This window comes from Megalops cyprinoides, chromosome 5 (genome assembly GCF_013368585.1).
Source record: "Megalops cyprinoides isolate fMegCyp1 chromosome 5, fMegCyp1.pri, whole genome shotgun sequence".
Lineage (NCBI taxonomy): Eukaryota > Metazoa > Chordata > Actinopteri > Elopiformes > Megalopidae > Megalops > Megalops cyprinoides.
In genome coordinates, this window is record NC_050587.1 from 11772432 (window position 1) to 11916610 (window position 144179).

General features: G+C 39.1%; 1 protein-coding gene across 1 annotated transcript; it reads right to left on the reverse strand.

Annotated features, from left to right (window-relative positions):
• Positions 1 to 35878: 35878 nt before the first annotated feature.
• Positions 35879 to 118298, reverse strand: LOC118778017 (potassium/sodium hyperpolarization-activated cyclic nucleotide-gated channel 1). The gene is made up of 8 exons (XM_036529322.1): positions 117943 to 118298; positions 108654 to 109077; positions 80736 to 80897; positions 67138 to 67356; positions 56990 to 57136; positions 54074 to 54314; positions 49708 to 49872; positions 35879 to 37024 (listed from the first exon to the last, which is right to left on the reverse strand). Exons 1-8 carry the CDS (start codon positions 118296 to 118298, stop codon positions 35928 to 35930), a joined length of 2811 nt encoding a protein of 936 aa, XP_036385215.1. The 3' UTR covers positions 35879 to 35927.
• Between the last annotated feature and the right edge of the window lie 25881 nt (positions 118299 to 144179).

A 144179-nucleotide genomic window follows, 5' to 3' on the forward strand; every position in this document is an offset into this window, starting at 1 on the left:
AGAGCTCAGCATCACATAATCACAAAATGCTCTAACTTTACATTGCAGCTGTTGGCCAGCCCACTCATGGCAAATTGATCATTTTGTTCAACAAAAGGCCTATCAATTTTGAAAAAATTGGAGGAAAGGCAGCCAGAATCATGCTTTGCACTGTTGTCTGTGAACATGCAAGACACTGCCACACCCCCTCAGCTACACCTTCATGTTGGGAAATATAATTAAATAATATTCACTTACATTTGCTGCTGTGCTTTTTTCAAGTGATCACTGAATAATATGAAATATTATCACAAATTAAGGAAAACACCAGGGGGCTTGGAATCAATGGAGTGTGGTTGTCAAACAGCCATGTTTTTGTCTTTAATGGATTTTTTGGAGGGTTATAAATGGAACACACCACCTACTGCAAGGTTGACTACTTCCAGCATAGACTGAGCTTGCTACAGAATTTGATGCAATGAAAATCCAACTGCTTGGTAGAGTCCTAGCCATTGAAGGCCTCTGACTTTCAGGTTTTTCAGGTTTCACATTAACCTCAATACACTCACACTGAGCAGAAACAGAGGTGTACTGACATACTGTGTACATATATGAAATACCCAAAGATTATGCTCTCTGATGCAGAGGTCAGTGAACATAACATTGCTTTGGAAATTAATTTGACCCATTTGTTTGTATAGTAATTTGACCTAAATCAGGAGATAAGCATACAAAGTCATTCTAATCAAAATCTGAATTGAGTTAAGTTTCATGATTTTTTTGCCAGCATTTAGCTTTTTTCATTTTGGCATTTTTCATCAGGGAAAAAAAACAACTTGTAATTATAATTAACATCCTGACTTTGTATTCTAATCTGATAGAGAATGCTAATCAGTGCACATTACACTATATTGTTTAATGAATTACCAAATAATTCCCCTAATCTTAACTGAGCAACTGCTTGGAGTCTATTAACGGAGCTATCAATTTTGACTTTCACGAGTTTCTTCACGTGCAAGAAAAGAAATGCCTATGTTGATTCCGACTTTTTGTCCAAATAAACCAAATCAAACCATATGAAGGTTGAAAATGTTACATTTAAAGACTGAAAGAGCAAATATTAAGTAGGAATGCTTTTAACTTTGGAGGCATAATGTCTCACCATGGCCAGTAAACAATCGAAGTGCAATCTGTTGAAATGATTGCCCTGTTTTAAATACAGAGACAGGGGTATTGAATTTCTCTGGGATTTGGGTGGTCAACTTTGTTCTTGCTAGCGGGTGTTACTCAGTGCAAGTGACAAGATTACTCTCTGAACAATTAGATTTCCCCCAGGGGAGTAAATAACATCTCAACAAAGGTGACACAAAAACAGACCACAGGCAAGATAAATTGATTACCGCCCTGGCAATTTAATAAGAATAGCCATTCATCTTTCTTAATAATTGACTTTCCTTCCACTGTGTCCCTTTGTCATTTTAATAAAAAAGTATATTACAAAACCATTAAAAGATTCTGTTTTACAGAGTTAATTGCTACCTCATTAATTCTGAAATTAAGTGTTTTGCAAGATATTTAACAGGGCAGGCACATGTTTTAAAGGGCAAATGTTTTCAAAGCATTGCATAATTTATTTGTATTTATTTATTTATTTTGTAAATGAAGAAATTTACTGTGCATAACTCAGAGGTCATAGCAAGGATTCTTTCATTGTGCCTTAGCTGGGATGGATTTATACTTTGGAATATTTTTTAAAGTAATTATTTAGAGAGAAATGGCAAGCACTCCTTTCTTTCAACAAAGTTGACTGTGTTTATTGGCCTTTCGTGGCTCAGAATAAAATATAATAAGCACAGCCAGCACTTAAACATGGATGGAACATGTATGCCCGTAACAGCAGTCCACAACACATTTCAGCTGTCTTCGTGTTGCAGAAAGCGAATTCTTGGCACCACATGTCATTTACTGAGGGCAGCAATCACACGATAACAGAATAAGCAGGTATTACACATAACAAAAACATAACAAAACCAAAAGCAACAAGCAAGAGCACTCCACAGTATGGGAAAAACACTTAGGGAGAAGACATTATGGTAATGTAACATAAAAGATGGTACATGTTGCTCTTCATTTGCACCATTAGGGAAAACAGCATTCAGCAAGTGAATCCTTCTGGCTTCTCTCTGTAACAGCAATTTGTCATAGTTACCCACACCTGTGTTGTGACCAACTTCTTTGATTGCCCAAAATCGTGAGTTATTAACCTACTGATTACACTGTAAAAGGAGTCGCTAATGGGTAGAATGTAACCCCACCTCTCCTAATTGAGCTTTTATGTTCAGTTATTCTTTCAAGCTCAGTGTGGGTGTTTTTGCCAATACAGAGGAGGGAAGATGGACATTCCACTGTGTACAGGACTCCCTAAGAGATGAATTATTTAAGTTTTACTGGCTTGTTTGTGTGGCCATTCCATAAGGCTTTGAGCATCATTGACTGAGGACATCATGTGTAGCATACTGCATAGTTCATACAAATAGTCATCGTTCACCACTGGCCGATTGATTAGGGTTGGTGTGTAGTGTTTTTTTTATTTACCTATTTTGGTATGCATGGTGCTGACCTGAATATTTCTACTATATTTGAATGCAACAAGTGGATGTGGCAATGTTTGTTGAGGTTTCTCTTGATATTTTTAAAATGCATTTTAAACTTATATTTGACCCATAAAGCATGGTGCATAACAAAATATTTGGAGTTATAAGAGAAAGGCCACATCTTATATGCCTGCAAAACCATGCCCTTAACAAAGTCATCAGCCTACAGTAGCATACAGTACATTGGCTTTAGGTTTCAGGTGTATAAATTTCTAGTTGTGTAATTCAAAGAACAGTTGCTGTTCTGTATGGTATTGTATCCATGGCTCCTACAATGAACTTTTTTGCAGAAAACTCACAAGCATGAGAAAGTGAATATACCACGGCCTTCAAATTTGTGTTGTACTATTCAAAGAAAGTGGCCTATCTAAACTGCAAAGAACTTTTAATATATACCATGCAGGTGTCTTTCAGCCAAATACAATGAAGACCATGCTCAGTAACATTTTTGTATTTTGTTGAAAGGGAATGAAAAGGCTATTTAATCACATTGTGTACAGTAGCATAGAACTTGGATTTATTACTTTGGATATTAAAACATGTTCTCCCTGGACAGGGGAAGGGTGTTTACTGTCAAATGCACTGTTATGTACATACTTTTAAACTAGAATTACAACTTTTGATTTTGATGTTTGTCCTAATTCATGTATTCATCAGCTATGATTCTTGCAGTAAGGGCACACTAATAAAAGCAAGAAGATTTGTTCTCTCTTGTGCATTTGACTACTACTGCTTACAAACAATTTTTACAACATTTACAGAAACATTAATATCCACTGCAAGTGTTAAATTAATTAATCATTTGTGTGTGTGTGCATGAGGATGTTTGCAATTCATATGCTGTTTGTATTTGGTTTGTACTTGCATGCTATGGTAACAACACAGTTAGCAACAGTGGTGTGTATACTCTCCAAGCAACGCGTACCTTCACAATCCCATTGCCAACTATTTCGAGAGGGTGTGCCAGAGGAGATACAGATTCACTGAGGCAGCTGCAGAGGGACCGATAGCCCAGCTGAAACCTCAGCTGGGAGGGAGGGGCAAAGGTCGAGAGCGCACTCACATCAAAGTCCACACGGCGAGGGACCCTTTTGGTCTCCGGACCATTCCCATGCAACAGCGGCAGTGACCTCATCACCGCACAGGAGAAGGCCTTGAGCAATGATCACAGCCTCGCTCTGGAAGCCATGCTGGGATGCAGAACTGAGACCAACAGAGGGTACTCTCTTCAACGCTCTGCAGCTACATTACTGTGGTCACTGCAACTGTAGACTGTGCAAACAAACTGTACTTATTTGATTCAAGGTTGCAATCATATTAGGAAGGCAGGTGTGATCTGGATGCTGTGGTGACCTGCTCACAGGTGTTTTAATAAATTTCAAATACTTTTTTAGATATGTTGTATATATATATATATATATATATATATATATATATATATATTTTTTTTTTTTTTTTGATCAGTGTCATCATATGTTACTGAATATGTTTGAATGGAGAAAGACCAGATAAAAATCTCTTATGAAATATGATTCACACCCATATATATTCACTCCCAGCATTCTTTGCATTGCAACTTGAATTCCACATTGTGTTTTTCCCCCTTTGATTGTGTTAGAACAACTTGAAATCAGGAGCAACCTCAAATTGATTAAATCTATTATGGTATACTCCAACAGGAGTGAGTCAACCTATAAATTCCTATATACTGACTTTGTGAATATGTAACACCATGGACCAACACAGTACTGCTTACTCTGGTACTTACAGAGGGAATGATTCATCAGGACACTTTCATCTCTCTGGCAGAGCTTATTAAGAAATTGTCACAAAAATTCTGCTGCCACTCACCCATGTTGAACACCACATATTGAACACAACCACCACAACCATGGTGCTCAATCAGTTGAAAAACCGGAGCAGCAACAACAACTTTCATCCAACTTTTCATCCATCAGTGTAAGTTGAGCAGTTATATATTTTGCTTCATAAAATTAATAGTTCATCTTTTGCTTTACAAAAGAGCTAATACATACTAACCCCAACATCTCTGAGTGCAAGACCTTTATCTGTCAATTTTGCTCACTTTTCCATCTCGATTACACTACTGTACACTGATTATCTCTCTCTCTCTCTCTTTCTCTCCCCCCTCTCTCTTTCTCTCTCCCTCTCTCTCTGTCTCTCTCTCTCTCTCTCTCTCCCCCATGATAAAGCACGCTCCGCTTCTCTGTTCTTGACATTCGGCCTTTCCACATTTTTTCCCCTGTTCATGTCATCACTGTTCCGGGAAAATAGCATTAAATGTCACCTCCAGCTCAGCTTAAGGCAGCGGTCATGTCCTTACAGACATCTGGCACTATTATTTCCCCTGTCTGTCAGAGGCGCTGTAGGAAAAGTATATATATATATATATATATAAAATATTTTATTTATTTATATATTCCCCTGTGTATTGTTTCTCTTCTCGACGGTGATCCTTCCTTAGCCTCATTCCTCTCTTCCAGTTAAATACTTTTACCTTCATCTCCTGTCATCATCCTGTCTCTAGCTATTGCTTCCCCACAGCTCTCAAACATGCTTGTCACTACTCTACTGACAGAGATACACTTAACTATTTATTGGTCCCCAGTCCCCAAGTCCTTTCTTTTCAATACTTTTAAGTTCTTTTCATAAACAGCTGTCATCTGTCCTGTAATTCTCATTACTCTACCAGTGCCCAGCCCCTCCACCCCAACACCTCTCATCTCTCAATGGATGTTATACAGTTATACAGATCACATTCACATACTTTTTCATCTTTCTGATATTCAGATTTCTGCATGCACATAAGCATGATCTTGGCCATATTGCCTGTAACTGATCGGCCTCAAGCTCAATTGGTCATGCTCTCCATGTGAGCCTCCTGAGTCTTCACCAGTCCAAGAACTAACCTGGACAGCCTGTGAAACATCATGATGACCAACAACAACGTAAATGTAGCCAACCACAAAGCAATGATACTACAGTAACAGTGACGAAACCCTCACTATCTAGGTCACACCTGATGATTGTTCCCACCCAACACCTGAAGCACCCGCGTTTCTTTCTCACCACCTCCTCCCCCGATCTGCTGAGTCAGGCCCTGGTACTCTCCTGCTTTGACTTCTGCAATCAGTCTATATTTTCCAGATATGTTGTCATTCTATAGATATTACTGAAATACTGATGATTTAAACTCATTTGTAATATGAAAGTAAATCTTTTCTCAGGTGTAGCCTAAGGTATCCTTGATGGTAAACCATTGTACCATTTCCTATGTTCTCTGGTATAAAGGGAAATGGTATTTAGAGCCATTTTTCAGGTAATGTATAAGGTATTGTGCAGCAAACAGTTAGATTTCTGGTTACTGCTGCATTTTCCATGCCAGAAACAAAATCAATAAGTAGGAAACTATCTGCACGCAATCAGCTGGGAGGCTCTGCAACACCAGCTGCTCTCAGACTTTGATCTGTGCTTTGTGTCACCACAGAAATAAACCAGGAAATGGTGTTATAAAAGAACAGCACCACTGCAAAGCTGTTCCTATCAAGGAACACCTGACTTCTGCTGAAACAGATTATCTCAGAATATACTATAATATCAATAAAGCACACTCACCTGTGTGGTGGATGAGTAATTTCCATCTGTGCCGAAACCTCATGAGAGGTACGTGTGGGGAATTAGGAAAAGAACTAGCTGTGTAGAATATTAGGTCTGGAAAAATAAACTCCTGTAGGCAAGACTAGTGCAGAATACAGCTATTCCTCAAAAATGCACAGGCATCTCAGATCTGTGGTTGTGTCCGTGCTTCAGTGCTAAATGAATGCATTCAGTCAACAATCTGAAGGCATGGTGGTCATGGGAGGATGAGATGGAAAAAATGAAATTCATAATTCAACAGACATACCGAATGCCACTGGGAATACCCTCACATTCACAAAACCCTGCAAGGATACAATTTAATCTAAATCAAAAAATCTCATAAATGAATAAATCAATAGAGTGATGAGGAGTTAGCCATATTTTACAGTTGTATATCCAGCTAACTGAATGCATGAACACTATAGGAGTTCAAGTGTTGCACAAAATAACAACTTATGTTCTGGTATGCAGTATGAATAGAAATTACAGTTGTATGAGGCGGTGTCCTTGGACATCATTCAAATTCATATACACACTCAATCTGCATGCTTTCACGTAGATGTACAAAGTATTCTCATATAAAGTGTGTACACAGTATACTCACACGTGTATGAAACATTTAAGCATATATTAGGGGGGGTAAACCTCTGGTTTTCAACAGTATGATACAATGTTGATTCCTAAACAATAATACACTACTGGAATAAATCTAAAAACTCAGTGCCAGTGTTCAGTAAGAAGTGACACAATTTGATATGATATGATTTGATACAATATGATTCAAAGCAACTTGATGAATTTGAAGCATAAAATAATTTCAAGTTAATTTTAAAGAAAAGTAGAACATCTAAAGCTTTGTTCATTATATGTAGGATTTTCACAAACTCTCTAATTTCATCCAAATTACTGAATTAATATGCACAAGAATAAATTAACATGCAACAATGCAACATTGATACAGCTGTATTGTTGTTTTTGTATCAATCCTATCATTACACTTAAATTACATACATACTTCACTTGCTCACACCTATACACTCTACACTCATACACACAAAACAACTCAGTAACTCTAATCTAATCTAATCTCGGTAATTCTAACTCTGATACTAAATATCAAAAAAGAACACTAATGGAAAAGGACACTAGCCTATTCAAACACCAGTCTGTTTGGACAAATGGTAACAAATAATGGTAACAGGCTTTGGGCTTCGATGAATATTGTTGTCACTCGAGATTGTGATTTCTTTTCTAAATGCAATTGAGCATAGCCAGTTCTGTGGGTATATGAAATTCTGCTCACAATAGATAACTAGTTACCTCAGGTAACAAACCAGCCCTGCAAGTTAGCTAACAAGGTCTTTGCCTGTTCTAAGTAAATTACAATTTGTGCTGACATCCATCATTGGAAATGTACATCGAATTGGGAAGCATCATGAAAGCTGAGCCACAATCCTAGGACAGCTGGCAAAAAAAAAAGATGAAAATAAAAAAAAGACGGAATAGGCTAGGTAAATTATGAGCAAAATTAGTGCATATGTTCCAGGGGCTGATACCCTGACTCAACCTCATTTGACCGATTTGAGCAATCCCTTTTCTGATCCTGCCTACAAGCTTAGATGTACAGTGTGACATTATGCAGTATAAATTCACATAACAAAACTCACAAAATTAAATAAGTAAACAACTAAATAAATGTTTAAATGTCCTTTCCACAAGAGGACTCACCACCAGATCCTTAGCATCTACTAATTATTCATATTTCATTTCACTATAAAATTATTTCAAAATGATAAAATTTAAACAAAATCCTCCTTGTGAGAATTTGCAGCCATTACTAAGTGTAAAGTACTATAGTGCAAAAATCACTACAAGAAAATGTCCCCATCCTGACACTTTTGTGACCTCAAATTGTAATTCCCTTTGTCTTCCCAAATAAACTGTGGCAACAGCTGGGATCTGAGGGTGTGTGGTATTTGAAAATAAAACCTGACGTGTTTTCCCTTTGGACTATAAATGGCCACTGGAAGAGTACACTTTGATCTTTGCTTCCCCCCCTTTCAGTGTGGAGCTCTGTGAAAGCATTGTGCTTTCTGCACAAGCAAGGGATTTAGAAAATGACATATACACAGTGAATAGATAATCTGACCCACTCAGACCCTTTAAGATGACCCTTTTGGATAAAGTTGCCATTTAGAGTAAAAGGTTTCAGTGTGTGCAAATATAGACATTGGCAGTAATACATAAGGGAAAGCCCTTCTTAAAAACAATTTATACACTTTTTCTCCTCTTATGTAGACTACATCCTTTTGGCTCATCTTTGGAATGGATCCTGCCATGCTAAACAATGTCCTAAAATATGTCCTTGTGCTTCTGTAAGTAGACAGGCTTTGATCACTGTATATCCCTGGCTTTGTAAGGAGCCGCTGCTTCTGAAGAAATTCAACAATGGGAAACTGTATTGTGATATTAACAGTGATAGCCAAATCCAGCATACAGTAATACATTATTGAGGAGCTCTGGCCTATACATTCATGAGAGAATTTAGCTGTGGGAATACTAAGATCTGTAGACATGATGACAAAAAGGATATAAAGAATAGCTTCTGGCAGAGTTCTTTACCATAGCAGAACCAGAACCTTGGGTTTTCACTAACATAAGGTACTATCTTTGTGTAATATACTTGACAAGCAGTGGAAATGTTTTTGTGCCGTGATGGTTGACAAGTAGAACAGTGTGATATTAAAAAAAATCTTCCTTTTAAAATGTTTGGAGTAATTTTGAGATAAAGATTTTCATGCTCCATCCTAGACTGAAGAGGACTGTTGCACTGTAGCATGCTAGGCATTTTCCAACAAGTAATGGAGTTCCCCATGGCTCCCAGTATCAGGACGGATAGAATGGCAAAATGTTGTCTTCCTGATTATGCCTTAAAAGGTTGGCTTAATTTCCATGCACTTAAAAGTTTTCGTTCAAAGTTGCATTGGAGACATTGTGAGGTTATTATTGTGAAAGACTGGCGATTATCGTGAGGGAGAGCTTCTCATAACAGTGAAGCAGCAAGGGTAAATGCTTGTGTAATTGCCTGTCCTTCAACGTATGCTACATCATTAGTTCTGTGAATTATAATCAAGTGAAACAGACTGGTAATCAGTTCAAACTCATATTCACAAAATGAAAAATGGTAATGCATAGAGGTCTGGCTCATATATTAGTAAATTGCTTTTACGGCCATGGACCACCATTATTTGTTCAGGAGTCATAAAGTATGTTCAGATCAATTTGTAGTTCATTACAGTACCTTATTGGTCTCCATGTAACATTCTTTGCATATTTTTCACCGAGCGTAAAATAACGCTTCAAAGAAACCATAAAGTAATTTCTCAGACTGACCCCAAATGAACGATTGAATACTTTGAGCTTTGGCAAACTACAATAACTTTGATATCAGATTGCCTTTAGTGTATTGTTTGGCCTAATTGTTTACCTGTTGTATTTGAGAATTTAAAATGTACTATTGTTATTAGGAGAAGGATCAGTAATACTTTGGGGTGAATTTAAAATTTAAAACATTGTATGTTCTAAAATGCTGCTGCTCTCATTTGGGTAGACTTGTTAATTGTACGAAATTAGCTAATACTGTATGTCTAGAATACTGCACATTAAAAGTCACTCCCATACAGTTTTCACAACCCTTTGCAGACAAGCACTGTGATGAGATCAGAGCAGCCAAGACAATTTTTTAAACATTCTTTTTCATCCCTGTTTTATGATGCATCATATTGAATCACTTTGTGGTCCAGGAAGGAAACATATTAACCAAAGCCAAATAGTTACATGCTAAAAAAATAAGAGGAGGTGAACATATTGGAAGAAGTTTGGGAATTTTTAAGACTCTGAAACACTACCCGCTCCTTCATGTTTGTACTGTATTTTATATCAGTATGGCTGCCATGAGCCAATCAAATTGCACGCATGCATACAGAGCCACAAATCCTAGTCTTCTTTGCAGTATTGTAGGGGTGTTGTCGCGGTATGGTTAGTCTATGCATTCAACAAATTTCCCAACGGTATGTCAGTCATCACTCAGAGTATGTATGTGAGTGTACCTCCATGCTTGTGCTTTCAGTATACCAATCAGTTAGTCAGAGCATGCACGAGTATATCTCCCTGATTCTGCTTGAAATATGAAAAAATTCATTACACATTCATACAAGGAGCTAGTAAAGAAGCCAATTCAACTGCCTGTGTGCCCTCTGTATTGTACCCTCAATAAATTATTTTTCTCACGGGAGGCCACTTTGTGCTTGGCTCCCTTGATTGCTGCTTAAAGCTATAATTATAATAATTTTGAATGGTTGCATGTGGATTGTTCAAAGATAATACTCCCATTCAACACAAGTAAAAACAAACTAGATGTTGATGAGTGATTCTTACTAAAAATGTCTGTGAGATAATCACAATCACAAAAATATCACAAAATGTAAAGTTATATAATTTTTTGTTTGTTTTGTATTTTGCAAGGTTGCAGAGTTGTAGAATATATTGTAGAGCAACTTAATTATAAGATACCAGAGACGAATGATTACTCTTCTAGAGTGTGATTTTGTTTTAAGATACTACTGACCATGCCAAGATCCAAGGGACACCAGACCGACAATAATGTAATTAGCATGTTTTTATTTACTTGACAGTTGCACTCTAGCAACAGCACAAGGATTCCCTGTGTAATTATGTAACTGCACTCATCTTCATGCAAGGCCCCATGTCTCAGAACATTTGTATGAATCACGCATACCTCACTTTCTGGTTGCGGTTTACTGAATTATAGTGAGTTACGACACGGTGCCCTGGGGGAGTGAATGTCATCACTGTGCTCACTGACATCTATACCCACAGATTATGTAATGCAAATGAGCACATGTGCACAACAAAGGAACGTCCATCTGTATTTTTTATATAATTCTGTATCTGCTTTTCCATTTATTTTGCAAAAATCGCCACCTGTATGTATTAAACTATGCCAAATTATTTCACTTGATGACTTTAGTTGTACTAGTTCTTTTTAATGGCGGGGAATACAAAAACTGTCTCAGTATGTGGGCTTGGAAAGTTTAGGAATGTATATTTTATAAGAGATCCCTAACGGCTTTTGAAAAGCCGTTGCATGGCTGAGATTTACAGGCACATCTTGTACTGATGACAATGGCTGTGTCCCCCATCACTGTCTCACACTTTCAGTTACTCTCCTTGCCTGTCAGTACAAGAAGGTGAAAAAAGGAGCTTGTTCAGTTTTGTAGTTGAAATTGATTGCTTTGGCTTCCCTTCCTTTTCTTCCATAATAAAAATAGGACAAAGGTGTAATTGATGGCTTAAATCACAAAACAACTACAGGGCTTCACCACTGGTACAAGGAACAAATTAATGTACAAGACACAACGATATTTAAACATAGCAACAACAATGGCAACAAGAAAGGTGACAAATGAAACATTCTCTATGAGTTAAAATAGCAAAAATATTAAAATCTGCCACTACTGCATACATTCCATCAGTGTTTTCTTTATTTTAGTTAATTTCTTTCATATGTATATCTGCGTATTCTTCCATGCTCCAAGCCAGTCTATAATCTATGTTTTATTGAACTTGCGGAAGTGTCATAATGATACTGGTATTGCAATGTATGCTACAATATAAGCTGATTATTGCAGTTATCTCCTTATAGAGAGTACATGACCCTTTGCTGACCCCTTCCTTTTATCTGGAGTGTGGGGTGTATGTCAAAATTCTTGAGGAAAAAAAAATTATATATAAAATTTCACAGTTATCACTAATTGAGGTTTTACAGTGGAGTGTCTGTGCCTTCATATGAGGTCTGTTGCTTTCATGTCAGACTGTTGTAAGCTGAGCTTTGCTGTTGCTGAAGAGCTAGAGCGCCTATTAACGCTTGAGCAGGTTTAGTTTTTTTTTTCTCAGGGGGTCTCCCTGTTTGTGTTTGGCGGTTGTCTATATTTAAATGGTATTTTAAAATATTCCCCGTCCAGCTGACTTCTAAAATGACTCGAGCTATTCAAACACGAAGCAGCCCACGGGAGCAAAGAGTGAAAAATGGCCGACGCAGTAATTGCCTCCGCCGCGTGTCTCCGCTGCGTTTACGGCTCCGCTGTTCCTTTTATCTCTTTTTTTTCTTCCCAGAAGCCCGATGTGATGCCGCGCTCCGGAACATGACGAGAGGGGAGATGCCGACAGGAGTCAAACGGAGGGGAGTGCGCGCCGCTGCGGTGTGTGTGGGCGGGTAATGAGCGGGATCTGACCTTCAGTACTTCCTGTCAGAAGGAGGGCTTCACTCTCCGTGCAGGTTAGCGCTTTTGAAAAGCTGTCTGACCGGAGAAGGAAGAAAGCACCTGGAAGGAAGGTTCAAGAAAAGGCACACCAGACAGTACACACTCGTTCGATCTCATTTTGATCCTACCATTGATCTGAGAGTACTAATTATTACAGTACACCCGGCTAATTTTCCCTCTTCATGATTGTAAGGCTACTGTGTAACACCAGTGATGTGTCTGCTTTGAGCATGCAGGTAGAATCAGCCTCCTCTGACAAAAATTTCTCTTTTCTTTTCCCTATATCTCTAGGGGATCTCACAGCGCTAATCTCGATTGGCTTATCTGCTAAAACAGACTCCATTATCTCCTGCAAATCACCTAGTGAGTCTTCTAAGGAAGCTATTATATCAGATGAGTCAACCACCCTCCTCAATGACTCAAGTCATTCTATGTAAATAACTTTGCGGTTATCAGTCGTACTCTCCCATGTCCTTCCAAGAGGAAAATGCACCCGGACGCATTTCTTAGCAGTATTTATACTCAGCAGAGAAAGCCTCTGTAGCCATGCTCATCAGCTTACGCTGTAATGAACGTAATGTGACGTCATCCCCTGAGGATAGTAAAAGCATTACAGTGTACTGTGCGACCTCAGTCATTTAGCGTAATGGACTTAATACTCTTATAGGACCGCGTGCTGTGTCATTGTGAAGGTCATAAGTGTGCATCTGTGCCAGGCTCGACTCGGCATCCATGTTTTGGGGCAAACCTTACTCAAAACCGTGAGAGCATTTTTCAGTGTGGTTTATGCTTTAAAAGGGCAGCGGACGCCACTGGTCTCTGGAGATAAATTCCTGTCGGTTTGAGGTTTTACCGTTCAACCAGCATGTGAGCGACATCTGCAACAGGGGATTCCAGCTCATCCAATCAATGACTCTTTTTAAGTAATTAAGTACCAGGGCCTCGTGGATCGCAAGTGGATCCCACCGCTTTAGAAGCCACTTCTCAGACCGACAGTCACGTCTGAGGATTTTTGCACATCCACTCAAACAGACCCAGCCCTTCAATCTCCTCAGCAGAGGCCTCAAGCTTGAGCGCGTTCAGCAACCGAAATGTGACACTGCAGCACTACGCTCTCGTCACAGTCACACGCATTGTAGGAACCATCCACCATTTCCCCTGTTTGATGGATTGCTGTATTTCATACACCACCTTTTTATCTGCACGTTCAGCTTTTTTTTTTTTTAGGTTATATAGCCTCAGAGAGAGTACGCGCGTGCAGTTCATATCTTGTGTAGCTTGGGGAGAGAGGCAGTGCGCCTAGCGCCGAAGGACAGAGTGTCACCACCGCTAGCGGAAAGCACACTGACACAGACTGCAGTGGCACACAAGCTCTGCATGCTAATGAGAGGCTCCTGCTCCGGCAGAGGGGAGACCCCTTTTGCCACCTGAAATGAGAAGTCTTGAGTTCCACACTGATTGGGAGTGAAAAAAAAATTAGTCTTAAAAAAAAAAGAGGAAGAGCTGTGAGCCTTGCCCAGCCATTGAACTGAGGGGGGGGGGGGGGGGGGGGGGGGTTAACGCTCTCACTTCAGCGTGGGAAATATAATGGTCATTTTACCCCTCAGGGAAATAACGCTGGGACAATGCTCTAAGCCTCACAACAGTCACAGATGGCTGCGTACAGTAATTGTGGATTGAGCATGATTCAAATGCCGTCTTCAAACACAGAACAGTGTCGTTCTTGCTCTGAGCTTGTGTCAGTCATCCTCAAGTAAGAGAGTTGTCACCTTTTTTCACATAGACAATTTGCAATAAAAGGAACGAACGAACAAAAATTGTGTTTGGTACTGTGGCGTAATATAATTGTAGCAGAGTAACTTCAAGAATGTAATACTTAAAGAGGTCAAGGACACCTAAATATTTAAGTTCTTAGGAGAAAAAATGTGAGCATTTTACTGACATATCCCAGGCATGCCCCATTTAACAATATAATCATTTAACAATGTTAATGAATACACATTCCATAAGGTCACACTATCAGACATGTTGTATATATATAACATCTATGATGATCTAAATAAGATGATATAAATGACATCAAAGTGGATGAAAACTGGGGTAATTAGCAAAATTGTTATGAATAACTATTAAAGAGATAACGACAAATGCAACTTGGTGTACATTAACAGAAACATTGATTGCTGGACTTGTATTAATGCTCACAGTTCACTTGGAGCTACCATTATAATCATCAATGTTTTTGATCATTAAAAAGCTTAATGGTAAAATAGCTTTGATCTAGTTTTGTTTTTGTGACCCTTGCTGTGAAGAGGCTTCATGAACTGATGTATATCTGCAATGCAGGAAAAATTAGAGGAGCCCTGGGCACAAGTTCATTTAGTGCACACAAGATTAATTATTCTGGTTAGATCTGCATTGAGTCAGTGCAGGTAGGCAGGAACATCCCTTCAAGGGTGAAACCTCTGGTATTGCCAGTGAGCAAGCCTGAGGCCTCTGTGGTACTGCAAAAAAAAAAAAAAAAAATCATACCACTTGCTCAACAAGATAAAACCTAAGGGATAACCAGTGGGGGTGTCATTCCTTGTTTGACCAGCAGGGGGTACAGACTCAAGATGCTGACAGTTCTGATGGTGATTGCAGTAGGTCACATTTTCATGAGAATGGCAACAGAAAGAAAATGTTATTGCTGCCTTAGAATCTTGTGTTGATGTTTTGGATTTGACTGAAGAGGAATTACATACTTGCCACACTATGAATTGGCATTAAGAGTTTACATAATATGTCTTGAAACATGAATTTTGCAAAGGTGGCAAAGATGAAATAACAATTTTTGAAACTGTGTAACCATAGCCAAAAGCCAATCATAACCAAATATGTATTTGAGCCTACAAATAGCAATTTTTTACATGTTTTTTTCAAACCTAAAAAAGTAAGCTATGGGCTATGCTTTAGTGCATATTTTGATTTTCGGCTTCATAGAAAAAAATGACATTATCTTAGGCAGGCTGATTCAGCTCTATTAAAAAGCCCAGAGGTGCTCGACAGCTAATTGTGGGTGAGTTAGCGAAAGCATATTCTGTGTGAATTCATTAGCTCATGTGGTAATTCTGTATCATACTGTACATTTCCATGACCGTATGACTTTGGGTTAGACGGTCTTTTTCATCCTTTTCCAGAAGGTTAAAAAAACTGAGAATTGAATGCTCAATGTCTGTCTCAATGAAACCTGCATGTAGTAGGACAGTATACATGCTTTAGATGTGCTTATCGAATGGAAATTTCACTGTCGTCCCTATTGTGCGAATGAGAAGATATTATCTTAAGGACTGCGCTGTTTCTCTGTCTGGCTTTGATCTCAGCTTCATGCTCACGGCTGGTGGAAAGACAGTTTTACTTTGCTCTTTTTGTAGTCCATATTCACCTCACTGCCATTTCCTGAACAACCCTCAAAAGAAGAGCACAAAAGACTGCAGGAACACATGGCGTAACCTTGGTAATGGATGGGTCAGAGAAGGTCAAACATGAGCCTGTAATGCTATTTTCTTCTTATTTCAATGGGGATAATGCCCTTTAATCTACCAGTCATTAGGCATGTACTAGTGCAGACAGGGTAAGTAACTCCATAATGATAGGATTGCGTCGTCGCTGCAGAGGGATGGAGGAGGGGGGAGGGGGTTCTTGTCACTGTCACTCGGGAATGACTAGGAATGACGGTTACGTAACACTGAAATACTGTCACCTGTTGGGTACAGAGGATCACCTTAGTTTCAGCTCAACACTACCGAACTCAGTGTGGCTGAAAGAGAACGAGATTTCCATGGAGGTTTTGTGGTGAGAGTTAGCATGACATGTCAATGGTTTTCTCCTGTTTGTATACTGACAGGAAATAAATTCCAGGACCAAAGTTAGCATCACAAAAATCTAATACATTTAACATTTCACTGTGAGGATATGTTTTTTCTGCCATTTATATAAACCATGCATTCAACCAATGCACATAAAACATTTGACATCATTGAGAAGACTGACAGAAGACTCCTATGATAAAGCCACTACTTACCTAAACCAAATTAGCGTGCCTGCTTATTAAATCAGTTGTGCTTGCTTTAATACAGTGCTGTAGATATAATTCAGTAAACACTGTAAATGTGTTTTCACATGGGCAAACTGTTTACCCTTTCACCATTTGTATGGTTTTAATTGCATGCCTCAATTTTATGCATGACATGTTTACAGTAGTGCAGTCAATAAGGAAATAGGCCTTCAGCTGCATGTCACCACAGTGCAGAATTCAACCTACTGAAGCTAGCTATTGAATTTTGGTAGTTACCTATGTCTGGCTACTATAGATGCACGTAGTATCATCTGTCATTGCATGTGTAAACATTGTATGTTTAATTAATGTATTGGTATATAAATTAATGGAATCAGCAACAACAAAAATACTTATTAATTAGCTTAGATAATTAGCTGATGATACAAAACAACATTAACTGTGCTTTGCTGAAATAATATGGCAAACATCCTACCCTCGCCTTCTCTCTTGATATGAATTCTCTTCTTTCAATTCACAGAAATCAATTCATTTATTTAAATAAAACTAGCACTAGGTAGTTATACAGCTGTACACATTCCCCAGTCTTATATCTGTTATTACATTGAGGTATTGTAGCAAGCAGGGATTTTTAAAAATTGCCACTTCCCACAAAATTGTCATTATCGTGCTTGAGTGAATTGGCCTTACATGCACACAGTTTGTGTGAGATTTTTCCCTATGAAGCTTAAGGTGGAAATGATAGAAAGGTCATAGGTCAGAGCTTCTTTCACAGAGAATTAGGCAGGATTGGCTGGAGTGAACTAAATAAAGAATCCGCATTACTGAACATGCACTGCAGAAATGTTTCTGCTCTCTTGCAACACTTAATCCATTGCCTTGAGCAACTGTAGTTGGTATCTTCCTAGCAAACAAAGTTAACCAGTTTCTTTGAGATCAATGTAATTCTGACCAAATCTCAATCAAAACTAAGCGCAAAAGTGCAATGCTTCTTATTCCACTTACGAATCTGACAAAAAAATGTCAGCATTTTAAGTAGAGTTGGGTCAATGTTTCACAGTCTGTGGCTCTGGGCCAACACAAGCGAACATGATTCGAGAAACACTGATGTGTGAAATCGATGATGACAAGTCTCACTTTTCACGGAATCTGATGTTTAGCAGTGACACTTGCAATAGGATATTTCGGAGTTACTGCGGCAGTTTCAAACAGCATATGTTGTTCCATAGGCAAACCTATTTTTGTTGTGGGAGAAAACAATGTGGATGTGCATGCTTCAAAGGGACAGTTTCTCAAATGCAACACCAAACATAAAATAAAAAGATATATATAAATCACTGAAAAGGCATAGTCTTAAAGCCAGAAATTTCCCCAACCCCTATGCCCGCTTTCCAAAATACCTGATATTTTCATCATTAATTTATTTATAATTGTCAGGCAGCACAGGCTAGGACTCAGTCGCAGACCCAAAAACGCGAGGGTAGGGATAGTAACGCACGGCAGAATCAAAAACCAGTACACAGGCAGGGTCAAAACCAGAGAGGCAGTCCGAGGGCAAATCCAGAAACGGGAAAGTCAGAACGGGCAGGGTCGGAAAACGGGCGGGCACGATCAGGCGAACAAAGCAAAGCGGCAGGCAAAAAACGGAATCAAAAACAGGCAGGTAGAATCTCGAAAAACAGCGAACAATGATAACGCGGGGACAAAACAGGTAGATAACTACTGCTACGAACTAGCAAAGACTGCACAGCAAGCAGGGCATATAAAGGGACAGACCGACGAGGGGATGAGATGCAGGTGCGCAGGTAATCAGGCGGAGACAGGGCGGAGAGAAGGGCAGGGCAGAAACACAAGGGGAAAAAAAAGAAAAAACCAAAAGCGCAGGGCTAGGAGGCGGAAGCACTGACAATAATATTTATAATACTATAAACATTAGTAGTACTACATGGAACCACTATACAATACAATTTTAATGTGGACAATATATTTTGAGTAACTAATTAAGGAAACAATACTGTACATTTTAATTACCTCATTAGTCCAACAAAAAGGATTAAGGTGAATGTGTGACAGTAGGAGAACGCTGTTAACCAGCTGGCAGAATTTGAAGAGACCCCCCCCCCCCAAAAGATCTGTTGATGATATATGGCAGTGATCAAAAAACATGCAAAATGTGGCATGTTGCATGTATATCAACTGGGGATCCTGCAGAACAGGCAGGGGTGGAGCCGATGGCTCATTGCAGAGGGGGCGAGGACCTGTAGTGGGCCCTTATACAGCCTATTTTAGGCTGTATGAAGATGCAAGACAGATCCAAGGGGAAACTTACGGAGACGGAAGGGTGGAACGGAGAGAAATGCAGATAACAATGAGGTGTGCTATTTCAGAACAGAGGGCATAATTTTTCTGTTTGTACACTTACACAAGGATACTGGACAGCGAATAAAGTTTTCTGTAACTCTGTTATGTCTCTGCTCATTCAAAATAAATATCGTGACGAGAAACTTAGCTAGTTGTCGGTCGAAACCATTACGCCCTCAGTCTGACTTTTTATTTTTTGGCCGCAATCAAGACACACAAACAAACTTTATTCAAAATATTCAACTAAACAACAAAAATGCATGTTCAGTCAGGCAGATTGGGCCCAAGGTGGGCCCCTTTGTAACAGGAAGAACCGTGGGCCTGGGGCAGCCGCACCCTCTGCCCCGCCCCAGCTCGCTCCGCTACAGACAACAGGTTAAGGAAAATTACTACAGTCAATAGCTAGTATAACAGTATAATATGCTTCTGTCCAAATACACCATGCTAGGTAATATTGGGCAGCTTAAGGCAAAAGGTATTGTATATGTGGTATTTGTGCTGGCGACACATTAATCACATGAAAAGACAGTTACTTGAGTGGCATTGATAAAGTTCCAGAGAGACATTCAACCCTAACACAGCTAGCTGCACCTAGACAAATCCTTGCTCATGACCCCTGAATTTATGACCTCAGTCAAGATCTGATCACTGGGAAATTAGTCTTGTCGATATTGCCACAATCAAACACTTACAAAGACCAGCTCACCAGGCACAGCTGGACAGCATCCTAAGGCGTGCTGCTTTATTTTAATGGTTGCTTTCCGAACCTGTTATCCATTTTATACTGACGGCGTTTGTTGCCTTAACAGCCTGTGTGAGATAGGGGAGGAGCCGACCTTCAGTGGAGTGTGTGCTTGCGTGCACGTCTTCAGCCAGACCAGCTGATAATTCACTTTGATAAGACCAAGGAGCCGTGCTTCTTTGAACCATCACCTCATGGAATAGAAGCAATCTTGGGGCATCGCTTTGCAGATGGCTCAGGGCACTTAATCATCACATGCCTCACTCACCATTCACAGCTATGCGGGACTGCTCTCAACTGGAAAAACAGCCCCAGAATTTTTTTTCTCACCAATAGAAAGTATACCCTGCACCTGTGTGGCGAAGGTTTCATTATCCAGCAGACCATAGGCTGTTGTTGAGAATATTCAGAGAAGGCCATTAATTCTACTGATGGCAACAGTCCAAACTCAGCCGTGGCTGTGGGGTAGTGTCATCTCTTGCTGAGAGGGGTCAAACCACGTGAACACTAATGTTGTCAGCCACCTCCCCTGCTAGACATGCCTAAAGAGACCATTCAGATAGAGCATCTGCTCAAAAGCATCTCATCAAATCCTGGATGGGAAAGGTGTGTCCTGTCAGATGGAAGAGATGGTCATCACTCTGTAACTGGTGGTGGTACTGTGGTGTGTGTGTGTGTGTGTGTATTAGTATGGCTGCTCATGGTGCATGACTTAAGATCTGCTCACAAACAGGCCAAGGAAAAAAAAAATATAACAACACAACCCCCCCCCCCCCCCAACACACACACACACACACACACATACACATTTATATGACTAAGAGTTCAATGAGTCTACAGCCACCTACACACTGAGCTTCCAATCCAATCACATGGCAGGAAATGTGGTGGATCAACTTATTAACTTATTAGTGCCCTTTCCACCATATAGCACTACAAGTAAGGTGCTGTCTTTAGTGTGAGGGAACCATTCACTCAGACAGCCAGTCAGTCGGTGAGTGGGGGAGGGACACCACCACTTCTAGAGCAGCTTAGACACGACCAAAAACAGGCCTTGCCCACAGAGGGTCAAGGCCGCTGACGGATTGTCAGAAGACAGCAGGATCAAATATGTTCTGGCCGGGATCCATGTCTCTCTGCAACACCCCCGGAAGCGTTGTCATTGGATGACTTCAGCCGGGAGCCTCCATGATGTGACAATGAGGCATTACCCGAGCGGCACCGTGACAATGACGTGCCTTTGTCCGGCTCTGTGGAGACCACAAAGAACATTGGGTCATGTTACCCTGTTGGGAATAGGAAGTAAAGGGATGCCAAAACAGAGGCAGGATAACCCCCACAGATGCCTGGAGCAGGGGAAGCCTGTCCCCCATCTCTTAATGTGGCTTTATCCCTTTAAACCCAAGGTTTTTACGTCCCTCTATCGTTTTTGCATTATTATGGTATGTAATGACAAAATAATTATGTGTCAAAATAGACTAAGGGGTAGGGAGGTTTGGGTGAGGTTGCAATGTTATGCATTTCCATTCTGTATGCAGCCTGAGCATTTTTATATTAATATGGGTCCCTATTATGAGTTGAAGATTTCTGCATGACAATGTGCATTGAATGTGTGATGCACATAAAAGGTGAAAAGCTCCCAGCCAAACCAGATTCTCTCCTTCTTCCATCCATTGTAAAAGGTAAATTATTGCAAGTAGTTTTTTGACAATGAGGCAAAAAAACTACTTGATGATCTCTGCTGCTGTGCCACTGCAGTTACATTTGTAGATTCCAATAAATTGCAGATGGTGCTGTAAATCTATGGATACTAAAATCACCCTACCAACACTGTGGTCTTGGAAAGAAAATTCTCTCTGGCTAATTGGCTGGTCCACAAAAATTCATGCATGATTTGTTTACGGGAAATGACAATGGCTAAACTAATGATGAGATCATCATGGCTAAACTGAGAATGAAAGCAAGCTCCAGATGAAAGAGAATGGCTAATGAGCATTTTGTCCATAATAGATATTTGTTGGTTCAGAGGAAGATACAGTATTTATTTTGGGATTTGGAAGCCTGTCATACTCTCCTGGGACCAGAGTGAGTGTCGTCCGAACAGAAATAGAATTCATTAACCTTTCATTGAGTTGGTAGAACTGCAGCACTGATATTTAATTACATTAATAACACAGTTTAATGTGCTGAATAAGGAGGATGGAAGACAGAAGTTCCAAGGGCAGTCAAAAGAATTAAACAGACATTTTACCTGATAAAACTGAAAGCTGAATAAACAGTACGGTGGTCTAGTTTCCTGTTCGGGATAACCAGGCCGGCATATTTTTAGAATATGCCAACATTTTATAATGAGCACAAGGCATCGGATATTCCTGCCTGATGGTCTTGAAAATCTGCCACACCAAAATACTGATGAATGAGCAACTTCCAAGTAATGAAACACAATTTGCCAGCTTGTAAGTTATTGTCACTTCAGTGCAAAAAGTCTTAAATCTTTAATGAGATGCATATGTGTGTGTATGTGTGTATATTGTTATAAAACAAGAATACTGCAATGAATTCATGGCCATTAGTACAATGTAAATAGTCCAAGAAGGTGATTCCACCTATTAAGTGCTTTAATGTTTCACTTTCATGCCGGTTTGATTCCCGCAGGTACACGATGTTGAGGAGTTATTTGTGGGGTTGTATGGTAATGTAATATTAATTATCATGCATAGTTATTAGTTTAGTAGACTAGATGGATATTGTTTCATGCTAAAACCTGAATGGTGTCAAGATTGGTCCGAAATGGATTAGTGGGTCAGAAAAAAAGTGGCTGTATCAAGATGTTTCCACGGTGTTGAAGATAAAGGAACAGCTCGGTATGGCCACAAATCACAGTGTGTTCCACTCTACAAACTGTGTGCCTTTAATACATTTTTAGAGGATGAAATGTATCCAGTGCATAGGTGACAATATAGCTGAGTTATTGCACATGTCAAAGATGGTTAATGGAAAAATATTACAGGTTTATGTAACTGCTGCCAGATCAATGCATTATATGGTCACTGTCACAGTGCAACTTCCTTAGCTGGGACTTGAAAATGACTTTTATTTATTATATCTTTTCATTCTTTTCATTCTGCTACAGACTGTCACAAAGATTCATACCTGTACACACACAGACACACGTGCGCACACACACACACACAGACACACACACACATACACATATATTACTTCCTCTCTATCACTCAATCAAAGATATATAGTGAAATGATACAAGGAAGAGAATGAGCAATGCTTTTTTCAGAAAACATTCAGTTAGTAAAACAATATGCTTCTTAAACCATATGGAATGTTACTATGTGCACTTTGGTATTACTGAACAAAGTTTCATCTCTTTCAACATCAACTGATTGGATCTAACCTGTTGAAAAATCTTTTTGGCACAATTTTGCACAATTAGCACTGGGAGAATGCTATACATAAAATAACATTTCATGTCACAGGGTTCATTCCACTCTCTGATTAATACACAAAGAGAGAAATAAAAACAATACAAAGACATTTATTTTAAACCTTTGTTTTTGGTTCTGATGTATAACTTAACACAAACAAAAACTGAAGCAATGCATGAAATATGAATGGACAAACAATCCATGTAAATGTTCAAAATGATTTTCAATGGCATTGTATTGCTCTCAAATGAATCTATAATTATGTTGGTTTCTCTAGGTACACTTCACCAGTATCTGCTGGTTCATATAAAATAGAACACACCTACGATGTTTAGAATTATTCGTGATTATGTACATGTACTGGGAGTTCCACAGGGCCGGTTCTTCAGATTACATTAGATAGATTAATATAATGAGAGAGGAGAATGCTTCAGGTGTTAGCTGACACATGGACTAATGGTGTGAATTGTATTCAAGGTCTTCCCAGCTAGCAGTGCTGGATCACTGCTGTATTCTCTCTCCAAATGTGGCCACTTGCACTCTTGTGTCATGTCGCTGTTTGAGAATGAAGCAATTACATGTGGCCTCAGTCGCTCAACAGAAGCATAATAGAAGGAACATATATTGCGCCTGGGCAATGTTCTATGTGCATACATCATTGCTTTCCAATTTTAATGACAGTGAATTCAAAGACATCTCTGCACCAGTTTGTACCACAGAAAAATATAATATCTTACAAAGTTTCTCCTAGGCAAACATAGGGGTCCTAACTCAGTATGGTATGCTGAGATGTAACTGCATTCTTTTGACATAACGGATGAGATTTTCTTGAAAACACAACTGAAATTACATAAATATGCAGAATGTGTGGTGGAGTTATGTAGTAAAACAAATTGTTTCATTTCTGCATTCTAGCTGGTCGAGGAAGCATTATAGTCATGCTAAAAACATGGCTATTTTGATGAAAAAAGTTACATTCTGACCTATACAGATACATTCTGACATATTCTGCCTTGGTTGAAGGCATTGGTAGGTATGCACAAATCAGTGCCCATATCAGACGCATGCCTGGAGGCAAGAGAGATCATGGCCAACATGTCTAAACATGTACAGACACAGGTCTGAAGGCTCCTTACAGAGCTAGCTGCAGTAGCTAGCAGGGAACCCTTGCCACAGAGCATTATATTACAGGTAAGTCATGCTCACAGCAAAACAAAACAGTCTGTGGCCAAAAATGGGGTTTATTCAGTGAATATAGTTTAATGCCAGTTTTTAATATGTCGTTATATCTTCAGACAGCACTGAATCATTTAGCTGTCAGCTTGTTGCTGTTTATTAATGCGATTCAGTTCTTTTTGATAACTTTATTGCTGTACATTCATTTAACATTTTTATTTGTAATTTGCCGTCCCTTGGCAACGTGTACAGCTAGATAATTGTAGTTTACAAACAGCTGTTAGATTCCTAGCAGCTGTTTCTACATCACAGAGGGAGAGTAGAAGGAATCCAAGGGGCAGATTGCAGCAAATCTTGTGAATAACGTGATCAAGACAGTAACTGCACACTCCCTCCCAAAGTGACATTTGTGCATTGAAGCTGCTATCAATACAGTTTTAGCCAGTTCATTGGTCAGTCTTCATAGGTAGGACCTAGATGACAGCACGAAGAACGCTGCTTGCTAGTTGCTTAATTCTTAACAGAATTGAGGTCCAGGAAGAAATTCCTTCAAAAGTTTTTCCAGCTGTTCATAAAGTTAATCCCTGACCTGTGAGTACCCTGGAGATGTAAAGCTAAATTTTACTATGAAAGTCTGAACTCCACCACATGTATGCAAACTGCAAAGTGTTTTGACTACGTACTTTCAGTAATGCAGTCAAACTAGGAATTTCTATATCATTGATAACCCCCCCCCACACACACACCACAGTCTAATTAACCTTGACCATGTGCTTGTTCTGCCCACACTGATATGCAGAGCACACCAAGGGTGCTGGATTGTAGGTGGACACAAGAAGCTTAACCATATTGCATACAGCTCCACATATGCACATAACCTTTCAGTTTAATAATCTTTTTTGCTGGTTTTCTTCATAACCTAATGCATGTCCATTGCACCAGTAGAGTAGCTGCGCGGGTGTGAGAATTTCCTCTCTGGTGGATCCTAACAAGTTTACGGCACTATTTATACAATCACAATCAATTTATTCACCTGTGTTTCGGCTTTTTTGTCTTCCACAGAAATGCATCTATTTAAATGTATTTCAAAATGTCCTGCCTGACTGAAATATCCTTAATGAAAGAAATGTGTGCATTTTTAAAATATGTCCTGATGGAGTACGATATTATAGGTATCTGCGTTTCAAAATACAAAAGGAAAGTTGATCCTGTGAGTCGATTCTCAAGCTTGAATTCCAAAGTTCAGGGCTTCAATAACCATTAAAAATGAGCGTGACATTTCACAGCAGAAAAGACATTCCATGGAATTATTCATGGCAAAATCTCTCTTCGCTTTAATTAAACACCAATTTATCCCTTCGAGGAACCTAATTAAAGCACAAATAAAACAGTTTCATAACCAACATGTGCGTCTCTAATCTGTATGGATTTTATCTTATGGCATTTGGCAAATGCTCAGTCGTTATTACATCAGTCAGATGGCTCTCTCCTTTGGATGAAACAACCAGAAGTCTTCTTCCATAAGCATTTCATTCATTTATGCTCTGGCAGCCTGCAATAAATAAATAAATACAAAAACAGCATTTAATTAATCAATTATTTATTTAAATAAATATATTGTTACAGCAACATAAGTCATAATTTATGTCAGTAACTTAACAGTTGCTTTAGGACTGTCTCATTGCACTGCAAGAACCTTTTTTAGTTGTTTTTATGCATTTATCCATATTTAAGGTTTTCAGATGCACACTCTAAGTATAACTTTTTTGAAACTTACTTTGGAAAACCATAGAATTAGATAAAATATTACTGCACAGGGACTTCTGAAGTTCACATTTAAGTGTTCTAATAAAAGAACAGGACTAGAGTTAGAAAAAAAAGGAGAATGTGAACTTACTGATTCTGATCATCTCACTTTACCTGACAATGAAATAAAATCCAGGCATGTGTGCAGTAAATTGATTTCCTATACAAAGGGATGCATTAAAAAAATTCTGTAAAGAACAGGCCTATATGTCATATGACACATCTGAGGACACTGACTGTGAAACCTTATCTGAAGTGTTACAGTTTTAGTAGGAAGCAGAGAACATTTTTTTCCAAAGGCTGCGCTAACATCAGAAATAAAGGGAAAAAAAAAACTGTCCAACAGCAAACCTGCATGTTCTGGCTTGAATAATGGTCGCTACGGGCAAGGTCAGACCACTTTATATAAAGAGATTGTCCCTTGGCTGATGTTTCAGTGGGATTTGCAAACAGTTCTCCTCTATTGCAAATGAGCAGATTGCCACTGCTGTTCTAGACAGGGGATCATTTTAATACTCTGAAACATAGCCAAAACAAGAACAAGAAATTTCCTCATTATGTTAAACCTCTGGAAAAATACACAAAAAATCCTGTATCTCCACCTGCATATGCAATGTATTTATTTGATCAGCAGTCCTTTCAGTATGACATCTGTGATGTTTTATCGATTCATCCAGGGTTTGAGTCCTGGATGAGTAATGCTTTGCTATTTCATATTATTGAGATCATGTGCTTAGGATATGACCCTGTCCAAGGCGACCTCCACGGCATACCACCCATGTGTAGAGCCCGGTATTTACTAGAGCAGTTCAGACTAACTCAAGGGCACGAGAGCATAAGGCCACCTGGGAATCCAATCTAGAACATTCTGTTTAAAGAATAATTGTAAATCCATGTAGGACCACTGCTGCTGCCACAGCAAGATCAGTGAAGCCTGAATCTGCAGAGCTGTTTAAGCTCCACATAGCTGTATCATGTAACCTTGTTCCTAGCAATGTTGCCCTTCACCAAAGCCCACTTCCATTACTTTAGCATTATAGGTGACACTGTTGAATATGACAGTCTTGATTTAATGCTAGGTATCTGTATCACCCAATACACTGTAGCTTGACTTGTGCATACTCCACAGGGTTTATAAGGAAAGTAGTAATCACTAATGTACTATAGGGAAAATGATTCAGATGTGAACTAACTGTAATGTATCCTTCTCTGTTTGTCCCAGAATGCCTTTGCAGGTCCGCTGATTTTAAATGTGGACGCTGATACCTATATAACATCTAATTCTTTAAACTTGTGATGGCCCATGATTAACAAAATGTTGCTCAAAAATTACTTGTATCCTCTGATTATGACTTGGCTTCCTAGTTCTTCCTAGTCTCTGATTCCCACAGTTTAACATGTCACAGGAAATTATAAGCTTCTGGCAGGGGCAAATTAAGAAATTTTAGTACATTCACAACAGCAGTAGATGCATTATTGTGCTCCACAAACAAAACCTATAGCGCTGATGAGTTCACCAGTTGTATGAAATTTCAACCTTATCATTTTGGTATGGCTCAGATGTGATGTCATGAGAAATCATCATAAACAATGAGGCACGAATGCACTGTTTACTACATTACAATACATTACTACATTTACTACATTGCTGAAGCCACAAGCAACCTAACACAGTGGCATTTTATTAAAGTGCTCTGAAACATTCTGTGCTTTGTGTAAGAATTGTAAGAATTCAAGAAGTAAATAACTTTGCATTTCTAAATTTGCCTCTTTATTCCTAGGCCACTTTGAAGGGAAGCTTATTAAATTGTTGTGTAAAGGTATCTGAAATCCCAAACTCTCCATTCATTCTTTTCTGCCATCCAGCTGACATCTAAACCGAGAGAGTCTTATTACTGGGGATGTTGTTTATTATAAATTTTTAAACTTTGCAGTTTATTGTCTTTTGGATATGCATAGGTGATGCTGTGCCAGGAGAAACATTTACTTAATAACTCAATCTCACCAATACACGATGAAATATTAATCCAGCATGTATACTATTACCACATTTAATGCAATATGAATGTCTAATTGTGAGCAGTGTTCCATTGATAATGAAGTAACAGCGAGTGTTAACAGACCTCACCCTCACATACACCCTTCAAGCCTATCTTTCAATGTGTAAACAGAAAACTGATACAGTAACACATCCTATGGCTTTGGTTGGTATTTCAGCTGGTAAATGGGCTTCATACAAAATGATTTTTGTAATACTGACAGAACAGTCATGACATTACGTCCCTCATCCCTTTTTTTTTGCATCCCTCAGTTTGCAAAACATTTTCCAGGATTAAAAATTGCATATATCAAGAGTTCATGAAAAGACAATGATTTGCCCATTGTTTATAGCTGGAAACAATGGGTATATCAAAAATATATCTTAACGAAATAAAAGATAGATTTCTTGGGCCACATTTTGCCATTTTAATTAATTAAGTACATATAGCTGAAAGTATTCACATTTTTTTGGCTGATGCTGTAGTGAAAAGGTGCTATTTCATCATTTATAATTTGATGAATCTATGCATATTATATTCAAAACATCCTCCCCCTAATAAATGTTTTATTTAGATCATGTTATTATGAATAATTGATGTTTCAGTAGTGTTTTGCTAATAAAGTATCAACACTGGTATTCATTTCAGCCCAGGATGCTGCTTTGGTGCTAGTACTGGGGAAACACAAAGCCTTTTCTCAACAGAGAAGTGAAGACGTAAGAAAAATAGTGGAAATTCATGCAGCTTGACAATGCACCTAAAAATAAATTCCCATAAAGACTTTTGGCTTCCACTATCTTCTTAGATCTTAAGCAGCTGGTGACATACAGTACAGTAGCTGTCTATGGGTTTGCTTCAAGCAGCAGGCAGCCTTCATTGTCATCCAGAGCAGGCAATAATAGTAGCTGTCCAGCCAATGACTGTCTTAGAATTTTAGCAAACTATGGGCACACATCTGGCAAGGTGAATGACACAGCAATGATAAAATATTAAAATATTAAAAGCTGTAATCTACATAAAGGCACTTATTTCTCCAAAATAGCTGTTAACCTGCCAGCAAAATTCAGAAAGGCTATCGGGATATTTAATTTTTATTTTTTTTCTAGAGAAATTTGATACCTCTCAGTCACCATGTTGCCGCAAGCTCTCCATAAACAATGAGTTTTTATGTAGTGATGTGGTGATGTAGTGTGAATCCAGACTAGGTAATGAGTACCGACTGCTTGTGGTGGGGAACCTACCACTTCCAGCTTTCTTAATGCCACTGCCTTGGGCGAATGTTTTGACTCCTCTGAAGTTGCAGGAATTAGAACATTCTCAACCCAATACCTGTATGACAAATTTGTTTTGAATAGGGACTCACAGTTTTATTGAGTTCAAATAGTGGATGGGATAGCTATGGGATGAGTCTTCATTTATGAATAGTTTATGAATGATAACTGGATTTGTAGGGAATGAATAGAAAACCCCTGCACACCAGAGGACAAGTTTTTCATATCTCCTGGAGCTTTTGAGGTTCTCTATTCCCACAGAAATGACTTCATATGCCCCCAAACACCCCCAGCTGATGCAGAACTACATTAGAAAGAAGGCAATGTATACTCTCATGCAGTTTTCACTAGGGGCAGCAAACAAGACATGTGGCTTAGTGCTGATTTGTCTTTTTACTAGATGCTTACTTTTAATAGACTCCTTTTAACTGCAGTCTCTATTAATTCAAATTGCATTTAAATAATGATTCAAATAATAAGTAAGTAAATTGCATTGTTTGAGATTACAATTCTGGTTAAGGTCAATTTAAATAGTTTAGTTTAGAAATAAAAGGGAAGGCCACAGTAAACCACCATATTGAATATAAACATTTACATTTGAAATGTGCAGCATCAGAATAGCCTGGGCCATTGGCTTGTAGTGAGCATTAGCACGTTCCTTCGAGGATGGATTTATTAATTGAGCTTTAATCATACTTCTGGATGGCACAGTGTGATGTGATAGCCAGCTGTTCTTTCCCAAATCAGATGGGCAGACCCTTTACAGATCATCTGCTGGGCTGGCAACCTGCATTTGGGTTTGAATACAAAGGGGGCATCTGAAAAGAATCACTCAAGCAAGAGACGATAGTATGAGGCAACGCTAAAAAACAAAACAAAACAAAAAAATCATCAACTATTCAATAATTATTCAGACATGTTGCAGATAATGTCAAGTGCACGTGACCTTTACACAATTTAGCTAACACTAAAGCCTGCTTATAATTTACTTTATCCATAAAAGATTTTTTTACCATTTGACTTGCCTCTGGGTTCATGTCATTAAATAACATTTGAACCATAATCCAAATAATGTATTAGAACAATTTTTTTCTCCAAAAAAACACTGTTCCTCAAGATATCAGGAAAGTTTATACAATATTGAATGATAAAATCCCCCTGGATTTAAAAGATAGTAACGTAAAAGTAAAAGTAAGTAAGTCCTTGATAAGACAGATTATAAAGAATAAACAGAAACTGTGGATATTGTTGGGCCCAGAGGAGAAGAAAACCAAATCTACGATAGAATGAGGGAGACTTATGTAAAGGAAATCTCCATGGTTTATTTGTGGAATTAAATCAGAGGTGAGCAAGGTTGTGGTGATGGTTGTGTGAAATGAAGGTCACACCTTTGTGTTGAAATAAAGATGCTTTCACAGAAATTGATTGGGGCTTTATGACCACCCTGTACACTTGGACAATATAAAGGATAATCCAAAACAAGTATGAATGTTTAGGCATTGTTAACTATAATGTTGGTCAGTATAACTGACTTACAGCATACATAATTATTAATTATCATTGCACTTTGAGAGCAGATGTATGTTTATTCAATTAGGCAAGTGAAATGTCTACCAAAATATCACAAATACTCATGCAAATTGAAAAGTGCTAGCAGTAGTATGCAGAGCCTTCTTACTGTGAAAGTCATTTAGGTGATACAATGCCCTTTGGTTGCTCCACTTTGCTAACATCTGGTCTACATGACATTATATTCAGCTGGTCACAGAGTTACCCCATGTTAAAGAAAGAAAAAACACACAAATAAAAACATTATATGGCCAAATTATATGTCTGTTGAAACCAATGTAAGGCAAAATGTATGTCACTATGTCTGTGTGTTCATTAATAGAAAAACATTTCCAGTAGTTTTGATATGATGAAACATCATTTGTATACTGTGAACAGATGTCTGCAAAGAAATGACACACCATCTTACAAAAAGATACAAAGGCTTAGCAGTAAATGACAATATTTCTTTTATTTTTTTCTCTATATTTTAAAGATTTATTATTTACAAACAAAATAAAACAAAAAAAAATCAAAAGAACATTTTTTGACAAACACCGTTTGTCTGCATATAGTTTTAAGAAAGAATACATTAATCTTTCCTTAGTCTGTATCAAGTATCCAACTAATTGTTCCTATATACCAAGTCTTGGTTTACAAGAATGAGCACAGCAATAATCATGTCAGCGGGTTTTAAAAGAGTATGTGACTTCAAATGTTCTCTCTCTCTCTCTCTCTCTCTCTCTCGCTCGCTCTCGCGCTCTCTCTCTTTCTCTCTCTTTCTTCAATACACAAATTGGTAAACATAATCAATCAATTTATTTTACCTGCACTGTAGAGGTTGTAAACCAAAGTTTCGGTTTCATTTTTCTGAGCATTGCCATTGTCCTGTATACATTTTTAAATAAATAAAAAAAAACATATAAATATATGTGCTGGTTTATTGAATGTCTTCATTCTATTAAAATGTCTGCGCTTTCCTAGTTGATCATGAATTTTCACATAATGCCCATTACAGAACACTTGTTGTGGTCAAAATAGTGAAAAAAGCACATATCTGGGAAACATTCCCTTCTGAAGGCAAATATCAAAACAGCATATACCAATAGTACTGCTGTCCATCTCAAACGTGTACTATTTCTTATACACTATGGCATAGACTGAATAAGAGCTCTCTGTTGGAATTATCACATTGTTCCCCCTTTCAATCCATAACATTAGTAACATTTGATACTACACAACACATCTAATAGCCTAGCAATCTTAAACTAAATGCAGATGATGGATCTGCTTTGTTGTGAGAAAGTGCAATTTTAAACAAATAAAGTTACTTAGAAGGTTTTGCTTTGGCCAGTTTCATTCCACATATGATAATTTTCAACCAAACGTAACTTGTTAGTTGGAAAGAACTTTAAAAAGGTGCTCCAAATGACTACACTCTCATCAGCATGATGACATCCCGGTTCTGTGGAGATGTCAGGTCATACTCATCCTCAGATTTTCTTCAGCTAAACCGAGAATTACAAAATCCTTGACTGCGATGGTTCCCATAGCACACAAAGATCTGTAATAATATCCAAAGACTAACAATCTGGTACATTTGGCCTTCTTCATTGCTATCATCTCTCAAAAATATTGAAACACTGAACATATGTATGTATATGTGTGCACATGTGCGTGTGTGCATATACTGTAACTCACACTCATAACAAAAAGGATGAAACATGGCTATAGTTTAGGCACAAATACTTAAGAATTTCCTTTGTGAAAATTTGATGCTTCAGATACACACAGGTCACATCTAGGCAGACAATGAACAAAATATAATTCACGATACAATTAACGTCAACATTTTAAACAGTACCTTTTTTAAGTATTTGTGACAATGCATGCTTTGAGGACATACATAGATGGATGTGGCTTTTCAGTATCGAAATGAGTTGTTTGAAGAAACGTTAAAACCGTGTTTCTAAGGGCCTAGAAACACCGAGCTGAGAACGGTCGTAACACAACAGGAGAAAACTTAAGATGCCACTGGGAGTCATGTGAAGTCTTGAACAGAATGTCATGGCACAGCATACATGCTACACGGAACAGACATGCATGTTACACTCAACAGACGACCAAGAACTATCTGAAGGTTTTATACAGTGGTGTCTTTGGAATGGAGGCTGTTTATATCACTGAAACGTTCATCGATTGGAAATATATATGGTGATTATTTTACAAATACATTTTATATGTGTGTTTGCTGCAGAACAAGTTGTCCACCGGGACATTAAATACAACTATATTCAGGTTATTTATATTGATTTGTTAAACTGACTCACAACTGAGTGGTGATGAAGACCATACCATCTACAGTTTTTTATTATGCTCCCTATATGTAAAACGAATGAAGAAAAAAAAAATATTGCAAAAATGTAATGCTTGCTAGAAATTAGATACTTAAGTTTCACAATCAAAAACTATTTGTGGTCTTGAATCCTACTAAGGTTGAGGAAAACAAAAGCAGGTTAATCATAGAGGTCTGGTCACTTCGTACATTGTGGCATTCTCTGAAGTAAACAGGCTAGCTACTGATGACCAATACATTCGATGTGAGTCTTGTGCATGAGCTGAACCCTGGCATTGGATTTAAACGTGACCTGACAAGACGCTTTAAGCCATACATATATCACACTGACCCGGCGACCTTCAGCCAGTTCCAGCATGACCAGGCCGGCTCGGTGTCTTTAGACCCTCATATGGTGGACGCACACATGAGAGACAGAAACCTTAATGCAAACCAGCATCTTTTGTTCCTTTGTTGATTATTATTGCTCTTATTAGCGTATGGCTGAGGCTCTACAGCTATGCTGTATTGATACACCCTGGTCTAGTTCAAAGGACAAATGTCACTGAGAATGAATGTTTTACTACTGAGTCCATTTTTTGTTACAGTGAACTCTGTTATGACTTAGGGGGAGGTGACTCCATTGCATGCCTAAAATAGCTAGAAAAAATGTGATCAAATGCAAATTTTAATCCAGTTTCTAAACCTTTCTCAAAATGACAACGAAAATTAAAAGCAAATTTGCATGTGACTTGCTATGCACACACACACAAAAGTGACACAAACAACCAGAATTTTGCAGTAATTAGTCTGAAAACTGCCCAGTAAGACACTTAGCGGCTTGCGGGCACAAAGTATAGAATAACTCAATCACATGCATGTTTATTTACAGTGTTGAGTTGTGCTGCAGACTGCAGGAATGGCAGTGCATTTCATATGTCCTCTTCATTTTCAAATTAGGATTTCAGCTGTTTATAAAACATAGTTCAAATGGTTATAAAATGGTTATAAAATGCTTGATTCAGCCTTCGACACCTTATCATTTTTGACATAACAGAAGCTTTTTTCTTTTAGATACTAAAACCAAAAAAGTTACTGTTCAGCAATGTTTTTTTTTTTTACACATTTTATACCTTAGCAATATCATAAAGCATTTTTAGCTACATCCAAACAGCTAATTATGAAGGCCCAATTTGTTCATAAGTGTTTTCTGAATAAGGTAAATAGGCAATACGTTAGTTCAGACAGACTTTCAGACATAATTCTCTTTTCCCCAGTGACTGCTGCATGTCTCTATTTGATCAAGCCATCATAACTTCTGTATTGGACTGAATCATCTTGTAGTTTTATGGGCCTTATACTAGTGAGAACATATTATAATTTTGTTGGGTTTATAATGATGCACAATATTTTAATTAAAAATGCTAGCAATTGCATTAAGGTTTGCTTATCTCTAATGAATCTGACTGTTTTTTTGGGTTTCATCCTACAGTTGTAAGTATATTTATATATAGATGATACCATGTTCCTGATAGAAATAAGACATTGCCATGATTGAGAATGCACCACACAGTATCTGTAAATACTAGATCTACAAAACTATTTACAACACACATATAGTTAATTTTTATATCACAGTCTATTGCATAATGGAGATATTTTATAGTTTATAAATATTATAAATGTACACATATTTATTAAGTAACATTACATTAGTGTCCGTACTTTTCCGAAATCAGGAATAGAAAAACAGCATCATCCGTTCTACTCCTAGCGAACGTCATCCTTCTTTAGAATCAAAAAAGCAGCAAATTATTTATTCCCTTTGGACCCATAACACTGCCATGGTCTCAATGAACCATTATTTGAGGACATCCCCTCGATCAGAAGTATTGCAGAAAGTCACTGAGCATCTAGCAATTTTATCTACATTGATTTTTTTTAATAACACAAGGTTCCCAAATTTGCAGAGTATGCTGTTTTGATAGGTGTACTCTTGTATGTGCTTTTTGACAGTTTCCACTTTTTTTATATTATTTGTTTCCACAGTGATGACAAAACTGCTGCTTGGGAGGAGCTGTTTTTTTGTTCTTCTCCTTCTCTTAGATCCACAAAAAAAAAAAAGATACATTTCCAAAAGTCAAGGTTAGGGTTCATGTTGCATTCCAGTAACAAAAACAAAAGACAAACAAACAAACAAACCAAAAAAATATTCTTCATATATTTCAGAGGAAGACTAGTGTTTATACTGTAGCTTTTAAATAGTCAATGCCAAATATTCTAGTTGGATTTACACATATATATTTTTTTAATAATATACATTCTTAAGTTGAAGGGAAATGTGTCTAAAATATAATACAAGGGTAGTCTGTACAGGATATCTATTAGGTAATTTTTTTCCCAAATAAATTGGAGAAAAAATATTCAAGTCTTTTTTTTTAGATTTTACTCCTTTGTTGCGTCGCAATAAAAATGAATTAAAACACAAAATTAAAAAAAAAGTAAAGGAGGATCATAAATTTGACGCGAATCGCATCTTGTCTTGCTCTGTCTCTGTACTGCTTAAGACTGTGGACTCTCTTCTGGAGCCCGTGGAATCCCTGTGTTGGGCAGTGGGGGGCGCCGCGCGGACTGGCGGCAGCGCTCCGGACGACATCTGCCGGAACAGGTTGACCCGCTGCGGGACAGTGGCCCTCATCCCGCCCTGCGCCCCCGTCCCTGGCGCCGCCGCCACCGCAGCCGCCACCGGCGGGGGTATGGAGGCCAGGGACTCGCCGGACGTGGGGTGCGGCCGGGACACCAGCGAGGTCTCATGGGGCAGGGAGGGCTGGGAGGCGGAGAGGTGGCGCACATCTCGGCTCAGGCTGCCCGACTGCAGGGCCTGAGTGCTCTTGTGGACGTCGCTCCTCTGGGGGGAGGCGGCCTGCTGTTGTTGCTGCTGCTGCTGCTGTTGCTGTTGCGACGGCCCCGCCTGCGGCTGTTGCTGCTGTTGCTGTTGCTGCGGCTGCTGCTGCTGCTGCTGGGGTTGTGGTGGCTGCTGGGAAGGAGGCGGGGCCAGCGGCTGCTGGGAAGGAGCCGGGGCCAGCGGCTGCTGGGTGAGGGACAGTTGGGATGCGGTGGGCGAGCCGTACTGGAACGTTCGGCCTGCCAGCGGGGTCTGCACCGGGGGGCTGCACACTGCCGCGGTGAAGGAGCACGGCGACATGATGGCCCCCTGCTGCTGCTGCAGGGGCGTCGGCGGGTTGGGGGACGCGGAATTCAGGTTGCCATGGGAGACGCTGGGGACGGCGTAGGCCTGGGCCTGGGTGGGGAGGACGCGGGAGGCCTGGGCGATGTTGGCCGAGGCGCTGTAGGTCAACGGGGCAGACTGCTGTAGCTGGTTGCCACCGAGGGCGGTGGCGTAGGGTGGCTGGGCTGGTGAGTTAATGATGGAGTTACCGGAGATTGGGGTGGAGTTCACCCCTGTGACCGACTGCTTGCGGTCCACCATCATCACCATCTCCCGGTCCTGGCGGATAATCTGCTTCAATATCTCGTTCTCTTGCGTGTTGAAAACTCCAGCGTTCAGGTCCTTCTGAAACTTCTGCAGAAGAAGGGAGTTCTTCTTCCCTGTTGGATAGATGACGAGAGAGACGGTTGTCAAGCCGAGGGAAACCAGGCAACTCAGCACACCGGACTCCAACAAGAGTGTAGGACATAATTCCTCGTGAAGAGTGAGTCACAGCAAGTATAGATGGAATGTTTAGCAGGAAGAGGGTCAACCCAGACAGACAAAAGCACATAGACAGTCACTAGACACACATGTAAAAACAGTATATAGGTATTAATAGAATGCAATATGCAAAAACATACCTACCATTGAAAGACTCTAGCGAGTTTCATTGTAGATAATGAAATTTAAATGTTTACATAGAACAAATAAATTTCTGTGTCGAAAAATACTGATTTCTACACATCTAAAACAACACAACACTGAACGCTCACTTCACATGCAAAACTATGTTATACCTATTATGTCATACACAGCTAAAAAAAGAATTGGATTCTACTGTTCATCAGAACCACGATATTGACTCTAATAACAACCACTTAATTTCTGACTTCTGACACAACTGTACACTTCCTTACAAAAACTAATCTATCAACAATTTACTACCTTTAATAAAAATTCTGACATTCTACATTCAACTATATACTACATTCTAAGATTCATCACATTTGCCCCATTAAATACTCTAACAATGAAATAATTTTTAAATATGAACTGTTTTTTAGATACTAGGGATTGTGATGTGTTGAGTTTCTCAGTACAGTCACATGGTTGATGGTGATTATTTTGCAATCCATAACCTTTTTAATCAAGGGCTGTATTCAATGTAACTGTGGTGCCTTTTATTTCTTAACTTTGACTAACATCTTCAAGCAAATGTTACACTGTTTACATTACCTGAAAGAAACAAAGACATTGTGCATTAAGATCTAAAATATGAGCACCCTTGCTTGAAGCTAACATACTATGGCTAGGTTGACAAGAACATTTCTGTGAGAGTCAGAAATAGGTTACTGAATTAAAAATATAACCTTTATGATATGACAACATAACACGAAAGGTCCCTTTCTGATTTCTAAGTCTGACATTTTCTGGATATAGTGTGAACAGAACAGCATGATACTACTCCACAAGAAGGTTTGGACAATACAACAATAATCATACTGTTGAGATGATGATTTATACTGGATAATTTATGATGCTCAAAGAAACCGGGGGCAATAATTACAAATGATAATTTCAGATGATGAATGATGGTTGCATCAATCATTAAGCAATCATTACACAAAATTGACTTAATTTTTATGGTCTAATTTATTTTTATTGGTATCGCCAGTTCAAGGCGAGCACCATTTTCTTCCTAAAGTCTTACGGAAGGGTATTACTCTCGCTACACTGAATTTGTTTTTCATAAATTTGGTTGTGCAACGATCCGCCACATTCCTGCCCAGTGAAGCCCCTGATTATAGATGCTGCACGTATTCTTGCTGTGGGACTGTGTTTAGCTTCCAGCCTTAGCTAAGATGGGACTCTCTTTCTACTGCTGTGATAAGCTCCAAGCAATGTCAGGGGAAGCAGTCCCTTGGACTGAATGACCTGTGAGAGAATGGAGGAAAATTGCACCATTCTGCCTGTGTGAATCACTCGTCTGCTAGTGCGTAGGGGCTCTGGGCTTGACACGACAGACATTTCCTGTAGCTCAGCTAAGCTCGCAGAGAAAGCAACATCATTTCAGTGCTACACTTAAAAGACCTATTGTAAAGACTGGGCTGACAGTACAGAAAGCACCGATGACAAATGGGCCCATTTGACAATTACAACGGTACGGGCATTGTGCATCGCAAACAAAAATAGACACAATGCTCAGTCTTCAGGATCTTTGCTGCAGATCAGGCTAATTTTCATTGAGAAATCTGAGGCCAGATTTTGTGGAGCCTTTTATGTTTGGCTGATGCGCAGTCCTTCAAGTTAAGGTCACCGTGCAAATCAATCCTTTGAACATCCTGCCTGTGACGTTGCTATGGCTTCAGAACTACCAGCAGGTGTAAGAGAGGGTAGGAGCAGCCAAGCGGGACCCAGGAACAGTGAATTTAAAACTTCACTCATCACCGTATGATGTCCCTTGAGAAATGTTTCACAGAGAGCTCCAAATACATACGATCATTGTACACAGTTATGTTAAAAATAATGTGAATAATGATTATGATTGACTGATGTTATTATTTTAACTATCACTACATACCACCTTTGTTATCAGCTGCCACCATCAAGATGCATGCTTGCATGTGAAAAGTTTTTTTTTTTTTTTAAGTAGTTTCTGCTGATTAGATTTCATCACTACTAACCTTTTCATCTCTCATCAAGGTCACAATAAACACAGCAAATGACTCTACCACCTCAAACACAGTAGACTCTCAGATCTGCCACAATCAGACACAGGTTAGAAAAATAAATTTATTTTTTTAATGTTTGTGGCTAGCTGTGCAAGACTTATTTCCCTTTACTCTGTGCCTTAATGAAGCATATTCCTAGTGGGAGGACAAATCTAAAAATGAATCAAATTAATTCAGCCATCTAGATAGTGAGCGAGTAACTACGGCTGCACAAGTCACTCATCAAATAGCATGCACCAGCTCTGGGCAGAACAGATGTTTTCCACAGGTCAGCTAACCATGTGGAGGTAGCAATGTCATTTTGGTATGACACTAAAAAGCCCGATTTTAAGGATGGATTGACTGTGTACTGGATTGATTGTTCCACTGATATATATGTACAGGGGGTAGACAAAATAGTTTGTACCCAAATTGCAAGTGCGTCACTCACACAAACAGAAAAATTATTGAAAATCATGAAAAACAAGGAAACACCACATCAGGAAAGAGATCCAGTGGTTACAAGCTGAAGTTCGCCAACAGGCACAGATTGACTCAATACGATAGTTGCTAAAAAAAACACAAAATAATGGCCTCAAAAATTAGTGTGGAGTAGACTTCCACCTCCTTCATCGCTCAAAGAACTAGAGGCTTTCCTTCTTGAAGACATACCACTAAAAAGAGTTAAAAAGTTGTAGAATAACAATCCAAGAAGGTTTGTTCTGAATGCTAAGGCAGCTGAACCCCTTACTAATTTATATGTATATATTCATGTAGTGTTTGATGTTCCCATTACTTTGTCTCCCCTCTGTACACATATTGAGTTTTGTATAATATGAAAGATACAAATATTATCATGGGAGCATACATGTCAAAGAATACATGTACCCCTTTGTTCAGTTTTGACACATCCATTACAAAATTATGCTTAAAAGAACGAGGAAGATTTGGAGTACAGTTACTTCCCACTCCTCCCAAGTCATCTCCATTTGATGGTCTTGTTTTAACGGTGACAGAATAGAAAAAACACCCGAGATATCTTTTAGATACCACTGCCTTTACAGTGAGCTCTGTCACAAGCTACAGATTTAGCTACCTGTACTTATGTCAGCAACTGTATCACTGGATGACTAAATTGACTGTGTGATGCATTGCCAGCATCTATTCCAGGTACTGTTTGAGTGCTGATTCATATTCTTTTGTCTTCTTAACATATTTAAATTGAACGTCCTCTCATTGGTGTTACTATTTTTACTACTCCAGTACTATCTGATTTACAATAATTGGACTGAGAGCTCGTGAGGATAAGTGTGACGTGGATGCATCTGACAGGCCCAGATAGGCCTCTATCAGATAGAAAAGTAGCCTCATCTGAATCACAAGTAAACAATAAACGCAAACCGGATTAGCAAGATGGGAAAAAAAGATGTATTGCTCACTTATGGGAAAGATTGTCCTCATTGTCATGCCATAGAGCAACACTGAAAGAAACAATGCAATCTGTGGGCCGGGCCGTATGGTGATTACACTCCTCTGATTGTGCCTCTCTGACGGGGTTCACGCACTGAAATGTAGCATTGACAGCGTGACAATCATGGATTAAAAAGCAACACCCTCAGCGGTGGAGGCCCGGGACCGGTCTCGTCCAGCCACAGAGCAGATGCCGTGACGTGCATTGATCGTGATACAGTATCTTTGTTTTTTTTTACCCCGCTGTGGATGTGGACAGATGAGGCTGTAATGACAGCTGTCATTTCAAACAATTCCGTTTTACACTGGAAATATTAATGCCTGTATTGATATGACCACGATATCACAAAACTTTGTATCTTCGAGATACTTTGGGCAAGTTCACATTAGGCAGGCAGTTTGGTTGTCCCTGAAGTTGAAGAAAAAATGTTAAAAACAAAAAGCACTTCATTGAATTGCTGAGTTCAACATACAGCTAGTGCATGTAGTCATTAGAGTGAACAGAAGCATATGCCCAATACTATTTCAGAAAGAAAACTGAAAAAAAGCCTGTGAGACTACCATTCCCATTTGCAACTGCTGATGTGAAGCAATTTGTCCACCGAATCTTTTCATCTTTGGCTGACCTTTTGTTCACAATAGCTCAGCTGAATTCCTTGACAGTGTGACTGACTGAGGAAGATTCTGCTGAAGCTGAAGGCTTTAGAAAATTCAACATCAATCTTTGTTGTTAGACCTTGGGAGCACTGGGCGAGTTTTACATCGGTCTGACTGTTTATGGTGCCTGTGTTCACCTTCCAAGGCAACATGAATTTTACAATGGATCGCATAACCTACGCTGCCAGACTGTTATCATTATGTATCTCCTTGCTGGGTGGAATGCAAATTCACCAAAGGTGATCTATAGTCATTATCTACTTGATTCTAGTCCCTGGATTTTTTTTAGTAATAGCAGTATTAGGATAAACAGTTAGAGGTATAAAACTATGCCCTCTGGTTTCATTGAATACATTCAAAACTTTTCCTTTCAGTCTGGAAGCAGAAAATCCAAAGAGACAGGGAAGCAATCTTGGGGGAAGGAGTTACATGTCACTTCAGGAAATGTAGGAAAAGGAGATGAGCCACAGGGGGATTGCCTGTCAATTGAGACTTTTGTTTTGACGACACTGTCAGTAGGGTGTCCTGGTTTGGCACAAGGACATGTCACTAAAGTGGCACCACCTTACATTCAAAGTATAAAACAAGGGCTTTGCAAAATGGTAATTTTAACTATAGTTGACCTCAGTGTTTAAGTGGGATCTAATCTAAATCTTCCTTTAACTAATGTCTAGATTCAATCCCACCAAAGTGTTCTATGACAGTGCTTCTGCCAGAAAGCAACAAGAAGGCACTGACGTAGTAAGCAGCTAACTGCATGTTCATGGCTTATTTTTTTTAAATCCTTGATTTCCTGGCTCTTTCTGGAATGGTAAACAGGTCTGCCAGACCATGAAAAACTCAGTCCATGAATCTATCAACATCTATCGATATGTTCATTTCCCATGGATGGTAAATGATGTTTGTTGTCATTTGTGCCATATCTTCTCAATCAGCTCAGATTAAACTGACTGTTTGCTCGAAACACAATGAAAGAATACATCAGTACACAAAGGAAATAGCATTGTTAGCACTGGTTTCTATCTATATCAGTACCAAAGATTTAGAGTTTGGAGTGCAAACTAATCTTACAAAACTTAAAATACAGCACACTATCACTTATCACTAGAAGTAAATGGGAAAAGATCTAGAGGAAGGATGTACATATCATATGGCAACATAAATAAATGGACATTCAAACATCCTCAAGAAATACAGTGGCCCCTGCAACATCTAGATTGACACTAACCTGCCCTGGCTTATCATGACATTACATTAAGTTATTGTGATTTAGCAGACACTCGTATCCACTGCAATTTACAATTTTATGCTTTTATACAGCAGAATATTTACTGAGGCAAATGTGGTTAAGTACCTTACCTAAGGGTACAACAGTGCCCCAGTGGGGAATCAAACCAGTAGCCTTTTGGTTACAAGCCCTGCTCTTTATCACAACACCACACCACAGTCCCCATTTTTTCATGAAAACGCCTGTACTTTTCTGTACTTCTTCCTAATATCAATACACATTGACATAAAATAAAAAAAAAAACTTTAGCACTTAGCATAAGCCTGTTTTAATATCCAAACCATCTTGTGTATCCCCAGATTCAGCGCTGTTGTAACACCTCACATTGCGCGGCAGTACAAGTTGTGAATATCACGAACGTGACAAAGCAATAAGCACCTCTTGTCATTTTTAGCACTCTCGTGTACACTGGAAATACATCTGGCAGAAGCGTGAAGTGTGACTGAGGGCTATTTAAAACAAGAGAAGTTTTTTGTGTGGGAGGAATCCGTTTTAATTCCAGAGGTCCAAAGAAGAGCATAAATCAGTCATATATGCAGCTGCAAAGCAAAGCAATGATGAATTCAAGTAGAAAGCTACGGAGGCTATGTCTACATCTAACAGTGCTACAGAGAAATGCTGCAAAGCTGTAGACTTACTTGATATTTGAAATGAAAGCTGCAAGATGGCTATAGTCTGCAGATGGGGAGTATAACATAAAGACATTGTGGGCATGAATGGAGACAGGTTATTATGGAAAGACAATGGGGGTTGGCACAAAGAGGAATTCAATGTCCGATAGATTATATCAGGAAGACTCCGAAGTAAGGGTGTTTATATCCTATGTTTAAGACCGATATGAACACAACACTTGACTCCAATGAACTGGACTGGGAATTACATTCCAGGTAGCTCACCAAGGTTTTTTTTTTTTTTTGTAATAAATATTGGTATTTATGAAAGGTTGTTGTGCATTAACAAAATATGTTTGGGATAATTTAAGTTGCACATATTGTATTGTGTCACATCACAAAAGGGATCACTACATTTCTAGGGTAATTGCTAGGGGAATTTAAAAGCTCTACATAGGGCTAAGAAAACCTTTGACCCAGCCTGCAACAAAGCAAAGAGCAAGCAGACAAGCAAAAAAATGCAAACTGTTTGTGTGCTGTGTCAGAATTTTCTCCCTCTTCATTGTAAGACAACAATAAATAATGCCACATTAAGAATAGGTCAAAATTGGGTCACATCGGGTCAGAGTTACTGCTAGCACTATCTCTTGAGGTATCTATGAATAGGGAGGAAAAGTCAAAACAAAACATAACATTGTATGTCATTGTAAATAGGGAATACTTCAAGCTAAAATTTCCTTGACTAATATTCCACATTATATTTTGTTCATACATATAAGACATAATATCATAAAAGATGTAACATTATGACTGACACTATTTTGTGTTACCCTAACAAAGATTTAACAGGTATTGAAAAAAAACACGTTACTTCCCACATTCCATTCATAGATCCCAAATTGTAATGTGCACATACCAAGACAATTCAGTGATGCATTTCATATGTCAGGTCGCAGTATTTTAGCAATTCCTTTAGTTAGCAATTCAGTTGTAAATAAATATCTGTTACATATCAATAAAACAGATCTAATGTCACATTTCCGTTACTAAGGAAAAAATGGGTAAAACAAACCACATCCATTTCTGTGTTCAAACAAACAAAATAAAACAAAAAAAAAATCCAACAAAATCAAATGTGCAGCTGCAGTCTTCATTTTGGATATTTTCCTTCCTGTGTTTCTTTGTGTATGAGATGTATCTTTATGCATTCTCAGGACCCTGGGTTTTCAAAGAATTACAGACCTTGAAATAACTAAGCATTGGTTCACCACCAGTAGTGTGGATGCATGAAAATATTTGTGTAGCTGCATAGACACTGGATAATGGATTTGTTAAATGCTTAATTGATTGGCCCTGCCTAGCAGGTGATATAAATAAGAGGTAAGCTGTGAGAGGAGAACAAGACAGAGCTAGGGAGAGTTCGTGTGTTTTATGCCTTGACTGTATTCCTTTTCCATATGCCTGTTTCAACTATTATTGCCTGAACTTGTTTTAATTATTTATCAATAATTTTATGCAAATAATATTTACCAAATATATTTCTGATAAGAATTGTCCTGCTTCTTTAAACCAAACAGTGCGGTTCATACATACATATAAACATAGGTATGAATAGGCGTTCAATGGTAGAGGATGTGTTGTCTTCCTGTTGATGAAGTGTATGTCCTAACAGATGGTATGGATCGTGCAGTGCTGTGTTGGTTGTGCCACCTAACAGCTGTCCTGTTTGTGCCTTTAAATAACTGCGACACATATGTAGAGAGGCAAAACAACCTCTCAGCGGGCTCAAATTGCCATATTAATTCATATCAACTAGGAAGTGCCGCAGTGTCAGGGATGATTGGCAGCGGCTTCGCTCCGCTCGGAGCGTCGCGGCACCAGTGCATTTCTGCAGCCCGTGGTACCGAGTGCCGCTGCAAGGTGTGGGCGTCCCTGCCTCACTCCCTATCAGGAAGCGATCTGCCGACTGCCTTCCGACTGTGACGGGTGTCAGTCAAAAACGAGGGGAAAAGGCTCATTGGGAATGTATGGCTTTCCGCTTTTGATTTGGTATTAAACGATCTCTCCCCTGCAGGTGTAATTCTGCACATCCTAATTAATGAGACCGAGATAGTGAGGCGTGCGAGAACTGCATTCTGCGCTCGAGCACCCCTCAAAGTCGTGGACACGGCACTGTCTCCATCAACGCGGGGGGATGTTATGTTCAAAAATAGACAATGATAAAAATAGCCTCCTTTATTCTCTGTGTTGGAACTGTTGACAGACGGAGAAGCTGTTAAATTAGATTTTGGAAGAAAGATGAGACATTACTCAACAACCTTTACTCTCTTTAAAATTGTTATGAAGCCAGCTTTCCTGAGAATAGAAAGATTATAAATGTGTTCTGTGAAAGGGAACACTGTAGTGAAAGTTAAGTTGATGTTAAGTAATATTTTGAGTTCAATTTCAGTCAGTGAAGGAATGTGGCAGAGAAAAAATTTGACATACTGCAGTTTTAGAAAAAACGAGTTATTTCTTTTCGCATATCACTCATATTCCTTTAAATTTTTTTCTTTTCAAACCATGTATTTAAACTTTGACCAGCATTCACCCTAATGCTATACATTAGGGAAACATGAAACCACAGCATCTTTGCAACTGCTAGATCCAAATAGCATAGCTATAAATGAATTGTTGGCATGACACAGCTTCACAAGGTTATTCCAAGGCCTATTTCACAAAGGTGGCTTGAAAGGTGCTGTTCAATTTACTGATTTGATTTTTGCACAATGAGGTAGTCTCTCTGCATGTCGAATAATATTCCACACAATCATATGTGCTATATTTTACCAATAAATGCCATCTACTGTCAGATATTATTTCATATCAGAGGTGCTCATTCTGAAGAAATTCACATTTACCTAACAAATCACAGTTCTATAACAAAAGACTCTATGCAAATCTATGTAAAATGCTATGTAAAATATACAACCCAGGAATATGGACAGACATACTTAAACATACCCTTACAATGACAGTGGAAAAAGCTACAGTTTTTTTTTTTTTACCTGTCTCTTCCCAACAATTTCATATTGTGTGTCTGCAACTGTTACATGCAGATGTTGTTACAATTATGTTTATGACCACCTTTTATTATGATAATGTATCAAGGCCAAGTCTCAATATTTAGCTAACAAAACATGGCTAGCCTGTTATTAATTAGTATATTGGTGTCTTTACATGTTAAAAATGAGCCATCTTTGTGAAACAGGCCCTAGTTGGCCAACTGTAAAGAAGTCAATGTTTTAGGATGTTCATCAGTGAAAGGAAATACACATCGTCCACCCTTTTTGTCTCTCCATTTTTCCCTGTGTGAATATCATATTGGAATAAAGTGTTTACCTGTTGCCTACTCGTCGGCCAGGGCACTCTTGAAAACGAGATGTTCTCATCTCAAGAGGAACTCCTGGTCAAATAATTTTTAAATAGAGATACATCAATTGTGCAGCACGTCATTCTTATCAATGCACGGTAACTTTCTTTGCAAGGCTTTACCAGACAAGCACTAAACCAAATGCAGTCAATATACAGTACAACCAGCTCCAGTCATGACATAGTTTGTATTTTCCCTTGTATGAGACAAGACCCCCTTTGGTTTGGTTAATTGATCACAATTTGAATTCATCCAAAACACTTTGCCGTGAAGTGTTATTTCAGAGTCTGCCACTATGTTAAAATGAACATATGTGACACATCTATTGTTAAAAAGCAACACTTATAAACAACTTAAACATTTACTGAAAAGGGCAAATGTAAATGACTGAAATGAAAGTCAAAGGGCATAGGCATTTGGAAAGTTACAGATCCATAATTTACAGGGCAGTCAAGTCTATCTATAATGAGTCCAAGGTATGTGACATTACTGACATGTACAGCTTACAGTATTTTTAATGGTCCTCTTTAAAATATAATATATTTCATTTCACATATTTCATTTAATTGGTCTGTTGAGACTGTGACAGATGTAGTATGTGTATGTTTGTTCAATCTGATTTTATTGAATGCTTCTGATATCAATATGTGCTTGCCCATTGCCACAGTATTGTAAAGGTTAGGCAAATTTTAAATGAAAACCAAATGAATATCAAAATGTCGTTCAACAGGCAAATAAACAAACATTACAAAAATTCAGAGTACAGACAAACATCTCCATAAAACCATTTTAATATGTATTCCCCTATTTATTTTTTTATTATTTACTGCAAGTCTAAGAACAGCTTTAAGGGTAGTAAATGTACATGGCAACCTTGATGCATGTGTGTCATAGAGAAGTATAGGACAGAGACAGAAAGATCTTATTGATCTTGCTCCATAAAATCAGAACAAAGGTGTCAAAGCCAATGGTCAATATTATTTTCCATATAGAATATTCTGGCTTCTCCCTTAAAGGGAGTGTTCCATAAGAGACAGACATAGTCTCATCAAGTGTTAAATTTACATGAATTTATATGAAACTAAATAATTCTCTCCACCTAATCAAGTGTTACATAGTTGATGTTATACCAGCAAATTGTTTGTGTATGTAAATTGGATCAGATGTCTAACTACTATTGTATAGATTTGCATTTTAAAAAACATGATAATGTGGAATACATGTTTGTCATTTATGTAGTTAGACGTTATATGGACAATCCTATATGAACCTCAATCCCAACTCAAGCTCTAAATCTTACCATAACCTTAAACCTAATCTCAAACTCACTTCTAGCCACTTATTTCAATACATACATCATATAACATATTAAGCAGTCAGAGAATCTATAGTGCAAATATTTACCTACAGTGCAATTACACTGGTGTCTACATAACACTGTGACCAACATGTGACCAACATTTAAAATGACTATACTTAATGTTGAATGTCTCAGTTGATTTGTGTAGTATGCACTTTCAACAATGTTTGTGTGCCTAAAACTGAATAGAAACACAACTGCATTCCATAGAGCAATCTTCTAATATTTGACGAGATTCCTCAATATAATATTTGAGAAGTTTTTTTTTATTTAATGCAATGAATCCTTATTTTGCGTAGACTTCTTTCATGCCTTTGACATTGTCTTGAAATAATCAAATGACACTAAGCTACATGTGGAAACCACACACTCCCTCAGGTTCTGGGACTAAATGTGTTCCCTGAATCTGAAATGGACTATATTCTAGACTGTCTTTTGTTAACTGCAAAATGGGCAACACAAGACATCGGACACGATCCAATGTAGAAAGTAGAAAAGACACACAGGAAGGTACTAGACAAGATGAGAGGAGGAAGCAAGAGTTTTTCATAAAATGGGAACTGGATGTCAATAAATATGTGATGTATTTAATGTAAATTTACTTCCAAGTAATGTGTACTGCTTTGTTTCTGAGAGATGAAATCTTTTGTTGAAATAGATGATCATGCTCCTACCATTCATTTTCAATCCAATATTCTTGCTTTCATTCATGTATTGCACTACTGTATAGGTTTATTATAAATACTTTAAACATAGTATGAATCAGAAATACTATACTTAAATAGCAAATGCCCCATCTTGCAGGAGGATATTGTAACAATAACAAATTTTGTGAAGGAATGCCCTGGTTGTAATACAAGTGCCCCTTTTAAAATCTCTGAAATATCGGTCTGAATAAAGGTTTTTTTTAAACTTTCATAAATAACCACAAAGTGCCACGTTCTTCCAGAATGATCCGACAAACAAGCAAACAAAAATAACAAAAAAACAAAGACAAAAATCAAATCAAACCAAACCAAAAAATCGAAACATAACTTGAACTACCCTCCATGGTGGTAGCAGGAGCCGGTTTACGGGTCCTGACCATAAACTCTAGGCCCTTGATTGGCCGGCCCCTGGCTCTCTGGTGTCACTGCTCCAGCAGACAGCCCACTCTGGGGGGTGCGGGGGGGAGGGAGGCTCTACCTCCGCGGCCTGCGTCGGGGTGCTGCTCATAGCCGGGTGTGCAGGTGAGTGTAGCCCAGGCACATGCAGATGAGGTTAGCTTCCATCCACTCTGCGGGCCCGGTCGGGGTCAACGCCAAAACCAGGGGGCGTCACCCGATCCCCTCCCGGACAGCAGCATGCAATGCCTTTGCTTGGATTTGTTAATGCCGTCCACATTTTTTTATTTTGGATCCAGATGAGGGATGACGAAGAGCGTATGGAATCATGCAGTATGGCAGCAGACAAGAGCATTGAAGGAGGACAAACACCACATAAACACAGAACAGGCAGGGCACCCAAAGGGGGGGGGCGGGGTGACGGCAGGAGTGGGGGGTAGGAGGGTGGTTTTATTCGGCCCAGACTTACCAATACGGTCGAGTCGGTCGATGGCCACAGTCTCGAAGGCACGGCGCATCATTGGGTACTCCTCCAGCACCTCGTTGAAGTGGTCCACAGACAGGGAGAAGAGGCGGCAGTAGGTGTCTGCCCGGACGCTGGCCGTTCGGCGGCCCTTCGTTAGCAGGCAGATTTCTGCGGGGAGGGGGGCGGACAGGTGTGGGGGGGGGGGGGGTGTTGGGGGGAGACAGAAGAGAGTGACAAGCTTGCACCCACAGCCGGGATCAACTTCACACAGGCTACAATACAAGCCTGGCACACAGGACAAATTATCATGCAAATGAAGCATAGGTGCTAAAATTCGCCACATCATTCTGCATCCTAATGTGAATAAAATGACAGCTTGGTCGGCGTGTTGTCAGCACGGCAAATCTGAATTTCTAAATATGACAGCTGCTGTCCCCAGAGGCCTCGGCTATCTCCCTTCCACAAGGCTGCCACAGAGCTGGCCTGCTATGTCCTGCTACTGGTTGAGCAACCCCACTTTTGGTAATCAGTTGAACTCTGGGACATATGCGATTGCAACAAGAACAAACTGTTCAGCCGGCCGAGGCCACACTCATGTTCGTAATACATCTACAATATCCCTTCAGCAGACCTGGCTGTAGCTCTTTTATAAAATTCAATATAACTTTATTGGAAATAGCAGTTGGTCTCTCAAATGAAGACACGGAGACACAACAGCACAGAGCTTCGAGCGATTTGAGTGTGAGTGGTCAGAGGCTCAGCGATTCAGTAAAGTGACTTTATATTAGGTATTTATGGGTTTTCAAACTCAAGAACACAATGGGTGTGCTCATACAGCTTTATCTGTTTATTTTGCTTCCAGCTGTAACTTAAGATTGTACTGGAAATGCCTGTCAGACCAAATTTCTTCATGGCCATGGACTGAATATGACTTGGCACTGACTGACGCAGCTACTGTACATACAAGGTAACATTCTGCTTTATACTTATATTTATGTTGTATATTTACTATCCTAAGTTACATCCTAAGCGATGTAATAAAAGCAACATTTTTTTAGTACTGAGGGGGAAACATTGTGGTTATTAGGTCGTTGTTGTGCAGCTAAGTAGGTATTTCAGAGCTAAAAACAGCTCACTGGGCCATTACTTTTTGCCAAATAAAGACAATGCCCTCGATAGTCGCAGCTCTGATCCATCTGTGAAAAGTGTCACAATGGGAGGCTTGACGGTGTGAAAACAACACTGTCATGCTGGGGGTGCGAACAAGGTGTTATATCCTTTTTAATGGAAAAAACGCACCCCTAAACACAACCCAGCAACACGTATGGCTCCATTTTAATTCACGAGGAAACAGTTCTGCCCCACAGAACGGTTCCACGGAAATGAATTTGCTTAAATACAGTAACAGCTGCATTTGGGACTAATTACATTATCGGACGCCTGTGCCTCAGAGCCAGAATGGTTAATCGACTGAGCAAAGGTTAACCGACTGACTAAGCATATGAAGGTGGTTTTTGTCACTCTCGTAAATGGCTGGTCAATCAGTCAGCTCTCCTGCTGGAATGGGAACAATGCCCAGCCTCGGCAGTGCAGTCATCTGGGGAGACTGAATGAGTGAGGATTGTCACGGCTCTCTGACATACAATGTGACAAGAGTCCGTCTTCCTGCCACAGATTGCTGCCTTCGCTCCGAGCCCCGTGGTTAATTCACCCTCAACTCCCTTTGTCTGAGCGTGAGTATATGTATATGTCTGTGTGTGAGTGAGTGAGTGTGTGTGTGTGTGTGTGTGAGAGAGAGTGTATGTATGTATGTGTGTGTGGGTGTGTGTGTGCGTGTGTATGCGCATAAGGGTATTCAGATTCTCGGGTCAGATTTTGAGAAGCTAGCTCATTTTGTCGGGGTGAGTCAGTGGAGGGGAAGGGTGCAGCTCTCAACGCTGCCAGCTGCTACCAAGTCAGAGCTCATCTCCTAATGCCATGTTCATGCAATGGGTAAAAATATCACCCACCAGATGGGCAGCTGACTGGAGCAGGTGGCTGGCATCGGAATATGGCAGCACAGCTACACGGCCCGCGCCTCAAATAGGCTTTGTTTAATTTCAATTTCAGTTCCTTTCGGTGGCATGATCATTGTGTGTTGAAAAATACTTGATTTTGGGGATGAAACACACAAAAAATCTCAGCATCATAAGGCCACACAAGCAAAAAAAACCTGCTTTGGCCTAGACTACTGCAATCTAGTCATTTCCTCTTACCACACACCCCTCACTGCAAGAAAACCTCCTGTTTAACCACTCATCTTTGGCCTCTTCTCAGCTGTCTCTGTAAAGTCATTGTAACGGTTCTCTTGGCCTCTCTCCTCTGTTTTCTAGCTCCCAATTTCTGTTTACAGCTGAACAGTCTTGTTATGTGGAATTTTGAAGGGAACTGAAGATTTTGTTTCCATTTTTTATAAGATCATTTCCACTTTTAGCTACATTATGACATTGCTTGTATTATTTATCAATTAAGGCTGAAAAGGCCAGGCAAAGCATTGTGACCGGTCAAAAGTAAATAGCAGCAGTACTGTAAGGCTGCTTTAAGAAAAGAATGTCTCATACATGTGATTTTGTGGCAGCTACAAAACATGCAACACAGAATCATGAATAAATCATGTGCTTTGTAGGCATTTTTAGAATATACATTTTTAGTATATAGCATAATATATATGACATAATTCTCAAATAAACCCACACCTACTGTCACACACAGAAAAAAATGCTTTGGAAGGTCTCACTTTGGCCAACAACAGAAGAGAGAGACGCGTGACCTACAGTATGCAGAAGCTATTTATATATGTGTGTGTCTCCTTATTGTTAGAAAACATTGCCAGGATTCGAATGGATAAAAGCAGTCTTAGAATGGGTAAAAGCAGTCTTAGAATGGATAAAAGCAGTCTTAGAATGGATAAAAGCAGTCTTATGACACACACACAAGACTGCTTTTATCTGTTCCAATCCTGGCAATGTTTTCTAATTTAAAAACTGGCGAGAACAAGACTGAAATAAAAATACAAGCACATTCAGATTGGATAAACAAAATGGGTCATGGGTCTATTATATAGCATGACCTTGAAGGCTTGCAGGAGGCAGATATGGGTGCTGAAATGTGCTTTGTAGTGCACTGGTAGCCCATCCTCATTAGAATGCAGTCTGTGCTTAGTCACCATCGCCAGCCACTGCAAACTCTAAATGAAAGTTTGTGTGCTGTAATTTTTCACTTCCCCCAAAAAAGACCCACAATGAAACACAAAAGCTTCATTGGCATTGCTTTATTTGACAGCCTTTTGTCCTGAAAGTCATCAGGCAGGGCATTTATTAATGGAAAAATGAAAACAAAGGGAAAGATAATACCTGAAATAAATCTCGATTCATTCTCTTTTCAAAGGATTTTAGCTCATTTATGACGTCCATTGGCTTTTCTAACTGTTTGTTTTTTACAGAACAGTGACAGTCAACAAAGGGGCAGCCAGCATTTACCGTGGTAACTATCTTAGTGGAGTCTCTGTTTTGAATATTTTTTGAAAATTCAGCAACAGTTGAATGGATTTTAAATCCTCCTGGTGTCACGTGGTTGTATTATGAGACAAAGCCATTTGGTCAGGTATTATTATCATATTCTGACATATTTTACATTGAAAATGTATCCATCATTTCTAATCTATGAATAAAAAGATTGACCCTGAAAACTCTGTTGTTATCTTTTAATGCAATGTCAGTGATTGTTAGCTATTGCCAGCCAATATCTTGAGCTTTCTAAATTGCTGATATGGGACTGGTTGAGTACATATATTCAGATGTAACCAAATCTTTTTCTAAATATTTGTATTGCGACAACAACAACCATTGCTTTTCATACACGGAACCTTGTAGAACTGGTCCGTAGCTGGGAGCATATGTACCTGAGGTGCAGTGGTTTTTCTCTACCCAAATCAGCGACAGTGAACATGTTTAAATGGAGTTAATTCTTAAAGCATTTAGCCATCCCTTGATTATGCAAAAGAAACAGTCGTCCTTGCTGTGGTGCCAAATGCAACACATGCAGCGACCCTTGGTTGGCTGCGTCTCCCGCAGTAGCCGTGATCTCCAGTTTGTTCCTCTGACTGCGCAGATGATGAACATTACGTAACCAGAGGAGCGGAAGCGAAAGCAAGATAGGACTAATAAAAAGATGCAAATATGCAATTTATAGTTTCAGTGCTTCACATACCATTGCTATGACGTTAGCATGGCTGTATATTTTCTGTGTGGTGCAACTTAAAAATCAACCTATGTTTTTATGATTTTTTTGTTGTTTTTACTCTTTTTGACAATTCATATCTTACAAATACCTCCAAAGTATGATCCATCAGTCAGCTTCATCTCCTTGTTTAACTTGGTGATGACGCTGGCGACGCCGTGCTGGATGAAGTACATCTTCTTCCCGACGGTTCCCTCGCGGATGATGTAGTCGTTGGGCTGGAAGACCTCGAACTTCAGCTTACTCAGCATGCCGGTCACAAAGTTGGGGTCGGCATTGGCAAACAGTGGCATGGTGGCTACTAGCTTTCGGCAGTTGAAGTTCACAATCTCCTGTTAACAAAAACAACAACAATGACCAAAAACAGCCAATGTTAGTTTCATTGTGCACCTCCAAAGCTAGCAAGTTAGTAATAATTGGTTCAATTATACACACAGCTGAAAAATAGAAAGTTTAAGTAGAACTCGGAAATGTACAGGAGCAGCATTGCACATAAAACAAAAGCATGCTTGTGTATATCTATTCACATTGAATTGTACATTTACAGAACATTTAATTTTTCTCAAGTATGCTTTCGCAGGCACCAAAAGTCTAATGCCGTAACTGCTACTGAATTCTGCAGCGTTTGATATTTATTAGAGGAAGTGCGCTCTGTGTGCAACACAAATGAACACTGCATCTGTCACACATGGAAGCATCATACGTTTACTGTCAGCTTTTGCTTCAGCAGAGAAATGAATGGGCACAAGCAATTGAAATGTCTGACTGAGAGGGAAAAAAATACAAAATTGTACCTGACATTTAATCTTTGTCTTAATACACAGTGTGTGTTATTTTGTTTTCATGTTGTTTTTGTTTCAATATAGAAAATATATTCATTCACAGTGATGCTGCCAATGTTGTTCTATTGTGAAGAAATAGGAGTTGATTTAAGACTTCACGTGGGATTTTGGTGTAATGTTGTGCACAAAAGTCAGGCCGAACAATGCACTGTAATGATAACGTAAAACATTACTGATGTTAATATGCTTCCACCTCACCCGAGTGTTCTTCCAGAAAAGTCATTAATTATGCCACCAGGGACTATTACTTCATTAGCATTCATATTTCATTCTTTATCGAATATCAGCTATTCAGGCGGAGAGTCCTTACACCATCTCACACAATTACCAATCTGAGTCACTAGCCTTTCAGTCAGTCCCTCAAGGGTGCCAGAGTAGTCCCCTCTGTTCCTCATATCCCTGGGAGAACCGTGAATCAGATGAGCCCCAGCGTCAGAGCGCTTTTTTTTCGTTTATTTTCCAGATGACAGGAAGATTGTTTCATGATGTTTACTGAACAGCTCCTTCTGGCCGCCATGCCGCTCGCTCCCTTCCCTGACATCCCGCTTCCTGTGAAGGATGGCCGTCTGTCGGGAGCGCTTTGCCTCTCGAGGGGAAACACGGGATCTTGGGAACGCTGGAGATTGTTAGCACCGACGAAGACAACCGCGGCAGGCGAGGCATGGGTTTTGACCCCAATCATCCGCGCCGAATAATGAATTAGATACCGGTGTTCGGCCCGGAACTCCACAAGGGAAACAATCTTTAGACTTTATCTATTTAAAGCGATCCATCACATGGCCGCAGCAGTAAAAATAGAAAGGTGGCCAGCTGCAAAGTTTTCCGGAGATGAAACATTAACCGTTTTCTCACCTTGCTGGGTGTAACCACTGAGGGCGGCCTTACCCTGTCGAGCGTGCTGTTTTCTCACTTATGACTTAATGGGGCTACATGTGAGGCAAAGGTAATTTGCCTCGCGCCATCCGCTCCCCTGGAGTCATTAGGCACATAATCTGCTGACGCAATGAAACCTGCTGCAAGGCAGGTGGAACTCGCCACGACCAAAGACAACTTTTAATTGGTTACCGGTGTTCCACAGACTAAACTTTTTCCTTTTCTTTTTTTGGTCTTCTATTACTCGCATTTGGCAATTTCTCCTGAGGCGTGACTCGTTTTAACAGGATCGTGTGTCCTGCTCTGCAGGTTAATATTTGCAGTGAATTTTTAATGGATTCCACTTGCCATTTCCAAAGGCCTCTGCACGCATGAGACCGTGACGGCTTGCCTTTGACTTTTCCTAAGTATGCCTAATAATTACACTGGTCCAGTTTCAGAGCCACTCGGCTCAGCTAATCAATTGGTGTCGTCTATCTCTTCAGAGTATTCCGGAAACTGTGACACCATGGCCATTTGAACATTCAGCAGTGATGCATGTCTGCAACTTTCTGCAAATTCAAGGTCTCTAAGAACATTTCTTACTCCCTTTTAAGGCAATAAAGGCAACAATTCAAATGCTTTACACTGGCAATTTTCAACCATTGGAGAAAAGTATTAAATCAGATACTAAATATTTTGAAATGACAATGTCATTGATAGATAAGGAATCTCAGACTCAAGATTAAATACTCAAATTATATGCAATTATAAATTGCAAATATGAAATTATAGCCAAACAAACTTACATCTACTTAAAGCCCTGGCAAGATATTTGCTTGAAAAGTATTCCAATGGCTGTGAAGTGAAGAGGAATTAGACGCATTCATCTTCGTTGTCAAGGAAAAACTGCCCCTGTATAACTCTGAAAGACCAGTGGATTTATGATACACAGTAAATGAATGACAATTAATTTTACAGTTTGTATAATTTGTTCATTTTAAATGCCATTGACCATGATGAGATGCATTGGTTTCAAGCCTTTGAAATAACTGATATTTTAAAGAAAATACTACTTAACTCTAAAACACATAGTCATAGGGTCTGAATTTTGATATGCCCTATATTGCTTCCTTTGTCAGGGATTGGTTAGGTAATAAAAATTTCAGACCCTTGGTAACTCTGTTATGCTGTGAATTTCAGCTTCATTTCTTCATATACACACAAGTTTAATAAAGCATCCCCTGATGTAAAAAATCATTATAAACATCCAATTCTTATTGAATCAGGTCAGGAGGGAAACGCCACCTCACCTCTTTCAGTGGGTCGTTGAGCTCGCTCAGTATATTGTCCTCATCAAAGATCTTTCCCTGGTAGCGGTGCTCGTAGTAATCATGTATCTTCTGCCGCATGTCTGCCGGTAGCTTATGGAAGGACATGTACTGCTCCACTTGCTTGTACTGTAAAGAGGGAAATGAAACAACAATGATTAACCACTTGGGTATAACTACATCAATCAGTGTTACGTATAAATACACAATGAGTATCAACAACACAGTGATTTTAAGTGACCCATCATGACTGGAGTAGTAATAGGTGAAGTGCAATGAATTGAGAATAACACCTTCTATCAAAATGCACTATATGGGAGTATGTAATGTTTGGGGAATTCAACTAGATGCTATAGCATCATTATTATTTAGGAGCTTTGCTAGCTTGCTAACTCAACAACCAAGTTAATAAATATTTGGGTACTGGAATATTTTCAGTGTTACGTGGCAGGAAAATTAAACACGACAAGCAGAAGAAGATTAGTAAGGAGGTGAACAGTTTGGGCATTTTTTGTGTGACCATATGAGATTGCATTCAAATTATGTATGTTTAAATGAGGTAAGATGACTCAGACCTCAGCATCATTGTGTTTATTTCTGTAGTATACCCCAAAAATGGTCTAGCTCTTGGCCTAGCTCCATCACAGCCTTCTTGAAAAGGGAGGTGGGTATGTGAATTGAAATTGATAACCCTAATATTATACTTGTGTGTAAGACATTGACATTTCAAAGACATTTCAGCTGATGCTTGTCTGTTGTAATACACACATGCCTACACATGCACACACACAGTGCTGTGTTATAGTGAATGGATTGGCAAGGAGGGAAGCAGGTGGCAGGTGGAAAAGGGGAGAAAGCCTAGAGACTCTTTACACTGAGTGTCTGTCTTGATAACATCACTGAGTGATTCTCTGACATGATTAACAGTCACAGTACCTCCACCACTTGTGTATTTTTTCATGAATACAACAGAATGATTTTTTTGAGGATTTTGTTTTTTTTTTTACATGCACCATCATGGTGGTATATTGTAGCCTACTGCTGCGTTCTACATATAAATATTTGAACGTAAAATAATACAGGACAAATAAATTTCACAAAATGTGTGGGCCATGATCCTGAGCTCCTCAACTGTCAAGATTGCTACAAAATGTAAGATAAGCTAAAAACAGTAAGGCTGTCTTGTCACTGGTTACAACAACAACACTCATAGCTTCCATAGTCACACAACTTATCTCATGCTGGCTAAAATACACTTTATTGTGACACAAATCCAATGATTCATTCAACATCACATATTTAAATACATACTGTTTGACACGCATTTCATGATTGATAGAAGGAACGGAATTCCATGTTTCTCTTGGGGGAGAATTAGGATCAAGGCAGACTACCTGGCTGACCAACTGCATGAAAACATGACCCTAGCTTCATTGCTATAAACAATGTAAATCAACATGTTTTACATCTGCACGTTTTTCTAATATATCTTTTTTAAGGAACATGCTAAAACTCAAAATGCAACACCAAGCGGAACAAGCTAGCCAACTGAGCTAAAGTATTATGACCCACTGGCTATGTATGAGCTGTGAGTAAAAGTTTGCTGAGTGACCGAGCATGCTAGAGAGCCGGTGCTTAAAGTAGACAGGTCAATCGGTTTTTGCATTTTTTTTTCATCCGCAGATATGAAGTAGGGCATTAAACCTTGTTTTTTGGCCCATGCAACTCTTCAGTTAGTAAAAACAAATCTGCAAAATGGGTTTTAATACAAGATAAAAATCATATCCTCTCAAGCACAAAACCATTGACAGATGCTCCATGGAAAATTCAGGAACGTCACAGAGGTAAATTACTTTGCTGGCAGTAGATGCAAAACTCCACAATTCAATATTTTTAAAGGAAAAATGCAAAATTTTAGTCCAATACTCTTGCTCCAACTTGATCCTGAAGCTTTGATTGGTACATTGATACATGTGGGGTTATTTGTATTTTGTAGTACAAGTAAATAGCACTTTGTACCTTTTTTCCTCTTAAAACTGGCTGTAGAGGAACCACTGAAGTTGATGGTTAAATGTATTCCTCTTAGATTTCATAGAGGCCAGTGTCTGAAGCAGGAAATTTTGAGAGCCTGGTGCGACACTTACAGAATGACTTCATTAAGATTTATCTTAAATGTTTTGCAGACAGATTTACCTGTTGTTTGTATCAGTGACTGGATTACACAGAGGTACTGTCATAGGTTGAACCAGTTAATATCATGTTGTAGATTCAACAGGTTAATGGTTCCTGCCCCAGAAACAAGGCTATATAATCTCCCTTCACCCCTAAACTACATACTCCACGGAAGACCGAATGGAGCATTTAGAAGGAGGGAGACATAAGACTGACAGAGAGGGAAGGAGAGAAAATGAAAACGGATTAAGAGGGAAGGAGGTGAAATGAGGAACTCTGCTGACGTTTAGGCGGTGCGAGACTAATGCAGAGAGTGTCACTGAAAATAAAGGGGTATAAATGAATGTCTGCTGGAATTCCAGCCTCCAGTCCACCATCTGAAATTATGTAAGTTAAATATGACAGAGGCCTGAACGCAGTTCAAGGCCACTAGTAATTAGTGTAATGTTCCAAAAAATAGGATGTCTCAGTATATTAGTGAACTCGTAACAGACTGAGTGCTCCTTAAAGCTGCAGCACAGCGCAGAGTTACTCATAGACGGCAGGGGGTACTGCGGAGAGCCCCTCCTGGAGGTCGTGGGTTTTAGGGGAAGGTGATATTTACTACTACCAGTGCGGATAACAGTAACCGGAGGTCACATGCTGCAGGGCGGTGCAGTGACTTCACCGGCCGCCACAGAGCTCTGAGTCACGAAGAGATAGAACTAGATTTGCTGTCAAGTGTCTTCTAGTGTCATCCATCAACCTAATCAACTGAGGGAGACAGAGGGACTAAGTGGTAATCCACACCAGCCTTGGGATCTTCTCCACCTACTCACATAAACATCAAAATATCATATTCTACAAGCTAGGCAGTGATTGTTACACAATGTCATCTGAAAGGCACGCATTGCCCTTGCACAACTGGACTGTTACCACTTTGTATCTACTACATATGTAGAGTTTAAATGTAAACCCAAATCTGGCCCTAAACATTTATGTAATAACAATGTATAACAATTACTGTATACGATAATGTAAAGTCACATGAAAGTTACACAGTCACAGTATGTGGTTATTTAACAGCAGTGTAATGACATTAGTAAATTGCGTCATTAATATTAAGCGTGACCGAAAACGACATTCCCAGGCTCCAGACCGACTGAAGTGACTAACACAAGAAACTGATTCCCCACCTTGTTTTCCATGACAAAAACAAAGAGCCTCAGATTCACACATTAAGTCACTGCACGCAAATCAGACATAATTACACTCCATCTCATGCATTTAATAAGCTATAGCAGTTCGTTTGAAGGCAGGGCCGAGAAAACATACCGTACACCTGAATCCCATCCATCTCAGTCAAGAATACCTTTCTCTTACAGACGCTGATGAATAACAAAGGTATAAGGGGCCATTGTCAGAGATGGTTACATTCTGACAAATAAATGCGCTCTTACACTAACGCATGAAATCAGAGAAGGGCTGCGCTGGCCCACAGTAACCCGTAACCTCCGCAGAACACGAAGCGACAGATGAAAATTACATTAATCAAATGGAGAAGCGTGTAGCACCTTGTTGCTCATTGATTCAGAGGGGGGCTGCTGGATGGCGATAAGGCAGGGGTTTTGTTTGGAGGAAACTGATTTACATTGAACGCGCAGTAAAGCTTGATTTTCTTTTTTTTTCGGCATTTGAACTTTTGAAACAGGGAACGGTGGCAGACCGCCCTGATGGAGCAGATGGGCCTGGCATCAAAATCATAAACACGTTGACCAAATAAAAAAAAAAAAAAAAAATCCCTGCTTATCTCCTTTCAGCAAATTCCTACTGGTAAATCATCTCATCGAATATCATTTACAGACCCCTTATATATCATTTACAGTCCTGCCATATAGTGTCACAGCTGCATGTGTTCGCATTTTGTACATTAGGCACCAAAGTGACTGTTTGGAAAGGCTGAAACATGTGGCATACTTGGAAGGATACTGTTTTGCTTAATTCTGTAGTATTTGAAAACAAAATGTATTATCTTAAAAAAATTTGGGACCCATGAACACAATATGTGCACATAACGCATAATCCAAATGTGCTGTAGCTTGATACTGTAGTGTGCCTTGGAGAGTCAGAGCAAAAGACTACCAGTGAAAACAACTGCAGACCAAAAAATGCAAGCCAAAAAGGCCATGGCTCTAAAATAAAGTTGCATAACCCCCTACCCAGAAAATGTCTTATCCTTTACGCAGAAAGTTCTTCGTAACTTATTCTTCAGCAAATCACGAGAGAACTAGACTTTTATGTCACGACTGAGATGGTGAGAGCAATGTTTATCCACTTTTATCCACTAGGCTTAACTAATGAAGTCTCACTGATGTGTACACTTATACAAAATGCTTTCGTCTACTCTCCTTACAATATGAAAGCATTCCAGGAACACTGCCATAAAAAACAGTGTTGAATAACCTAATGCTCCTGTAGAAGCATTATTTTTGCAGTTACCATATTTTTTTCTTGTCTGGAGAGGCTGTTGAGCCCGCGTAAGAGCAGAAAAGGACTGCATAACATGTTCCCAGCCTACGCAGAACACAAGCACTAAGGCAAAACCTCCTTTCTCAAATCTCCCATCAAATTAAATCTCGGGCTGGGAATACGCAGTGTTATATTAGTGTCACAAGCAATGTTGTCTGTCTGCCACATTCTCTTCTGTGGGCCAAAGTGAATATACTGTAAGCCGTGCTATACCAACAGATTTTCTCAGGGACGTAAATACCTTGCCAAAGAGAAGCTCGATACAGTTTATAGAGCATTTTTTATTTTAGAATGGACGTATGGCTGTGACATATGCACTTTGTCATCGCACACAGCCACGACAGAATACAGAGTTTTGGGACCATACAAACAATTCGTATTGTGAGCAAAGTACATCTACCACTTCTTTCATCTGAAGTGTGTGCACATTTCCTTGGGTTCTATGCAATGAGAAGATACAATTATTATCATTTTTGTCCTAAGTTCCCTATTCCTGTTAGATCTTAATATTAGCTAGCTGTTTTGTGTTTACTGTTGAAGTTAGGGCAATTGTATTCTGTTTTATGCACATATGTATTAATTACTGTTCTTTCCCTTGAAAACCAGAAGTAACAGGCATTTCAGAATATACAGATATACCTGGAGTAGACAACGCAATGGAAACACCAAATGAAAAAGGACTCATTCTCAAGCAACTAAATCACAGGCAAAAATGAGTCTATGTGTGTTTCCTACTAATGTCAATATTAGTTGAAGTATATTCCTGCTGTAAAAGATGTTTTAAAATCAACACTAAAATGTGAGTTCCCAGAGCAAGATGAGTGATGTAACATATTTTGAGAGGTAAAATAGTTGGTACCCAAATTGCAGATGTTTCAGTCATAGAGATGGCAAAATGATTTAATGTGTCAGTATCGAACAGTATCGAAAGTCATGACACCTTTTGCCAAACAAGGAAAAACTGCATCAGGAAGGAGGACCAGATGCCCCCAAGTTGAAGCTGACTGACAGGGTAAATGGACACAACAGAACAGTTGCTAAAAACCACAAAACAACAGTCTTAAAAATTACCACAGAACCAAATCTACACCTCTGTGACCCAGTCTCAACAAAAACTGTACTATACATTGTGAGGTTCACAAAGCTTATGTTTTAGGGTAGGGCTGACATTTGGAAGCTCCTCAGAATCAAGGCCAACACACAACAATGCATGAGCTGGTGTATTGAGCACAAAACCTGCATTTCTGAGTATTAGAAGACAGTAATATGGTCTGATGAGTCATCTTTTATTCTTTTTCCTACATCTAGTTGGGTTTACGTTTGGAGAAAGCCAAAGGAAGCCTTCAACCCACATTGCATGTTTCCAGCTGTTAAGCAAGGTGGTGGATGTGTTATGGTATGGTATTCTGCATAGTAGCATTATGACCAAGGAACACAAAGCCGTTTTAGAAGACCAGGTGCACCCTGTGATGCAAGCATTGTTTCCATAGGATGTTCCCACAATCCAAGATGATAATGCCCCAATACACACTACTAAACCGATTCAAGAGTGGTTTCATGAACAACAGAATGAAGTCAAGCACTTTCCAACTCCTTATTGGTTAATAAATATTCCTGCAGTATAATGTTTGGTGTTTCCATTATTCTGTCTATCCCCCGTATATTCATGCATGTGTGTGTATGTGCATACATATTTGTAATTGAGGAAGGCATACTGTGGATCACCAAGAAATATGATTAGCTTGTTGAAAAAAATCCTAGGTTCAGAACCAGTCAATCAACCAAGACTTGTTATAGCTATAGGGGGTGACATCAGTGTCTTCAGCAGATACTTATATAATCTCCAACATAACCGAACACCTGCATGTACGGACTGTATGTATTTACAGTCCGTACATATTTACATGTATGAATGGATTGCCTATGAGCACACTCCATGAATACATGTATGTTTGTATGTATGCATTTTATCTCTTAGTCTGGATTCCACAGTCTAAGTGTGACATGTACTTTGACTCATGTTTGCAGTTACAGAAGTAGAGCTCTTCTTTGAACCCTTTACAAGGGCATCTCAGATAGTTCCAGTAATGTTCCCTCTGCAGCTGCAGTAGTGATATGGCCGGAGGGAGGCACGGCGAATGCTTGCTTTATCTGCACGCCGAGGACCAAATGCAGCCAGCGCCGCATTACAGCCCTAACAATAGCAATTACCCTGTATGCTTTATGCATGATTTATCAACAGTCTTCAATCTGGGAGCTGTGCGGCTCGACCTTCAGCCCAAGGAATGCACAAGCCTGACGCAAGACGGAGCGTAAGGACAGAACTGCTTTAGGGATTCATTGGTAATTAAAAATAAATAACTTGTTTGAGTTTACGGTGCCACTTTGAAAGGACATGTTTTACTGTTGCCTGGCCAATTTGTCAGGTGATGAGTCCCAAATGGCTTCTCAGTGGAATTGTCATGTCTTGGCAATGTATACAGTGTCTCAGTAACGTTCGTCCTTGTGCAATCGATTCAACACGACTGTGGAATTGTACCACAGGTATGCGACTTTCAGCACTACTGTAGAGAAGAAGTGGCCCAACCATACTGTATTAATATGGTATTTATATGTAAGGAAGTGTAGTATTTAATACAATTTCAATAATGTTCAACTTTATATTGTTTTTTTTTTTTATTTTGAACCATGGGAGCAGAACAGTGCAGGTCTGCTATGCTTACTTTAACATGACTGTGGACTGTGCCACAGAGCCTGAATTCTGCAAAGGACTTTGACTGCTAATGCATGTATAGCTGGGTGTAAATGAATAAAATGCTATGTGCCACTTGTTCTTGAGACATCAAAGTCACTTTCAAGATGGCACCGTCCACCAGATCTGAGGTAGTCACAAAATGGTTGTGATAAAGAATATGATGTAGGCTGTGTGTAAGGCCCATGTTGTGCTGGGAACACTCATTTGTTATGGTGCAAATTTTCTATTATTATTATCTATGCCATCATCCACCCACCCAACTACATTTACTAATTCACTCTAGTATGCTCCACCTAAGCTGAGGAAACTGTTTAAGTTACTGGAAAAGGAAAAGGATTAGTAAAATTAGAATATGACGACATAAACAGTGATACACATACTGAGTTTCATTCTACCAATAAATGACTTGAAAAACAATATTATGTTGTGCTGGGGAAATACAAAACAGGCTTTATAGAGTGAATTTGATGGATTTATTGGATAACAATAAAATATTAAATGACAACTGATCTGGTTTAACAGAACTGACAGTGTTGATGTGCAGACAATGTGCTATACATATGTGTCTTGTGCTCTTTCTCCCCTGGCTAACAAATGCTGGAAAACTGAAAATAAAGAGGCCCAGAACAACTTCACTGAATTGGACAGAATAGGTCAGAAACCTTTTCCTCCACTGTGACATTCTCTTAATGAAGCTCATTTTCAGTTTTGAAAGGTGCACGGCAATGCTGCTTGTCCTCTCTTGATTTAGGAGGTGTATTTTTAACATGTCAACAGTCGTGCCAGTCAATACGAGCGCTCACTTTGCATTTGGCTTTTTCATTTTCATCATGTATTGCCATACGTTGTTTTCCTCATATCACAGCAATCTGAGTAATGTGAACCTTGCAAAATTTTGAGGCATCCATAAAAGAGGCATGATTTTGCTGCAACTGCACAATATACAAAGCAAGGCATTTCAAATTAGGCTGGTTTCCACTTGCACATGTCCAGGTGCACTTGCACACAGACACACCTGCAAGGCTGTCTCCACTTACAGCTGGAGGTGAGGTGGGATCGGAAACTAGAACCTAGAGGTACAGCTTGCTAGAGATCGATGTAATTAAGATATGGTTACACTTTGGCAGAGGCAGGCATGTGTATATACCTAACCTTCAGATAAAAATGGAGGAAGTATCTGGGCAAAATAGCATATAAACTGTGTAATTTCCCAAAAATGAGAGGCAGAGGGGTGTCCAGTATACAATTATACAGTTTCAAAATTCCATTTTAGTATACTTATGTTTATGTATGATTGCTAAATCTGTGTTTATGATTAAAAAGAAAAACACCAGAGTGGTACAATTTGAAATGAATATGTATTTTTTAGTCAATTGCAATTGTATTTTGTGTTTTTTGCTAATTCTAGTATAACAGTCATAAAATATAGCTGGCTACCTACAGTATAGCCACATATTTGGCTCTTATTCTGGTTTATAAACTTATGACATAATTCTATATATTCCTCCTTCACTGGGTATGAGCCATATTTATGCAAGCTGGGTAACTGGCTAGCCATATGTATTCATAAAAAGGGCATAATTCCTCATTTAATTGAAACAGGAGCACAAGAAGAGCAGACTCAAGACAACAAAGATAGCATATTTACCAGTCCGGATTAGTTTAGCCGATCAGGGTTAGTTTAGGAATATAGTCTTAAACTTTGATAATTATCTAAAGTAATGGTAGCTCACAAAGGTAATGTTTAGTTTTCATTTTTCATTATTTAATTTTTTAATTAGGTCTGCATGTGCCATACTGATAAAGTGTTCAATTTTTATGTGTCAAGCCACAGCCATGTGGTTTTAGAGCAGTGTGATGTCAAACCTGTAGAGGACCTGTACACATTTATGGCAGTGAGGATGAACACGGTGACTGCAGCGGAGTGGTCATGACTCTGTGCTGAAGTGAGCTAGTATAAGCTAGCAATACAGCTAGATCAGAAAATAAACAAAATAAGTAAATAAATAACCACAATTATCATCAATAACCATTAAATGTTTATATGTGATTCATAAGATGGATATAAAGCTGGACAATATCTCAATAATTTATCTAGGATATCATGAAACACTCAACTCTGATATAAGCCAATACTGTATGATTGATTCCTGGTGGCAACTGCATGCTTGATAACAGATGGCAGCATATTTGCCAATACATTATAAGATTTCAACATAAAAAGGCATACAACTTTAGTGATGTCAGTAATCATGTACTTTATCAAGCGTTTTAAGCTTTCTCTGGTCATACTATTAGTGAAAATGACCCGTGTTTGCCAGAACCCACTTTACTCTGAATGAAGCCATTTGGGATCCTCTCACTGAAATCCTCTTTTAGTGCTATCATTACCTGATATTAATCCCGCTACAGCAAAACACCTCGCAGAAAAGATGTTAAGGTATAAGATAATCAACAATAACAGTCCCCTTAAAGCAAAGACCAATATATTAGCACAAAATAATGTTCATCCCATCCAAAATGTACCGTAGAATGGACATGGAAGTGTAATTTGCACATCATACTGTTGATAAATACTCATGAACATAATGCAAAAGGGCACACAGCACGACTGCATGACATATAGGTCAGCAGCACCATTGCATGTCTGCCGATAGCCAGCGGGGGGGGGGGGGGGGGGGGAATTGGAATTTACCTTCTCTTGGTACTGCCTCCGGGAGGAGTCCAGCGATTGGATGAGGGCGGTGGCGTGGCCCACAAACATGGCGTAGCAGGTGGCGCCCACAATCATGCTGAGCATGGTGATCCACAGGTCGGACATGCTGACGGGGGCACGGGCACCGTACCCGATGCAGAGCATGTGGCTCATGGCTTTGAAGAGGGCGTAGGAGTACTGCTTACCCCAGGAATCGTTCTGCAAGAGAGACAGAGGAGGGGGGGCGGGGAGTTACCGAGCGCCGGCTCTCAGGCAAGGTTCTTTGATGGATCACTGAATCTCCACAGAACATCCTGCCAACATACCCTTCATGCTTGAGAGCCCCACGCTCAGTAATGTAACTTTTCTTCCCCCGTTTTAATTTGCTGCCGGGTGTACAACAATGGATAGCTGCAAGGCCTGCTAATCAACATCTATTACTTCGGTTTGTTTCAGACAGCTGATGTATAGTTTCTCAGTAGCCTCCAGACCTTCTACACTGGACATGAGGGGAGGAGCCTGGCCTGAGTTCTGCTTTGATGGGACGATTATCACAAGTGGTTTCGTGTAATCTCTTGCAGATGCAGCAAGACTGAATCACTGCAAGGGAATTTCATTCCAAACACGTTTGAGTGTTTGCTAGTAGAAGGGGGTGGGCTTTGGCATCTTTCCCCCCTAATAATTCATACTTGTTTAAAGAAAGAAAAACTTTACACCAGCACCCATACATCAAAAAATGTGTGTCCTAAATTATTTGGAAGAAGAATTCCTTGGAGGGATTGATATTGCCATTTCTCTGACTCAGTATTGAAATGGAGGCATGTTTTTCCAAGAACTGTGCAAGCACGTTTTGTAAACTAGAAGAAAGTTGGTTCATGATCTATTGAATTAGATGATATAGAACACTATGGTGTCAGCTGTCTTTTTAAGGGACCAATATAATAAATAAACAAGCCCGAACGTAATGTAAATTGAAGGTTTATGGTTTTATAATGGTACGTTATAATCTCTTACATTATTGGCTACGCCTTTTCATCAGACTTGTGCATGTGTGTATCCTAGTTTGGACGACACCTACACCTTTTCATACTTCTGTGCTATGCCCCTGCTGTTGCAGTTCCAAAATTGCTGATTCGGAGAACTGCTTCTAACCCTGTAAAATAATGCTGACGTGCCAGAAATAAATTGTCTGCATGAAATATGCTCAATGTTGCAGTTATATTTCTTATATATAAAGTATTTTTTGAAAATTATGTTGACACCACGGGGGTTGGTACATTCAATCTAGCCACAATGATGTTTTCTCCTTAACTCTGAGTAATGAATTCATTCCTATTGTTTCTTGGATTGCACTGTTAGCTTTACTATCCACCTTGAATTCATCTATTATCGTGTGTCTGGTCATGGTAAATACGCAGATGAATTAACTTTAATACTGACTCACCTAACTACTCATGAAATGTGATATTTTTGCTGATTGCTGGAGCCTCTCATGGTTGGAAGAATAATGTCATGCAAAAACATTGTTGTTTCAGTCATTGAATTGTGATGGACTCTGCATTTTACTGTAGATGCCATAGGAAGAACATTTTTAGAAATGTCAATATTTACCAGTGCTTGTACATTTTAGAGAGGTGACTCACCCTTTCTGACACCATGACACATCAGGACACTTGCCATAATTTTGAGGCCTGCCATTTTATATCACCTCAGTTTCTTAAAACAGATTTTGCTCTAATGTTTTTAGATAACTCTCTCATTCATCACAAGAACCCTTATAATTCTCGACAGAAGATTTTTGAAAGGTTTTTGCAAATAATCTTTTCCAATATTTAAAAATAGCAGGCAACGGTGGCAAAATGTATATCTCAGCCTGATTACTAAAGGACTGTCAAAACGATATGAAAAGCGTTGGACATAGCTTTCTCTAGCAGCCTTTCTGGCCTTTCAGCGGCTCATTTACCGCAACTCTGCATACTGATGTGATGAAAGATGACAAATGATACTCGAAAAAACACTTTGAAAAGTATTTTTGGCACGCCCGTTGAGGAGTGCTGCTATGAAGTAACGCTACCGAATGTTGGGGAGGGAGCATCCTTCACCAGATGCAGACAGCGGGAGAAGCAGGAGTGACTGTGCAAAAAGTCTGTCCTCCAGGCCTGTGGTAAACTGATCCACCAGGACAGCGGGCGTCATCTGTCCAGGCCGTCTCAGCCCCTGGGCTGGCTCAACATCCAGGCTCCGTGGGGTTAGGAGGCAGCCAGGGAGAGTTATGTGTACATGCTGTGTGTGTGTGTGTGTGTGTGTGTGTGTGTGTGTGTGTGTTTTGGCCCCTACAGTAATGGTGTGTAATTATACTGATTTGTGGCTGTCAACAAAGCACGAAAATGACCAGCGCATGCATACTAAGATGGTGTACTTTCCGTTTTCCTTTGTTCGTCTCACCAGTGATTGGGGAATAAAAAATTCAGAGGCAAAGCCACAGACAGAAGATAGGACATGACGCATCTGCACTGTGCCTTAAATAGTCTAACATGAAAACAGACACTTTGGTCCAGATACGGTCTAAACACCATGACTCTTTTACATAAATCTTTAGTGAAGAATTTAAGAGAATGAAAATTTACAAAACATACCAGGCACCACCACAAATCCAGTTGTCATGGTGCAGGACTAATATTTTAAAAATTGATAGTTCCATGAAGACCTTCCTTAAAGTGAAGGTCAATGCATCACATTTTAGCCATAAACCCCTTTAGATAAGGTTGCCATGGATATATTGTGTTGTTTTTTCTTCCTGTCATCTTATGAAAGTCAGTAGGGTGTTGGTTACTTTTCCCTGGTTGATGACAAAATGTTCAGTAATCAGATGTCTCCCCTTCTATCATGTTTTACTCCACAGTTTGGAAGTTCTTTATCAGTTTGCTTGGGCTATCAAAGTACTTCCTGGATGAGAGAAAATTGGTATGCTCAATATAAAAAAAAAACATGGTGACATCATTCCATCATATACCCTCCCCACTTCCCCACTGTATTCTACATTGCTATGGACTGGTGAACTCCAGATGTCTAAATCGATGACATCACTCTTTTGTCACCCAAGCTTGAGATTCGGTTCCATGGTTTCCTGTAATTTCCAACCAGCATGTCAGCATAACACTGCCGTGCAGAAAACTTAAGTGTAGATTTTTAAGTGGGGTCTCATTTGGAGGGCAGGCTTAAAGCCACAGAAACAGATATACTTCATCTGCCCCCTCTGCTAGCACTCCCAATCCAAGGAAGGCAATATGGCCAACTGCTTTGTCTTACAAAGTCCAGTGTGGTTTTCAGCCTCAGGAATGAAAGGAAATTGTCAAATATTCCGAAATGAGAGGAATACACTTTAAACACGTTAAATTCTATAGCATTTAGAATTATAAGATATATCAATTATATTAAATTGCCATTGCGGAGTGCCAATGTTATGTTATAAATGAATGTTATAGAACATATTTTAAAATGTCCATTGATCGATAGCTTGTACATTACATGTAAATATATTTAATGTTCAATGAATTTTGGATTTCATTTTAAATTATAGATAGATAGACTGGACATATGCCAATTTTTCATAATGATGTGACAAAATTAAGTTAGATCACTGCTTAATCCTACCTGAAATCATACCTTAGTCATCCTAAACATTCCGCCCACTAAACACAAATTATTGTAAAAAGTAATTACACATAGAAATGAAGGCAAGCGAATGATTTAAGATTAAGATGTGAATTATGGTCTGCCGCTGTATGGATTTTAAGTAAAGCAATGACAATTTCTTATTTACTCTCCTAGTGGTATATGACCATGGCAGAGGGACTGATGGTGGAGACAGGTTATGACAAATGGCAGCAGTGGAAAGTTCTCCTGTGACACAGGACTTGAACAGGAGGAGTGTGCCTCTGAGAAAATTGATTGCAATATAAAACCATTGATTCTTCATAGCTGAAATAACACTTGATAAATTTAGCTTTTTGAGATAAATCTTCCCTGCTTCAAGCATAACTTTGGGCCACAAATAGACTGGAAAGACTTTTGTTATGGTGCTGAATGTTGGACTAAGACTTCAGTTATTTAGTTACAATAACACAGACCATTGTTTTCTCCCAGTAACCATCTTTCATTCTCTTGGGGTTTTGACTTTGTATAACAATATAATTTTAGAATGAATGTATTTTCCAGTTTTCCAGACACTGTTATCCAGAGCGACTAACAAGACCTGGGTGGCAATTAATCACAATTAATGTTAGTAAATCCTTTTCAACTAACTGGCCCGTGCATACATTAGAGAAGTATTTAAGAATTAGAGAGATATCGGCAAGTCACAAATGCTTTGGTGCTTCGCCAAATCAAACTGTAATCTATTTTCTTTTTTTCAACTTTCACACAAACTGCTCTTTTTGTGCCTTAAAATCGTCAATCTGTTCACTGTACGACTGTACAAAATGTGATGTACTTGGACGAATTGCATAATCAAAACACAATCTGCTCGTATCTGGGCTACACAAGAGGAATCCCAGCAGTGTTTGAGCAACCCAGGCATGATCTCAGTAACTCTGAGGGACCTCCAGGACTCCAATTATATATCCAGTTTATATAACTGCAAGATCAACCACACAGTCAAAGGCTACTATATCTAATAGGGGCAATACGGATCTTTTCAAAAAGTTTATGTTTCATATTTTCAACAATTTCTTTTGTCACAATGCTTCTCCCATTAGACATCAACAAGTAATTGCATTGGCCTGTGCTAAAGATTAGTTTGATAGGCAATGCTTGAACCTGGGTGGTGAAAGACCTGAAGGAAACTGATGTGTGAGTAGGTAGGTGAACTATTTCATGCAGATACTTTCAAATCTATTTATTGAGCTAGATTTGGAGGGCAATGACACCTAGAATTTGAAAAGTAAACAGATATATTGCTTTGAAATCCAGTGGAGTTCAAAATCCAAGGACTGTTTCCAAAATAAACCATATTTTCATATCGTGCTAATCCAGTCAGATGCACACAATGAGCTTACAGAGGGCAGGGCTTTGTCATGGCTAAGCCGGATGCAATCCCTTTGTCCCAAAACTGGCCCCACCTGAACTAGGAAACTGAGTGGTCCTCGCAGCTTTGACAGCAAGAGAGAGGGTGAATGATATTTCCAGAACATGCCAGGAAACAAATTTAGCTTTTCATTTGACGTGTTTTCCCTTTTAGTGAAGAGAGGGGATTTGTAATGTTTTTAATTTGGATTACAACCTTATCTGTCTTCAGAGCATTAAATTGCAGAATTTATTCCTCACAAAGGTCCTCCTAAATTCTGGGGAAAGAACACGCAGTACCTGAAAGTGTGATTAAGTGTGTAAATCCATGCACAATAGTTCATTTTTATTGCTGCAGGGGTGTTGCAAAGGTAAAGAGGTAAGATTCATGCCAACAAATTCAAATGAGACATTTAAAAGTATACTTTCCAATGTCCACACCCTATGGATCCTACAATAAGCATTGAATTTTACAACTATTTTATATAGGTTAAAGCTATACTGTGCCACACCCCCCAATTAATCCTGCATATTAGTATAAAAAGTATATAGTAAGCAGATCCCTTATAGGGATTGCAATTTAGTATGAAATATACTTCAACCACAGGTTTCACTATTCTGCATTTCCAGTATCCAGGTCACTAGAATTTCTGTGTCTGTGCTCATGCAGTCCTGGTTCACAGTTGTTGTTAGGGTTGGGGACTGAGCACAGGACTGGATGTCATTTCAAACCAAGTCCCCTTTGTGGAGGTGGCTGAACGTTATCCAGGTCTTGAATTTACTAATGGCGTCTGTGTTATCTTATCCAGTGATTAAATGAATGAGGCTCAACAGAAGAAGGAGCTACTCTCAATCCATTAGTCATGTAGATAATAGGCCTATGTTCCATACAATACCTCTCATCTGTATCTACCACACGCTACATCCCTTAAAGAGCCCGAGATGAAAAGGGGGGTCAAGAAATTTGCAAAGGTAATTCATACCCTGCAAGTTTCAAATGCTATAGTAAAATTTATTAGAAGAAAATTGTTTTGCTTAGGTAATCTTCCCTAAATAGCTATCAATAACTAAAGGACTATCCAAAGGAAATTTATCTTCATTTCAAAGAGCACTTCTCTTTTTTAAGGTTCATTTGAGAATGAAAGGATTTCACATCAAATGGATTTAATTTTTTTTTTAACTGAACGCATTTGGTTCAACATTAAACATTTGCTGCACAGACCATTATAAGATTTAAAAGTTCATTTCATGACAAACCTTTTTTGTCAGAAAATGCAATGCACCAACATTTGAATTAGAAGCATTTTTTTCAAAACATTAAATTCAAAACTGATTTATTTTTTTCCTCTTTTACATACCTGAAAAATAAATCGTGGAGTTTAAACTTCGAAAATAATAAAACAAACAAAGCTGGGGACATTAATCTAGCCTGAGAGGATGAAGAGCCGAATGTCATACCGAGTCTGGCCTTTTCAGCTCTGATCAGCTGTATTTCTGTCAGAGTATCCGTTCCTCGCCTTGAGTCCCTGAGAGCAGCTTTTTCAGCAACGAGTGTGATGCTCCTCCGAGGCTCACAGGCCGGGGAAACCAAACCCACGCCTGGCCTCCAGGACTTACGTAAGTCTCCTCATGAGAGCTAAAGGTGCATGACACTGCATCGAGCTTCCTGCGGTTAAGTGCAGTTTATAGAGAGCATCGTGATGTGTGAAAGTTTCTAAACAGTTTGTTTTTAGAGGAAGGGAAACTGTGGTCCAGGTTGCTAACTGTGCCCATTTGCCCATTTGTGTATAGAATTGGATCACTGAATCATATTTTTTGGGCAAGCTGAATCGAATCAAACATCTGAATGGTCAATGGGTATGTAGAGTAGATGCCTGTATTCCCTGCTGGCTATGTGGTCATTCTTCAGCCGTGGAAACCCTTAAGTTGCATTGTGGTGTTACCTCACTAGTGTGTTTTCCTTCTCACCACAGTTAATAAACAACATTGATGGGTAGCAGACTCTTTCACAATGATCTAAAAAAAGTAATGAAAGTTCATTATCTTGTTATATTGCCATTTATATTAGAAATGTCATTGTTAAGAAGTCCACTGCTACAGTCTAGCTTATTTGAGATCCTTTCCAGCTATAAAGTACTACATCTAAAATGAATTAATATTTATTCCCTCTTTTGACCTTCTAGTATTGTTGAATTTGAAATGTCGGTCAGCTATAATTAAAAAAAATGGCCACCATAGCAACATGAACAGACAAATGAACAAAATGCTAACAGTGAGTTTTCTGTCTTCATCAGAAACCACAGATTATTCACATACAATTAAAATATATTAGGTTTATTTTATCAAATGATTGTAGAACAGTCTCTATGAAGCAACCATGAGGGAATATAACTAATATTTATGTAAACAATCATAATAGCTCTTCTGAAATTTCCCATGAATGCCCTTGGTAGCAGTTAAATTACTGATAAATATTTTAGCTAACTGTGATGAAAGCTAGAGACATCAATATTGTTACAAACTTAATTAAGATGAAACTACTTTGTAATTTATCTCAGGTAATCCCTATGCAACCAGTGAGTATTTAAATGGTAAAATCTTCACTGTTAAAACTTTTCCTGGTAAATCAAAGGTAAATAGTGTACTGTAAAAGGTACAGCCCAATCATTTTAATGAGGATAGAAGCTGTCCTCATGCAATGATTGATGCTCAGAGGATTGCTGTAACTACTGTGCCACTCTCAGTCCTCCAGTTGGCCGGACTGATACTAAGGTAAACAACGCCGTGAGACGAAGGCGTCTCCGTTCCCTGAATTTGTGGCCGGTTTTGTCTGACTGCGTTCTGAGAATCTGGGTAGCCTCTTACACCCGGCACCGTTCACTCGCTGTGACCCCCGCGCTCTCCCGGAGCCTGTCTCGACACACTCCACAGCTCAGTCACACTTCAACAGCTCTCCTACATCTCGGTTACAGCTTTCTCTGGCATGCACTCTGGACCAGAGGAGGAATAACACTGTCACCATGGTGCTCCTGGAATGAATGCTCTGAACAAAATGGACATGTCTCAAATGACATCTCTATCAGCACAGAATTAGGTTTTACTGACATTCATGCAGGAGGTAGGTGTATATGTTGGGCCTCTTTGATTATAAACTGAAATGAGAGCTTGTTATCTCTTAGTAATAACCAGCACACTGGATGATAATATAGAAAAAAAATGAATTTCAGTTCAATAACACTGAGTTATTATAATGCAATAACACTGAGTTATTGAGAAATGCTTTCATAGAAATGTCAGCACTGAAATCACAATGAAAAATATAAATAATAAAAAAAAAAACATTAGGGGCCAAAAAATGTCAATTTCTTTGAAAAGTTACACCAATACAACATGGCCTGAGAATGGCTACCACACAGCTTAGTATGAAACAAAGTTTATTTTCTTTTTATGGACAAGGTTTGTTACAGAGTCGGTGGACTGTATATAGAGATCCCATATACCTCTTGAAACTTTTGTTTTTAATTTGGAAAGACAAGAAAGTTCTTTTGGGCAGCTCTTCACCAGAATACTGGTGGAGAGTAGAATTATGTGGAGAACCTACAAGGGGTGGGGAGGAGAATGATGATACTGAGAAGCAGTGACATTTGCACCTCAAGTGTTATGACATGGAGCAGTTTTGTGTGCTTGTGTATCACGGAGATGCTCAGACCAGAGGGTGAAAAGCGAGGAGTGCGGTCTTGGGGCCAGCATTTAAAATCAGCGCTGGAGGGGGGCAATTTCCTGGTCCTCTCTCATCCATCCAAAATGAGCGACCAGGGGCACTTGACCTCCCTTTCAGCTCTGACGGAGAGGGAGGCAAGAGACTCATGACAGGAAAAGTAATGCAATCTGTTATGCCCCCCCCCCTCTTATATAAGGGCCTGTGTGATCTGTGAGTCCCAGCCAATATACAAACAGCAGCTCAAAACACATCTGTTAAGTAGACTTCTAGGCAGAATAAAATTTAAAATGTGGGGTCAATGAATAAAATATTAGTCTCTATATTCTGGCTCTATTCAAATATGCCCTTTACAACTAAGCATATGGGATCATGTAAAGTGACTCCATGGCCTTGATTATCACACATGTTCCGCATTAGAGAATAAATTTTTGATTATATACACCATACTGTATGTTTGTCTGCATTAATCTATTTTTTTACATGGAACTCACTGACAGCCATTTAATTTCTGTTCTGCATGGCTGAAGGCGTAGTTATTGTAAAAAAGATTAAAAGAATGCTTCAAAAGGGTACAATATTCTTCGCTTGCCTGTTTTTTTTTTTCTTCAAATCAGGGCACTGAGAACTTTGGAGAGAAGTTGTCAAAGTCTCCCGATAAAAAGATTAGCTGCACTGGCCCATAGCATTCCTGCATCCTTTGCCTTTTTCCTGCGTGCCCCACGGCTCGCAAAGGAGTCAGGCAGTCCATCTAAATGAAGACAAATCTAAGCCATTTCCACCATCATGGTTGATAACAAACTCTAAACAAACATCGCGCCACCTTTAATGGATTTTCGCTCCAGTTGGGCATCGGACTGACGCATCATCAATTTCCCAAAAGATCAAGGGAATCTGAGATCAGAAAATGTTTTCCTCATTTCAAAATTGCACTGCAGAGACTTGTGATTCATCTATACTTCAGGCATGCCTTGATACATCAGATGGCAAAGCGTTGAGAGATGGCAAAGCGTCCTTTTTTTTTTTTTTAAATGTCACACCATGCTGCTCAAAGGCAATCAGGCATGTGAGGATAAAAAAAAAAAACTGGGCAACTGTATTCAAATCCACAATGTCTGAATTATGTAAGACATCATGCAGTTAAGCATAAGTATGTGTTATATGAAGAAGCAGTTACTCACTATACCCACATTACTGAACTGAAAACGCATGTTATGCTGGTCTGTTGATGTCAAGGCATAACAGGGTGATCTTAAGTCGATAACTCACTATAGATCCTCTGCAATTACAATTACACTGTATTTGAAATATGTGGTGCAACACATTTGATGTAGCACTATGCTGAAGGAATTATTGACAGCTGATTCATCTTTAAGCCTTAATACTAAACCCATCCAACATGCTGTATGAGGTGTACAGCTGTGGGCTTCAGCAAGTTTTCTTATAAATATACAAAGACAGTCACTTATTCCAGCTGTCCAAATATTTTTGGAGGAATATTGTGAAGGGAAAACATCCGCAGGCTCTGAAACCAAAGCAACCACATTTGCATGAAAAAATGTATCACTTTAAAATACATTATACGCTAACTGGACATTAATGGCAGACCATTATTCATGGCATTTGATAAATGTTCTGGCACCGCCAGTAGCTGAGAAGTGATAACTAGGTTACGAATGTGTACACCTAAATGCCCAGAGAGGACAAACTAGATGACATATGGCCACAAAGATATAAGCTGATTTTAACATTGTGAGAATGTTTTTCATTTACGCCGATACTGCTGATGAGTGTAGCAGCCTGGCACAAATATGTGAAGCTGTTTGTGTAGAATGCAAGTAAACAGCAAAGAAGCACCATCAAACAATGATCGGCAGTTTTAAAAATAGAAAAAAATGCTCCATGCCGTGGAGTTGTTGCTACCGGCCCAGTGCAAACACTTTCATGAATAATGGAGTGCTCTAGAAACAAGCTTGATGCCGAATGCTGATTTCTTTCCATGATGCCTCATGACTGGGTCTTCAGACACTGGACCCAAAGTCGATGGCCGAAATCAAAAAGTGCTCCCTAAATTAATGCCGGTTACGTAATTGCGGACAGCACTTTCTCGTGTTACCTAATGCAATGCTAAGCTCAAGTGCTAAGACAAATATGCAATAAACTGAAGAGATTTGCTCGTGTCCATTAAAGTGCATCATCTGAGCTCATTCATGGTTTGAAAGTCTGATCTTTGTTGCGGAAAAAAAAAATTGGGCCCGCAAAATGATTTTTCTGCGATGATGAGCAATAAAGATTACCGTTAAGAGTATTTGGGGTAAAAACCGTCTTAACATTAAAATAAGCTTGTACAACTAGCTGTACTTTGTAAGGCAAATCTCCATTCATTTACAAAGCTGTTTCACCTTTTGTTCCGTTGCTGAAGTAAGGCCCATGATTGATCCTAAAAGCTTGTAGCACATTAAACGTGCGGCCTTATTCTTGAGTGCATAAATGTGGGGTTTAGGGAAACCCTAGGAAACGAAAGCCAATGTTCCATTGTTTTAGCTGATAGATCAGAGTGGCTTGCTATGAATTAAGGCTGTACTCTGGAGCACTTTGTGCACAAACATTATGACCTTGAAGAGCTTCTACTTGTGTACTACATGAATTATGCACAAAGCTACGTGGAATTTAAATGGTTTATTATCTCACGTTTTGGAGCTACATTTCCCTCGTGCAGGTTAGGTGACAATGACACAGGGCTGCGAAGGTGTCTCCTTCCATTCTGGTGCCGGAACGCAAGTGGAACATCCTTTTCTAACTGCAGAACATGATCGGTTTGCCACGCAGAGGCATGGCAAAGCACCATGGGAGTGAAACTATGACATTTACACTCTCACAGCAAATGAGCCCTCCGATAGGCATTGCAGTAATTAGGACTCCTACGAGCATGAGCTGTGGTTTGAACATCATTACTTGGCACTGCCTGAAATGTATACAAAATAACCAAGACTCAGCAAACAGTGACATCCTCTGCTCTGTGAATGACTAATTCAGCTGATGGTTAATTTTTAATTTTTAGTAAAGTTCACCAAAGTGTGGCGCAATGAGCAAAATATCCTCATCACCAGAACGCCATAGCATTTTTTGTTTGTTCTAGTCATACATTTAATTTCACTCATCTAGCATACAACACTGCATGAATACAAAAAGATATCCATCAATGTGCATGCTTGTCCACAAAAGTGACATATAATTATACTTTGACCTGGATGAATTTAAAAGAATGCTGTGGCCATTTTGGAACACATCATTACATAAATGATACATTTTCTGCTTAATACCAATAATAATAATATCAACATCATCCGTCATCGCCGCCCAATGGTGGAATGAACTCCCCGCCCCCCTGAGAACAACCCCTTCAATCCAACCCTTCAGACATGGTCTAAAGACACACCTCTTCAGACTCTACCTGGACTGACACCCTTGCCATTTTGACCTTGTTAACCTAAGATTCTTGGCATGTACTTGTAGCTCTATCTCTCACCTTGTATTTGTAGCACGTTTTACCTAAGTAGCATAGTGGTGCTTCTTCGTCCCTTGATTGCATTTGATATATGTATCCCTAGATCAGATTAGCTCTGTCTCGCTACACTGACCTTGTGCTCAGCTTCAGCACTGCATCTGCTTTGTATGACATGTACACATCTTGCTCTTGTGCCTGTGCCTGTTTGCCCACTATATGCACTTTTGTATGTCGCGTTGGATAAAAACGTCTGCTAAATGAATAAATGTAAATGTAATAATGTAAAAAATTTAATAATAATATAAATATTCATATCAATAATAATAACCTATCTCAATATCAAGTTTGAGAAGCGTGTTGACCTTTTCATGCAGTAAAATAGTTAAGCTGCAGTCATTTTTTAGATTTTCCAAGTAGTACCTTCTAGCTTCTAGCTAATCACACATCGTCCAACATCACATTGGATGATGCATTCTGTTGACACACCCACCTCTGTCATTTCCTGCTTGGATTTGGATTTAGAGTATTACAATTTGGTTTCAACAAGATTTTTTTTCCCCAAAAATGGACAACAGTAAGATTAAATGTTCTGGATCAAAATCTGCAGATTAGGATTATTTGATACAGTATCTGCATGAGCTCAAGTGTTGAACTGTAAATGTACAGGATGTCCTTGAAACCTGTGAGTTATGCCAGGCTCTAAAGACAACTTATGTGTATACACACTGTAGAAACTAAACCAATCAAACACACATTGTCACATTATTTATAGGAAGGCTCTTTAAATGCACTATGACCAGACAATGTGATAAGTCCTTAAATTTATTCGGAACTTTTTTTTTGGAATATTGACACAATCTTTTTCTCATGTTTTCTTGTTTACATTTTTTATATTTCTCTGTGGGGAAAAAAAACTATGAATTTACACATTTATTTATTTAGGATTTCAATGGCAATTTGATAATCTTGGCACATATGGCTGAGAAATGTATTTAATCTACACAAATGAATAATTGTGGGTCTTTCTCTGGAGGAACAGTCAAACAAATGCAACAAACTCATATACAAAATGTACATTTGATGCTGAAGATGAACTGTAGGGATACTGAACCATCAAAACTCATCAAATGCTTTCCCTCAGTGTAGTAAAGTCTATGGTGCTAAATTTCTGTATCTTTCACCGGACAACAGGCAGCAATTCTGTGCAGTAAATACCACTAAATACTTGGACACACAACATTAGACTAGAACTGTAAAATGTAAAAGGAAAAAAACAAACGAACACCATGAAAAATTTACAATACTTACAACCATACCGTTTAGCGACACCCAGCAATCTGGCGGGAAATCTTGGAGGAGTGGTACCAGGAACTGGAGACAACCGTCCCAGTGGCAAAGAAGAAGCATCATTCCAATGAGATTAAATATTCTTACCACAGCGCTGGCCAGGTCATACGTCATATGGAAAATCTGTCAAGAGAAAACAAGTACAAAAAGGGTCCATCAGTCTGAAAAGCCAGAATGACATCCAAAGGTCACACCTTTAATTATACAGTATCAGAAGTGCTTTTCTTGTTAATTACACATCATTTATGTTTCTGTATATCCTTGTTTCATAGGCAGAGGAGGTTTCCTCTGGCCCTGAAGCTGTTTTATGAAACTGTGTTCCTAAGTTTTGCCTTTAAATGTGAATGGATCCCTTTATTGCTTTTCAAAAATACAAACCAGAACCTTTTGAAGGAACTTGTTTTATTTTTATTTTTTTTCAGCACACATGCAAGACCACACACACATTTTGACATTAATACCCCCTTTCCATTGCAGAGCTCTACCAAGGCTGGCTAGTTCAGGTTCTAGGTGGTTTCCATTTGTGTGTGTGTGTGTGTGTGTGTGTGTGTGTGTGTGTGTGTAAAATGCTGACCCATGTTCAGGGAAGCCCTCTAGCATTACTGGCTTACAAGCAAGCTGTGCACTCAGAATTGGCAAGCTGTGTAGCTATGCTGCTTCCCTCTGCAGTAAAAACTGCCTGAGGTGAACAGGGAATGGAGAAAGAAACACACCACCATTGCCTTCCACAAACAGACCAGAGGTAGATGGAAAGCTGTAACCCACATCAGCTAGTTTTTACTCCAACTCATCTTATCTTAGTTCCACCTCAACAGTTTGACAAAGGACATCAGAGTTAAAAACATCTTAACTATTAAAAATGAAAATTTACAAATACTTTACAATACTTTACTGCCAACTTGTGTACTGCCCATTTCAAATGTAACTTGAAATCTTTTTATAACGACTTTCAAGACAGACTATATTACCTGTTTTTACTCATCAGGCCTAAGTCGACCAATCAGAGGCACAGTTCCAAGCTAAACACACCAATCAAGAACCTGACAACTTGACACTGACCACACATCATTTTATCATTGCTAATTGCTTAGTCCTCACAACCATGCGCTGCTGTGCTGATCCATGCACAAATGGCTAAAAATGCATCCACCAGCTGGTCATTCTGCTTGCTTGGATTTGGGTTGTTTTTGTGCAATAAGCAAAACTGACATTCTCTAAAATGGAGCTAAATTTATCTCATCGAAAATGGGACAGGGGAAGTTTTGAACCAGTGATTCAAAGGTGCGACTATAGCTAACAATTTTCTGATAATTATACTTACTTATATTTTTCTTACCATTTCCAAAAGGAAGCATAGCAACTTTAACATTCAATGTTAAGTTCATAAAAAACATTCATAAAAAACTTAGTGGCATGAAAATTTGACAACTCTGAGTGTTTTCACCAACAGCATTTCAAGTAAAACCACAATTTGTTGTGCTGTGCAGTGTTAGGTTTAACTCAGAGATGGAATTGCTTTCTATGAAAGGCAGTAGAACAATTGATGAACAGTTATAGAAGGAGCTGAAGGGGACTGAAAGAGGATATTGATCGTGGAGCATAATTAATCAAGGGAATATTATAATTAAATGCAGGCCACAGTGTAAAGTGTACTGGTCTGAATAAAAGGGTTTTAGTGGCACTGGCTTTCACAAAGAACAGCTCATCATGTCTCTGTGAGCATGGTGATAATTCACTGACCTTCATTTCTATAAAAATCCTATTCGTTTTCCTGGCTGGTTATTGCCTGACCCATTTTGGGCAAAGCTTGATTCTTTGTAAAATATGGATTTATTTATTTATTTATTTTTATTTTTATTTTGGAAAATGTGAATTGGGCATTATTGCATGATGAGCCAGTTATCATCCAGTTCTGAATCCTAATGTAAGTCGTCTCTTTCTCTACTTCCCAATTACGGTGTTATCTGAAGCTTGAGGTAATTGTTATCTATTTTTAAGGTGACAGGATTGCTCTCTCTATAAACTGCTTAAATCAGTAATGCATGAATTTAATAGCATTTTAATAGGCTCTTATGGTATGGTGCAGCGCACAGCAATGACGGATTAAGAAGTTAATTTTATGCTCAACAAAATCCACCGTCAGAGAGAAGTGGTGACCTTTTGTTTCAGGGCAACTTTAAAATTACGTCTCCGTTATTGCAGAAACTTCTTCCACCAGCTTCATGGCTAAAAAACAAATTCTGGAAGTAGAGATGGAATTAGAGATTCTGCCAGAGGAGCAGTTTTCTACTGGGCAAAAATTGAGGTGTGTAAAATTCTTAAAATTACATGGTTTCACAGTAATTTTGTTACAGTAATTTGTGGTAGTGTATTTTTGGGATATGTCTTCAATAATGTTTCCCCATACCATGTATCTATCTATAAATCTCGCTGTCTATCTATCTGTCACTCGCATGCAGGATATATAAAATTGTACTACCAGATATAAGGGTTATATTTGAACAGGAAAACCTAACCAAATGAGAGCTATTCCCCATTCCTCTATCCTAGAGCAGCCCGATGTACAAATACAGCCTCTAGGTATCAGCCATAGCCAGTCACAAGGGACACCACCTCAATCCATATGTGTACTACTCAGGCTGACACTCTAAGCCACTGAAACCGTTTGAGGTTAGCCAAGGGCTCTTTAATTATACAAGAAAAAAATAAAGCAATGATAAGACAAATTTATGTATGCACCCTGTATCTTAACATGAAGGAAAAGATGGCGCCATGCCCACTGAGTTCCTATGCTGCGACTCCTTGTATATGGGGTGAGCTTGCATTCATTCACATTCCAGTTTATCTGGAGAATTGATCAAGGGGGCAGGCACTCAAATATTGCCACTCCCGTGAGTAACCTTTCCCATTGGCACACCTTTGAGGCCCCCCATTAACTTTAATACATGTAAAAGCACTCATAGTGCACTGATATCCCCTTGACAAGACACGGCACAACTGTATTAAGGTATCTAGGCATTGTAGTGTACAATCAAATGAATGTCAAATGTTGAGCAACTATAGGCTAATGATGCAATGCTATGTAATGCTGGAACTACATTTACACAGTTATACTGTTTGAGTGTGTGTGTGTGTGTGTATGTCTGTGTGTGTGTGTGTGTGTGTGTGTGCGTGTGTTTGAGAGAGAGAGAGAGAGAGAGAAAGAGAGAGAGTATGAGAGAGTTTGATAGAAAAAAAAGATGGTTCTGGAAAGACAGATGGGCAGAAAATTGTGACGCAAAAAAGGGAGGATAGAGATGCACAAAACAAGAAGGGGTATACAGACAGCAGAGTCGAACCACAAGAATGCTAAGAACGGCTGCAGGGCTTTCCCGGATACTCAGAATCAATTAGCGCCTAACTCTTTACTTTGCAATAATTATTTTTCCCAATTTTTGCAATTTTGCTGGATAATCTTATGCTTGTCTGAGCTTACATTCCCGTTAAAGCTCATCTGCTTCTTGTGGTCACAGCTTAATTCCAACACGGCCGCCGGAAAAGGCTGCCAACATCTCTCGCGGTGACCTCACAGAACCTGTCAATCAAGCGTAATCTTGCAGATAATTTATGGGTATATGTTTTCATTCTAAGCCTGCATTTAGGACAGGGACTTCGGGGGTTGACACCGGCTGAACCTGACAGTTGATTGGAACTTGTGGCGGGCCAAAGACCCTGGGCAGGAGGACAGAGGAGACAGGAGAGTAGTAGGTCCATTAATCTATGGAGAGGTGCAGTTTAGGAGAGTCTAACATTAGCATCTGGCTCAAAGGACTGTGTCCCTGGGTTCTCACCGGACATGCCCGGTGCCTCTGTATTGCGCCAGCTGCACTGCACCCTGATCCTGCACACCAGCGCAGTCCATGAGAGCAGAGCGCGCATTTCTGCAGGATAACGGAAAAAAAACGGCAAACAAACGGCGCATAACCTCATTTGAATTGCTAATATTTAACACCGCTCCGGAATCCGAAAACGGAAAAGAGGCTCTGACAGCTTGTCTGAGCGTTCTTCTTCAACGACGCGTAATTGAAAACACGACAACATAAGCAAAAAAGACGGAGAGGGAGAGGCGCGCAGAGCGGCGGAGAGCGCTGTTCTATTTTGAGTCGAAAGCAGCACCGTCACTCCGCGAGTTTCTCCGGGTCTGAGCAACCTTGATGCGCACCTGTGTATCCTCAAAGGACGCGCCATCTGATAAAGCAGCACAGAGGCTCACTTCCTTGGCTGTGTTTCCATCCTTTCCCTTTCCATCAAAACTTAATACTTTCATGTATTTGAACTGGGAGACAAAATAGATCAGATGCAGTGTCTGATATATTAAGAAATTTGCACTCACAGATACATCTGATGAACATGCTGTGGAACATAAACAAGCGCTAATTACAGACCGCAGCATTATCACAGGAAGTGTGATGTCATTTGTAAACATTTTATATAATGGAGACTGTACAGTTCTTATGCCAGAAGGCAGTCCACCATGTCACAGATGAAAGAGGTTTAGAGTGACACTTGGGAGAATGCAGAGATCGAAAAAAAATGCTTCATTTAATGAGCAAGCATCCAGATTTTTGACACATGATTAAAGACGTTTGCGCAGATGTTTAAGTAACTTTCTATCAAATGTCAACACACTTTCTCCCTTAAAAGGGGCGTCGAGGGATTTTTCTCATGGATGTTAGTGAAATAATGCATGGCCTAAGTATCTGCTCTCTAATCCTGACCAGACCATAGCAAAATGACATCACAAACTATTTCAAATGAGGAATGTTGCACTGCTTGCCCCAAATTTGTGTACAAATTCCTGATAATCCTTAATTAACAAGTTTATTATCCATGACCCTGGACTGAACACACTGCAGAAAATTTCTGTGAGGCTGCATTAATGAGACCAACATGACAAGAGAAATGTCTACTGAGAAATTACCCAGAGACCGATGCTGCTGTGAAGGTACAGACATCAGAAGGAACTTATGCTGTTACATCTCATTACTCTGCAGAAAGTTTGAATCTGAAGCCATTGCGTTCTGTCGCCTCAGCAAAGCAGCTCAGCTATTGTTAGCTCCTCAATTCACCCGTCTAGATGCAGACACAACCGGAAAGACACCAGGATTAATCTGGTGGGGGACATTTAGGGGTCATAGTTCAGTCCAAATTTCTAATCCCACCATGGCACATCGGACAGTTTATCTAATAAATGTGCCTCTTTGCACTCAAGGACCATTCTACCATCAACAACTAGACACAACACAGACCAAAACAGTCATGAACATGTGATGCTCTGTGGAGACCCCCAACCACTGACCAGTATAACTTTTGTTCCTTTTTGTTTACCCTTTATTCCCCTTTTAATTATGGAAATGAGGCAACAAATGACCTCCAGTAAAGGTTATTAGGGATTGGTAAATGCTTAAATTTAAAGGGATTAAATCCATTCCTGGCTCTTACGAGTAAAGATGACAAACTGTTTCCAGGAAATTTCTCCAGCCTGAAATTTCCTTGTTAAATCCCTTTAACGGTATATACATTTTTATCATTTTGATATTATTCTGTGCCTCACAGTGAGCAAGACAATGTTCATGAGGAGGTAAAACAATTTAAAAAAAAATCTATCTTGTATTGGGAAATTAATTTAGATGTATCAGACATAACACTTGCTTATTTTTTAAATCAAGAATAAGTACAAAGTGCAATGCATTTTAATTGAACTTAGCAGAAAATTTTGCCAGCTGTTCAACTTGCTGACTACAAATGTTTTTTTTTTTCCCCAGTGCCCATTTTTGCACAGCCTAACTAAATATGTTACATACAATTAATCTGAAAAGTGGATTTACAGTCCGGTACTTTCAGCACAGGCTTGTGAATGTAAGTGAAAATACCATCTGTTGCAAGAACATTGCAAGATCACATGAAAACTCACGAATGCTTGTGTCAGTGGCCCTTTCAGTAAGAGCAGATGTAAATGTTTAACACTTCATATTTGCTGACTAGTAAGTTTAGCTATTGTCAAGTTGCCACCTTGAAACAGACCATTTTGCCACTTCTCTGTTCAACCAGTGTTTCTCATTTGCATAATGCAGCACACAGACATCATCACTGGCACTGACACCCACTTATTTTCATATTTACTAAACTAGGCGAAAAAGAGGTAACTCTATTCCTATCTGTATAGGCTCAGAGTGGGAAACTTTCATTCATTTAAGCCACATCTAGATTTTTCCATTAAAAATTGGAAAGTCCCTTGTTATTTTCATCCAGAATGCATTACCGAGCTTTCTCAAAACGTGTAACAGCGTTAATGTTGTAAGATATTGAATACTTAGGCACAGGAATGGAATACATTTGCCTAATGCACTGCTGTGTGTATCTCTTTTGAACCATTTTACTTCAATGCTTCAGACCTAAACTTAATTGAACTATTTTAACCCTTTCGAAATGCTCCGTGGCATTTCCAATGCTTCCGGCATAAGTAAATGTCCTGCCTTCCCTTGGGAGTATTATGATCAATAGCTAATTTGATTAATTACTCCTGAAGTTAACATGCAGCAGCTGTTCACATTTCATTTGTGGATTTTTTTTTTTATTATTATGACATCACCATTACACAGGAATATGGATGTTTTTCTCCTTATTAAACCCTAGTCTTTGTATCAGAGGACACAGAGGTTCTCTATTTTTAACACAATGCAGAGGACCTTTGCTTTTTTGTACAAGCCTGGGTCTGTAGAGAAGGGAGGCTTAAAAGGCTCCCAAGAGCCAAACACTCGAGGGTGACGAGGCTGCACTGACGCCACCTATACGGATCCGCGGATAATAATCTGTCTTGAGCCAATTTGGGAAATTAATGATGCGAGTGATGCTGATCGACAGTGACTCAGCCTCGGGGAGCGTGACGTTAAAACGTACAGGAGTAACAGACTTGGCCAGGGAGAGACAGCTGTAATGAAACGGCAGGTAACTTTAATTAGTGGGTAAAAAAGTGCCGATTGGCAACACGGAGGCTGCTCCAGTACAAAGCAGCGTTACAAACCCAGGATGCTGAGTACCCGAACGTGTCTTTTTATGCTACTATGGAAACACATAAACACATATATATATTTTAAATAAGCACAGTAATACCTGACAAATGTCACAATTTCCTATAGCCCACCCTGGTAAGTGTAAAAGTTGTCATTAGACCGCTCATAATAAATGCTCTGTGTTCCCCAGTAGCCCATTGGGTTATTCACAACCTGCTGTCTCTCCTCTGTTCTAATGTTACAGGCCTTGTTTCCTAATCAATGGCAGGAGTTTAATGACATGCCAAATTTTGTGCTTGCTGTTGTTGTTAGCAAAATAATTACACACACTGGTGCTGCTAATGATATGTACATCACATACATGCAACGTTAATTTATTTACTCTTCCAATTAAGTGTATTTTATACACTGCAAAGTAACTGAAAACCTAATTGCAAGGTAATTGAAAGGAAGATGTATAACCAAAACCTATGACTTACAAGAATGCCTAATATGTGTTCAATACTTAATTATGTATTGAACACATCTTCACAACAATAATCCTAAGAGTAACAAAAGTACTTACTAAAGTGAAGTTCTCTTAAAGACATAAATCAGAGATTTGCTGCATCACCCAAACTGAAGAGTATTTATTGGTTAATGCTTTTGTCTTTTAATTTGACTATTTAACATCAGTGGGAGGCTGTCATAAAGCAATAGCATAAGCAATATGCTACAATAATTTAATATAATAGCAAGATGGCTATCGGCTTTTATTGGAGTTGGTTGAGCATTGATTGTTATATTGTAGTTTGCTAGATAGTAGGACTGTTATAGTCAGTTAATTAATGTTAGCTGTGGTTTACCATACAATAGTTAGCTAGGCAGAATACAAATAATGTGAATACTTTGCAGTGTAATTAATGTCCAAAGCATCCTTTTGCTAAGACGAGTTGTAAGCTGTAGGGAAATGGAGGGGAAGCTACCCTGTTGATGAGTGCCACAGCTTCTGTACTGTTTCAGGTTTAAAGCCTTGAGGTCAATCAGGACAGATAGCACGCTGCTACCATTGCTTTGTGGATTGCATCATGTTGTTCACCAATTAATATTTGTTGAAGACATTTTATGAGAAACAGTCATACACATTGAGCTCTTTTAATGTCTTCAGTGAAATCCTATATACAATGCTCAGATATGCAAGACTACATGTCAGCATAAATAACTTAAATATAAAACTTAAAAATAAATCTGATTAATCTAAAAAACATTTTTTGATCAACTGGCAGCCCTCCTTTTTTCTTTAAACTTGAGGATTTCGCAACTGCAAGAGTACACAGCATTCATTCTTCCTGCATATTTCTGCGAATCCATGCCGTAATCTTTGATCCGTAAATGATCTGCACTTAATTTCAAGCTCTGTGGACATTTCTGTTGAGCACGTCCATAAGATTATTTTGAGGGCATTAATTCCGTTTTCTTTTTTTTTTGGAAGTAAAAATCTGTAAAATTTATCACTGATGTTTTTTTTTTTGGTTGTTGTTGTTGCATAACAAAAATAAATCTAGGAGCTCAGAAAAGAGGATCTTGCCAAATCTGGTTAATGTCACGGGAAGCCTGACCGTATGGGACAGATGTGTTTTTAAAACGTGAAGTGTTTATTTGCACTTTTCTTGTTTCTCATTTTATTAAGGCCAAAGCGAAACCCTGTGCCTTCACGAGGAACGTCTGAGGGTGAAAACGGACCTCTCATATTGTCCTGTAGCGTCAGCATCACAGTGCGGTAATAGGGATTTTTTTTTTTTTGCTGGCATCTTTTTCCCTCCTTGTCAGTGAAGTCTCCCTCGTCTTCACGTCCTGCTCAAGCTCCAGGCTCTGTGTCTATTTTTGTCTCGTGAGCGTGATAACCTCAACACTCCTGTTCCATTCCGACTTGCATGCTTCCATATTGTGGCACATCCAGACGAGCAACTTCTGCATTGTGGCCTGTTAGTGGCAAGGATATTCAGCAATGAAAAGGAAACTGGAATTTGATTATTACTGACACCCCCCCCCCTCCAAATCCCAGTTGTAGTAAGTAACAAACCTGCCCATTCATTCATTGCCAGATGGTAAGGGCAGTTACTGAAGACACTTAACTTTTGATCTCCCTGTGTCTAAAATCCCCACCCTCCAAAAAAAGCACAATTTGTGGAGTTGGGGAATTTTCCACATTCAAATAATTAAATACTATCTACAGTAATCCATCTAATGCTCTTGCTGGACCCTGTCCCTCAGACAGCCGAAAAGCAAACTTTCCAACATTAGACAAATAGTTTTAATCCATGTCTGGCCATTGCAAATTGCAAATGACTGGATTAAAAGCATAAATATAGGTACATATGCACAAACCCTGCTGCTGGGCACATACAATGTATATATAAACAAATAATCAGACTTGATGGTGATTTCAGCAACATTATTGCATTAGTCACTCAACCATGAGGTTATTTTGAATAAACATCAATTACAGAAAATATGTGAATTTGAAAAATTACCTGCAATTGTGCAGACTCTTAAGTTTTATAAAGGCACTTTAACTTTTATTTAATTCAACTGCCTTCAAGCACACAGTTCTATGTAAAAATTAATGATCTAGACGATCTTAGAATGTTACATCTGAGTTTTAGATACACAACATATTACTCAGAACTGGACTGAATTCAACAGGCAAAGCATTACACAACATAAGTGATGCTAATGTTTGATGCAGTTCTGAACAGAATCCTAGAGTACACATTAAGCACCAGCAGTGGACCTCACTTCCCATCAGCCCCTCACAAAAGGTGGCATCATTTTTTTGCTTGTTGGGAGAAATCTTTGGGTTTATGTAACATACATTTCAGTGTACACTTATTTAATATCTCCTATCCCTTCATTTCATTGCATCTGGGACTGGGTCTCCTTTGCTTGACCTAGTCTGTAAATTGCATCATTATGTACAGAGAGGCTGGGTGCCTTAGTTGCTGTTATTCAACATCAAAGGGTTTTCTAAGCATCAGTTGTGAAAATACATAATTTCTTTTCTCTGTTACCAGTTAATACTCGTGTGTGGCATCAAAAAGCATTCTCAGGACATTCCCCAATAACTAGAGTAAGTTTTAAAAGCTGAACCATCCTATATTCCATAACAGACCAGATGAAAGGGGTAAGTTCAAAATGACAGCCTGAAATATGTTAAGAATACCTCTGTTGATTCTGAACGAGATGTGAAACCTGTCCAATCACTAATTATCCTCTATTTTTGGGTTTTTATACGGCATAAGACACATTTAAAAATGTTTACCCTCAGTATGTCAGTAAACAATTACAATTTTCAATGCAAGTTTGTACAGTCATGTGTCTACAGTAACATCGACTTGTTACCTTCTCCTGTCAAATAGTTGAAATTCAGGGGGCTGGGATTAGTTAGTGCTTGGGTGAAAAAAACAGGTTGCTAGAAAAAGTGGTGTTTGTGGGTATGCAAGGAGAAGAACTGCCTCTAGACCAAGTAAAAGAAAAACCAGTGCCGCAGAACATGGATGGGCGAACTGCATTGCAGGCAATGCCATCTTTCAGATGAGACATTATAAAATGGATAGCTCTGACTGTGCAATCTGATTGGTTGGCTTGCCTTTCCTGCCGTGCTATTTTTCCAGCTGTGTGTTATTGAAAATTGCCTAATTACATATTAATCCACGATCAATAAAAAACTGTCATTCACTGAGATACAAAGGTCACAGGTGCCTGGTGTGATCTGCTAGCAGAAACTGCAACAGCATGGATTTAGCACATTTAAAAATAATATTAAAGTTACTTCACTAACTGCAGTTAGCTTCCACTATAAACACTGAACCTGTATTGCCCTTAGCTGGCAAACAGCAATAAATGTTCAGTATTTATTATGAAATCTAACTGCAATCAAGAGAGCTAGGCTGTGTGCACCAAAATCTCATTTTGTGTGGCCTGAGGATTGTAAGGGCAGTGGGTGTGCAACTATGATTCTGCATTTCTGCAGTTTAAAAGTCACTCATCTGGGTCTACTAATGTGTTGCTGTTAACTAGTTATATAGGTTCTTGTTTCAGTGTTTTGTAAATGTCAGTTAAAACTGCTAATGTTATATATGTAAGGAAGAGTGGACATTTATGGGTGATGCAACCCTGCAAATGCACTCTTTTGCTGGATTACAAATCAGGGAGATTGTGTCAGCGAGTGGCCACAAGGCAGAGAGCTCTCTTTGGAGCTACTGGAAGCCTTATTGCTTTATTGAACTATGACACTGATTCACTGTAGTCATCACAGATCCCATGGCATTCCTTACAAGGACTAGCTTTATCCCCTGGTGTCCTGTCCAAATTCCCTCTGGCTCTGGTAATCTGGCTATTTCATAATTCCCAAAGTGAATTTGGCTAAATAGATCCTTGTCTCCTTGAGGACCCCTAACCCCCGCTTCCCCCTGTACCCCCAGATTACAACCAAATTACAACCTTAAACAAAAACAAAGAGTTATTTCTGGAATGTTGAAACTTGGTTGTGGCCATATATTCCTGCAACATCGTTCATGCTGTATATTGGGAGAACCATCTGAGGATTGAATAATAACAGGTCTGTCTATCAAACACATTCTTTATCAGTCTATGTTGAATATCTACACAACCGAAATACCCCCCCCCCCCCCCCCCCCCCACACACACACACACACACACACACACACACCTAACATAACCGGACTGAACTTCTGTTAACACATTTTTTTTTTCTGAAGTTCATTTATTTCTGCTGGATTTCAAACCGCAGAGTTCATAATACTGCCTTTGTTTGACATGTTCATATTTCCACGAAAGGATCAATCTGCTTCCCCCAGCTGCAGTGGAAGGAGCAATGAGGGGCACCAGACAGATTAGAGCCACTGCGCTAATGCAAGCTACAGCCCCCTCCCTGACAGGGAGCAGCCCAGTCATCCACCACTCCTAATTATAGCAGCCAAAATTACCGCACTTGAAATATTTAGAGGGAGCACATTATATTGTAGCATTAACCGAGCGATAAGGCTGGACTCGAATGCCGAACGGCTGACCCCCTGCAGACAAAAGCCGCCTCCATTCTCCCTTCCCCGTGAGTTCAGAATCAATCGTCCAGTGCAGAAGCACCATCATTTTGATTGCCTCTCCATTTCTCATCTCAAAACCCCTTCTCAAAGGTTACTTTCAAAGCCAATGTTGTAGTAAATAACCCCAGTGACTAAATCTTCATGTGATTCTTTTTTTTGTAATAAGGAAATTAGTTAAGCTTATACATATTAGATATTATTTAATTTACATCTACATTTGCATTTTTTGCAGAGCAATTTCAGATTAGATCTCAGTTTTGTTTTGTTTTTATTATCTGTATGCTTTTGATTTTCTGCAAATTGGGGACTATACTCTTTCCTTAGATTGCCTCCGGTTTTGGCAAAGACTACCTACCTAGGCTGACAACTCTCAATGGAAGGTGTCAGATGTCGTCACTGCCTTCCCTGACCTTTTGCCACCCTGCTGTAAGAAGCTTTAGATGCCATAATTAGATGTGCTCTGATGGCTTGCCACGTGTATGCAGGCTGCTTCACAGAGCCAAGCCTGTGTATTTTGCCTATCTTACTGCAGGTATGCAACGTCTCTGACTGGCCCAGACAGGGTCTACAGCTTGGGGTGGAATAACATCAAAACCAACAATGGGTTTTCCGATTTCCTCCAAACCTACATTAGTCTAAAGTGTAATCAGAGTGGGCAGTTACCATGAATGCACTATCTCCTATGTTTGTAAAAACCTCAATGATGCAGGTGATAATGGGCTTACTACCACTGGATGACTCCCGTCTGGCATATATATATTTTTCCCTCGATAAACCTCTGAATGTGACAACCGAAGACAGTGAGGAGAGAGCATAACTAGAGTATTTATTACAAATTACCATTTGCCTAATGTTCCCAAGGGAAAAATGAAGCCGTACTGTACATAATAGGCTAATTATGTTAAGAACATTGAAGCAAATGAAAGTAGACTTGTAGTTTTATGCAAGTAATCCGGTGCTGCACCCCTACCAGAATTGCAAATTGCGAGGAGACATTTGAAAGTTCCTCATTCATGCTTTCCAGCAAGGCCAGGCCTGACGACTCTCTTCTAAAAATAGGGAAGGACTGCTGCAAATTGGTCTCCAGCATGAAATCCCCTGGCAGCCCTGCTTATCCCAATCAGAGTCTGTGCAGAGAGGTGAGAGGGAGAGAAAACACAAACCTGGAGTCGTCTTCGCTGAGTAGGCAGTCGCGTGGGATTAAACGCCTCATGCGGCTAGCAGGCTTTGACTGAAATGCTCTTGGTGGCCCGCCGTAGCCATGTAAACAAGGGCCATAAAAGTGTCCACACCCTCACATAAAATTAGGGCTCCATTCTTTTGAACTGCAGTAAACTTTTAATTTAACCCTGAGTGATGGATTTAGGGGTTCTGTATTGTTTTGGATGCCACATTTTTAGTTAATGAGAGTGATCCCAGAATTCAGTGCTCTGTAGGAAACTAAAGAGGTGAAAAATAATTCAAGGACACAGTGCATTATGGGTAGAATAAAACAGAGGCCTGAGCTTCCATCAAGATTTTACTCTGTGAACTTCTAGTCAATCACAAAAGTAACAGTCACCTGACAATCTTTTCATGTGCAAACAACCTGTAAGTTTCTTTGTAAGATTCTCTCGAGAAGAGCAACTGCCAGATGAATAAACATAAATGTAGGTTTCATATTGACTCATGAACAAAGTATAAACAAGCACTGACACCAAATAGGTATTTGGGCACACTATTTCCAGTTTAGCAAATTTGTTAACTGTCAGTGTCCAAACAACATTTATCTGAAAATCTGCACCTACAAAGCCAGTATCATGCATTCCTGAGCTATTACCGTGGAAATGTACAGATGGGCAGGAAAAGCAAGAAATGTCTTAATTTCATTGAGGAAGGGTAAAAGCAGCTATTGGAGGGCAATCTAAATTTGAGCTGGCCCCGGTTCTTCAGGGATTTAAGATGGATGTGAAAGTGCTGGCATTATTACTGCAGTATTTCAGTATTAGAGTCTCCCTGTCTGACTGCAGCCTGCCCATTGACTTACTGTAATCTTTTTTCTTACAGATTTTACAGTCAATATGTAAAGTTATATGGGTCTGAGGTTTGGGGTATTTATGTTTTTGTCCTCCTGTAACACAATAAGCATATCTTTTAACTCTTATTTCATATCTGAGTGTTGTTCTTTGCCATGTTGGGTAAGTGCCAACATGGTATAAAATATTTCTACAGTACAATCTAATGCTGCAGTCAGGGTCACCTTCAATTCTAAATTAATTTGAAGCCCTTGCTTTGAGCAATCTTGGTGCTGTCCTAGTGAGCATACTTCAAAATACTGTACCATACCACAACTTAAGCACCAAGCCTCTAAAGGCTTGCAGAGTAGTGTCTCAAAGCAAAATTAAAATTTAACATGAACTTTCATGAGCAGTTTTAAGGCCAAAATTGACCTTTATATTACTGTAAAATTATTTCTAGATACCAAGTTTAATACTTTATCTGTCTTCCTTAGCCACCTGTGAGACTCTTCCATTGGTCCAAATAATGACAGTTTACTCAGAATGTCCTTACCTTGTCTGTATTGTCTTAAATTGTTGCAATAGAAGTAACTTACAAGTGGTGATTTGATTTGGAAAAAGAATTATCACATATAAGATCTGCTATGGTCTCTAGACTCAGAACCACTGTGCCACATCACTGAGAACTAAGAAACAAGAAAAATCGAGAAACACAACACTACAATCACATGATCATGAATTGGGCTGAATAATATTACTGTAATAAACATTATGTATTTTTGTTAAGGTTGAATTAGATGCCTTTCAGATCTTTCTGTTATTTTTTAACACTTGAAGATTTCTGGTTGCTGGGTGAACATCTAGGTTCTCTAGGAACTCCGGTAATACAGCATTGCAGTCTGAGGGGTGTACAAAAACAATATTGAGATTCTCTGTGTGTCCCTGGGTGATAATGTTATGTTATTCCTGTTTTTTTGCACGAAAGTTCAGGTAAAGAGTGGAGCGCCTTACTGTAGATCAATGTTAGGAGCAGGTGCAGCAGAGGGGGCACAGATCCAGTCAAGCTAAAACCCCAGGAGGTATCAAGAGGTGAATCTATGAAGACCTGTTCAATAATCCATCACACAGGTGTGACTCAACAGCAGATATTGAGGTCAGATGCACACAGTCGTATCTGAGACCAATAAGAGCTTGTCCCTCCTGAAAAATACCTGCATAAACCTCTAGAGAAGATACCTGTTTATTTTCATGCCTGTCTAACAAAAGGCAACAATGGTTGTAAACAGGTCAACATTTAAAATGTCAGTTTAGATGACTGAAATGATGCAGGGAGGACGTTTTGAACAATCTGGTAGAATGTGGTTTGAAGCCAGCCTGATCTGCATCTCTTCCATTGATGATACTGTGCAAGTCGAAAATGTTGCACTTTTATTCTTCATCCAGTCAGTTTGTGACAGAGCTTAGGCAGAGTAAAATGTGCAGACTCCACTCTGAATCAGCACATTATGAGGGTTGTTGCAGGGTTTTCCACCCTCCTGATTATAGGCAGAAAAACCTGACTTGAGGATGACCGCTGCACCTGTGGTTTGATTTGATTACTGTGCAACCGGTAATCAAGTCAATGGACGGAATCAATGGAGATAATATGGATGGATGGAATAAGGACACAGAGGTAATAGAGAGAATATGGACCTGCAACACATGTTTTCTCACTTAAATATAAGTTGAGATTTTATTTTTTATTTTCAGAATGATTTATTCACTTTTTATTGATTTCATTTCCTGACTTACGTGCTTTTTGTTTTCAGAATGAATTATTTGTGAATATGGCCACATATAAGCAAATAAATTATGCGTTGCATTGGAGAATTCCACTGGTTTCTGAAGAACGTGTGAGATTGGAAATTTTCACAAGTTCCAAGCAGTGATATGTCAGAGGTCAGTAAAGAAGGAAATCTTACTGGAGATTACTGCCCACCAGCCGGTACCCACTACTAGTAGTTGTGAATATAAAAATAACCCAGATTAATCTAATCTTTCTACTTATCACTCTTAAATAGCCTTTTCACAGCTCATTATCTGCTTCAGTATATCCTTACAAATGTATTATCACCTGGGGACAGTACATCTTCTCTCTACTGAGAGGTCTATTGCAAAACTCTTAAATTGGGTAGTAAACAAAAAGCTCAGTCCTTTTTTTGAATATTGAAGACACTATTTCTGACCAAAATGCATCCTTGTAATTGACAGCTACAGTATATTTAGAAACAGATTTACTAACTATAGATTTTCAAAAGAAATCAGTGTGCCTGGTTACAAAGTTACAAAGGTGGCAAACACCCACAAAAATAAAATTAAAAATTAAATTTTTGGACTATTGTAAGGAAATTATAAGGATCTACTGCAATAAGTATATCTATCTGTATTTTGTGTCTGTATACTTGGTACCTATATTGTGGGAGAGGATTGGTAACAACATGAGGTAAGTTATTTTGTATTTAGGAATGCCAATGTTAAGCACAAGACTGACACGTGTGTGGATATTTTGAGAAATCTTGCCCTTTGAGTACAATATATTGCTGCTATCTGGCACTATCTGGCGAAGCAGCTACTTTCTTTTATTCTGCATGCACCTGTTAGCCTATTCAAGATGCTACAAATCTGTTTCCTCACATGGGCCCCTGCCTACATTTTTTTCATTTGTGTTGCTCTGAACAGCATGGCTACATTTCTACAGCTGTTCTTTTTGGAACCCATGGCAAATTTACTTCAGCGTTTGATTTTGTTCCAGATTCTGCTCTTACATTTGATATTTTGTTGTTGTAATATTGTAATACATTTTTGTAAGGGCCCCCCTGAAAACATCTCTTTCTGTATTGAAGTTTTCATTCTTTGGTGCTCTCCATCGTGCGTGGAAAAGCGTGCAGCTAAATGTGGCAGTGCTGTTTGGCGTTTCTTTAGACGGACTGCGTAATTACCTCATTCACCCTGCCGCCACACCAAATTCACATTTTAACATTGCGCCTGTTGCAGTAACTTTCTAAATCTCGCCTTGAGTGTGCAGCTGCTTATTATTTGCATTGTTCACCTTTGCCTGTTTCATCCTGAATGATATCAGAAGCAACCCCTTCAGCAGGCTGTACATATAAACACATAATTGGTTCTTCTATATTTATATTCATATGTGCCATATATGTGAATGTGTTACAGGCTGTTAGTGCATCACAGAATATACTAGACCACACAAGGTTTAGAAAACAAAATGTTAACATGGGTGACCATAGTAAACAAACCCGGCTGTTTCATTCAACTGACTATAAACTGGGGGGTTGGAGTCATAGGTCACATGACATTTTCATTACATTCTGCACTGAACACATGAACACAAATACCATGCAACAAGAAGGAGGTACACTCAATGTTTGTTATCAAGTTCAGGCTCAACATTTTTGCAAGTGGGATTGAACAGCTCCCTAAAGTATGTGATTAAACAACAGAAGGCAGAGAAGTGTCATTTTTCCACAATCATATACTTTGCAATGTATTGGCTTTAATGAAAGTCTAATTATTTCCATGCAAGCACTGATTTGGAATTTTAAAATGTAAAAGATTTATATTTTCTCCAGTCAGAACAATAGAAAATATTCAAAATGAGAGCATGCAAAAAAATGAATAAATTATTAGCAGTAACTCTTTGTGAGAAAGACTGTGGGATGTGTTTCTTAGTTTCTGTTACATAAAGAAAGGAATTATACATAATTGATAACCATTTAATTATTCATTAGTTTTATCATGGTGGAGGTGCAATTGTACAACAGTAATAATAATATTCAGAATCAGAATGTTGTTTTACATTTCAGTCATGAGAAATCCTTAAGCAGTATCAATTAATAATTACTAAGGTAGTTGCCTTTAGCAGTTATTGTCTATTGTTGTATTGTTATTATTATTTTTGTTAATGTAAACATACATCCTCCCTGGCTATGAAAACACCACTATAACAAGCACGATAAATTCATAAAAAAAACTAGTGGAGTGGGTTTACTTAACTTCCATAGAAGTGCTGAAGAAGATCTTGAATATGGCTCTAGATATGATGACTTAAGGGCAGACATTAAAACAATCTCTGTCATGATGGCAAATCCATTACCACACACCTTAATAATCCACCTGGTCTTTAAAAGTCCCAGTAGAGCCTTTTACAGTAATTTCTGTTCTTCTAAACCTGTCCACAGTTTTACAAAATGTACAGACCATACACAGAGGAAAACGTTAAATTCCATATGTGCATTTTGGTAAAAAAAATTCCATCACAACGACCATTTTACAGTTATCAGTGGTCTATCCAGGATTCTCCCTCGGGGTAGTGTGAAGATTAAATCATATCTGTGCAAAAAAAGGACATGTTTTGTGAAATATTGAAACATTTTTGTACACTGGTTTTGGTTTTTATCAATTCTATAGCCTTTGTAAGATTTTTTTTCCTGTTCAGAAAATCAGTCATGAGTAACCTTCTTTCTACTTCTCAGCCCTTAAAATATTATATTACACCTTGTTATGTTTTCCATGCTTCAACACAAAATCAAAATGAGATAGGGGAGTTTGGTGTTTTGACTTCACAGCCAACTAGCTTCTTAATGACTGACATATATGTTAATTTCGTTCATTTTCATGTTGTACAAAAGAACACTTTTGGGGGGAAAAATCCAGATCTTCATTGAAAGAGCTGCATTTTCAGTAATATCCATTAACTTTACCAAATCAAATCTCTGTCAGTCAGTAATCAACTTTTTATGACTGCATACAAATAACTTCTGAAGGCTGTGGTCTTCTGTTCTGTCTTCTCTTTGCTTCCTGTTTTCACTGTTTATCATTACCTGATACAATAACACATTTTATGCTCTTCATAAGTGAGGTTCTGACAGAACATGGTTATCATTTTTTCTCCTTGACACTGCTTTCTTTGACTCTCTTTTACTGCTGAATTCCAGTCTGCATTGTATGCTTTTAAAGCACAAACAATAAATAAATCAACAAAGTAAATGAATAAAATAGTGGCTTCCTCTGCTGTGTCATGCAACTCAAACACGAGTATCTCTGCCTGAAATTCAATCTTGATTCTGCTCCCTTGCAAGCACTTTGGGCGTTCATTGTGTACATACTCACATGAAACATAGTTTTCGAATTTTAGTTTGATAACACGCATTTGTTTTATTGTAACAGACCTAGTGTAAAATATAGCAGAAACTGTGGGCCCGCAAAAGTATGTAGGATGGAGCAGCATGAATCACGGTTGCCTTAGGTCGCTTGAAAAAGATCCTGCCTTCTAACAGCATGTCACAGTACAGTGTCTTACACTGCAGTTGGCTTGTGTTGCACTGTTTTGCCTAACTGTGTAGTCCTGACATGACTTGCTATGCATCTCTGCTATTAACAGAAGAGGGCAAATCCCCGAAGGGGATGTAGCACTAAACGGCATATGAGTGAACTGTAAACATCAATGGTAGGGACGTCCTTCGATGTATAATGTATGAATTTTTGGAAACGAGTAACATTTTTCATTTTCTGCACTCACTTTTGATGCACTGCATATTACAGCCACTAGGGGCTTTTGTGCAAAAAGGTGGTCAAGGGAATTCAGATGACTTCGCTTTTTGGCACACTCATCTCTACCGTGTCCAAAGCAAGCTTGTGGGGTTATGGCAGTGCAAGTGGTTCACAAGGATGCCTGCTAGCCCAAGGTGCGATCTTGGCACCACAGGCATGCTGAGACATTATTAGTGATGTAAGGTACATTCTGTCTATAAATAAACTCTATCCCCAAAATGGACGCATCCAAATAGATCGCTTTTAATCTGGCTCAGTGCCACTGTGTGAACTGAACAGAGAGTGCCCGAGTGATGGGATATGCAGCGCTAGCATCTCCTCAATGGAAACGTCTCCAACATTAAAGAGGCAAAGATAATGGACACCACATCTTAAAGATATGATATGTGTGTCCTGGACAGCAAATGTTTATGTACCAGTTATCTTTCTATTCCTGCCAAATCAGTCATTTCTTTTTTAAGCTTGTAGAATTTGCTCATTTACCTCAGCCCCATAATGTAACACAGAACCAATCACAATATAACATTTGTAACACCACAGCCTGAAATACTGTCCACATCAGTTTCTTTCAGTCAGGTGAAGCAATGAAAATAAAGGCATGAAGTAGACATGACTGAGCTGGCACAGGACAGCTGACAAAATATGCAGGATCCCTCTAAATTCTCTAACTGGTGCACACTAAAAATTGGCAAGTGATTTGATTAGGGAGCCAAATTGCCAGGGGCTTTACTTATGAAAACCTGGTTCTAAATTTGTGTATTCGCACACAACTAATTTTACATGTTATACTTACAATGTTACATGTTCAGCAGTGTTCAGATTTAACAAGCATATGTATGATTCTTGAAATATGCAGTGTTTGAACATCATTGAAATATAAATAATTGCACTTCTGTCTATGTGGAGGCACTTTATTGTCATCATGAAACAGCACCCTACACTGGGCAAATTTTGGAAGAATATCCCCAAAGGGGATGTCTGGGGAAAATATCCCCAAAAAAATCTTAACAAATCTTAACAAAAAAATCACTGCTTGGCAAACATGATCAACATGGCTCAGCCACTTAGACCTGAGCCCTATAGGTTAATAGCTATAATTATAATAATTACACATGACGATTCACCACATTATTAAGAGTAATGGGCCACACATGATAATATTAGCATAACTTTTTTCTCGTTAAATAACTATTGTACAATCGTGTGTAAGAATGGTTAATAAGTGAGGCCTCATTCCTCGAGTGAAGAATTTCATTTATAAAGTAGAGCCAGACCACATCTCTAGTGGTCCAACCACACTAACTAAACTTATAACAGGCAATTTTATATACAAAAATGCAGAGAGCAATTTTATGAAGGATGGCTTTTAATCAAAATGTACTTTTAGCAGGTTTCCTCATTGAGAAGACATGTCCAAAGTTAAATACTTTAATTCAGGAAAAAAATAGCCTCTAATTCTAATGAATTGATATGCCACATCATGCATACATTTCATTTGGGATTACAATTATACATAAACATTATTAACCTACTCAAAATATTAAAGTAAAACAAAATAATTTATGATATATATCTGGGTGTGATCCAATCACATTTTCTGAACAGGACCAGTGTTATCAGTATCAGTAAATGCAGATGATGCAGGACAAAGCAAATCACTTTCACAACATTGTTCAGCATCCAGATTCCCCCTCTTTGCAGCCTGGGCCTCACTTGATTATGTCACTACTGCCCTGAAGCAGGCTGCCAGACCCAATCACCTAATCACACACAGTGACCATGTGATGAGGATTTTTATATACCTTTAGACAGCGATTTCCTCACACACAAGGATGTAAAGATCTGCTAATGCTCCAAAGCTTGCTATCAACAGAACAGTAATGATCACAATCCAGCTTTAATAGGATATAAATATTGGCATTCTGTCTCAACTGAAAAATCTCCACCATGCTTAATTTTCTGTCTTTTAAACTACTCCCTCAACATTACAGACATTTAGCATTCAGGTTTTCTAAGCTAAGGCCATTTTTGTCGATTAACATTTCCTAAAAGACTCTGACTTGCTTTCCAGATTTTACCAGAGAGCACAATCAATTTTTAAAATTTGCTCTTACAAGTTTAAACTTTATATTACACTATCATTTAGTAGATGCTCTTATCCAGAGCCACTTACATAGGCTACAGTTTTAACATGTTATCCATTCATACGGCTGGATATTGATTGGGGAAATTGTGGTTTAAGCACCTTGCCCAGGGGCACAATGGTAGAGCCCCAGCGGAAATCAAACCAGCAACCATTTGGTTATGAGCCCTGTTCCTTCTCATGAAGCTACACTATGGTCCCATTTCATTTGTTTAACTTTAGTTTTGATCATTTTGATCATTGCATTTTCTTTATCTGTGAATCTCATAGCTAAAAATATCAGTTTGCACTGTGTACTTTATTATCAGGCCAGAATGGATTTTATTATGATTATAATACGTAACTAGGCACAGCGAAATGGCGCCATGCTTAAGGATTCCAACACGTAATGGAAAGCTCAAGTTGTAACAGATCTATCTGGACAGGCTGCTAACGGCTGTATTTATAGTGTAATTAGCAGACACACATAGGCAGCCGTGACAGGAGATGAATCTACAAAAGCATGGAGACTTTATTACGGCTGTCATGTGCACCGGCGGATTGTCAACGTGACTCAGCGGCACGATCTTAATGTCCACCGCGGCACGGCGGCACACAGGGCTCGGGCCGCAACTTATTCTGTATCAGGTGGGACAGCTGCAGCCTGGAGTGAAGTAATCCTGGGCTGTGACTGATCTTTTCACCAAAGGCGCTGGGGGTGGCACTTGCATTGGGACTAATCTGGGGCTGTGTTTATTCAGAGCATTTCCTCTCCCAGGTTCCTCTCCGTTTCCGCATTGCTGACCGTGTGCTGTGGCTGTCAGGGGATCAGAGGAGCGGCGCAAAAGAACGTGGACGAGCTCAAGGATCCCCGACCGGTCCTGCTCAGAAGCCTCTCTTGCCTGTTCCTCTCAATAACTGCTTTTATGAGAGGCAGTACAGATTAAATGTGGTAAACTACTTGTACAAGCAGGGTCAGCACACTCATCCATGTAACCATTAGAAGGTGTTTTAAAGTGCTCTCAAGGTCCCACACCCTCAAATTAAAGGGTCCATAAAAACTATGGACTCGAGTACAGGTGTACAAATCACAAGTTTTGCAGACCACTTGAAAAACAATGTAACAATGGAGCCACAATGTACTTGGAAGTGAAATTAAAGTAAGAAAGAAGCCGTGGACATGTACTGTGCAAAAGTTATTGTACTTTTCTGTCACAAAAAGACACCAATTAACATGCTGATTAATGCTGGTTACTTCAAAGGGAAGTTACATTCGTAACGCTTTGAGCCTTACAGATGGCTCTTTCAAATAAGATGTGTCAAAATCAAACCATGAAGAAAACAACTGATAAAATCATTTTCCAGCTTACCTTGTACGCAAGCTGATTGAGAAGCTCATACAAGCATCTTGTATAGATACATTGATCCAATGTTTACAATTTATATATCCGCGCTATACTCTCGTAGCCAAACAACACAAATTGCTCTTTGATCTTAAATTGAATTAAACTGAAACAGCATACTGTGTTATTTAGTTATTCACCATCATTTATGAGCAGGGAGAGTGTGCACGTAATCAAGTAGTATCCATTGCTTGAGCACAATAACCCCTGCTCCGTATGGGCGAATTCATTATTTTCACCTGCAATTTGGTTCCGTTTCACGGAGCAAAGTGAATTGAAGATGAATACCTCAGAGAGACAGCAGAGGCAGTGAAGACAAAAAATTTCTCCCAGTCATGGTCTTAAGGACCCCTGAGCTATCAGCTAAAAAAAATGCTTCAGTGTGAAGATGTGCGCTGTGAAGGCTCCAATGGAACTGGCCTTGTAACTCCCTTAGAAGCTATAAATGGTGCCACATGGCTCCTCCAAACCCACATAGAGACTGTAAATGGGGGTAATAATTAACAATGGGGGAACACAAAGGGTTTGAGCGATGACACCGCAAAGCTTTTAGCGTTATCTCTGTGACCCTGTGCACTTTGCACTCAAACCACTTTTTAAAAAAAAAATCATCACTGATTCAGCTTTTGAGGTCATCACACATTTCTGTGAATACAGAGATCGTACTAATGCACCTGATGGGACTCTCCACCAGCATAAGGACATTTCAAATGAGGAATCATTGTTGTAGCTCTCCCTGGCACTGTTTCAGCATATGCAGTTTGAATTCTGCCATTAGCTTTAGAATTCCTTACAGAGACTCCAGTCAAAACCATCATTCTTAGCTGTCCACATTATTTAGATAGTAGGGCCAAATGTGCACACAACCCTGTTTTCCAATATAACTCTATTAACAAAAGTATGTCAATAGGTGTGGATTTGTTGTCCTCTACCACGAACAGAACTAGGATGTGAGCCATTTCTTTTAAACTGCCTCAGAGGGGCTAGAACATTCGTAATGAAGTTCAAAAAGTGCACTCCTATGGGAAAAAGGACCACTTTGCTTTTAGTTGTAAATGGATTCATGCCTCTTTTGCCGTTTCACCATTTGACAATTCGTTAATGGTTTGTTTGTTGGGCTTGGGTGTTCTTTCTTTTTTTGTTTTCTATTGTTGTTTCAGTTTCTAAACCCAAGGGAACACTATTCAATGCACTGCTTCCTATTTTTTCCATAGCAATGGGTGGTCTTGAAATGTTAAACATGTCAGATCTTTGGGAGTGGACTGAAATTCATGGGCAAAATAATACTGCAAACTATAACGTACTGCCAAATGCGGGAAATCATCTTGCAATCAAACACATCGGGCAATGTGTCCTTGGCTATACTGGGCAAATTTAAGTTAATGGAAAAAGAACACTTGAATATGTAATAAGAATCTCAATGGACTGAAATATACCAATGCCTGGAGGTCTTGACAGTCTGCTGCAGAAATTTCAATTTCAGGTCATCTGTTTGCTGTGTGAATTGATGTTACTTTTTAATAAGAAAAAAACAAAACACATAGATGTCAAATACATATATGCCATAAATGTCATATACATATCAGACTGCACACTGAAATTCTTTTTCAAGCTTAGTGGTTTTTTTTTCCCTTTACTGTTATTTTGTGAATTTCAAATGTCAAAGAGAACCATTTATCACTGTGTTTATTTGCATTTTCACAGTTCCATGTTGCAAAATGTTGCAAGTACAGAGTCTTCTGTTAAACCCCACCCGGCTGATGACACGTGTCAGAATGAGAATCAGTCCTGCTGCTACAGCAGAGAATGACCATTCCCATATATGTCAATTCTTATGAGATTTTGTTTTCCCCAATAACCTCATTCACTCATGTGTTTGCCCTTATAGATTGGCCTGAGTGGTCATTTCATCTTTGCTCCTTATTTCTTTCTTCCCCAAATGGACACGCTTCATCCCTTTCTATCTAACTTGAAGCAGTCTGAGATAAGCAGTTAAGAGCTTGGTAGATGATAGATGGCAAATGGAAAAAAAAAAACCTCTGTTCCATAAACAGACTGTTCTGTAAACGGATTGCGTAATGGCGACAGCCTAAACCATGAAAGCGTCTTCGGGAATGAGTGTGTGTTCTCTTCAAAATTCTCTGATGCATCTAAACAGCATTTGCCCAGCGTGATCCTCGTGCGCGTTCCTCCACAGAGACGATACGTAGGCACCTCTGCAGTGGTGGGTGTGCCAGATTTAGGAGCAGAATGACAGGGATTCTTGCCATACCCTGGCAGGCGTAGAGATACTTAATCCTCAACAGCTAATTTAACGATAGCCTGTGTTTGTGGGCCATTACAAAGGTGGAGGTCTGCATTTGCGCTCTTAATTTTGCGATCGTCTCAGTTCCGGCGGCTAATGTAAACAGACAGCCTGGTTTGCTGCGCCGTCCCACTGCTTATCGTGGGTGACCGACTTGCACACGCGTTTCACCCCTTTGCATGGCTGCATTCCTGTTTGTTGTGCAGATCACTTTTATAAACCCGAAACCCCATACATCGAACATACTGATAACCGGAGCCCATTCTCTTGGTTCCACTCCAACAGTTAGGGAAACAGTCATGAAATGGACCATTTCAACTTCAGTCAGTCACTAGTCTGCCTTCACCGTCACCGTCATTTCTGAATCCAGGAGCACGGAGCCCAGTGCTGCCACAATGCTACATTACCTTTTATTTCATTAAAAGCATTTAGCAGATCCTCAAGTTCAGAGCAACTTACATCAAACAATGTTATCCATTTATGCTACTAATCACTTACAGATGCAATTGGGGGCCAAGTACCTTGCCCAAGAGTAAAACAGCAGCGCCCCAGCTGGGGATCAAACCAGCAACCATTTGGTTAGGAGTGTTACACCTTAACCACTATGCTACACTGCTACCCCAGATCTGTGAATTAACCTCCAATGACAACCTGCGCAAAACAGGTCTTAGACTTCGGGATTCTTCCATGTGACCTCAAATGATTAATGATGGTTCCAGTTTTTTCTGTATAGTCGCGTGCAGGAGATAGACACATATGTTGTATGAAGCTATAGGATAGCTGTCCTGGCTGAGGCCGCGTTCGCTGACTGGCAGCTGTGCAGCTGGTACCTGGCCCTCCTAAGCAGGGGAATATGAGTCTGGCTTAATAAACAAAACAATGCTCGTGTAGGGAAACAATTGGCGCAGGTATCTTATTAGAGCCAAAGCGCTTCATCAAGGTAATTTAAGTATCGGTTGTACAGGGAAAATATGTCATGGCCTAACAACCTATTTAGCTAAGCGAACACGACTAAGAGGCTATGTTTGCATGTATGTGCCTGAGACAACTAATGCAAGTTATCTAATGTGATATTCAGTGACAGTGATGTATTGACATTAATCAGGTCGAACTGCAGATATAGTTCATTCTAAATCAGTCTACAATCATTTGAATTATGATTAGAATTCTCTTAAAGGGACGGTGTTTGCCATAAGAGGTCAAATATCAACTTTTTGTGGCTTTTGAATATAACAGGGGACGCTACTTCATCTGTTGAGCTATTTCAAATGGCCACTATGCTGCAGCTCATTAATTGCATTCCATAAAAAACAGGTTGGTGGCATATATAAATACTTGAAATATACCAATGCTGTACATATGATGTACATTTGCTGTACACTGTATGCCCAATAGTCACAATTTTTAAAAGACCAACACATGCATGTGGAAGTAAAAAAAAAAAAAAAAAACATACATTGCCTTTAAAAAGGGCATGCCCCCTGGGTTTTGATGGTGGGTATAGGGGTGTGGGAATAAGTATGGGAGTGTAGATGGGAGTAAGGAGGGTATCATGAGAGGCAAATACCAATCCCCAACAGGAAGCCCTGCCCTTCAAATGACTTTGAGCATTGTAAAATGTTTGGGAGACACATCTTTTCTTTCTTTTCTTTTTTTGTAAATGTAAAATATTTAATTAAAGTAAACACAGGTGAAAATACACATAGACAAATGAACAAGGCAAAGTGCATAATGAAATCGCACTAATAAAAGGTAATGGGTAACATTTCATCTCTGGTTTTTGTCATTCTGTGGCCGTAATAATAAATGGTGAAACTAAAGCTGATGCATTCAGGTTGTGCACACGCCCGTATCAGAATGTGCACCCACTGTGGTGGTTCACTACACTTGACTGGCTTCTTTAATATGGATTTTAAAATGTCAATGAACTCAAATTGATGGCATCACTTATGTTAACCCAGAGATAAGCCCCTCATCCTGTCTGGCTTATTAAAGCTGTGTCTTTATGGCTTATCCCAAATAATCTCTAAGCAGCAGCCTCACTGTACATTGTCTCTGGACTACTTTGCCCGTGCGCGCACGCACATAAACTTACACACATGTGCCTGCATGTAGACACATTCACACACTCATATACACACATACCTGCACATACACACACACAGACATGCTGTATACACACACAGACACACATACACACGTATAGCCTGCATGTATACACACTCACTGCACACACATACACACAAACACACACACACACGCTGGATGAATTTGGAAAGGCCTCTTACCTCTTCCCACTGGTGGATGTACCTGATGAGCCGTGAGAGCCTCAACAGCCGCAGCAGACTGAGGATTTTTGTAAACCTCACAATGCGCAGTGCCCGGGCCGTCTTGTACACCTCGGAGTCGAACCCTTTCTCCACTATTAGAAAGATATAATCCACTGGTATGGACGAGAGGAAGTCGACCACGAACCAGCTCTTCAGGTAGTTCATCTTGATCACCTTAGGGTCCAGGATGATCTCCGAGCTCTCTTCGTTGACAATCCCCGTCCTGAAGTTCATGACCAGGTCCACCAGGAAGATGGTGTCCGAGGCTACGTTGAACACTAGCCAGGAGGTGGTGGTTTGCTCCGAAAAGAACGTTATTCCAACAGGAATGATGATTAGATTGCCCATCATCATGATGAGCATTATCAAGTCCCAGTAAAACCTAAAATACAAAAAACAACAAACAAACACACAAAGAGGTTGAATAATAAAAAAATGCTGACTCATGTGAGCATATCATGTACTTTTAGAACAAACAATCCACTTCGGAGGAAATCCACTTCAGGAATGTTGTGAAGATTGTGGCTTGTAAACAAAATTGATCTGAAAGCAAAAAATGTACATACATTTGAACCCTAATTGTATTTTTACCCCTATTTTGTGTTCTGATGGCCTTTGATGTCTTATTTGAAGGAAAACTATTAACAGTTAGATGTGATTGCCAAACAATTATGAACACTGGCCAAATTTATATTGAACTTTTTATTGACATGAGGCTATTTCCATCACACAGTTGTGATTGCAAAATGAGATAGTTTTGTTGAATAATTTAATATACCTATCTCGTATTTTTCTCTGTTTAACACCAAGTCCACTTCACAGTGAACTGGGAGAAGTTCACTGCGGGGACTGAATGTGAAAGACACATGTAAGCATTGCAATTATGCAAAACTGTAACCTTTTATTATTACATAACAAAGTGGGTTCACAATTCCATTGGTTATCTTCTATGCCAAGATGCGACTGACGAGGCATGGGTACACGTAAAAATGGGTAGATGGATCAGCCTCAAGCATTCAATTCCATTGGTCTACAGAAATTGAAAAGGTCCATGGCTTGTATTATTATGCTTGAAGTGGAATCACAGGCATTTCAGTGTAATACCAATATTGCATCTAGGCTTAAATAATCACTCTGCTCTTAAAATCAGCCATAAGGCCATTACCATTTTGTTCATGTAGGGAGAAAACGCAATAACATCACACCATAGATGTAATTTTCTGAAATTAAAAAGATACATTTTCTTGCAGTCCTACAAGATAACCCACACCCTCAAGCTGTGTATTTTAGACTAGTGACTGCTCAACAGGCTGTCTCTCAGGTGCCTCTGGTCAGGTTCACTTCAAATTCACTAACTGCATTTTAAAGTAGGATGTGCTAACACATGCTATAAAAATGCCCTTCACATAGCCTGTTGGGTTTCCCATTTTATATGAGCAAATGCTGTTTGAACCTATGCACTGACCCAGTGTTTGTTCTGACTCCCAGTTAGGTTGGACTTTAATACTTGTGGTCCCATAGTCTTTTTACACAAATTAAGCATTTTATACACAAAGTAAGCAAATTAATAAAACATCTGATGATAAATAAACAAAATGTGCCATATTGTACTATGGTATCCTGGCCAAAATTGGGTAGAAAGACAAACATGAATTTACAAGCCTGAGCTTTACTGGCAGAAAGTAGCAAGAAAATAAGGATATCTGTGGGCTATGGAATGCTGGATTGTGTAGAAATCCATTATGAGTCTATCAAAAGTCAGACTGCTACAATGAAATTGTTATCATTCCTGCAGTTGAAAAAGGGTCTGTATTTTAACCTGTTGCAATGAACCTTTTTTAGGTCACTGAAAATAGATATTTACTCTGTCAAATCCTCCCCAGATGACAACATATGCATATACATTAAGGTTTTGTCGTAGAACCACTAAACGTAGAGTGGAAAGACCAGGAGTTCTGCATGCCTCAGTCTTACATTGCTCCTTTTTTCCTTTAAGAACAAAGGTGGTGTTGTGTAGCCAGAACAGTATACATCACTCCACCCCAATGCAGTTCAAGCCAACAAGCAGCACTCACAATCTCATGGCATACACCAAAAACGGCCCTGTCAATCATAAATCCGATCCATTACTCCACGAGGCTAAATCCTGCTATTTTAAATCTCCTTTACACTGAAATAGCTATTTACTAACAGTGAATTTGTCCAATAAATGGCTAGCAGGACATAAAACTGAATGACAAAAAATTCTAAGAACTTGGTCACTTGTACTGGTAAAATGTAAGTAATATGAGTAAAGCTGTTTTTAATATCAATATGACAATTAATTCTGCAAAATGTAAAAGTGTCTTTTTCACAGTCTATGAAAGTTTACTGTAATAATGCACCCCCACTGTCACCCTTGTTTTTGTCTGCTGCAACACCTTACACTGCCACAACACAAAGCTAGAACTGTTCTAGACTACAGTCAAAATAATAAAAAATAGGTAATATAATGGTATGAAAATGTTGTATTGACTTATCCTACAAAAATGCCCATGGAGGATTTACAAGTTTAACTTGAACTCAGACAGAGAAATAGATTACAAAAGTGTTAATTCCATTTTAGTGGCATATAGTTAGCAACAGTTTGCAATTTCCACATTAGAGAATGACACAGTGTTTTTGGTTTATTTGTGTTTGTTTTTCATCTTAAATATTTGTGTAGAAAAACAAAGTACAGTTATCACATAGTGCTTGTTTTAATATAGTGGTATAGATTTAAAAAATGTTAAAATACATGTGCTGTCATCATATGGGCAGAATCTTTTAATATGCCATTACATTTGCTAAAAAGGATGATATTGTGATACATAATCGTGTTTCAGATTACATGATTTCATATACCCTGTAAATCTTACTAATATGCCTACAGTTCAGTATTTAAAAACCATAAATCCACTAAGAAGCAAGGCTTGATGAGGAGTTGAGGAATATATCAGGTGATGGATGAACTTTGGTTTTTGCATACATACCTGTTACACGCAAAACTAAAATGCGTATATAAGATAAAAACTTGTAAAAAATTGCCTGTTTAAGTTCTTATTTTTGCTCATTAACATTATTTTTCATTTTGTTTTACAATAACTTGGAACTGTACTATCCCTTTACTAACAAATCTTTCTAGGATTGACAACTGATCCGTGCATTAATATGGTTAACATTGATGTACTGCTTGCATTAGTTATCAATGATCACTCTGCGGACTCTGAAATAGATACAGTTAGGAAGAAAGACACAAATAATTGATCATATGCTGGGACAAAGCAAGGATTTCCTCTGAGTTTTATTGAGAAGCTTAGCATGACTGCTCCCGTGCCCTACAGTTTGAAGGAGAGCCGCACTGCAGCTTGTCTGCAATCGATCGGACACTATTTGTATAAACAAAATCTAATCCGGACAGTTGGTGAACCATTAAATAAGCTTTCACACAAGGCAACACGAAATGTACCTAGGCAATAAACAAAGTCACATCTGAAATACACCCACCATGCTTACGCATGCAAATTAAAGGCCGTGCTAAGAGCATGATAAACCCGTGTCTGCCTACCTATCGTCTTGTGGTGTCAGTCTGCCTAATCGGAATGCTCCACCTCCCACCACTGCTAATCACATTATGTCATCATCTTGGTTACAGGACTTTCATTTCAAAAGCCGATCTTGCACATCAATGTCCTTGTATAAGACAGACAAAGCCCATGGTAAAATCTAGAGAAAAACAGAGGGTACTCACAAGCAGCAAAGGGGCCAACATAAACTAGTTATTTACTGTAAAAATTCATTTAAAGCAAGCTATTTCATTCTATTTATGGTCATAGTCTGTAAAGACAGCCATTGTTTCTCTGGAATTTCTTCTGATATTTAAAACTATTAATAATGCAACTCACACTATTTAAAACAAAGATACCTTAATTATTTTCATCTCTGATATGAAAAAATAGCTAAATAGCTGAGATAAGCTTTGATGAGGATCCTTTCTTTCCTCCTGGTTCTACAGAAACAGTCGTCTAACTTTGTGTGAAAGATTATGATCTGGGGAAAACTGTCAGTTAAACCACAAAATGTCTGACTGACTGCCTCCATTTTCCGTACCAGACAGAAGCATTTCACACACATCCACCTCTGTTCTGCTGTGAATTATGAATTCCAAATCCCACTTTCAGTTTTAGCTCCGGCCACCACGGGTGGCAACTTTGCACAGATTGAACAAAGTCAAACCGAGCCCACGACAGAGGAAGGCAACCATCACGGCCACGTTTCCAGACACAAAGCGAAGCCGCGGATGACTCAAGGAAAAAGGAACCTAATACCAAACAGGGAAACACAATGGCGCTTGAATTAGCATGTCGGGTAAACACTGACATCGATGAAATCTCGACGAGACAGCCTAATTAATTCTGATCACCGCACGCGCTCCAGCAGACCCCGGGAGAGCATCTTGTGTTTTGTGTCGGGACAAGTGAGGGTCTCAGGGGTGGGCAGCTGGAGAGAACTTCACTAAATGTCCCAGGCACTGATAACAATGTGCAGGCACGAACTAAAATAGATGCTTTCAAGAACCCTATCTGCTGCTAAAACTCTCTGGTGCCACCTATGCAGCAGTCGCTCCTCCCAGTAATGGATCTGTTTTAATATACAAAGCGGGGAGCCATGCTTTATAAATATCCAAGGATCATGTGTCAGATAATTGTCTGCTCTTCAATTAAATGGTCATCTTGCTGGTCAAGAATATCCACATAAGCTATTTTCACCCCAGCAAGTGCTCCGTAGAGCTGGAGTGCCGTTTTCTGTCAGTGTACAGCACAGTAAGATAATTTAATACATCCAGTCAAAAATATGGCACCATGCACTGGTCTCCTATTTGGACCTATGTTGACCCCCGCATAACGAGACTGCGTAAAAGATATTGCATGAAGAACTAATTCATTTGGTGACCAATTAATTAATATACAAACAAATAAAATGAATTAGCAGGAGGAAAAACAGACAAACAGGCCAGTGCAGCATCTGAAAAAAGGATTTGAATCTACCTCTTTGAAGTCTGCTTGATAATTATATCTTTAATTGACAATTAATACACTTGTTGATTGTTTGAGCCATGCGCCCCTAGTTTGAACCTGTATGTTGAAACAAGAGTACAACTATTCTACTATTAATACTGATAACAAGATTGTGCTACTTGAAATAAGGAATACTGTAGTGATAATATCATATAATCTCTATAGTATACGCTGAGCTGCCCTCCTCATTCTATAGGACAGACAAGGACAGACGGCAAGAAGAGGCCGGTTCTGGCGCTGTACTGTCACAGGTGGAACGACTGCCATGTGACCTGATGGCTGAGCTGCCAGCCACAGAGCAGGGGGAGCGCAGAGGGTTCCACCCTGAACAGAGAGGTCGGATGTTCAGTCCTGCCCCCTGCTATATCCTATCAGGATTACTTTCCTGCATGGAAAAAAAAAACAATTACATAAACAAATAATATCTGAAGGGAAGCCATTTTACATAAGCTCTGCTCATATAGAATCTGTTACATCCACTGGTGTTGAGGACGGTACACAGCAAGGAGAGAAAGGATTGTGATTAAAAGAAGGCCTGTTTTCCGTGTTGTGTGTTTTTCTGCTACAGGGCAAACTGGAATTGAGGGCATTGTTCTGCACTGTAGGTAAAAACAGATCTCAACTAATTAGAGTGGCACCAGAGGGTATCAATTAGGAAAATGTGAGACACGCATAAGGACCTTCATTAGACATTAGGACACATTTCAGACCCGTGAAAAGCAAGAACAAGCATAAATAATGCATGTCAAAGTTGCATGCCCTAAAAATACAGTTTCCTTTTGGTTTTGGATTGCAAAGGCCTTGATGTGTGAAATGTGCTAAAGGTTCACGCATTCTTTTTAAACCAGAGTGATCAGCTTACAAAGCAGTGGTCTAGGACTGAGAGAGTTCATACATTAATTAGAATGCAGCGTGAGTAATGCCGAAAACACCTCCAAACACCACTGACTTAATCCAGTCAGTGATGGCAATCTGTTTTTTTTTTCTTAAATTAGTCACCACCACTGACATTTTCTCAAGATCAATACAAAAAGATCCCTTCTCTAGTAGATGTCTGCCCACCAACAGCAGCCTTAGACCAACTTTCATCACAAACAATAGCCTATCGAAAAAGCTAGTGTCACACCACTCCTCACATGAAACCTTTCTGAATTCTATGAATAATGAATATTACTAACCTGCCATTAATCTTTAAGTAGTCTCTGTATTAAGAGAATGTTGGATATTGGGTTTCCAGTGCTTTAATACACATACAAAGGCCTCTTCAATGCTGTTGTCATTCATTAGATGTTGCTGTATTTTCATCATTAATCATTCACCCAGCCATGTTAAAAATGTAGAGATTCTGTGTGCTGCACACAGGCAGAAGTTGAAAGAAATATTAGGGTATATACCCTGTACCCTACACTGCGCAGTAAAAATGCATCGTTAAACAGTCAGTGTTTTCACTGGACTTAAATTTCAGTGCATTCTGAGGAATGGCGAGTCCACCATTGTGTGTCCATCAACACCATTGCAAACAGCAGGGGTATAGGGTGGCCATACAGTATCAAGTGTCTCAGGTGCAGAGAGCAGTGATGTCAGTGTCCGTGCTCTCTTTACATTGCTGCAAGTGCGCAGACCATCACTCTCTCTCATGTAAAGCCCATTGGAGGGTGTCAGGACAAGAGGAGTCAAGCTGATGCCCTGGACTGGGGAAATCTAATCTCCTGTGATGGAGACACCCTGGGAAGACCTCTTGAAGGAGGCACGTGGCACGGTCACCTGTCCTCACTAAGCCAAGCCAGAGGCAAAAGTTAAATCTCCGCCTTTCAGAATTTCAATCATTTGGACGGTATTGATCGAATCACCTCAAAATTCAATGGGCAGAGCAAACCTTGCCATTTTGGAGGTACCCCTATCATGTTTCATGTAATAATTACCTATAGCAAGGATACATCATCTTATTTCATTTCAGAGTAATGGAAATTCTTTAACATTCCTCAGTTAGTTATCAGGAATCCATTTCATTAGTTTTGTTCATGTATAACATATGTGCCCTGCGTGTTTGTTAGAGAAGCCTAAAGGTTAATCTACTCGTTACATCATTGTTTAAGGCCTGAAGTAATCCCATTCACTGTCATGTTGTAAAGCACGAGTCTAATCCACGCTCACCTTCACGTTACATTCTTATGCTGGTTTTTTCACTAAGCTCACAACCCCAATGAGCACACTCATACACTACACGCACACAGACACACACACACTCACACCCACATACACACATACGCACACACACACACACACACACACACACTACTTTACCCTAGTACGCTCTCACGACTGAAAGGCTATTGCATGCAGACATGACAGTATGTTAAATGCATTTTTAAGATATCATGATTGTTACATTAAAACGGACAACATTTTATTGCCATTTCCTACTGTAAAGTGTTCATAGATTCTGGCTCGCGTGTCCTCCGGTGCTCCTGCGGTAGAGGTTATGGCCACGGGAGCGCGAGCCTTTTCAGTACCACGGACAGCGTATGTGGGATGGGGAAAGACAGCCAGATACGGTCAAGACGTCTCCGATCTAAACCGGGAGACGGTGCAAACATGTACAATTTCACGAAATACTGAGAGCTGTCATTATCACGTTGTTTTTACAGCTCCTTCATTTCTCTGAGTAACATATTTACGTTTGAGTAGTACCACCTCAAAGCGTGGATACCTCAGATATGAGCATATGCGCATAGTCATGCACGTGTTAATGCATGAGACCAGTCCTACACAATAAAACTACACAAAGAAACATTATGGATTTTTTTACTTTCCTTTTGCGCTCATTGACATTTATGATATTCTAAAAGTTAAGGACGGCACACATGAAAAGGAATGTAAATTTTATCATCATTCCATTTCCATTTGCCAGGTGACGACACCCGCTTTGTTTATGAGTTTTCCCTTTCGGAAACCGTATTGATTAAACCTGTTGTACAATCTATTTAGTAAAGGACCATTTACGATAATTATGCATTTAATAGCCAAACTGCAACTGTCCCAATGCGCAATATGGTGACGTTTAAACCTGCACAGTTTTGAAGATAACAGTCGAGTGCAGGATGTGTATGCATCGCAAATGATCGAGATCTGCATCGCATTATCAATATCATAAGCGCAATGATGCTGAACTCTGTAAGGACCTCACTGTCCGGAGTCTTCCACACGGGATTGCCGAATTCATGCTTAACTTAGTACACCATTGTCTTTACAGCTAAATAATAGACATCAGAATGCTTGAATTGGCACATTGAATCTGTGTAAAATCTACAAACGCTACAACAAAATTCCATTACGAAATCAAAATAGAATATTTTACATTTCCGAAACGGCACTGAACACTTGTGCACCGTTTTATGTGGACGTAGTTATTTTCGTCTTTTTTGGGGGCAAATCACGCTGTGCTGTTTTCAAATATTTTTTTCCCCTGCAGTACTCTCCGCATATAAATGTTAAAGGGAACATCAAATATTAAACGTCAGACTGTGGTACATTTGACAATTTCCACATTATTCATCTGGCCCTCATTGCATCTCTTAGACAACGTTACTGCAGACTAGTAACAGCCGTTTTAAACTCAAAAGTGGTTATGTTCCTTCACTTGTTCTAGTATGTAGCTATACCGCGTTTTATTTCTAATTTTCACACTTCTCCATGCATTTCTGCATTTTTTCATGGCATGTATACCTATAGAGATTTTGCGTCATTGCGTTGACTTGAATGGCTATCACACAGCCATAATGACAGCACGAATGTGCAGCATGCTGAAATAACACAAGCAGTATTTTAAATGAATAGTATCACATCAATGAATTGAATTTCTAGCCAATCATTGCCCATATATTTTATCACGATGACATTCACCATCTTATTTTACAAGGGCATTGCATTTATTTATTTATATTTTTTCATTTCACACCAGCACAATTCGAAAGATGCAGTGCGAGGTAAATAAACGCACATATTTCAATGGTTTCAATGGATTAAGACAGAAAAGCATATTCTGCATCAAACAGCGCGTGTCCGTGCGGCTGACACGATGGATGTGTGGTGTGCTGCGGACCTGAGTGAGTGACGGCATGGGCAAGGGAAGGTGACTTTCCACTCCTTACCTAAAATCGCTATAGGGGTGAATGATCCAGTATCCTGCCGTTTGAACCCTTTCTTGTTCTTTCTCCACTGCTTTCTGACTGCCGAACATTCGCAGGGAGAACTTATTGACACCGGGCTGCATCATTGCCCCGAATTGTCGCTGCATAAAGCCGTATTGCCTTGATGCCCCATCTAGATCGTCGAAACCAACCATGGCTTCTTCACGATCACCTTTGAAGCCCACTGAGTTGCTATGGTCTTTCACATTCTGGCTTCCCATATTATTCTTCTGTATCGAGTCTTGCCTCTGGAATACATTATTCCCATCCGTTTTTTCCTCCTTGTTGCTGGAGAACGAATTGGATTTATCTTCCATGGTTTCAGATCGTACTGTCCCCTAGTTCGGAAGACGGGCTCCGTGCAGAACTCAAGAGGACCCGCTGTAAGCTCTCCTGTTTCATTTGATGTCCTTCAACCGCTCAGCTTCGCTGCCTCCGTTGCGAATGCTGCAAACTGAGACAGGGAGTTCTGGTGAACCTGGCTGATCAGGTTTCCTGGGTTACCGCCATCTACCGTTAGGATTTACAACTCAACCCTCCTAGTGGCACTGCGGCTTAAATGGCAGAGGGGAGTTCATGCAGGCTCGTGCATTTGATTTCCATAATATATCCCGTAATAGTTTTCACATGATCGCAGACTGCCTGGATACAACGCTATGAAATGTGGTTGTTTTTAGGGCACTGTGTTGCATTTTATTCATTTCTGTGAAGCACTGTAGGTTAGAACAGCAAATAATTTATTTCTTTTCACAACAAAGTCACAGTCTCAATGGCTGTTGTGCATAATTTACTTAATATATGGACTAATGCACCATAAATTCGTAACAGGTATTGGATTTCATTGTTCTTTGAAAGAGTACTTTGTAACTTAATGCCTCCTGGTTTATGAAAAATAAAACATCAGTGAAAGGACCATGAGTTCTCAACCACACAATAGATTTATTAAAATGAACAAGGTACTGTATCTAAGTCCTAGGGATGCAAAGTCCTAGAGTTTTTTTTTTTCTTTCTTTTTTGCATGAAGGATTTCCATATGGAGCCCCATGGTAACGGAAACAAACCATATATATCTTTCAATAGATTTAAGAATACTGAGGTATAAACCTGTCATGGTACTCTTCATGTACTTTTAGTCTCTATCAAACAGCTGATTGGGAACTGCAACATGAAGCACATGCATCTACATTAGCAGTGTGGTTCACATGCAACAGCAGTTTTTTCCACCCTTTCCCATTGCTCATGGGAATGTTTGGACTAACAGTAACAGACTGCATTGTTGGAATATTGTTTAGACACTGTGCAATATACTGTAACGTTGATACAACGGCTATGTGTCCATGTCATTCATTTTCCAAGACTATGGCTGTATTGAAATATTGGTGTTTTACAGGGAAAGCAAAGTGACTGCTGTGGGAAGCACAATATTGCATAAACTATATGTGATGTAAGTCAGTGGCATTCAGCATCATGTATCATTGCCCACTGGAATTTTCTGGGTAATATGGTTTCGTGACCTTAAAATGTTTATGTTAACTATATGGAAATTCCTCCTCTAACCCCTGGTTCAGCTGTTCTAAATATTTGAAATCAACAAATTATGATGTTAAGTACATATAAGCACAGATGGCTAGAGCACCTTTAGGCGCAAATCCTTCTGCCTCTTTGTTTCAGTATACATTATTACTCTTACATGCTATATCATTCAAATGATTCTGAGTGAAACAGTAAAAATGAGACTGATTTTCATGGATTCTTATTGGTGACTGTTTGCTTCAGGTCACCAATAGTGCAATGTCCCTTTAAGGGAGGATATGCAGAACAAGAAACATGGCCACAATGCACACAAATACAGTCAATGCACTTCAAGTTGTGACTTCAGCACATAGGCTCCAGTTCTCCTCTTGTGACACAAAGCGTCTGACAGAGTGCAAGACAGAATAATATAGGGAGGAAGAGAGACAGAGAGATGTGCAGTCTCACATGGCTTTGCAACCAGAGTGCTACTGTGTGGTTCAGTGAAGTAAAATAAGGTACTATTCAGCTCTAAATGTTTCACATAAAAATTACCCATTCGATTTGAATGTTTTCATGGGACATATGAAATCCAGTCTTATGACCTGTCCAGCCTCAGACATTACCATTATGACTCCAGTGTATTAAGACATAACCTATGTGCTCATGACAAACCAGTAATGCAGTCATGTTTCCTCTGTACTTGGTAACATTGCTTTCAGTTAGTGGACTGTAACGTGTATATAGAGAGCCACAGCTTTGGTTCTGACATCAGGGAAACTGACTAAAACCATTGAATGGATCACAACCCCCCCCCCCCCCCCCCCCCCCCACACACACACTTGGCTGATGGCACTGGTCACCTTCCAGCCTTCCAAGCTATGAAACACAATATGAGTATATATTTGTTTAAACGATTTTAAAAAATTGGTTTCTGTCAGAATGCCAAAGGCTTTTCTTACTTTGTTTAACCTCACCTCTGTTTATTTATTTATTAAACAATTGTTTATTGTCTTTTCAAATCAGAATCATTACTGCTTTTGGAGATGAGGCAGGTAAATTCATTTTCATCATAATATCTATTGATATTGTGAATATAGTCTCACCCTTACTGAACATCATATTTATGTATTGAAATATTCTATAATCTGTTTTGACAGAATATCCATATCCCCAGACAGTCGTCTGATGTTGTCCAGAATACTAATGCCGTGAACTCCCATAAATTTACTTAAATATATGCTATAGATCAAGTAAATGTGATGTGTCCATACTGATCCTGAATCCCTTTAGAAAATTTGAAGTGAAAATAAGTATAGGAGAAACTTGCACCTCATATATACATAAATCACTGCCCATGCTTCATACTAGAGAAGGCGTGAACTGTAATAGTTTGTATTCATGAATTTTGTTGTATAATTGTAACAGACATGTCTTGATTTTTTCCTATTTTCTTAACTGGGGTATTGAATTAGATAGCGTGCCAACTGTATCCCCAGCAGAGTGGTTTAGGTTATAACTATCTTTGTGTAACTGTAGTCGGGGAGGTGGGGTTTGCGTAACTCAGGACGAAAGGTAACACGGGCTTTGTTTCAGATTTTCCTTTTTTAGGTAATTCTACCTCCGAAAGCTTTGTGTTTAGACAGCATTGCCCCTTTGGCTTGGTGGAACAAAGGCAGTTCGGAAAAACACTCTTCTCCCTGGAGCTTTGTCTCTGCTCTCATCTACCGAAGGCAACCAGCACTTTTCACATGACTGAAATACATATGCAAAATGCATATGCAAAACATGTTTGTGAGTCAGAAAATAATCAGAAATGCAATTCAATTATATCCCTTCTTGCACTGGTATGACAGAAACAACAAGCGTACACTTTGCTGCTGATATTTTTAAGAAGAAAAATAAGGTGTTATGTGGACGTAAGGAACCAACATGCACAACACACAGTTTGTCTCACATTGCTTTCAAAGAAGCAGTTCTGAGAGGAATGCTAAGTTTTAATGATGATCTGTGTATGAAAGCCATGGGAAAACTGATGCCTTGAACATTTTACCTGTGTTATATATTTAGTGTTGCAGAGATTTTAAATATAGACTGATATCTACTGATATCTATTATCCATGTCTCTATATAGATAGATATATAGACAGATTAGATGGATATTGCTTTCCAGTACTCCTTTCTTTGTAGGCTACCTCCTACAACTGAGGCTTTTCATATATATTTATATATATATATATATATATATATATATATATATATATATATATATATATATATATATAAATATATATGAAAAGGAGGCCCAATATCATTTCAAAATCTCCTATACAGTAAGAATTTATATTGGAAGGACATTTAGAGGTTTAAGTACCTTGAATGAACTTTGAATGAAATGCACACAGAGGATGTTTTGTGGTTGCAGCCAGTGCTGCAAAAGACATCTGATCATGAGATATGATATGAGAGGATACAGTAATCAGAGGATATAGATCTATGGAATGAGACTCCCATCCGATGGAGGTGGAGGAACTGAAGAACAGGGAAAACTGACAATAAAAAAGACAAATACTGGAAACAATTTCAAGAAATGTGCCTCTCAACCTGTAGGCAACGTCAACAATAATACCAACAACAACAACAGAAGATTTAAACAGAAGTCATACAAAGAAATCGATTAAACTGCAAATGCCAGCCTGCCATGTCAGGGGAAAAAGTAATTGAAAATCAGCAGAAATCTCTGAATGTTTGGTGGATGTGAGAGGTAAATAGCTGCATTGATTCTTTCGGGATCAAAGTGAGTTTGCGTTTGGTAAACAGCGTGCGTCACCTCGTAAGTGTGACTCGATTGCTTGAGTAGCTTTTCTCCTGTTACCAAAAGGCCACGAAACACCCAGCACTGGACGCATAGCATTTCGTCCTGATATTCAAGCGAGCTTACGGCCCACGTGAGGCCATCACTGAAACGACCAGACAGCGTTGTGCAAAAAACAAAAAGCAACTTCACCAAAGAATTTTTTTTTAAATGTAAGAAAAATTAAGGGATATTCCAATTGTGATAAAACTGAATCTCGACTTAAAGCTGAATTGAGTGCAACATAGGATAGAGAATAAGAGAGGGAAGTAAAGGATAGAAGGATGATCATTTGTAATGACTTTCTCGGAACTACACGTTCACCTTCCTAAAGGACGCTACAAAGCCCAGTGTTTCTTGCGTCTTACCTCCAGTAATTGAGTTCATTAAGAAGTTTGGTCTCCAAGGTAAGGGATCAGTCACAGCTGCCGTGCTGGCAAGCAAATGCTGAGAGTTCAGTATGGGAAGTGTGATCACCATGGTTGTGCCTGCTTCCTATGAGGTAAAACTGGCTTCCTCTTTTGATCCCTTGGGGGCCTGCTTGACTGTCCCACAGAGAATGTCTATTAAGTTACATTCAGAAAGCTCTGTTTACAGTCAATATGGTACCCGAGTTACATTTCAACATGCCCCGCAACGTCAGCGATCATTCATGCTGGAAATAGATCTTGATATAAAATAAGAACATTATATTCCAAACTTTTTTTGAAGTGCCGATTTTTTTTTTTTTCTTTCACGTGGTGTGACATAATGCTGTGTGCTCCTATAATGCTAAGCAGCCAAATCTGGGGGGTTACATCTGAATTAAGACGATTGACTGATGAGTCCCTCATATGAATCATCGGTGAAAGTCCAGCCAAATCCATTGGGCTCCCAGTGAATCACCCCGTGAGCCTGTCCACCCGTGTGCCGTCCATCTACGGCAGCACAGCCAGATGCAAATCAAGCGCTGGTATATTTTGCTCATTGCAAAACATCAGCGCTGCCATCAGTGCCAGCAGTCTACCAATTACGGTACTCACACTCTCTCTCTGCATTATCTCAAAGTACATGTAATTAAAGCAATTTATTACACAAAGTGGTGTTTACCAACAGCTCAGACGTCCAAAGGAAAGCACAGTCTAAATTCAAAATCACCGATATTAAACACGTACACCATGATGCTACATTGCCAGTTGTGTTTTGCCTTATCTCTTAATTTGTGCAATTAGCACTTCCAAATGATCAGGCTAGACTTGTACTAACTGCGGAAAAATACAAATATATCTAAATAAATATAAAAATACCTGCACTGCAGTTACTGCCACTAAGAAATTGTCTGAGTGGGATGAAATCTAAAAATATTTACTGCACATGTAAAACTGCCATGTATTTCCTTGCTGGAAATAAAAGTGTGGACATGGATGACATTAGCCTATGCTTGCTTGACATTTAAAAGACACTTGGTAGAGTTAGAGGACCTGATGGCCATCACTCTCAGAGTAGCTGCAAAGGAGGGCACACAGACACGGGCATGCGTGACCCAAAACAGATCTGCTTAGGCAGCAAGAACAAAGCGCTGTAGGTGTGGGATCTTCATGCGGCTGAGAGTCACTCTTTCCAGATTTACTGCCTCTACCCTCTTCACTCGCTAAGTGCACTATGGTAATCCAAAAGGATTGTCAAGTATTTTTAGGGATGGATTTACTAGTGCCCCGGCGCTGATCCTTTGATGGCAGGAGTACTGCTGAGTAGCCATGTACTTTGTGTTTGATGAGTTTGACATTATTTACGCAACTTAGTTTTCCTCTGCTCTTGATAGCCAATATATTCTGAATGTATTATTTCCTATTAGCATTATTGTTATTACTCTTACCACTTCCAGATGCCTTAATATGGTTTAAACCAGCTGATGAGCAATATCTGCAAGAGGAGAAAATGATGAGCCATTTGATAAATACACAAGCAATGCAAATGTATTGCACTAATGCAATTCTTGTGGAAATGAACTCAAATAGGGTCATTTTATTTTTTTTTTGCTAATTTGCTGAGACCTTACCATATTAGAAAATATCACAAGGTGAAAAGAAAATGACTACCCACGCTTAATTTTTGTCATTGTAGTCACTTTGTGTTAGCTATCACCCACAGAACCTTTGATTAAAATAAAGGCACAGTTATTTGCTACACTCTGTCTGAAATTTTTACACAGCAAAATTTCATCCATTATTCAAAGAACACTTTCTGAAATGCCACATGGAAGGCGTATAATTACACAATGTTTTACTATGTGGTAACAGTGGATGTCTGATCAGGAGAAAAACTATTTATGCATACACACAGCAGCTGTAATCTGCAACAGAATATGGCTTGATGATTACCATATTAACTCCAAGAATCTTACTTTATGATTAGCATATTAACACCAAGAATTTTGCTTTATAATTACCATATTAACAGGCAAGAATATTCCATCGTGATTACCATTTTAATACATATAAATTGCTTGATGATTATCATTTGAACATGCATAACCTTCCTTGATGGTTTCCACATATCTATGCAGTAAAGATGAAATAACTCTCAGGTGCTCATTCCATTCAGTTTGCCATTCATTGCAATGCCAGGTAGTTGCATGGAAAATATATCATTTACCACACAAAATCTTGTCCAATCAACAATAATTAGCATTTTAGATGTGTGTCACAGAGATAGACTCCAAGCCTCTCCATATGGCCATTTAAGAGCAAGGAGAGTTTACATGATTTACAGCAGTATAACTGAGGGGATAGAGCACAGCTCTGTACATTTAGTTTATTTTGCCCCTGGATATAACAGTGTGGAGCAAGATATTGTTTCTATTGTGTTTACCAATGTCAAAGTAAGAAGGCTTGTTGGAAGGCCAGGAAAATGAGAAGTAATGATAATAAAAGCCAGCATTAATTCTGCCACAGTCAGCCCATGTAGTTTCAGAATTTATTGCAAGGTGGGCCCCCATTTCATAAATCCTGTCCTTATTGCATAGCTAGCTGTATTCATTTGCCTGTCTGTGTTTTGACTATACCCTCTCAATAATACACACACCTCCAACAAAGTCACAGTCAAGTTAAGCAATTTCACTGCAGGACACTCACTTGCTAAAAAAGGATTTGCAATTCAAAGAAAACAAGTAGTAAACTGCATCACACAGCATTGAGCATTAAGTTACACACCTTGAGCAAACACCAAAAAAAAAAACATTTCTCTGAGGAAATTTATTATTTATTGATTTTGTTTCAACTTTTTAAATATACAGTTCCCCGCAGCAAAAACTATGAGGAAGTGTAGTGACCACTCAGTCTCCATTGATTTCTTCAGTGTTGTCTTGATTCACAGAGCGGAATTCAATCCCAAAATTATTTATACATAGCTACAACCATGACACCGAAAGGGCAATGTGGTGTATTAACCTTTGCAAAACAGTTCCATTGGACCACTGACAATCCAATAGAAAACCTGTCAAATCCTATAAAATCCTATAATCAATTAGCCTCCCAGACATTTTTTGTGAAGCAAGCACATAGAGTATCAATCACTATCAATCACAATTTCAGATTGAAGACTCACTTTGTAACATTCTGCATTGCAAGAAGATATTATTTTTATTATTTAAATTTGCAGGGCAATCAGAGCTGGCAACCAAGTCTCCTGCTACGGCATCTGTTTTGCAGGCGGTAATAAAAGACAAATATTTATCAATAAGCCCATAAATATGCCATGTTGAAAGTCATTTTATTCATAATTCATAATTTTTTTTCATAGCAGTTATGTGAAATATGTGTTGACCTGTCCCTGAGCTAGTAGTGAGAACTACCCTCACACCTTCTTTCCATGTTGGGAGGACAGGTTTAACTGGAACATTTCACACACCTACATAATTAGCATCCCATCCAGCCTGATAAATGCACCTACAATACAGGGCATTAAACTACTGTGAGTGGGAGATTCGTTATCATGGCAACGTGGTGATACCATGTCCATCAATCACAGGGTACTGTCAGTGATCTAGTGACTGCGATGTTTGGTTGTATACTTGGCTTCCCTTGTCTAGTTAAGTTGTGCAACTAACTTAAATGGTGGTAGGGCCTGAATATTGTTCTGCTCACTGCTCTGAGAGTGTTGTTAGTCTGCTCTGACTCTGTTTCAACTGGAAAGCATACACTTCGGTTTTTTTTTTTTTTTTTGCTGGAAGTCGCTCTGGATAACAGTACCTACTAAATGAATGTAATGTAATTACAATATTGGAAGGATATTGACAGTAGTGGGGCCACATAAACCAAGAAAGCATGCACAGCCTATTATCCACACTGACTAGAGATATCAACTGGGAATCTTCCACATTAGGGAAGGGTGAAGGTGGAGGAATCATGATCACTGCTCCTCATACATCTGCTGACCCAATGCTTGAAGCTGTAACTCAGGAAACGGAGTTACAACATTAAGCAGAGGCAGAGGGCTGGCACGGGAGCTTCTCCGCCCCGCCCTATGCCAACCCCACGAGGTCACACCGGGAAAGCTGTGCCAGGAAGGCTCCCCTGGGAACAGTAAGGAGATGAAGCAGTCAAGGTAACTGCAAGGTTCGTTCTGAAGCCTACGGGTGCAGCTGGGATGGAGCCAAATCGCAAACATGCTGTGTCCGCTGGCCGAGGGAACACGGTTCTGAGGTCACACAACAGCACTATAATAACAATGACATAAAGCACACACTGAAGAAAATAAAAAAGGGGTACAGGCAGCAACTGTGCAACCCCAGAGGACCAAAATAAATTTTCATCTCCGAGCCACCTTAGCCAAGGGGAAACTGTGAGGCCACAGGGAAGAGCTTTCAAGGTAGAGAAGCAGGACAGACTGATCAAATGCAGTGGAAAAAAGTGGCTACCTGCATGGTAAGAATGAAACAGGGGCCAGAGTATGTGAAAACCACATAATGACAGCATTATCAGTAGTGAAAATGAACAGAAGGGCATAAGAACAGCAAGTATCTTAGTGAAAGAAGCATTTCAAACACCCTTTTGATGAAGTCTCAAGGTTCGCTTTCAGTAGCACTTCACTACACCATAATGCAGTTTGGCACTCTGCCTTCCTCAGAATATCATCCTAACTCCATTATTTGGGCCATGAAATGCTCTGGTTATCTAAATTGTTATATTGCCACACAATGTGAACATGTAGCCAGTGAAAACATGCCAGCATTTACATTGTAAAACACGCAAATCAAGTGTAAATCGTTCTTAAAAAATGTTTTACTAGATTTCACAATATGTTCATATTTGAGGACCCTAAGACAGGCTCTTTTGAGAGCCTGACATATCAGTTTAGTAAAGCATTATAGTCTGCATATAAAAAAAACCTGGCAATACAAATCACAAAGTTGCCCTCCTTTTCTCCAGGTCTGTTTCCTGTAAAAGTCCGTTAGTTGTGATTTATTACATCGTTTGAGGAACAGTGTATGGTGTGAAAGAAGCATCACCCTGTGGCCAGCCCACTCTTTGAGAGACCTTGAGCTTGTTCATGACATCTGAACCTGAAAAGGAGAGAAAAAAACACAGAAGGCTTTGCTCAAAAAGAAATTGAGCAACCTCACTTCAGAGGAGATTTAAACATCACTGGGGAGAGGTAGCCAGGCACGGAAAACGAAATTGTCCTTCTCAAAACAATCAGCTGAGCCATTCTTGTCAGGATATTACCTAGTGATAGTTGGAATGGTGACTAAGGTATTGGTTGGCAGGCTATGTGGAGAAAAGAATAAGAAACAACTGCGCTGTAGATTATGTTCATTTCCTGATAGAAGTATGTAATCTCAAAGTGCAAACTGGTTATTTTAAAATACACGAGGGCCAATTCTGAATCTGGGGGGAAACTGGGGAAAAGTCATTTTTTTTATTCTCTTCATAATATGAAACTTATTTTCAGTCCAGATATTCCCCCTGTATCCCCTCCCCCCTTTTTGCACCACAGCCTTAAGATAAAAGATCCACCCGTTTTTTGCACCACAATCGTAAGATAAAAGACCTTTGGCTCCCAAGGGGGTTTTCTGATATAGGCACTCCTTCCAAGTGCAGTCCTACAGTCCAACACACTGAAGGTTTGAGACAGGGCTGCCTGAAACGACCAGGGCTCCACAGCAGCGGAACATCATTGGCTTCGTTCGGCCATGGTAGGGTGAGTTATGTTGACCAGGGTCCCTTTGTTATGACATGCATTAGCACTCTCTGGTGACTTGTCACGCACCTATGGATCCCTCAGCGATCACCCTGCTTCGTGCGCTGTGGGCCTTGTACTGTGGAAAAATAACTGGTGGTTGCATGCAAGTGAATTGGAGGACTCCGTTTATTGTGCTCCAGTGCTCTTGTGCCCATAGACTGGATGTTGCAGTGAGGCGAGCTTAATGTTCAGTTAGCGATTTCAAAGTTAGGATGAAAGGGGGACCCAGCACAAAAAAAAAAGAACTAGACCTTTAAAAGCTGTCACAGAGTCCTCAACTAAATAGCTGGGCGCTCACAAGTGAACAAATAGATGTTATCTATCCAAGACAATAATTGCGGACTTTCATGCATTTGTTTATAACTTTATGTGTACATCAGTACACTCTTCCATGAAACCATGAAAACCAAATCTTTGTTTCATGACTCATGCAGTTGTATTCACATTGAGCTGCTAAAAGAGAATTCTAGACAGGAGAGCCAGACTACTTTGTTTTTCAGTGTAGCAGGAGAACAAAAGACTAAGGGAAAGTGCTTGCTTTACTGTACAGGGAATTCAAGTTAAATGGACCCAAAACCAATAGATCCAGGAAGCCATTGTTTCTAGTCCCATAATATTCCATATTTTAGATTTATCTGAGTCTCTCGATGAAATCATTAGCCTTGATTTCACCTTCTTTCCTGGGGACTTCATTAGAGGTTCATTTACATGCTAATGTATGACACACTTAGAAACCACACTTAAAATAATTGGCACTCAACGTAGTCTTTTAAGTGGAAAACAAACACTTTCAATACCTCTGTAGAAAGTCTACAATTGCAAAAGTGAAATACAGTTCACTCTGATACAGATTTTGTGATATCATCACCTGTATGAAGACTAAGCAGTGTGTCATTACAGCCAAAGTGTTTGTAACATTTGTAACAACTATTTATTGCTTTGACCATGAAGAAATGGTTCATGAAATGAAAAGAATAAACAAGGCTTCATCTCAAAATGTACATTATAAAGCTACTCTCATAACCAGCGTAACTTGGAATAAAATAATAATTTATTATTACAGTATATAATCTTGAGTTTTATTTTAAAGTCAGGTCCAAGCAACGAGTAAATAATCTTTCAATTTTCTTTCTGTTGGTGCGTCTGTACCATTTAGTGCCAGTCCGAAGGATCGGAATTCTTACGCCTTTGATTTAAATGTACCATCCCAAGTGAATCACCTTAACAAGGCAAATGAGTGTCTCTCTGTTGCTTGTTATATAATGCATATTCTAACATTTTAATAGCCTCTGTATTGCCTTCAGGATCTGCACAAGGATCATTAATTGAAAACAAATCCCCCCTCTTCCTTACCATAAACACTTCATAATAAAATATCTGATGGGAAAACTGAATATTCTGAGAGAGTCTGGAACCCATTGCAGGAATTTTCTCCTGATGTGCTTTAGGGCAAGAGTACCAGAGGGTTTGTTTTTTTCAGGTGCATTCAGATATGAGTAGACATCTGGATGATCTGTAAGTGTAGTGACAGATAATTGTCTTGTCTTGATATCATTCCTCAGAGACATGGGCACTAAATTCTAAATTCCACAACACTTCAAGCCCTTAAAAAGTTATCACAACTCATCTTATCAAAGAGCAATAAGGTATGAATTGTAAGAATGTGTCAAGTGTCAAAGTCACTTGCCTGAATATGGCATTCATGGCCGGCTTGCAAGGAAAAAGCCTCTAGGCAAACCACGAAAAAAACATGCCGCGAACCTCACCTGAATGGCAATTGGATGCACATCTTATGGTAAGACCTCTATCCCTATTTTCTCAACATGACTGCTCTGTGCAATTGTATTTGGAATATATATAAGGATGTTTTAAGCACAAAAATGATCAACTATATGCATCATTCTCATATAATCAGGGGTATGAATACATCTCTCTCTGTCTCTCTCTCTCTCTCTCTCTCTCACACACCCACACACACACACCACTCCATGCTCCTTATTTTTTTAACTATAATATAACATACTACCCTGGTTTCGAGTCCATCCAGGACCGTTCATGTTTTAGTTAACTGGGATAATTTTCCAGGCCACCAGCCTGGTGATAAACACCCAGTCATTGCTCCAGTGCTGTGAGCCAGCATGCCTCTAGCCAGTGTCGTTAGCGTAAAACAGTAGCATTTTCTCTGTGTAAGAATCCAGAGCTATAACAGATTCGACCGAAAAGGGATGTCAGCACAGCACTATAAGGCAAACACAGGTCAAGTGAGCAAAATTAATTTCTGTCACTTTGTCCCTGGCAAAACGTAATCTTGAGCCGGGCTGTGCTCAGCTGGATGAACGAGGCCCCCATGTCCGCTGTGGCTTCCGTTAAGAAGCAGGGGGGGAGAGGGGAAAAAAACAGACAGCAGCACGAGCGGCCCATCTGTTGGCATCGTAGGCAGTACAAAATCCAGCAAAGTCCAGAAAGCAGCTTTGATAGCTACAGAGGGGATACTGAGACCATATTCACAGTTTGGCAATGCTGTGAATCCTCGTTTGCTGATTACACAGACCCAAAACTAAATCGCCCACGGAAAGCCGGAGGTTTTTTTTATTTTTCAGCTTTTTTTTGCATCAAATCCAGACAAATCCACAGTGACCCGCCGTGCTTTTCCCTAAGAAGGTCAGATGTGAGCGACAGGTCTGGGATATTATGCTCAGTCAGTTTTTTTTTGTTTTTTTTAGGGTGGGAGGTGGAGTTCTTTTGGGACAATGTTTCTGTTTTTTTTTTTTTTTTGCGGAGTCCCAGCCGGTGTTTTTTCTTTCTATCTTTCTTTCTTTCTTTTTTTTTGGTGTAACTGCACTGCTGGGTAAGGACGTGTCCTGCTCTGTGAATCTCCCTGGAGCTCAACTCTGCTGCATCAGCAGTGCTGCAAGGTTGAATATTATAAAACCAGGATGTGTCCTGCTGCCTCCATCATTATCTCCCGCTGTCCCCCCAAGCAGAGACACAGACATGACCAGGAGTCTGTTTTAATTAAACATTTTTACACAAAACGGAGTGACAAGAAAAAAAAATAAATCATTTATAATCATTTTAAAGGCTCAGGTATGTATTAACCTTGATGGTTACATTAAAAAAATGTCAATTTGAGATTCCAAATTCTTTGCAAAAAGAATGTTTTAGCAAACCATTTTTGCAATGTAACTTAAGAAGTAAATATTTTTGTCTTGTTTCCATCTAGTTCCGCCATGTGGCAGTACCCACATATAAACAAAAAAATGAGGACAGCAATTTATTATGTAAACTTGAAATGACCTCCAGAACTCACTTATGGCGCAGTTGAGAATATTTATTTCATCATAGCAACTTACATGTTGTTCAATCTGATTGTGTAACCTAGAGAACTACTGGGCAGAATAAATACAGATGAAAACATGGATCGTATGAGAGGTGGATATTGAACACTAGGATGCATCTGAATGGAATTTGCAGTAATATGGCTATGAAAATGACATTTTTTTACTTTATCAGATGTACATTACAATGCTCAGCTTAACAATGAGAAGATGTCAATTTGAATGTACATTGGAAGCAATATAAATTGACAAAACAATACATGTATAAATCAATATTGACTTCACTGCTGCTAGTTACAAGGACAATCCAAATGGCACACAAAATTATGGCTTAAAACAAAAAAACATTGACCAGGACAGAAAAATATATCTTCAGAGGAGAGGATATTTTCACACATTAACACATTTGAAAGGATGTGCTGTGACGTGTCATTTGAAAACAAGTATATGTAATTGGAAACAAATACACTGAGTAAGCTTTGCTTTTTTATTAATAAAATCAAATTCATCAAAATAAATTAATCAAATAAAAGGCCCGCTGCTATATCAGTGTTACTGTAGTAATCATACATTTGAGCAAGTGAATGCAGCTCAACAGACCTTTAAAAGTCATACAGAAAAATAAATTGGATATTTTGCCTCTGGCACCTCAAGGAGTTAGAATGTTCAAATAGTTTGTGTCATGAATACGAAAGCCAAGCTAATCAGAAAAAGGTTTTCAGTTATTAATGGACAATGTTAATTTTAATTCCAGAGATAAAACAATAATATAATTTGACCATGGCATCTCCGAACTGGCCAACCGAGGTAGAGGCTGTTTCCGCCAGTCAAAGCATTTTAACCTGTGCTCCTCTACTGGAACATCTGGTGTCACGTAACATAAGGACCATTAACATTAAAGCTCAGGAAAATGTGACCCTCAAAGTGTTTCTTTCAAATATGTTGATGTAATTATACAACATTTTGCTCCATGCCTGTGGCTCTGTGAAAGCCAAATATTGATTAAAACCAGGGGAAAAACATCAACTATGCATATGAATAATTGTGAGTTATGGCAGAGCATATAACCTGGCAAAACACTTCACATGTCAAGTAACCTGCCAGTGAAATAAAGGGGTATTAGTTCAAACATCAGCTACAGCATTCAGTCTCTGAGATCCTTTATGGTGGACAAGCCACAGTGTCATAAATTTTGAATAATGTCATGGGAAGGATGCTGTGTCTTGTGAATGTAACTAAACATGGAGAGCAGATAAGCATAATTATACACATGTACCCATCTGTCACTCACTGTCTGCTCAGTGATGAAATGGTGCTGAGAAAGAAAATATCACAAATGTTTATGGCCATTATTGTACAAGCCCTTCTTCTGTTGGACAAAGTGTACCACATAGTCTCCAGTCTTTTTAGCCCCAATGTGGTGGAATGAGGCTCCTATAACGGACGCATTCCGAACAGCTGAGATGCTGGCCATCTCACAAGATGAAGACTCACCTCTTCAGGTCACAACCTGGATGGCTTACTGAAGCATAACTCACCTTCTTCTTATTTGTGTAGTCTTATTATATGTTGTATTGCTGTATTGAAATTATGTAGCATGCTTACAAATTTACCGAAACATGTATTTACTAGTTATCATATCTAGTCTATACTAGTTATCACTTTGGAAGGTGCTAGATCATATTCAAATGTGTGTCCTGTATGTGTTGTCTTTCATGTGATTCTCTTAGATGCATTTTGTAGCCTTCCTTTACAAGCCACTCTGTATAAGAGCGTCAGCTAAATGCAAAAATGTTCATGTAATTCTTTCCAAGTTACATGAGTCCATAAAAACTGTAAAGTGAGGTCTCTATATTTGATGTCATGGCATTTGGCCATAACTTTAACTGGGTACAAATAATACATATGACCTTACATACAAACCCTCACACTTTTGATGCATAATGGGTATTCTGAGGTGGGAAATATATCCTTTCTGGCAGACTTCAAATAGTCAATCTCTGATTGATCTCTTTGGCACTCTTTTACTGTATTGCAGCCTGCAGGCTATTATACATGTGTAAAAAATGCCTGAAAACAATACTTTATATCCAAACTAAGGTACAGTATATATTTTTTCATGCTGTATGACATATTAAATACACATGTAAACTACACATATTGGAACATTATCTCAGACAAGGTTCCAGCTCCTTTATTGGGTAACCATGTTCCTTGTTTGTATCATATGGGTGTTGCAGAAGGAAATGGAATTGGGATATAAAGTCACTTGAAATCATTTGTGGCCTGTGTAAAGACATACTGCATGAATATAATCCTTCTGTCTAGGTTGTGTCTAAAGTGGTGCACTAAATATCGATGTGTTCCAACATGGGCTTTCATTTAACAAAATTGCAGAAATAATTAAGTAATAAACTAATGGAGAGGAATTTCCATATGCTACTTTGAGAAAGTAGGCATTGATCTGTTGATACACTCTTGTGGGCTATCAGTCTCTTGCTTATCTTTGACTTAATTGCCTCTTATTGTGCCTTGGGCCCAATCAATTTATTGAACCAGCTTTAGATCTGTCTTCCATTGATTAACCAACTCGGGTTTTGATCCTATCCTTTCAATTATTATTACTATTCACTTGAATTAATAACAAAGTAACATTATTCTGAAAGTGAACTCAAACCATGGTAGGTATTGCATCACACTCATTGAGCCCAGTTAATTTCGGAACTATTCGTGCACCTTCCAGAAGGTGGTGTCCCAATACGACACCCTAGAACTTTGAAATGCAATATCAAAAAGAATTCCAAATAGGACTTGCGTAACGGCTGGCGGCAAGCCATGGAGCTCACACAGCCAGAAGATTATTCAGGTGTTGTAGCAGATTCATCACTGTCAGGGTGCAGGTGGGGTTGTGAGGATGCTGGGATGCGAACCAGGAATCAAGGGGAGCAGGCACAGGTAGGCAGTGCTGAGACATCCAGCGAACAAGCAGGATTTTGATTAGGAAACTTAAAAATATGAGCACACTTTTATTAGATCTGGTGAGTGGTGTTTACCTTACCCATCAGGGGACCCTGCATATCTGAAATAGTATATCTGCTTGGCATTAGGCAGGAGCAGCCAATGCCAGCTCAGCATTAAACTAGCAAAGCAAGGGAGGGGGAGGCAAAAACTAAGAAATCGAACAAAGCACTCAGGTAACACTTACTGTGTCCCTTACCAACCATAGGCCAATATGTGAGGAATTGAGAAAGCACAGTAATAAGTTTTTGATACAAGTTTTGCTTCTCTTTCATTACAGTCTGTTATGACTGACAATACATAGACCCACTTAGGTACCAGCAGAGTTGATTAATCTCTGACCTTGTTTTGTTTTTTTTGTTTTTTTTCAATTAGTAAGGCCGATTGCAGATATTATTTCAGATTTGTTGGGATACCCACGGCCCCAAAAGGATGGGACCATCTAAAATAATCTTAAAAATAAAACAGGAGTATGACTTCATTCTTTAAAAACCTGATTGCCACACCTACTTGGTGACATGCCATGTGTATGAAGACCTGCGCAGTACATATCTCTTTTTCTCTTCTCATCTTATAAGGCAGGCACGGGGTTTAATTGTGGTACAGCTAGTATCACCCAATTGTTTTGACCTGTTTATGTTGCAGTGACCTGTTCTTTGAGCCAACAGTCTTAATAAGAAATCGATTTTCACTCAGGATGTTAGGTTTACTAATGTGCAGTGTTCACTTAAAATCAACTTGACGAGAACTGAACATCCTTGGAGCCCTCTTTCAAGGCTGTAGAAAGCAAACTGTCTATATACGAAATGAGTGTGTTAAATGGGATTGTTTCTAATAGACAACGTGCCACTCTGAACTGATCATTTTAAAGTGCCAATATCTGGGGCCAGGCCATCCCATACCATCTAACTATGTAAGGAAAAACACGCATACTATAACTCATGATGGGCAGTTTGGCCCTGTTTACTGAACCAAATAATTTTATACTGTTCAGTATGAAAATACAGTTCACTGACACACTGATTCATTTACTGGTGTTGAAATGAACCCCCATAAAATAAGTAACAAAACACTGTGACATCATCCATCTCCCCGCCTTCGCAACGGTAAATTGCACTCAGATTAATGTAAAATTAGCATTAAAACTAGCGTGGGTGTAAATTCAGGGAGGAATTATGGTGTTTTCTCCTCTTTGTTGGTTTAGCAGGATATAGAGCAGGGGTACATAGAAGTCCCAGAGAATTCCTTTTCAAAGGAAAAGAAAGGTCCATTCTCAGTTAATTATGCCAGGTAGCTACTTAACTAGTTCCCATAAATGCCTCTTTTTTCCAAAATACTATTTCCAAAATACTATTTCCCATTTTTGTATAGATACCACAACCACTGGTGTATATTTACTTCAGTATTTTAGTATTAGTCATAGTATTCCATATGTTTAGAACACATAAAAAAATTTTAAAACAGCATTTAAGTTAATGAAACTACCTAGTTACAGTCCCAAACATTCACTGTGGCCCTATGTGAAGGATAACCTTCACCTGTCCCCCAAACTGTTAATTATTTAATTGTTAATTGTTAAAATGTCTTAGGATCTTGTCTTTCAGTTTTCAATCTTGTCAGTAACTGAGCTCATGTCAAATAATTTCACCTGAACAGGTTACTTATTAATTGTTTAATTGTAATTGTTGGTTGTGTCTGTGTAAGCCAGCCATTGGTTAATTAGCCTCACTTGCATATTAAATACAGGTGTGTAGCTGTTGCTACAGTTAACTATTTTTCTTCTACAGTTGACTGTGTGCTGAGGCTGGTTTCTTGTGTTTGTTCGTTTCCAAAACATTTTTTGTTGAATTTTTATCTTTGTGAGAAGTGTCAGCCAGCTTCCTCACACCAAATCATTGTACGATTGTGCTGGCTCTCTTGTTACTTTATGTAGGCCATTTGTGTGAAAGGATTTTGTAAAGGCCTTCAGCATTTTGAGAGACAAATGAAAAAAAAGCATGAGCACACAGTATATCTGTAATCTGTAACTCATTTCCATAAGCCATGGATGGTGGCCACAATAAAAAGACCATTTCCGCTTAACAACAGGCTGTAAGTGAGGTGGGGATAAAAGACGGTCATTTCAGGTAGAATCACACTGGATGTGCTGAGGACTCTAAGACCAAGGTGCTTTACATCCCCTCCAGGTCTGCCCCATTGCAAGACTTCTCCCTCAGCCTGGACTCTACACGCTTTTTCACCAATAGCACTAGTATTTTCAAATGTCTTAATGCTTGAAAGCCAACTGTCCTTCTCCTCTCAAGTTGTAGCAGTGAGATGGGTGTGCAGATTCTTTTCATACAACATCCGAAGAATCCGTCCCTACCTTTGTATTCTGAGCAGCTCCTAGTTGAGGCCCTAGTCTTCTCGCACCAGGACTACTGTTAGCCTGGTCTGTCACTGCTGCTCATTAATCTTGAATGGATACACTTCACAACACTACACAACACTGGAAGTTGCTCTGAATAAGAGCATCTGCTAAATGAATGTCATGTAATGTAATGAGGGCATGGTGACACTACACTGGTCAGCATAGCCATGTTATGAAACTGGCAAAGGCAGAAGAAGCTCAAAACAAAGCCAAATAAATTTTTATACAAAGGATTTAGGATAAAGTTGTACTAAGAATGGCAAAACTAGAGGTGAAAGGAAGGGTGAGATTTCAGTAAGAAGGATGACAGTGAAAGAAAGTTGGTGTGGCTATTGTTAATTAACAGAAGACATCGTACACAGGCAACATACCGAAAAAGAAATGAGACCTTTTAAACACTTTGTGTCTGAAATCTCTCTGTACATCTCATAAGGCATATGCACTTTCAGTAAGTACTCACAAATCTCACTAAATAGCTAGTTAGTTTTAGTAATAGCTTGCTTACTTATGAGCTATTGTGGCTAACCAGGTAGATCGGTAGCTAATAATGCCTCAACATGTCTTGTTAAGAAGCCCACTAGTTAACATGCAACACCTAACTCTTCACCTGGCTATTTGGCTTTGTTTATGAAGTGGATCTTGCCATATTAGTCACATTTCACTAGCTTCAAAACTAAAGTAGCCTTCTCAGCTATTTCATTTGATTCTTGCTGGCTGATTAGCAAGGTGTTGAATCACAGGGGGAATTCAGCTGTAGGTGGCTGGCAGACATGTTTAGTCCATCTAGCTAGCCAGCCACTGTAGCAGGAAAATTTCCTTTGCTATCAATATAATTGGATTATATTTAGTTATAGTTAGCTCTATTTATAGTATGACTTCACATATGGCCTGCTGTTTTAATATGGTCATGAGTGATGATTCTGAATACATTTATACCTATCGTCTGTGAACTGGTGGGAATATATGCAAGCCCAGTTGGCGTGTTTGGCGATGCTCTGTCTCTGTAGCCCCTAGTAAACTCTGCAAATGTTTGAAACATCTGTTGCTGTTTTTATTCCCTCACCCAATCAGACATGGCTTCCTCCAGCAATTAAAACAATGTAAAGCAAAGGCAAGTAAAGGCAAACCATGTACATTTTCAAACAAGCAGGTACTGCTGTATTGTATTGCCTGTATTGTGCTCTGTATTGGCTTGATGAAAAATAATAGTAATTTCCCAAGAATATCAACAAAAATCCCATTCTTTAATATTATAAGTAAATGATGAATTTACATCTTCTGCTTCTGCACATAATACTATAATCTCATATGGATTACTGTACATGAGCAATCAAATTAACTGAAATATGAAGATTAAAACATATTCACTATGACGGATTTGTCAATGAAACCCCCTGCCGTGATGTTCTTTCAAAATAAACTATTTTAAAGGGAAAACAGAACATACGTCAACAATTTAATGGTTATTGTCTTGCTTTCCATTACAGTTTACCAGCCCTTTAAAGCAATGAAAAGAAGTTCAAAACCAATAAGCAGTTCATTAGTACTAGTGTGCCACTTCAACTGCCTCTATTTTTTTTCATTTGATGGTCCAATGTGTGTTACTTAGTAATGTGCCTTTGTCTGTCGCACTCTAAACCAAATGCAATATTCATTGTGCTCAGTGTCTTGTCACTATTGGTAGAAAAGATAAGAATCTCCAGGTCACAGCCATACTGCCTGGTCTGAATATTTTATCGGGCATTTGGAATCAAGTTTTTAAACAGAAGTGTATTCTTGACAACTACCTTGGTGCCAGGTGTATAGGGTGACTTACCTAAAGGCTCACATATTGAGGTCTAAATTCATCTGCTTGGCTGAACCTATGACCTACTGTAAAATGATATTAGTTGCATTTGAGCCTGATACAGACCTTCTTGTTCAACTCTGACCCTCATCCTTGTGTTGCACACCCTACTACCTACTCTTATGCATGGGTGCCTACCATTTTCGTCTTTATTTCCACTTAAATAATTCACTGACACTCAGTTTCCAGTGAAACTATGTAGCACTACAAGTACATGTGGTGGTTTTGCGTGATGTCTGCAGATGATATCAAGAAACAGTTATATTTAAGAGTTACATTACAGGTTTGGTATGTGAAACTGTATCCAGCTCAATTGTGTTCAGCAGTACAGACATGGGAGTCTTGAGACAGAAATCAAATGAAGATAAAAGAGGTTAGGAAAGACAACCTTCTCTCAGTCATTGACCATCGTCTGGTTTCTTAACAACTTTCACTCACGATTAAATGCAAGTACTACTTTTCTCCCCACAACAACCAAAATAGGAGAGAGAATTTGGAGATTACCAAAATAAAAAAAAAGTTTGTTTTAAAACGTAATTATTTTGTAAGTCAAAAATGAGACCAAGCATTGATTCAACTCAGGGTTATTACATTGTTGACCAATTCTGAGAGCTCAGTTAAACAATCTGAGTACAAGACAATCCCCTGGATTCAAAGCCATATCACCTTCAGGAAAAATTGAAGTGAAATATTCAGCTGAAAAACTAGATCAGTGAGATGCTGTATTACAACCATGTATCTTTTTCTTAAAATAGCTCTGTAGTACTGATTGACGCTAGGGTCACTTTACTATGATACGGTGCTGATTTAATGTATGAGCATGTGTCGTTTTTTGATAGATTAGCACTCTTTCTTAAGATGATTGATCAGTTTTCATTCAGTCCAGGCAAAATACAAGACAATGCTTTCTGAGAACTATTATGACATACATTTTCTGTGAATTTCTTTTACCTTGACAAAGATCGACTTTAAAGATTGAAAGCGCACTGTATGTACACTGTGAGTGTACCAATGAGATGGACACATTTTCAATTCCTCCCACCCATGTTATAGTTACTAATAATAATCTATATAGTGCAAATGTGTATTTATAGAAGAATCCCAAAAACAGGCTTTGATGTACCATGCAAGGTTATTATAAATTATTTAAACCTTTTTTTATGCATGATGGTGTGGCTGCAAACACAGCTTCAGTTATCCTTTCCTGCTTGAGAGGAATCTTTAGGGCCTTTGGTTCTTCATTATGAATATCTCTATAGTGGAGAACTGTGACAGGCTAAGAACAGGGGGGAAAAAGGAATGTAGATTTGTGTGACAGTCTGTGTTCTGACAAATCAGTGGAGGCAACCCAAGCACAACAAAGGTTTTGCACAGAGATTAGCGAGAAAACTGTGGACACTTGAAATGCAAATTTTCATCAAATGACTGAAAAATGAAATGAATTTAATACAATGTTGCTTTTGAATACTTTAGGAACAGAGCGCACAGCAGTCTGTTTCACTGCCATTGAATTATTATTGTTATTGTATGTTATTGTGTTTGCTTTAACCACATGCTCTAGTGAGATGGCAGTAATGGGATGACTGGGACAGTACCAAAAATCTCGGTAACAGCACTGCAATAAACTATGGGTTTTGTGTTACTTTTTGTCAGGGCTCCGCCTCCCTTAGCCGTGGTGTTTTGTTTTTTTACCTGTCCATGTGCTTTTGTTTTCCTTGTGTTTTAGCCCCGCCCCGCTCCCCGCCTGGTCCCCGCCCACCTGATTTCCTCATCGCCTTCACCTGCCTGCCTGCTCACCTGCATCCCATCTCCTCGTCACCCCAGCCCTATATCTTCCCTGCGTGGCTCTGTCTTGTTGCTAGTTTGTTTCAGTGTTTTCTACCTGTCTCGTCCCTGCCGTAGTTTTTACAAGCAGTTGTAGTTAAGTACCTTTCCCAAGGGTACAACAGCAGTGCCCCAGCTGGGAATCAAAACAGCAACCATTCGGTTACAAGCCCTGCACCTTACCACTGTACCAGACTACTCCAATAATCTTTTTACTAATTGATAGCCTGTGTAAAGTTATACGTCCCAGCTGCAACTCATTGCCATTAAGATGATTGGACAGGTAAATCCATACAAATTATAAATATAAGGTCACTTTTCTTAACCCTCTTTACCTGACATCATCTTGAATTGCACAAAAGCCACTGAAGTGTTGAAAGGTATAGTTTCATTCTACCTCACAAACAGCTAGAGCAGCTGAAGAGTTTGCTCCAGTGACCCAAATATATCTCTGCCATTCCAAAAGACCATTTGTAATAAAGGGAATGTTTTTATGTCAGTCAGCTGCTCAGTTTGAATGTTTGACCATAATAGAATAAGGTTGAAATTAAAAACACAATGAAATAAAGAAGCAATCAAAAAAGAAGGATGATGGGAATGTGGCCCTCAACATGAAAAAGGAGATTCATATTTTTATGTACCAACCCAGGACTTATTAAAGAACTGATTTTCATTGCCGGGCAAGTCTGATTTTCCAAACTGGCTAAGGCTGGTACGGGCTATTCCAAGGCCAACCTGGTATGTTGGAGGTTTGTGAATGCGTTTGTGAATAAGGGTCACATTTTGTGAGACTTCTCTGGAAGAATAAAGGCAGGTTAGAAACGTGAAGGGCAGTCACAGTGAGAGGCCTCCCAGGAAACGGAAATGGAAACTGAACACACCACTGCAATTTACTGGCTCTCAATAGACGCTGAACAGGCTAATCAGCTCCCAGCTATTCACCCTTTCGCACGTAACTTATTTTTATGCTATGTAGGGGGTGTGTTACGTTACATGGTTTGTTACATTTTCATTGCTGTTATTAAGCTTCTCCTAGTTTTCAGTTAGCATTTGCTATATTTTTTAACATTAAATCGCTGTTTCCTCAAAGCTAAAATTCTAATCGCACCGGTTTTAGCATACACGCTTATTTTTTATTTTATTTTAGTATGTTGCTGTTCATGATGCCGCACTATGTCAGACAAGTTCTTGCTCCGATGCACTTTTATGCATTTTTAATAAATAATACGACTGCCTGTCTGATTTAACTATCTGTTTGATAATTATTTGACAGCCTGCTGTAGTGCAATATGGGTCAAATCTCGCTAATGACATTATAGCCTATCATAATGTGTATAACATTCTTCATTATCAATAACCAACTTTAAGTTGGTGTGCCTTGATGTTCTGGTTTGACCTTTGATGTGCCTTAGCCCCAAAAAGGTTAAAACATTTGAGCTAGAGACTTGAAAATATTATGGCTGTCATTCTCTTTTGATTCATTCTAAAACTAGTACTAGAATTGAGACTAATTTCAATTTATGCTTTTATACTCATACATATATCCGGCAATATCGAGTTAGACCTGGAGGTAATGATGGGTATTTTTTTTTTTTTTTTACCAAAGTAAAAAGTAAAAAGTAAATGTAATGACTAGGCAAATGATGTCGTAAAAGGTCTTCTCACTGGAAATGTTTGACAAGACTACTATAAACATTTCTTTGTGTTGATTGCATACAGCAGTCATTCAAACTGTTGAAAAGCACACTGATGAATAAACTTTTAAAATGTGTTTTTAAGCATTTTAAAACAGCAGTTAACATCCCTATTCTTTAAAAATCTGTATACATCTCCATAAATGAACCATTGACATTTGTATCATCTTACAAAAGCATGATTTGAAAATAACTGTGATTTAGCTAGGTAGCAACATGTAATACATCTGCTGTAACATATAGCTCTAGGTATTATTGAATTTAAAGTAAACCTCTGTCAAAATTCTTGAAAACCTCAAAAAAAAAAAAAAAAAAAAACTCACCATGCTGGCAGTGAAATATGTGTCATTGTTGCTCATAGTGTTCCTGTCCCACGCAGGTCCTGTGATAACACACATCATATGCATCATATACATTATGCATTTACAGATAGTTCACATTTACCAAAAGTTGTATTTGCTGTAGTCATGGAAACACTGTAAATTGATATGCAACATAAATATAGTTTTAACAAAGAATGGTTCCATCTTGCTCATCTGTATTTTAAAATCATGCTGGATGAAAATACAAGCAGTTGCTGGGCCATTAAACTTGCTGGACAGTTTCCATAGCAACTGAAGAAGAAAATTAGGAGTTTCAGTGAACACAAATACAATGTAAAATGCATTCAACTTAATTCAGTCCATTAGCAGATTGTAGTGAAAAAAGAAATAACATGGGTATCTACAGATCATTCTTCATGAGCCGATGTTGAACGCGAGAGGTTGGCTTCAGGTACAATACATCAAATACACTGAAATTGGAATTGATCTCATTCTTTGCTTACGCTTCACAGAACACAAAATGGTCAGGACAGCAAAGTCTTTGGCCATCTTCCCTCTCAGGCTGAGGACGTACAGTACCTCTCCAGATTGCATCCTGTCTCCCGTACCCAGTCACAGCTTGGATCTTTCCCTTACTTGTATCTTAGTTCTATTACTGTAAAATATGTTGTATTGTTTTTGTAAATTTATTGTACCAACATATTTGCTGTACAAACTGAAGCATGTAATCTCAGGTCTTGTGGAAAAGGAAGGCTAAGGTTAATTAGCACTGTCATGTATTTGCAATGAGAGAGTATTGCAGTTAGCAACAAAACTTCACACAAAATCTTTCTGATGTTTGCAGAGTAATTGGACAATGAGTGCAAGTACTAGCTGTTCTTAAGCACAATTTCTGGGAAGTCTAACTAATTTGCTGGAGAAACAGTAAGATAGTTTGAGCTTGTGATCTCTCTGGGACGAGGTGGCGGTGAGGCAAGGTGTGTGCGCGCGTGTGTGTGTGTAACAGTGAGGGATCTAAGGGGCTAGTGTGGACTGTTTGGTGCCATGACAGGATGGCTCTGTGGTGGGTCTTTAATTGGCCATTTACTCTCATATCCAAGTTTATTATCAGGGTAATCTTAATCACTACCTATCTAGATAACTGAAGAAGAGACATT

Coding starts and splice junctions, on each gene's coding strand:
- LOC118778017 (XM_036529322.1), bottom strand. CDS start 118,298: ATGGAAGATAAATCCAATTCGTTCTCCAGCAACAAGGAGGAAAAAACG. Junction 80,898..108,653: donor ACATCCACCAGTGGGAAGAG/GTAAGAGGCCTT, acceptor TTCTCTTGACAG/ATTTTCCATATGACGTATGA. Junction 37,025..49,707: donor CGACCGACTCGACCGTATTG/GTAAGTCTGGGC, acceptor TCTATCCAACAG/GGAAGAAGAACTCCCTTCTT.